At 38.5% G+C, this 144,179-nt stretch overlaps 8 protein-coding genes across 10 annotated transcripts in view; 4 read left to right on the top strand and 4 right to left on the bottom strand.

Annotated features, from left to right (window-relative positions):
- LOC129094681 (contactin-associated protein-like 4) overlaps positions 1-24,945 on the top strand; it is a 97,087-nt gene extending 72,142 nt beyond the window's left edge. Inside the window, exons 15-25 of the mRNA XM_054602941.1 lie at positions 1,257-1,419; positions 3,407-3,534; positions 5,064-5,234; positions 7,857-8,075; positions 12,659-12,898; positions 14,986-15,210; positions 16,713-16,846; positions 18,088-18,175; positions 22,950-23,165; positions 23,574-23,645; positions 24,245-24,945. Of these exons, the coding sequence (XP_054458916.1) occupies positions 1,257-1,419; positions 3,407-3,534; positions 5,064-5,234; positions 7,857-8,075; positions 12,659-12,898; positions 14,986-15,210; positions 16,713-16,846; positions 18,088-18,175; positions 22,950-23,165; positions 23,574-23,645; positions 24,245-24,441 (1,853 nt within the window). The 3' untranslated portion in view covers positions 24,442-24,945. The remainder of the gene's footprint in view (positions 1-1,256; positions 1,420-3,406; positions 3,535-5,063; positions 5,235-7,856; positions 8,076-12,658; positions 12,899-14,985; positions 15,211-16,712; positions 16,847-18,087; positions 18,176-22,949; positions 23,166-23,573; positions 23,646-24,244) is intronic.
- Positions 24,946-76,619: 51,674 nt separating this feature from the next.
- cp (ceruloplasmin) lies at positions 76,620-87,224 on the bottom strand. The gene is made up of 24 exons (XM_054602189.1): positions 86,958-87,224; positions 85,927-86,171; positions 85,634-85,846; positions 84,643-84,816; positions 84,467-84,558; positions 83,756-83,918; positions 83,513-83,651; positions 83,159-83,298; positions 82,625-82,765; positions 82,466-82,510; positions 82,150-82,364; positions 81,739-81,895; positions 81,399-81,611; positions 81,038-81,242; positions 79,904-80,043; positions 79,643-79,771; positions 79,265-79,371; positions 79,042-79,097; positions 78,807-78,878; positions 78,053-78,144; positions 77,780-77,919; positions 77,629-77,685; positions 77,015-77,120; positions 76,620-76,907 (listed from the first exon to the last, which is right to left on the bottom strand). The coding sequence occupies exons 1-24, from the start codon at positions 87,125-87,127 to the stop codon at positions 76,882-76,884; spliced, it is 3,237 nt and encodes a 1,078-aa protein (XP_054458164.1). The 5' UTR covers positions 87,128-87,224; the 3' UTR covers positions 76,620-76,881.
- Positions 87,225-88,259: 1,035 nt separating this feature from the next.
- tm4sf18 (transmembrane 4 L six family member 18) lies at positions 88,260-94,689 on the bottom strand. The gene is made up of 4 exons (XM_054603097.1): positions 94,410-94,689; positions 91,361-91,429; positions 90,499-90,641; positions 88,260-89,584 (listed from the first exon to the last, which is right to left on the bottom strand). The coding sequence occupies exons 1-4, from the start codon at positions 94,587-94,589 to the stop codon at positions 89,386-89,388; spliced, it is 591 nt and encodes a 196-aa protein (XP_054459072.1). The 5' UTR covers positions 94,590-94,689; the 3' UTR covers positions 88,260-89,385.
- Positions 94,690-97,047: 2,358 nt separating this feature from the next.
- Positions 97,048-107,387, bottom strand: LOC129094782 (glutathione hydrolase-like YwrD proenzyme). Its single transcript, XM_054603041.1, has 12 exons — positions 107,279-107,387; positions 106,124-106,277; positions 105,893-106,046; positions 104,897-105,103; positions 102,853-103,005; positions 102,677-102,764; positions 101,776-101,947; positions 99,920-100,076; positions 99,479-99,661; positions 99,034-99,118; positions 98,468-98,563; positions 97,048-97,501 (listed from the first exon to the last, which is right to left on the bottom strand). Exons 1-12 carry the CDS (start codon positions 107,376-107,378, stop codon positions 97,356-97,358), a joined length of 1,695 nt encoding a protein of 564 aa, XP_054459016.1. The 5' UTR covers positions 107,379-107,387; the 3' UTR covers positions 97,048-97,355.
- Positions 107,388-108,720: 1,333 nt separating this feature from the next.
- Positions 108,721-114,117, top strand: tm4sf4 (transmembrane 4 L six family member 4). 2 transcript variants are annotated; one of them, XM_054602881.1, is made up of 5 exons: positions 108,727-109,192; positions 110,158-110,247; positions 111,771-111,919; positions 112,748-112,925; positions 113,541-114,117. In XM_054602881.1, exons 1-5 carry the CDS (start codon positions 109,022-109,024, stop codon positions 113,556-113,558), a joined length of 606 nt encoding a protein of 201 aa, XP_054458856.1. In that variant the 5' UTR covers positions 108,727-109,021; the 3' UTR covers positions 113,559-114,117. The 2 variants fall into 2 exon arrangements, with proteins under 2 accessions (XP_054458858.1, XP_054458856.1); XM_054602883.1 differs by lacking the exon at positions 112,748-112,925 and having other exon boundaries at positions 108,721-109,192; positions 111,771-111,917; positions 113,540-114,117.
- Positions 114,118-118,325: 4,208 nt separating this feature from the next.
- On the top strand, positions 118,326-120,198 carry LOC129094976 (transmembrane protein 69-like). The gene is made up of 3 exons (XM_054603307.1): positions 118,326-118,481; positions 118,921-118,968; positions 119,068-120,198. Exons 2-3 carry the CDS (start codon positions 118,921-118,923, stop codon positions 119,800-119,802), a joined length of 783 nt encoding a protein of 260 aa, XP_054459282.1. The 5' UTR covers positions 118,326-118,481; the 3' UTR covers positions 119,803-120,198.
- Positions 120,199-120,832: 634 nt separating this feature from the next.
- slc25a24 (solute carrier family 25 member 24) lies at positions 120,833-132,394 on the bottom strand. The gene is made up of 10 exons (XM_054602284.1): positions 131,854-132,394; positions 130,124-130,250; positions 129,933-130,020; positions 127,028-127,139; positions 124,430-124,588; positions 123,936-124,088; positions 123,685-123,792; positions 123,157-123,324; positions 122,826-122,976; positions 120,833-121,876 (listed from the first exon to the last, which is right to left on the bottom strand). The coding sequence occupies exons 1-10, from the start codon at positions 132,031-132,033 to the stop codon at positions 121,695-121,697; spliced, it is 1,428 nt and encodes a 475-aa protein (XP_054458259.1). The 5' UTR covers positions 132,034-132,394; the 3' UTR covers positions 120,833-121,694.
- A 2,188-nt stretch (positions 132,395-134,582) lies between these two features.
- Positions 134,583-144,179, top strand: part of fam102bb (family with sequence similarity 102 member Bb) — a 16,291-nt gene continuing 6,694 nt past the window's right edge. For both annotated transcript variants that reach the window (XM_054602649.1, XM_054602648.1), the window contains exons 1-6: positions 134,583-134,836; positions 138,457-138,577; positions 139,641-139,670; positions 140,138-140,254; positions 140,702-140,748; positions 141,517-141,611. In XM_054602649.1, coding sequence (XP_054458624.1) covers positions 134,691-134,836; positions 138,457-138,577; positions 139,641-139,670; positions 140,138-140,254; positions 140,702-140,748; positions 141,517-141,611 — 556 coding nt within the window. In that variant the 5' untranslated portion in view covers positions 134,583-134,690. The remainder of the gene's footprint in view (positions 134,837-138,456; positions 138,578-139,640; positions 139,671-140,137; positions 140,255-140,701; positions 140,749-141,516; positions 141,612-144,179) is intronic.

Here is a 144,179-nt window from a genome sequence, read left to right as displayed (position 1 = left end):
GTAGGTTTTGTTGTCATTTTTGTCTTGTTGCATTTTGTGAGTTTAAGTGTGTTAGAGATGGAGGAGGAGGGCGTAATGGAGTGGTGTTGTTAAAAGGGGTATGAAGGTCTTTGCAAAGCAAGCGTTTCTTCATCTGAGGGATCTATATCTGGAACAAGAAAGGGATGGCATGAATTGCTGATTTAGTTAATTTAGAACCTAATTAAAACATCAATTAGATTTAAAATGTGCATTTTCTCCTCCTCACTCCACTGCAGCAGCTAAAGGTCTATCTGCTCCACAACTTGATTTCACAAGTAAATCATCAGCTGCTATTGTTTCTGGGTTCTTTTTGTTATTCCTTCTTTTGAAGACATTGTGTTTGTAGTGGTCAGCTTCCAATGAGGTGCATTTTTATTGGTCTTTGTTTGTTTTCTTGCCAGAAAAAATCTAGATATTACATCTTCTTACCTTTACTCATATAAAAGGGAAAATAGAATACTTCAGTTTCAAACTACACTGAAGAAAGATGCCCATCGTCGGATATCACTACAAGCATTAGAGTACTTGTTAGAGAGAGACGTCTTAGTAAAGCAGCTGCTATTTTCTGTCCAATTTTAGCGGAGAAAACTGCAGTAATGCACGGTCAGCTTGCAAGGTTGTAAGAGAGTGTAGTGGTTTGTGTTGAAATCCTAAAGTAATGGGTGTTGTTACTGGTGACAGCCAGATGGAAGACAACAAATAAAGGGGGAAGGGGAAGGACATTGACAGAAAGATGTTTCTATGTCCCATTCGATTTGAAGTCTAGTGATGACTTGTTGACAAAATGTGTTGTTATGAGAACACAGATGAGTGAGAATTCTTAGTTAGAAACACTTTTAATTCAAATGTCATCTACGGTAGGAGTCATTGTCTTACCTCTTTGTTGATTCAGGTGAAATTCACCTTTCATCAAATTAGCTAAACAAACACTAACTTGCAATAGCTGCAACTGTGTGTGTGTGTGTGTGTGTGTGTGTGTGTGTGTGTGTGTGTGTGTGTGTGTGTGTGTGTGTGTGTGTGTGTGTGTGTGTGTGTGTGTGTGTGTGTGTGTGTGTGTGTGTGTGTGTGTGTGTGTGCGTGTGCATGTGCGTCTTTCTCAGCCCAGTTGCTAGGAAAAAAATGTTGGCATTGTAGGTTTCTACCAACCACAGATGCATTGAAAGTCGATGTTTTTGCATTCGGACAGAGCAAGTCACATAACTGAGGATTTGTATATTTGTGTGTGTGTGTTTCAGAGGGTGCCCCGTTCACCTGGTGGGTGGGAGGTCCGGGTACAGGTGAGATCCAGACGTACTGGGGCGGGGCTCTCCCAGGCAGCCGGCAGTGTGCCTGTGGTCTGCAGGACAGCTGTCTGGATTCAAATCACTACTGCAACTGTGATGCTGACTACGACCAATGGTACTGTACCTTACTGTGTTCCTGTTTCCTTAGTCAGAAAAAGTAAGGACTTTTGTGATGCAGGACTGTTTTTCATGTGAAGGAACAAAAAAAATGTTTTATCTTATCTAATATTTAGTATGATTAAAAATGTTATTATAACTGAAATTGAATATCTATCAAAACGATGATTTGGTTGGAACAGCTATAAAAGGAAATATTTTTCTTTTTCTTTTAAGGAGAGATAAAAAATAACGTAAGATGGTCTTTGAAAAGAAACCTATTACTGCTGAGAGTCAACGATTCAGTGGAATCTGTCCTTCTGCTCCAATTAAGTCATTAATCAACAATTCAGTGTTTACCACCATTGCATCCTGCCATACTGGGCAGAAAAGAGCCATGAGACATCCAGGATAAATCCCAAGATATTTAAGCATCCCTCTCCATGTTATATCCAATCCTGTATTTAAATCCTTTTATCCATGCTGTAAGCAATTCTGTATTTAGGTCACCTTCCCCAACCCTGTAACCAATTTGCAGTTAGACCCATTTTTCGGTATTGTAACCAATCCTGCTACTGTCTGCATAGCTAAAGGTCATTCTCTCTATTATCTCACTGCCTAAATCGGTGGAACTTCTTCTTTATTCTTATAGACTTTATTCTGCCGCCAATCCCATCACATTCGCCGGCGCTGTGTGGGCCGACAGTACCAACATATATTTTTTGACAAATTTTCACAGCAGCAAAGCGAAATTTGAAACACCGCAGAGCTGAGAGGGTGAACAGTGGTGGTGAATGTGCAGATGACTCACTCAACCTACGGTCATTAGGAAAACGGTTCCACCAAACGTCGGCTGGGACAGGATGTGTCAGCTGAAATGCTTGCCTTCATTTGATTATCTACTTGTGAACCTCAGTGAACAAATGAAGACAGTCGAGAGCTCAAGTGTTACATTATCTCCCATTCATTCTAAAACTGTTTGATTTGAGTTCAGGTGGGCACACGTTTTACATTGCTTGTGTATGTATGATCAATCAACTTTTTAATGTTGACATCTTTGTAACCTCCTTCTCCACCTCTTCTTCTTCATCTTCTTTTCCACATCCTTCCCTTCTCTAATCAACCTCTGCCTCTTCTTCTTCCCAACCTTATCTTTTTCTTTATCTTCTAACCCCTCTCTTCCTTTTATTTCCTACTTCCTTTTTCTCTTTCTCCCCTTTGCTGGTCTTTTTCTCTTCTCCTTCTGCTATACCTTCCTCTATCACCTTTTTCTGTGCTTCTTCTCCTGTGCTTCTACCATCTTATCTCTTCCTTCTAAACCTTCATTCTTTTATGTAAAATTCTTATTTTTCTTTTTCTTCTTCTTTGTTTTCTAATTTCCTTCCTCCTCCTCTCCTCTTCTTTTTTCTTGTTTCCATTTTTCTTCTTTACCCTTTCCTTCCTTTCCCCCTCTTTCTTTCTCTGCTACACCTTTCTTATTCTGTGCTTCTTCATTCTCTTCCTCCTCCCCATTTTCTTCCTTCTTGCCATACTCATTCCTCTTGTCTTTCTCCTTCTTCATCTCCTTTTTTTCTATCTTGTCTTTGTCTTCCTCCTCCTTTCTTCTTTCTCTTTTTATTCATTTGCCACTCACTCTTTCTTCTTCATCTTTTTCTTCCTGTTTTGTGCTAACTGCTTCTCCTCTCCTTCTCCACATCCCCCCCTACACCTTATTTTGTTCTCATTATTTCCCCCTTCCTTTCCTACTTTCTTCTTTTGCTTCCTCTCTACCTCTTTTTATTCTCGTCTTCCACATCTTCTCCTTCTTTCACTTGTTCCTTTTCTCTTATCCGTCTTTCATCTTGTCTTTTTATTCTTCTGCACATCTTTCTTGTTATTATTCTTCTTGTTATCCTTCTCCTTCCTCCTCCTCTTGTTCAACTCTTCCATTTTACCTCCTCCTTCTTGTTTATGTGGTTTTCATCCTCTTCCTTTTCCTTGCCCCCCTCATCCTCCTCATCCTATAGGGCTGATGACTCAGGTCTGCTCACCCATAAGGAGAGCCTCCCAGTCAGGTCTTTGGTGCTGGGTGACATCCAGCGGGCAGGGTCAGAGGCTGCCTACAGGGTGGGAGCCCTACGTTGTCATGGAGACAGTAAGTCCATTTTACTTGCTGGTTATTGTTTTTTACAAGATGTTGGTGCCAATGTTGTTATGCCTCTTTGGATGTTTTGATATTATGTATATTGAGTGTTTGGTTTTATTATAGTGTTTTGATGGTATTTGAAATTAATCAATTATTAGGTTTTATTCCACTGGACAGCCAGTTCTTACTTCTTAACCCGTCAAATGTGGTAGCTTGGTCAGTGGCCCTACCTGTCAAACTATGGCGCTCTATGTTTCCATAGTTATGGTTCCACTAAAGGAGGAAGTCACGTTACATAGTATAAATAGCGATAAAGTCTGTGTATTGAGGAGGTCGGCATAAACAACACTGACCAAAGCGGCGTATTTAGAATTATCACTCTTACCCGTCAGAAACAAAGCTGGTTAAAATGACATGGTGGATGGTAGTTTTGTTGCCTGAACTTTGCCAAGTTGTTTCCTGTAACAATGGAAGTTTATTTTAGAAGACAGTGTATGCATATAACAAGCGGAAATTGACACATGCTAAACTGACAGGTCCAAAACTGATGCTAGAGGGGTGACTAGAGCGTCATAGTTCTAAAATTAGAGCTACGGACCAAGCTGTCGTATTTGATGAGTTGGAGGTGAGAACATGTTGAACTCTTCAGTGAACTGAACTACAGGAATCACTTTATCCAATCTTCGAGCTGCCATTTCTTTTCTTAATGGAAAATTGGTTAATAGGTGGTGTAGTGCTTAGCACTGTCGCCTCACAGCAAGAGGGGCCCGGGTTCAATTCCCGGGCCAGACAACCTTCTGTGTGGAGTTTGCATGTTCTCCCCGTGTCAGCGTGGGTTCTCTCCGGGTTCTCCGGCTTCCTCCCACAGTCCAAAGACATGTACCTTAGGTTGATTGATGACTCTGAAATTGCCCGTAGGTGTGGATGTGAGTGTGAATGTTTGTCTGTCTCTATATGTCAGCCCTGCGACAGACTGGCGAACTGTCCAGGGTGAACCCTGCCTTCGCCCATTGACAGCTGGGATCGGCTCCAGCACCCCCGCGACCCTTAACTGGATAAGCGGTTACGGAAGATGGATGGATGGATGGTTAATAGGCCAATTACACAGCTAATTAGCGGACCAGCACCTACATTATGACTCACTTTGTACTCTTTAATAACAACATCCAGTAAAAAGCTATTTAATATAACTAATCTAAGTGATTCATTTTACCTTGTTTTAATTGCCTCTAATTTCAGCCTTCAGTTCAATGAGTAAATTATTTAATAAATAAGTACCATAAGAGGTAAATCAACATAAATGAGATAGCGTAGCTGAAGTTATGGCTTTGTTCTCAGCTAATTAGCTGAACAGTTGGAGCATTTGTTTATTACATGATTTTTAATATACAGCCATCATAATGAGATTTATTTTAATAAGCTGTGTTCCAGACTGAAATGCCAACTATTTGAAAAAAATAAAAGATTTACACCCCTTTTAGAAAACAAAATTTAAGGAAGCATATGAAGCATTGAAGCACTTTGTTTGACACTTTCAGAGAACTTCTGGAACGCTGCCTTTTTTGACAAGGAGACATCTTACCTTCACTTTCCCACCTTCCATGGAGAGCTGAATGCAGACATTGCTTTCCTGTTTAAGACAACGTCCTCCTCTGGGGTCTTCTTGGAAAATCTTGGCATCAAAGACTTCATCCGGATTGAACTCAGATGTAAGTGTAATCAAAACGACTTTCTGCGTTATGCTCAGTTTTGTTCTAAATACCTGCTAGTGGGAGACTCTCAATATAAAAGACAGCAACAACCAACAATGGCATGATGTGTTAAAGTATCCCTGTTTTTACTCTCATCTGTTGAAGGGGCAAAGTTTCTCTGTGCTCACAGAAATCTTAGTGTAAGGTGTGTAAATACAAGCATGACTTTGTGAAATCACATTTTGAAAGAAGGAGACAACTTGTGTCACTTGTGGTAGTTCAACTTTTGAAAAAAAGCATGGTCATGGATATTTTTTTAATGCGAGAGAATGAGTAGATGTTATTTGAAGATTGAAGACAAAAAGTACTTGGATGGATTAACTGGATGGATCAACATAATGTTTACTTTGACACAGTTGTTCATTTGCTGTTTTCTACTGACAGTCAAAGTTTTTTTTTTTTTTTTAAACCATGACAATGCAACACAAAGCATAGTGTTTCCCTACCCTTAATGAAGTAAACATAGTACTTATTTAAACCTAAATCATGATCTTTACCTAAACCTTACCGAGCCTTAACCATAGAAAAAGAACAGAAATTGGTTTTATGTTTAATTTGCAGACCTATAATTAATGTTATGTAATGATTCTGCTGCAGAGAAACGGAAGCTTTTTTGTTTTGTTTTGTGTAAGTTGAAAAATAAGTCCGTAGCATGAAGTCCAAGTAACAACAGTTCGACAAGTGATGGGAATTGTGCACACAAAACGAACAACACCACACACACACAGGACACGGGACAAATGTTTCCCCTCCTCATGGGGTAACCCCGGCATTGTCTCCCTGCAGCTCTATTACTGTTATTATTATGACGTTGTTCCATAAGACTGCATCATTATTACTGCTGTTACAGTAACCTGACTGAAGCTGGGCCAGAGAGCAGCCCTTTATATTAAGTTTCTGGATTTTTCTATCAAATTTCTTTCACAATCCCACAGCGGTACAGCTTTCGACAGCATATCACTGTCAGTATCACTCATGAGGGATGATGATGTTGCGTTCATGATTACTTCACCCTTAAATGTGGAGTGTAGGCATGCTGGCAGTGTTATGATGGATGAACAGACTCCATGTGGCCTTCAGCTCACCTCTCTTTATTATAGGTTAAGTTCCTAACCTAATAGAGCTGTGGAGATTAATGACTAGAGCATGCTAACCTTCATTAGGTGGGGACTTTATGTCCCACTGTGGTGGCACACACTTAAAACAAACCTTAAGAAGAAAGTGCACTGCATTGGATTTGTGTCCACTAGATGACATATGGTACAGTCTCATGTCTTCTAACTGCTTTCTGCTAAAAAAGTCGAATGTTATCTTTCTGTGTAATGTATCAGCAAAGTCAGGGTTGGAAAGTACATTTACTCAAAAACTGTAGTTACGTACAATTTTTAGGCCCTTGTACTTTACTTGTGTATTAACATGTAATGCTACTTTCTACTACTACTCCACTACATTTCAGAGTCCAGTACTGTATTGAACTTTTACTCCAGTACGAATGCTTTGCAGATTCAAATTAATATTGCAAAATAAAATTAACAAATAAATTAAGAAATATTGTTATAGCGTACAAAATAAGCACTGGATGTGGAAATTGTCATTAGATGTGATTTCAAATAGTGCAAGGAATGAAGATCTGAATTAAAGAGCAACTGAACTAAGAGCTGCTTCTATGCTGACTGTGCAGAGCTAGACTTATACATACTGAGAAACTAACAGATCTGAGTCTGTAGCTGCAGCCTTTCTGTCTGGCATCAGATCTGTGTCCAGCTGTCTGTCCATCCTGCCAGCAGATGGTCTGATGGGAGGAAGTCACTTCACACTTCTGCCAACATTTTATGATGGAGGATCACAACTCACTAATGAGTTCATAGAAAGATGGCACAGTCTGGAGAGACTGAGGAAAATCCACATGTTGTCTTAAGTCTGTTGCATTTTTGCAACAACTGAAAAATGGTTACAAAACAAAACAATATTTCTTGTAAGAAAAAGCTTCTAAACTAAGAAAGAACAACCCCCCCTCTTCTGATTCCACCCACATACTTCACTGTGTAGGGATAATTGACCACATAGGGCCTTCATACTTCTGCCATAGTTCCTCATTGGTTGAATGGATTTCACACATTTCACTTTGAACATCAGAAATAATCAGGCAACTGCAGGATTTTATTTTCTCGCTTATCTTTGGTGAGCAAATTCATTTTTATCATTCATTCATAAATAAACAGAACATACATAACACACTACTGCTTTAGGAGTGTCAACACCATTACACACACCGCCATGATGGATTGTTTAAAGTGTGTTATTCCCTGTGTAAAGACGGAGCTGGGAAACGTAAGTGGTTTGAAATGTCTCACTCATCAGAGGACGCAATTATCTCAAAGTGTCAGGGAAGGTTTGTTAATTTGCCTTGTGTAATTTGGTGGGAACAAGTCAAACTCACTCTGCTGGTGTGACAGTCACTTAGGCATCCAAATGCTTCACAAACAGTCTATGTGTACAACAAAGTCACTCTGATACCCATTTATTTTTGCTCTTACTTTAACTGCTGTAACTTTGCTGGCCGTTACCCATCCTCTCCAGCTGCCTCAGAGGTCGTTTTTTCTTTCGACGTGGGAAACGGGCCGCTGGAGGTTCGAGTGGAGACCGGCATCCGGCTGAACAACAACCGGTGGCACAGCGTACGAGCCGAGCGCAATGTGAAGGAAGCATTACTACGTGTGGATGACTTCCCTGCCACCACGCAGGAGGCTCCTTCTGACGGACATATTCATCTGCAGCTCAACAGCCAGTTATTCATAGGTGAGAGGCGAGAATTTGTGTGTGTGTTTCCCAATGGCTTGTTGGACTTTATTTGACATAGTAAATTTTGCCCTTGTTTCCATTCAGTTCATACTAGACAGCATTATGGGATCAACATTTTACTATGTTCCACAGTCCAACATGCGCAGCTATTAGAGTTCAGGAAACCAGGCAGCTGCGTGTGTAAACCTCAATCCGCAGAGTAATTTATAATCCAACTGGCCTGTGGTACTGTTAACAACTGCTGCTAATATCGTTGCATTGAGAGGACAACATTGTTTCTATATTGGGAAAAGAAAATGCTGAGTCCATTCTTTCTAAACACCATCTAACAACAATAATTACTTCAGAAATAAGTCTGTCCTGTATTGGCCCAATTGACCCGCTGATTTGAAAATTGCATAAAAACAGATGCATTAAATTCTCATTGAAAAGAGCATGGAAAAATGTACCAAAAGTCCTTTTCCATTAAATGTAAAATCCTCCAGACAATGTTTAGTCCTCATTCAGACAAGCAGCAAAAAAAAATTCAAGCATTTTCCAAATGACACATTGGCCCCTTTCACACAGCCTTTTCAAGGTGTTATTGCTACACAGTTATTCCTACTTGCTGTTCTGTACGAAAGGTATAGAGTCAAAGACAGAGTTGTTCTTTCTCTGAGCCGGCAGCAGACTTAATCTCAAAGTACAGCCAACGTCTGACTGAATCAAACAACCTGCACAGTGGTATGGGATTGACGTTTGGATAATGTGTTAAATGTGCGCACCAACCAGGTGATTTTAAAAATCCCTACCAGCAGTTAGCATCTAACATACAGCAAACTAGAATGGCAGTGAATTAGGGAGACAGAGAGGTCTGGGAGCCCGTTGCCCTCCCAGGAGAGGACCTCAAAACACAACCTGACATTAGAGTGTTTAGGATACAGGTTGCTGCCCGAGGCATATGTTATACATTAATCCAGACGCCTACGCTGCATTATGATAAAACGGCATTATGCTGCTATTGTTTGGTTCAGTGTTAAAAAGCAAAGCCAGTGTAGTTGCAGATCTTCTTTATGGCAGTGTTTAGGAATCTCTTTGTGAAAGGGGCTATTGATTTTGGCACCTCTGACTACTTTTTGTCTTCTCTACCTTGTTTGTGACACTTACCTCCAAGTAGTTATGATATAAAGCTTTAAAACAAATGTACACAAATGTATAGGACTATTTTCACTTTCAGACCAATACAACTTTTGTGCTGTTGTGACAATTTCTGGAAGCATAACAGTTTATATGTGAGGTGTTCGTAGGACAAAAAATTGCGTTCCCATACAAAGAAACTGCATTGCTATTTGAGTTTTGAGGAAAGTGTTTTTTCTCCGCAATTACTTTTGTTTTTGATGAATCACAAATACGTATATAATGAAAGTTCGGAAGTTTGTGTAGGTAGAACGTCAGGGTGGATGGGTGGGTCAAACAAACACAGGACTTTGACCCAGGAGACCCATGTCCCGTGTGACATCTAAAGTCATTATTAACTTGTTTCAATTTATGTCAGAAACATAAATAACATAACAAAAGTAGGCCTATTTATCTTAAGCCAAACCATGATGTTTTACCAAACATAACAAAGTAGTTTTTTTGCATTTTTGTTTTGTTTCAATTTTTGTTTCATAATTGAGAATGCAGATTAGCTATATGGGAACGTAATTTTGAGACAGGGTTGTACATTTAGGGTCACCTTTTTAACAATTCCACTTTTCTCTGTTCCTCTCAACTTCATCAGCTTAAAGTTGTTTCACTTCATCTCTTCCACAGACATTTATAATTCTGTTCAACCTCTCATTGTTATCCGTTTAACTTTGTTTGAGTGGGTGAAAATCCAGCCTGTGTTCTGAGGCTTTCTCTTTGGGCAAATATTGTGCACATTTGTTCATTTGTAAACAAACATTCTGAAAAGAAAATCAACCAACAAATATGGATGAGATTGGAGAGATGCAGATAGAGGAGGTGGGCATTGATTGGCTGGCCACGTTAAGATAATAATCCTCCCTGAACAGCCAGAAATAAGTGATCATGTCGTTCTCCTTTTGTGGATATTGCTGTCCGAGTTGGTGTTTAGGGCGATTCAGAGGTATTCATATGTTTGAATGGAAATGTGATGGGATTATGAAATAGACTGTGGAATCTGAAGTTTGTGTTGGTGTTTGACAAATACTTGATTCACAGCAAAGCAATGTGCATTTGGGTGTCTCTCCTCTATTGTTTTGGAAAGTGAAGGGCCATGTGCTCCAGAAATTGTTATGGTTAATCCATAATGTTAGCAGCCTCCCATCTGTGAAATCATAAATTGCTACACTGCAGAGACTACTTTATTGCTATGAATAGTGTGTCCTATTTGTAATATATAAAATTGATTGTAAAAATAAACAAGACAGATTATTCCATATTTTAAATTAACAAGCCGTAATATTGCTTAGGTTGAATTTATATGACACAAAGTTATTCTGGTTCAACTTAATTTATTGCCATAGGAAGCTATTCATTTTGTGTACACACTGTAACAAACATCCTTGGGTAATATATATTTTGGATAATACTCATATAAATAAGTTATTGTATTGTTATGGTGTTTATGTTGGTTGATGTGAACAAATATCTGTGTTTATAACAAGATAGAAAGGGGACAAATGTATTTGTCTGCGTTTGCAGGAGGACGGAGCTCCTGGGAGGAGCCTCTCTGTCCTCATCTGATAATCTTGATGACATACATCTATCGGTATACATTTACTGGCAGAGTGTTAGTGTGTCGGAGTGTCTCAGTGAATGACTTGGCATCTATAATAGGGAGTCATTTTCAGTAACTTATTAATCACTGGTTTAATGCTCCACCTTGCAAGCACCTAAGTACAGCACATCCACAATGTTGTACTACCAACAGGTGAACTGGGTCAAGCTTAATATTGATGGGGGAGCTTCGCCACTGTCGACTCCATATGGAACATAAATCTCTGGATGATGCTTTTTTCTGCTGTTAATTCTACAAGAAGTGTCAGGCTCCTTGATTTCTGTAGCTCTATAATGTTTGCTTCACTGCCACAGTGTCCAGAGCATCTTTAATATTCATTGTTGGTCATTTTTGTTTATTTCTCCTGAGTTTTGTAAGCTTTTCTGGCTACAATGAGGAAGGCTACATAATGTCTCTGTATTGCGGTTCATACTTGCGAATGGTCATTTTATTGCACTTTTGTAGCCTAAAGTTGATCTTTAATTTAGTAGTTATAACATATAACTAATAACTAATAAAGATGTAACCACAGTAATGTTTCAAACAGTACATTTTAATTGACCTCCCTTTTAATTTTACACAAGCACATGTTGACACAAGTCATTTTAATTGACTAAAATATTATAGTACTCTTTCCGTCCCCAGATTATGTTCATGAAACACTGTAGCCCTTGTGCTTTTTGCAAAACCAGACCCCTTTGGCATTTAACACAATAAGGTGAGCCTCAAAAGCTGCTTGAGTGGCTGACATCCTCACTGTCATTTACAGGGTTCTTCTTTTGAGTCCTGCAAGACTTCTTTCTGTCAGTTCCTGTCCTTTGTTTCTCTCCCTCTCTCAAAGGTTCTGACCCCCACAAGGCCCAATCAGTCTTGGAGAACCTCACATTTCCGATTTTGCTGGCTAAATCATCATACTATAGAAGTTACCAGTGCTTGTGTTTCATTTAGTGAGATCTAATGTTTCCTTATTGAGCTGACGGAAATTCTTAATAAAATTTCTGGCTATTTGTGCTGTTACTGTGCTCTCGGTGTTAAATAACTGTAGCTGCAGATGGAAAATAGAGCCGCACTGAGGTTAGAGATTTAGTGTAATGAACGGCTGCTCTGGATGAACATTTAAAGCCTCGCCAGACTCAAAGAGTAATACCCTACCAATTCCAGTCGCCAAGAACTATAACAACTGTCACGCGTGGATGTAAAATAAAGACATCGCCAGCTTTGAACTCCGGGAGAAATGTCATTTTACCAAGTCTTAACTCTGTGAACAGTGTGAGGTTGTTATATTAAAATGCTAATTGCCAGGTGCAAAGAGGAAGAGTTTCTTCCTCTTGCCTGTTAGTGGAAAGATGAATATCAGACACCAGATGGCTCATCACCAGCGCAGTTAGCCAATCTACATCCAGCACAGTGATACAGGAAGTCAGTGTCGTAGGGCCCTGCAGAGCACCCATGGCCTTGTGCTGCAGTGGCAACATGTGCCTGTCAATCATAATTTACTGCAGGAAAAACAAAGAATATAGAATTACAGTTATACAGAGAGAGAATAAATGGGGAGAGTTTTCTTCCAACTTTTCGTAAATTGATCTAAAGGACTTGGTGGAGAAAACTATGTTAATAATTCTAGTAATTCTTGTTACCTTTTCTTTTGGGTTGGCTTGATTATAAGAGGCACATAGCTGAGATGCTTTTGGACAAATTACTATTGGCCATGTTTTCAGCTCTGATTGTGCTTCTTGGTGCCAGTCAAATCTGAGGCAACGGACACAGTGTGCTAGTAGTTCTGTATAATGTGTACAGTATCTGTTTTTGTTCGCAGGAGGCACCGCGTCCAGACAGAAGGGCTTTCTGGGCTGCATCCGCTCTCTGCAGCTGAACGGCATGACTCTGGACCTGGATGAGCGGGCGAAGATCACCCCAGGTGTCAGACCTGGATGCCTGGGCCACTGCAGCAGCTATGGCTTGTTCTGCCAGAACCAAGGTCGCTGTGTGGAAAGAGTTAATGGTTTCTCCTGCGACTGTGAACAGTCAGCCTACACTGGAGCCTTCTGTCATAAAGGTACAAACATTCAAATACATATTGGAGACTTAATGCCAATACTCTAATATGCCATCATTGATGACATTTTAATGTCAACAAACCCCAGTTTTCTCCTTCTTATAATTGATTTCTCTTTCAAGCTATTAGTAATGTAAACTTTCATCACAGGTACAGATAACATGATTTCAAACCCCTGAAGTTTTACTCTCAGTTTCGATATTATTTGATGGACAGATTGACACACTGAATGAAAACCCTGAGAGAGACGTGGTCTGATGTCATTTTAAAGATCAAACACAGTCTCTCCTACAACTTCAAATTCTTGCATTTAGTTTTTTGTCCCAACGATGGCCTTGACAATTTCTTTTCCTTGTGAATAAGTAATGAAAGAGGCACATTTAGCATGAACTTTATTACTGTGTCCAAGGATGGCAGATATGTTGTATGCCATAAAACTTCTCCAGACAAATTCCATGGGGTAAAAAAAGACAGTGGAAAATTAACTGATATTGCAGGTTTTAAAAGTTAAGAATTATACTAAAACTGAATTTGGATCACTGCACAATATTCCTATAATATTACGAGACACAGGAAGTATCTTGTGAGTACAACGGTCCTATTTTAGTGATTAGAGTAGCAACAGTAATATATTTAAGAAGTGACTTGTGATGTTTTTCCTTCCATCAATTATTATCCTAGTATCTTTTTTTTCATGTGTTATACTGCACCCACATTGAGTTTAGAATATTTCTCTCAAATGTTATTGGTATATTAAATCTTGACTGCTGGTTTGACAGTTGCCTATTCTTCTTCTTTTAATTACATTTTGCCAGCTTAGTCTATGTGTTATATTCAGAGGCTCCCCAAACAAAGAGGAAGATATTTGTTTGCCAGTTAGGTCGTCACAGTCTACATAACTTTAGCAATTTCTCTACATCTTTGTTTGTGTAACTAATGAAAAACAGAGTTTTGCTAGTGTGAATTGATAGCTAAGGTTAATTGACAGTATGCTAAGCCACACCCCCTTAGTTACTGTTGCTATGCCTGTCAAGCTTTTTATTCTCACACAGTTCACAACAGTTCCAGATATACAACTGGATTTTGGTAACAATGGGTCCTTGTTATCAGACAGAGGAAGACAAAAGCAGGCTTCTCATTTATACAACCTGTCGTTTGCAAATTTTAACGGCTGCTAGCTTATTAAGCAAACATTAACTCTATTAGTTTGTTGAAAAAAGCTTTCTCCGGCTGACTTTTTAATGTTTCCAGCTGACTATTATAACAATAGTCCTCTAAAAGTGTTTATATAAACAAGTTTCAGATTTCCATTATTTTAAGGTTTAGACAAACAACTAGAAAAAACCTACAACACATTTACTTGAAATGCAGCGAGTTTTGATTAATATGTGAGCTGACACAAGGGTTTATCTTAAAGCTTTACACAAGTATCACCTATCCCTGGTGCTTTAATGTGGAGCAGAGAGAGAAAAGACGACACTGCTTTCTGAAGGGGATCCTTCAGTCAGCAGACATTAGACTAACCCTGACTGTCTCTTTCGTTCACTGTCTGCACAGCTTGGCCTCTCGACGCTCGTTTTGAGTGGGTCATAATGAGCCTGTTCAGTCCTGAAGGTCAAGCATTAGGATTATCTTAAAGGACTCTTCTAGCCCACCATTCCATTCTGTCCACTATGTGATTCATCAAGGGCTTGTTGGACAGTGTTGAAAGCAAACATACCAAAGGCTGTCAGTACTTTAGAAATATATATATACATTTTGGAGAATACACTTATCACATTTTTGCCAAGAGTTAGAGGGAAGATGAATAGAACTCTCAATTTTGCCTTCTTCTTGCAACCATCATAAAGACTGGAATCAGAGGGAAAAGGCTAATCTGGCTAAAAATCTCCAAACCACCTCCTTAAAAGCTCACTTATTGAGATGTTATTTTGTACAATTTGCTTTTATTACTGTTTCTTGGCCAGTCAAAGCTACTGGAGTTTTTAATTCATCTCCAAAAACATGAACAAAAACCAGACCTATAGGGGCATGTCAGAGTTAAAGTCATACATAGGAAGTTCACTTATCAATTTTCTAACTTGCAGAGGTTTCAGCCAGCTTTAAGTCATCAACCTCTGTTGCCTACAACTTCAAGGAGCCATATGCGCTAAACAGGAACAGCAGCACCTTGCCTTCCTCCATCTACTCTGATATGACATTGAGAGGAGAAAAAATCTCCCTGAGCTTCAGGACCAGTCAGTGTCCTGCTCTGCTACTCTACGTCAACTCTTTTCATAGGGAGTACCTGGCCCTGCTCATCAACAAACATGGTGAGGACAATGACATTTTTCTTCTTTTCCTTTTGGTTTTACCAGCAAGCCATTTTCTTAACTCTCCTCTCACTCCGTTTCTCACTCTGCATTCAGTCTCTCATCCTCTGCTGCCTGAATCTCCACACAATCAGGCTAATTGCTATGCACAGTGTCAGGTTCAAAATGAAACATTTGGTGCAGTTTCCATTAAATTATATTTCTGCTTGCTTGATGGTTTATTGTGTTCAAATTGTCATCACTGGCTTCACTATAGAGCTTCACAGAGCTCCATCTAGCAATGAATAATGCCAGCATTCCTGCAAAGCCAAATAGGATTTGCCTTTATCCAGTGTCTACAACTTGTATATATGGCTGAATTACATGTTTTGTTTTTACTAGTGTGAAGTTGAGTTCAGGAACAAATACGAGCAAACTGAAGCATTGATTAACATATTTCGAGGGATCCTTTCAGCCATTTGGTGATTTTCTTTGTTTTACAAACTCTGCTGCTAGTGGAGGTAACTTTTGGCTTTTTTTGATTAGTGAGAGAAATAGCTGAGAGGCTTTGTATAGTTTATCAAGTCATCATCAGGTATCTGCAGTCTTGCTAAAGTATCTAATTGACTCCCAGAGAGAGGTTTCTTTTGGATGCACTACAAAGGCTTTTCTCATGTTTCACTCTATTGCTGCTGCAGTAACAGGAGCCTTAGCTGCTGCAAACAAAGAAACCTTACTATCTAAGTCACTCGCTCCGAATGCCCTCTGCAAGATTGCTTTTATTATCAAAATGATCTGGGAATTGCTCCCTATTAGTCTGTGAAAGAAGAAACATAGTGAGTCAAAACATTATTAAAAAGGTGTTTGGATCTTTAAAAAAACATTATTTTCTATCATTGTTGCGAATAAGTTAAGACTGCAGACATCTTGGAGCATTCAAATCTCAGATATATGGAATTGATTAGGTGTAACACAAAAAAACGGGGGGGGGGGGGGGGGGGTACATTTCATATTGGAGTGTTATTCATAGAGATAAAGTATTAATCCTCAAAGTATTAAATTGTTTGTAGCTTCTTAGATTAGCAGCTAGTATAAAACATTCAGACTTCTGAATGAAATTTATTTTTAAAAGGGTGAATACATGTCTTCTAAGATGTTAAGAGTCAGAAAATTGACATTTTTTAAGGATAAAGTGCTTAATTAATTACATGTTTGTACCAATCAGCAACACTGTTAAGATTAGATGAGATTGTCTTGCATTTTTATTGTTCATGACATGGGCTTCCCTTTATTGTTGGTGATCGAAATTTACAGTGTATAGTATATATAACTTAAATAATTCTGAGCACCAGCTTGTATTACATCTGTTTTATATCTATATTTTCAGTGACCTAGTCTATACTAAAAACATGCTTCATTACTAGCAAAGAAAACACTTTCAGGATTGTAACTTGATTTTCTGTGATTTTTGTACATGCTTGCTTTAAAAAGTAAGATTGTATTGTTGTTCTGTGTTTGCAAAGATGAGCTGGAATTGAGGTACAAGTTGCACAGCAGCAGAGATGTGGAAGTGATGGGAAACAGTGTCACAAACTTGGCTGATGGACGTCTGCACACTGTGATCATCAGAAGACTGGCAGACACTGTCTCTGTTCAGGTACATAGAAGCAACACGTAATCCACACTGTCACAGATCACCACAAACACTGTGAACCAAAGCTTAGGAAGACTTCTTTTGTAAATAATTTCAGATGCTCGATGTTCCTTTAAAAGTCTTTCATCTAAAAATGCATTACATTGTTAAATAAACCCACTGCTCACAGTGCACTCAAAACCTGATAATGAAAGGCGGACTGCACAGGGACACTACTGGGGCTAACGCTGGTTTTCATATCATAAATTGCAACTACTGGATGATGCTTACTTTGTGACCACATGGTTCATTCTCCCATAGCAAATTAATCATATTTACAGGTATATAAGTACCCATCTTACTTATGTTCATCCAAGTCATAATATGATCCAAACTTGGATAACACTTATACACATGAAATTTTGTGCCAAGGAGCATCTTGAGTCAAACACAGGACCAATCCAGGAAAAGGATTATAGGTATTGGCTATAAATCCAGATGTTGCTCTGTGAAAGACAGCTGTCAAAAACATCCCCACTGTGCTCAGCTAAACATTAACCAGCAACAAAATACAGAAACCGTAGCAAGCAGTTTCAATCAATGATATGATAGTGGACATCAGCAAGCAATTATCTTAAAATTATTATTATCAAAGGATACAAAATTATGATTAAAAGATCAATCCCCTCCGGCGTGCCAGTGGATATCACTGAGGGCAACAAATTGTCTTGATATTCCTCTGACCAAAAGCTTTTAGAAAACCTAATAGAATAAATTCTCCTTTATTTCCTCTCTGTTTTCCAGCTACTTTCTATCTCCTCCTTTTTGGTGGCTCCCATTTCATCTCAGTTTGATCAACATTAGAAGATGTCTTATTGATAAATGATTCACTAAAGCCCAAATCTCTGTGTAATGCATCACACACACTCCTTTGTTATAAAAGTGTCTCTCTCTGAAGCATTTACCATCATAGAACCTGCTCCACTTCTCTGCTTAGCTACTGTGAACCACTGTGTCTCACGGGTCTATTGGTTTTCAGCTTCGGGGTTGAATCCCATTTAAATGTGCAGGTCAAACCAGAGGTTCAGCCTCCGGCTAGCTTTTCATGTTTAATTGCTTGCTTCACTGCAGCCACTTGTCAATTCTTCACAGAGGAGTCTTTGTTTAAACACTTAACAATAGAAAGTTGTCATCGTCAGTTTGTTGCTGTAATCAGTCTTTGCTAAGCTTTTACCTTTACAGATGTGACATATATTATCTTTCAGATTGACGAGAATACCAGGGAGGACTTCAACTTGACATCTGATGTGGAATTCAACGGCTTCAAATCACTTATTCTGGGCAGAGTGCCGGGTAAGTGAGGCTCTCTAAGCTCAGACTCCAGCACTTAAACAGACTCGTTTGAATAACAGCACTGAGATGTTGGGACCCTATGCGACAAAACACTGTTCTGGAGCTTTATGCTGTTTTCTATTCATCATGTTGGGTGGGCCACAGGGAAGCTGTGGTGCTTTTATAAACAAGTTAAGTTAATATCCATATTCAAATGTTCACAGAGGGAGCACTTTACTATGGAGATGCAAGATAAGAACCTTAGAAATTACAAAAGGTAGAGCCCCCCACTTAAGTCGCTGTTATGTGGCATTAGATGCATTTTTAAGCTATACGGGTTCATAAAGTATCTGTGCAAATGGCATTGTTTTTTCTCTTATGCATAGGTTCACATAATACAGTGTTGGTGAACTTTAAGCTTTGTTATCGAAGCAGTGAGTAGTACATTCTTCATGTCTGTCTCGCTGAGCGGGGCTTCAGACAGCTGTAATGGTAATAACTTTGGAAAAGGTCCTTCACTTTGTATGGTAATGAGGAGAGATTGAAAAGAACAAATTGATTTGTAGATTGGAGTCAGCACCCGGCAAAATAGCATAACAACCAATAAGTCTCTGCTGCTGTGGGTGGGGTCAAACTAAACCAGGAAGTCAAACAGTACGGTTCAGCCTCTCTCTGCCTGACAGAACATTTTATGGTCACATCAATCCCGTTGTCCTCAGGACTGATCTGTCTGTCCCGAGCTTCTCTTAAAGGGACTTGGCACCAAAGTGATGATGCCTTTGTGTTTTCATCTGTTGTGTCTAATGTAGGGATGGGTAGCACCAAACGGCCAAGTTATTATAAATTATTCGCCAAGCATTTCAACGAGAACAAGTAATTTGATCACGTTGTGATATTTCGTCATTGTCAGAAGACTTTCTTTATGAGCGTCATTGTTTTTTATTACAAAACGCTTTATCGCTTCAACCTGGCCCAATGCAGGACAAGAGCCAGTCTAGTGCGATGGCCATTGGCATCCCTAAGGCCAAGGTTCCAGTGCCTGAGTGGACTCCGGGTCACTCCAGAAAGGGCTTTGATATCATTTTGGCAAGTTTGGTGTGGCACAATATTGCCACAATAAGAGATCCTTGCTCCTGCAAATCTAGAACAAGATGATGCACCACCAATCAAGATGGCCGGACTGTGAGGGACACGATTTGCCAAAACCACTTCAACTAAGTGCAATAGCATCCAAAATAAGTTTTCTTTTACCAATTTTTCATATATGCTCAGCAGTAATTTATTAACGCCAAGCAAACCAATTGGAAATTGTAATCATTTTCAATTTCAAGTTGAAGTTTCAAGTGGGCTCCATCTTGAGGTCACATTTTAATTTGTTTTTCTAGATAAACTTTTTCTAGATCTTTTAACGGCATCTGGAAAGATAGATTACATTTTATTAGGAGGTTATAGTGATAACATAGCTTATGATTTCAATTAGACACATGGGTGGAAACAAAGGAAGGAAACATATAGGCTTTAAAGCAAATACAATACTGCCTGTATTTTATGTGTTTGTTCTTGACTTTTACCTGCTGCCAAGTGCTTTTCACACCATCTGAGTAACACCTGAGGAAAAAACATAAAATGCGTTCAGTATCATAATGTACAATGCCAGCAAAATTTCATCCAAATTCTCAAAAGATATTGTATGCAAAAATACTTTATGACACAACTAGATCTCCTAACCAATAACTCAATGCTGTCGGCATATCTTCAAGACCATTTGTGGGTACTTTTAGTATGCTGTCATGATTACTTCTTGCTCTGTTGCCGTAAAGTCAGAATCCATCATTTTAAAGGTTGCCGCAAACATGCACGATTCAAACTCGAACTATCCGAGGTTGAATTAATTTAATCTCCAGAATTGGAGTCATCTGTTCAGGAACCAACAATCATATATGTATCATTAATTATATGTTCACACTACTAGCAACTAAAGCAACAAAATAGCCAAACGTGGCCAGCTACACTGTTGGCGAATCATCATTAAAGTGTTGCTATAGCAACATCTTTGACATAGATATTTTCGTTTATTAGCACTGACACTCACTTATGTTGAGGATCTCTGGAGCTGGAAATCTAGCACACATTGGGTCAGAAGCAGGTGGACAGTTTGCCAGTCAAAAGTCCAACTGGTTGTAAAGGGATGCATGATTTTACCTAAAATAAGGAAGTTTATTGCTTTTAACAATACAATATTTGAAGAAGAACTAGAAGAAAAAACAGAGAGAGAAATGAAGTCTATAGAATCTATTTGATATCCCAACCTATAGTTCTTAGAGGATAAACCACAGTAATTCTTTTTATATATTTTTTTTTCTACAACTATTGGGACATTTAATTTAAACTGAGTTTTGACAAAATAGACTCATGCTCTACTCAAACAACAAGAACAAATTAATGCTGTCCCGTTTTTACATCAGCTACTTGAATTTTTTTTGCTGTTGACCCAGACCATGTTGGTGTCTGACCCAGCCTTCCCTCTGCTGAGCACAGAGGACTCGGGCAGTCATATCAGTATCAGAGAGGCAGAAAGATAGTTGGTATACTGTCACTCCCTGCCAGCACTGTCATCTATCAGCCTGACTAATGGACCAGGAAAGAATGGAGAGACTGAGCTGCTCGCACAGAGAGAGAGAGAAATGAAGAGAGGGAGGGTGAGATAATGATACAGAGAGAGGTGGAGGTAAAGGGCAATAGCTTGGTGTAGGTGGACAGTAATCATCAGTTTGTGGATACAAGGCCAGGGCTGTCAGTGTTAGGTTTGACTGCTTGCACAAACATTCAAATCCTTTTTAATGAAGTCACAGACTCTATTAAGCACTTTTTACACCTAATAATTTCAAACTTATAACCACATTATCCGACATAGTTTACTTTTATAAACTGAATTTTTAAATTAAAGAAAAACTACAAATTCTAGGATCTCATATACTTACTTTTAGTTGTTTGGTTCCAAATATTTGGGTTTTGTTTTCGCCATATCCTTAGATATTCGTTTATCACAAATATGGCAAGTTTGACTACGTAATAGCTAGTAAGTTACAATGAAGCTAATATTGATATAGGTTGAGAAAAAGTGTGTCTTCTAATCAATGGGGGGAAAAAAAGGTACACTAAGAGTCAAAACACAGTGCAGCCGAATAGCCCACATCAAAATAGCCGGCCTTAGGTGCATACTGGCACTTGTTGATGCACCAGGGCGTGCCACTTCACACCACTGTCCTACTTCCAGCCTCGTCGCCCCTGAAAAACTTCATAAAAGTGGTGTTCTTTTATGAAAAGTATCTTGCTGAATAAAACGTGTAAGTATCATAAACTGGGTTTGCCACATAGCATATTTTCTGCAATGATCAAAAATCCGGTGGAAAAATACCATCAGCTTTTTGTCAAGGGAACCAGTGCGATGCTAACTTACAAGGTTTGCCTATGAAAATATGTCATCCCTGCAGCACTCTATAAAGACATCAGCAGGGTGAGCCGTAGCTCTGGAGATTGGCTTTTCCGGTGAGAAATCAAGTCGTGAGCATCTCTACAGGATTTTAATGTAGTGCAGACGTGGAAGGAGTACTCAGATATTTTACTGTAGAAAAAGTAATAATAACCATGGTAATAGAAATACTCTAGATGCGCTTCAATTTCTATTGGTCCTTAATGCGGCACATGGTGGGCATGGTGATGCAATGAGGTTGCGGCTGCAGCTTAATGTAATAGACAATCTAATGCTACAGCTGTTAATTAAATCTGTTATCATTATTTTTTTACTCCCGTCTCAATCATTTGCCCTCCACCTTGCAGGCTGCTCAATTGATATACGTGTGTCATGAGATACTGTATCTATAATTCAAAGTCAAATTATTCCTGCCGCTCAGAGGATCACATTTAATTTGAAACTTAATCAAAGCCTAATCAAAAATAAAGCTGATAAACAGCCCTCTCCAGCCGGGCCACTCTGCAGTTGCCCATTCATATGGTGAAAAGTTGCTTCTCACCGGTAATAACTTAGATGTGTGGCATTAATGTGCTGTGTAATCAAATTGCAGAGGAATAATTGTAGTTCACACTGACATTTATAGCTATTGAAGATTTTATTTAGCACCTTCTGTCACAAATAATGGTGTAAACACATCAACCACAAGTTAGACTCAGTGACAGTGTTTCGTTTTTTTAAAAGTTTTGTTATGACAGATGAGAGGCGTTCCGGTGAGTGACAAAATAGTGAAAGTTATACCTGTTAGTAGTCACATACACATAATCAGGTAAAAGTATCCACTTGACTCCCCTCTTTAAAAATGAATCCAGCACTTTCATACTATACAGCAAGGTATTTCAACTATATTGTTCAGGGGGCCACATTTTCAGTACAATGTGACAGCTGATAACATTGCACCCACAGAACTGGCAAGAGTTATATTCTAGAACCATACTGCAGTTAGCATGCATGAATATTATAGGAATAATTGCTTTAAAACATGACATTTTAAAACTTGGAAAAAACCTTTTAACATGATGTGTGGTTTTTCAGTTTCACCCACAGTGTTTTAATTACAAAATCATTTCTGGCAGGTTTCGCTGCATCTAAATGGATATTAAAATGATTAAGACTAAGATAGATACCACTTATCATCACAAACGTGGCCTCATCAAGATAAATGTGTATCGCTGCTTTATTTCAAATGTGTTATTAGTACTAGCTGATCACAAATGCGTCTTCTCACTTCTCACTTGTTTCTGTGTTTCTCTCTGTATTCAGAGTCCGATGAGTTGGATGCAGAGCTGGCCAGCTTGGCTTCTCTTGGGTTCACTGGCTGTCTGTCAGGTGTTTGCTTTAACTCCATCAGTCCTCTGAAAGCGGCTCTGCTGCACCCTGATGGCCCTGTTACTGTCAGCGGCCCATTGTCCCAGTCGAGCTGTGCTTCCTCCTCCCCGGCCAATCCATACGCAACAGAAACCACACACTCCTTATCAGGTACAAGGAGAACACTCGGTCCCTATATCCCTTATACTGAATATCATTAGGTAACCAGCTCACCCTTCTCCCTCTCTGGTACGTCTTTGATAGTATTCTTAGGGCTGTTCATTAGACTTTTTATGGGCTCATTAACCATCTTCCACGGTAAGCAGACAGACTGATGGCACTACGACAGATGAGATTAGTCAGACAACTGTAGTGAAGTCCTTTGAGACTGTTCCAGGACTTTAAAACGAGCACTTTCTCCACTGACTGATGGTTCTCACAGTGACTCTATCCCCATACACTCCTTTACCTCACCTTCTTTGTGCTCCCCCTTTCATCTTTGCTCTTCATTCTTTCTTGTTCTTTTCTGGAATCTTTTCTACTTTTATTGTTTTTCCTTCTCCGTCTTTCTCTCAACAGACCAACCTGGTTCAGTGGATCCAGGTCAACCTTTAGTCAACGCCATGAGGAGTGACTCAGCCCTAATTGGAGGTAATGCAATCCATCTCAGCAGAACTAAGAAAAATTCATTAAAATATCATTACAGTTGACTCAGAACTTTGTATTCAGGGAGTCTGACATTGTAAAGAGGGTTGGTTAAAAAAAACATTTTTTTGTTTTTTAAGCAGGATGCAAGTGAGGAGAGCATCATTTCTAAGAGGCTGAGGAGGAAAAAGAGGCAGTGAGGAGAAATAATGGGTTGGCACTTTAGTGAGAAGATTTTGGATCTGAATTAACACAAGAAAACTTTGCTGACAAAATAATTTTAGACTTGCGTTTCCATTTCAAAACCAATTTAATGCAGCATTCAACTAAGTCAAGTGGCATTTTGTGTCCCAAATTTGGTTTACAAATAAACCATAAGCTTGGCTGATATCAATTTGATGTTGTTTGTACCTTAACTTTTTTTCTTGACTTTTTACTGATTGGATACAGAATCCTCTTCCAAGGGAAGTAAATCACAGATGACGAAAAGTAGAGACCATTTTGACAGACATGTTAACACTATGCTGGCTTTCATAGTAAATAACCGTGTTTCTTAAGTTCATGCACGTGATTTGAAATCAAAAGTCCTTTTGTGGGTTTTTTAGGGGTGATTGCAGTTGTGATCTTCATCACCATTTCTGCCTTGGCGATAATGGCCAGATTCATCTGCAGCCGGAAAGAGACGTATCGAAACCAGGAAGTCAAAGCAGCACAACCTGAGGATGGCCACGAGCTCCCCTTCAGCAGCCAGGCAGACTCTCTGAACGCTCCCAGTGAAAACCAAAAGGAGTATTTCATTTAGCAGGAGCCCAGAGCGCCCAAAGACCCAACAGGACAGAGTTGGAGGATTCACCAAGAGCTCAGTGCTTTACTAGACACACAGAGCCCCTGAGCCACTGGTTCATGTGGATAAATGAGATGTGAAGTCCAAAACAGAACAATTCAGAGTTTCTTTAGTTTCTTTCTGCTTTCATTTTAAGGATGTAAATATTTCAAACTGGAAATGGTAATTTGAGTGCTTATAACAATAATTCTCTGATGTATTGAAAATAATGTATCAAAAGGAAACATGCTGAATTATTGTGTCGATCAAAACACAACTTTGTTCCAGTTGAAAAAAACTTTTGACTTGGTGTTCATTTATAAAGAACTTTTTCTACAAGGATGATGCACTTTCTGTGCAATAGGAGATGTCAGACCCATACAGTATGTGTCAAAAGAAAAATGAGCGGAGGATTGCCATACTGTATGTGTATCACATCTACACATAAGAGCGCAGCAAAAGCACAGTTTCAGAATCAACTAAAATCCATCAGTTATCAGTAAACAGGATTTTGACACATTCTGTATATATAATACAAAATGATAGTAAGTTCTTTGGTATATCTTCCACACTTTAAGAGTTTGAGTTAGTCAGAAAGCTTTTAAGTTATTTGCTGTGTTTATTTATATCATGAGAAAAATAAAAGCTTTACAATGAAACCCAGATTTTCTTTTTTGTACTTTTACTTCTTGCCTGCCCCACCTGCAGTGAGCAACCGACTCCAGAAATCTCAAAGTAATTATCAACAGTGAAGCTTTCAGCAGCACAGACTACAAAACACTGGCTGTCTGTCACCTCCTCCGCTCTGCCAACAATTACTTTTGTTTTTTCAGAAGCACCATATCTGTGTTTGCCTGACAGGTACACTAAAAGATTATTCTAAGAGATAATATTAGAAACAGAAAAAATGTAAGAAAAGCTGACAGGGATATATAAGTGATGCAATGAAAACCAGCCATCCAAATATTAATACTGGATATTTATACTTCCTTGTCTCTGCAATACTTTGAATCATAGGTTATGAAAAAACACACTTTATTTTTGCACATTCAGTATGATTTCATGCTCAATGATTATGTTCCTTTACTGCTGAGGTATTTATTCCTTGTCTCCCACACCTGTCTCCAAGATTCTTTTTATGGTTTTTCATACAAATAAATGTCCCTTTGATACTCAAGCACAGAATAATCCCACATAATAATGGTTCATGAAAGCATTTGGCATTCTCTTCTAGACACCTGCTGTTTGGTAACTCTTTACTTGAAAATGCCTGTGGTGCAAAGAAAGCAATGCAGTTTATATTTCATGGGAAGTTAGCAGGAGTCATGATTGTCACTTTGTATGAACAATTGGAGCACCACAAAGCTAAAACTAACGTGTTCACACCAGCATTGTGTCGTAGGGTTGAACAGAACCCTGGAGTGTAGCCCTCTTGGTGCAGTTTGTTGTGGATTACTGTGAACGCTAGACTCTGGTCTGGAACAGTGGTGCGACCCAAACAACCACTCTGTGGTCCACCTCGAAGGCATGGTCTGATACCGCTGTCAAGTGACAGTTATTCTAAAGTTAACACCATTTGAACCAATCACAGGAAACCTACCAAAATGTAGCTTTTCCTGTTTTGGTGACTAGATGGCCTTTTTGCATGTTTGCTCTGAATTTGATGAGTTAATTGTTTATCAGACCACAAATGAGACAATAGATAACAGATAGATAGGTCTGTTAACAGCTAGCTAACAGAGCCCGCAGCCCCTCCGGCTTACTCACGTCCATAGGAGACTAGTTTGCTAGTTCGGTAGGAGAGCAGTCGGCAGCTCCGTTGTCTGCTACCAGCGGTGAGTGACAGATGGACCGTTTAGACCCGGCACTGTCGCTGGCCACCAGCCCGCTGTTCAGCTCATTTTCTGTAACAAGTGTAGCATGAAAGCATGGTGTAACGGGTAAAGCCGCCAGATCGAGTCTCAAAATTTGCCCTCAAAACAAAACACAGTTTCATTTGACTGACCCCATTAACACCCGACTTTCAGATGTAATCTGTATCTTGATATACTTTTGTAAGGAAAACGTGAGGTGGGAAGACAGATCAGACTCAACAAGCAATTTGTAAGGTTGCTTAATTCTACTTCTTCCTGTTAGCTAAAGCACTGCAAAAGCTGCAAGTATAGCAGTAGGTAACACGTCTTCTCTTGCTACCTACTTAGTTCACTTTTTGAAAGTTAATTCATTTTTTATAAGTGATTTGAAAATAAATGATGACCTTCCATGATTCTTTCCCTTATCCTGGGACTGGCTGTGCTTGCTGACAAGTCTGCCATCCTGACCTAACTGATTTTCATATTATAAGGAAAAATGTATCGAGGATCAAGATAATTAGAACGCTTATTAGCATTAGGTGTAAATACAAAAGGTGTGTGGAACCGGAGTCATTACCCAGATTCAGATCACATTGTTATTTCCAGGATAAAATGAGGCATTTGAGCAACATCCAGAAGAAGATAGATTACGTTTTTATAATCAATATAATGGCTGGTCTCAATTGCGATAGCTGGATTATTATCAGGTATGCTAGATGATTTTGCCTGCTGTCTGCCAGTGTGACTGGTTGGAGGCATCTGGCCCAAGTAACCTCCTGATGTTCTGCTTTTTAGATGACTGTGAATCTACAAACATGCAGTTTGCTCTGCCAGCCTGTGAGTGTCTGTATCTTCAAACACAACAAAATAATCTAGATTGTTGCAGAAACTAATCGACTTTTTTATTGTGTGGTTGCAGTGTGTATATAGTATTAACTATAGGTGCAGTCTTAAAGAATATATTAAAGTCAAAAAGCAGCATTTGCTTAATATAAATTCTTTGTTATAAAGAAATCATTAAGCATATTTAAACAAAATTAAGAAACTGAGCTGCATAGAGCCCAACATGTTACTAGTAAGAATTATCATTAATCATTAATCATCAATACTTTTTTAGAAGGTGCTTTGGTTTCACTGTTGAATTATTCACTAGTCTGGGATAACTTGTGTCACAGCATCAGCTTGATTCATATCATTATTTCCTCCCAGTTTGCTCATTCTCCTGTTAGCTCGGCTTTCAGTACCAGCCATTACCTTCTCACCTTTACTAACCCCTGATTCCTCTATTCCCCATCACCTGACTGCCCCACCAACCTGATCACCTGTTCCCATTTCCCTCATCAGCCCTGCAGGATATTTTAAATTTGAGTCCAAGGGGTGAATGCTAAACTGTAGTAAATTTCCTCCTCTGCATTGTTGTGTACCTATTTAGTTTTTTGTTATCAAAATGGTGCAAATATAAATAATGCTGAAAATAAGTTACTCTAAATTTTGACCTGCTTTTATATTCTAATATAAAACTAATATTCTTCATGGATGATCTTAAAGTAAACTTTTGTACAAATCCTTGCATTGTCATTACAGTAACAAAAAATGTGGTAGAAAAACAGTTTTTAGACTCTTTTAGAGTCTGAGGTCTTTTGTTTCCCTGTTAAATGAAGCTGAAACATGGCAACAATTCCCTCTCTAGAGCAAATTAAATTAACATAAATTTACATCACAGATCGTTTTCCTCCTCAACTTTACAGGCAAGGGTTCTGTGCATTACATGACATTATTGAAGGGTATTAATATGCTTCTGTCTGCGGTGTGTAGATAAAGACAGCTGACTAAATGATTAAAACATCAAGGAGATTGAAATGGCAAAGTCATTTTTCATGAATACTTTCCCTCCCAATTCCAAAAGTTGGAGGTTAAAGACTGGTTCAGAAACACCCCTGACAGGAATGAAGCAAGATTAAATGTTGTGTTGTGACACTTAACAGAGAGTTCAACCTAAAAGATTTTTCAATGTCCATTCACATCTAAATTGTAACAATTAACAGAAAGTGACCTTAAATGTATCTCATCTGAGCTGTGGCAAATAATAATAAATAAATAAAAATCACCAATAAATGATTCGTTATAGAACTTATTAGCTTAGTTTATTCATATTTAATGTGTCACATGTTCAAATTGCACCAACTTCGACACTGCCCTCCCATTGGTCCCATGCAAATCAGACAAGCGCTTCTCAAGATATGCAAAGGACATACATGTACATGCATACAGACACAGAACCTGAAATCAACAGGGTTTAACTTGTGCACCAGAGTTGCACTTTTAATTTGTAGTTAGGTAGATTGTGTGTAGAAGATATATGGGAGCATCAAGGCTGACAAGAGGTGATCTGGGTGACTCATTATAACCCACTAATGCAGCACACATGGGAGAGAAACACCAGCAGGGTTGAGTTGTAACACATCAAGATGATCAAGATGTGAGTTTAATGAACTGCTTGAGTAGTTGTGTTCATCTGTGTAACAATCTGGAACTATTATTTATTAAACCAGTCCATGGTCTTCTCTTAACCTTAAAACAAAGCTGCCATTGCCAAAACATGATCATAGAAAAGCTTAATAATGCTCCCTACAAGCATATATTGTATTGCAAGGTCAAACATTTGGAAGAAAACAAATTGAAAATGTTGTCAGTGAACATTTTACTGATAGCTTCATTACTAACATCTTTGCAACTTGCATTAATAAACAATATTTCGTCATTATGTTGATAGAAAATGAAACGGACTCTGTTGCATTCAAAACATATGATATATAATATAATATAATTATTAATATAATAATATAATACAAATTGTTTGTATATCTAAAAGTATTGTCTTGTCACGACGATGATACAGAATCCTGTCTTGGGGCTTTAAACCCAGGCCAGGAATACAGAACACACTTATGACGGACATACAGTATATCATTATGTCAAACTTGCAGCACACCAGCCAAGGCTCTTATGCCAGCAGCTGCATTATATCATTTTTTACAAGCATATTTAATCCATGTTTGCCGCTCATTAGAGATCAGATACCTCGTGGCTGTACTTGTTTTAATTAGTGTACACAGAATGCTTCCTGCAGAAAGTGTGTTGGGATGGTGTTAATTAATTTGAGTTAGTTCATTATGGGGAAGTAGATGTGGGCTTTGGGGAAGGTAGATGCTTATACAGTGCACTGAATTGTTTGATAGATGTTTGTTTGGGACAGAGTATCACTATTTTGGCGGTGGGGTGTGCGCTAGTTCCTGCCTCTGATGTGCCTGAAATGTAGCTTCCCGTGTGCTCGTGGAAGATGATATGTGGGCTTGAATATAGCTGAATCTGAGAGTGCGGATAATGTTTTGACTGACTCTAGCAGGTAACCCATATTTTTTGAAGGTATAAATTAGCAGAAATAGGGCAAACTTTTGATCACACCCAGACACACCCATTAATGACACTCACAGTGTGTGGTCAGAGGTGCAACAGACTTGTTCAACCAGAGAGGGCAGCCACAAAACACTGTATTCAGCCTGGAGACAAGTAACTCTTAAAATAATGGCATTTATTCAAACATGCATTTACACTTATAAATAGACCAGCTATAAAGATAACAGAAGTAAACCTTCCACGCACTGGACCAGTTGACATCAGATGGTTTGGTTGGTACAATGGTAGTGGGCAGCACACACATCAAAATCCCCACACGTCTACCTGCCTTTCACCTCCTATCTGTTTGTTCATTTTGTCATATCTCTTTTGTTTTCAGTATGCACATGAGATCAGATGATGCAGAATGCAGTGATCTGATGATCCCCGGGTATTTATTTTACCCAGTGGGAGTAGCAGCTCCCTTTTCAGAAAGTTATTGCACCCTGGCATTGATTTAACAAACAAGTGATGCTAAATCCATAGAAGTCTCAATTTATTTTTTACAGTTATTATTCCACGTGATTATTACTGTCAAATAAACTTTGACAGTAATATTTAAAGGGACTTGCAAATTTTATAAAAAACATAAGGTTCCTTCTATTTAGCAATGTACTGACCTTTTTATTGTTTTCTACATGAAGAGCCTTGAGTGGCGCTGAAATAAAGAATGTTAATAATAGACGGAAGCTGAGCCTGCGTCTGTAAGACTCTTTGGGACTGTTCACCTGATAATCCATCTACAAATGAAACCCTGTCTACTTGACATGGAGAGAGGTTTGGATTAGTTCTTTGAAGTTTGAAAAGTGGACCTCTGTGTATTCAATGTATATCATCGCTCGCTTTTGTTCCTCAGGTGCAGTCATTTTACTTTTCAAAGTTCTTTTCCACTTAATCATTTTAACAAGACATTCCTGAGGGTTCAGCTTCACCAAAAGCAGCAATTTAATTGAGATGCCCGTCACAGGTTATTTTACAATCCCTCAGAGCTTCGTTCACTGCTGCTGTGATTTTTAAATATGAATTGTGTATCAGTATCACTACATGCTTACATGATTCAAAATGACCTAAATACCATTAGGATTTCTGCTTGTCTCTAATGTATGCAATGTGTGCAATAGCATTCCACGGCTCACTGAAGTGAATTAAGAGCACTGCTCAATCAAGGTGGGTGTCAAGTGTTATGTATAAATGGGCTATCACTTGAATGAGGAGAGTTGATTAATGTTTCTCTGTAGATGAAACAGCAGCAATTAGTGGTAAGAAGAGAGGAGGCGGGCGGAGAGTGCGGTTACTCTCGACTGCTGTTTCCTGCTGCATTTTGGAGGTGGGCTGGATAATTACCAGCGGCCTTCTGCCTGATTAGTGATCTGAAGAGACTGCAGCGCTGAGAGCAGACACAGCATCGCCACCCACCTGATTATAAATGGCATCGCAGACCTCTGTTGTCAGTTTGTATTCATCATAGTTATTCTGGGAAATGTATCTGGCATTGCAAAGTGGCCTTAACGTTGGCAAAACATTTTGTCGAGTTTAAAGTAACTTCTAACAACACAGACTGGATTCACTGTGCCGTGTACAATATGTAGAGAATGCATGTATGTTTCTAAAAGTGACAGAATTAAGCGGCATCTCGAGAAAGTCACGTAGGGTCATGTTTCCTCAGCCAGAACTGTGCACGAGTTTGGTTGGTCCTCTTCTACTTTTTTGGTATCTTAGTAATTTGGGGACATAGCAATGGTCAGGAACATCTGGAGGATACTCTGGAGATGAGGGGGGTCTACTCTCTGTGTGCTTCCACAAGGTGAATTAATATTCATCCTGATACTTATCAATTATCACCACCAAGCCACATTGGGCCTTCAACATTAGATAATAACTTGATTTCTCTGAGACATTTTTCAACATCACCTTTGTCTCTTATCGCCACAACAGATATCTGTGCGGAAGAAGGTGTATAGGGTTGAGGTTAGAAGCAGTAGCTGTTTTTTGACACCCTAATATCTATACAATGTAGACTATTAATTAGAAACATTGCTACATCTCGTCCCTGCCCTCCCGGGGTTCGACCCTGTAGTGATCAGATAAGAGCACAGACATAGATCACCTGGCTTTGCTGCTCCACTGATTACATCTTCAGCAGCATTATGCAGAAGAAGCTTCATAAATAAAAGTGATCTGGCGGACACAAAGACTCCAACACCTCATGTTTTATTGATATTATGCACGCAAACAGTCGGAGTTCATCCCTCAGATCGTTCACTGCCTCAGTTCATCACCCAGGATGTCAGCGGGACCTCAGTCTCACCTCCAAGTGTCATGACAGATGATGTTTTGCAGTAACATACTGTACATATATGAAGCTGCTTGGTTGTTTACTTTGTGCCAAGGGTTTTGCCTTTAAGATAAATGGACAATTTTTGATTTATATACAGTTAATGTGTACTTTGCTCTAATAGAGTTATATCTTTGGTCAAATTGGTGACTCTTTTTAAGCAAAAGAAAATACCAGATTTTGTGTCAGACATAAAAAAATATTCATGCCATTGAGGGTTACTCTGTATGTTCAATGCAAAAAAAATTATTGGTCTTCAAAAAAAAAAGAACACTGTACAAAGGAGTAACAGACAGTTACTGACTCTACAGACAGTACATAGATAGTTAGAAGAGACCAGCTGATCAGAAAAGTCATGATTGACAGCCCTGAACAATGACAGAAAGGAAATTATGAGTGAGCATGCGTTAGGAGTGTTGTATGAGAAATAAACTACAAGCCTAAGCATGCTAAAGTATAGTCCTCCTGACCTAACATCCGCTGTAGCTTTATAAGAAATGTCTTCTGTGAAACCAAATTTGTTCTTTAAGAAACAATATCTGCTTTTTTTCCCCAAACCATCTTCTCAGGCCAACCCAGGCAGGAACCTCCAGTTCTGACACGTGAAGCCAATTTTTAGTATCTTAAACTTTCATTCTCTGTGCTGGTAATGTGTGTTTAATTTGCATCTAACAAAGATGTCCCTGACCTTAACCGAGTAGTTTTAGTTAAACACACCTAACATTAGTTACCTTGGCCTATACGAACTCTTATCACTGTATATACTGGAGTTAATATGGCTAGGCCTCTTCTGCTAAAACCTCAAATTTAGTCCATGAACTTACATTGCGACACATATTTTAACCCCCCTGTTTGTTGTTGCCATACTGATGGTGAGTCATATCCTCTCTATGTTATAACTCTTCCTCCCTTTCAATTTTCTATTATCTTTGACAGCTATCCTCATGATTTAATTACTTCATTGCTAACTAAGAAGATTTGAAGCAGCAATCACCCACTAGCAACATTTGACATTCCATCATTCGAGCTAAGATGACAGGTAGATTTTCTGTTTTAATTACTTTAACCAAAAGATTCTTTGCAACAACTGTAGTGACATTGAACATAGCTTCAAACAGAATATAAATCAGACAAACATACCTGAGAATAAAGTTCCCTGTTGTACGCAGGTTATTTTGCTTGATATGGCACCAGAGTACATATCCAGAGAAGTATGGAGAAAGTTATTTGGCATCTTAGTTAGCCAGACATCAGCCCTTGTAATCATGAGTTAGATACTTTAAAGGAAGATTTTGCTCAAACTGCATGCCAATAGAAGTCAAAATAGGCACAAATAAAAACAACATTTTTCAAAGATTCCTCACCCATTTTAAAAAGAGGTACCTTTTGGCCTTTTTATATGAAATGTTTTAAAAACAAGTCTGCTTTGTTAACATTTAATTGCACAATTCTGAACTTCATAATATTTTATAAGCACAATACATTTATGTTCTTGTTGCTGTTTCTTCTGATCTTTCTAAAACGGTGGCATTGTTGGAGCAGATACCAGAGTAGAAGGGACAGATAAATCCGTAAATAAATATATAAGTGAAGACGAGTTTGTTTGGTTCATTTGTTCAGACATGAAGGCGCAGCTGTACAATCAGGCTGGCCCAGGTGGGGATGAAGAATAAAGTTTACCCATCAGGCAGATTTCAACCGTAGCTACAATAGATGCTGCTCCTGCACCTTCCCTCTGTCTGCAAGGGAGAAGGTCACATCAATATGTATGCAAAAATTCTGCAATTGAAGGTTTCCTCACCCAGCAGCAAATGCTGAGGAATGAATCAAGTTTAATGCATATTGTGATCTTAATGGTGTTGTAGTCGCTGTTATAACTTGCTTGGGCTAACCAACACAGTGTTTTTTTTGTAATGTTATATCTATGGACCATAAACCATCATTGCTTCAGATCAATCTTAATCATGCCCTACGCTGTGATTTTACCCCACATAGAACCAGATTTGTAGGCGACTGAAATACATATGGTATTTATGCCCAACCATGCCGGCAACATTCAGCCTCGCGTGCAATGCGTCGTTCCCTCATCTCCTCCGTGTGATTATTCAGTCTCTCCTCCTATAATACATCAGTAATGTGGTTTATGGCCCAAGGTCAGAACGGAGGGGCCAAGGAGGAAAGTCTGTGATAGATTAATATTCTCCAAGGCTTTGAACTCTCTGAGACAGTGACACATTTCAGCAAATCAAGAAAGGCTCCCTTTTTTTAGACTCCTTTTTTCTGACACTTGAGTGGAGTTGGGTTAAAATATAGCCTCAGTGTTTCAACCAGCAAACACAAGGCCAAATCCCAGATATTAAATTAAAAAAAGACAGGGCCAGTGTATGTATAAGAGGCAACATATCCACTTCAGATTAGTTCCTTTGTTCTAGATTCAAAATCCATATGATTAGCTCAAAATTTGCATTTTCAAAGGTGTAAGTGAATGATAAGATAATTTGTAAAACTAGTTATCACTTCTCTTTCACATTTCATTGTTGTGCTTATTGAGGACTTAGAGCATTGATGCAATTCCTCCATGAGTGATTCTGCCTTTCACATCATTTAATTTACAGCTTAACACCTAATCAATCAGCTTTGTTCCATCTCAAATTCCAGATAAATCTTCTTCACTCACAACTAAATAATCATCCGTTGAGCCTCCTTGTTTTCCCTGATAAGATGTTCAGAATGCCACAGGAGATCTCCTGGTATCCACCCTGAACTTGAAAGGAATGTTATTTTTGCTTTGGCCTTCAGCCACGGATCAGTTGAATGCACATACAAAATAAAGCAGCTTGTTACCCCCGCCTACAACATCTCCCTCTGTGGTTTGTGGCCTTGTTGCTGTTTAGATTTGTTGTTCGCAGCTGCAGTCTCTAGGGTTTTCACCTGACTTGGTACGGTTCTGTGCTCCTCTGTGCTTTGATAGCTCTATGGACAGCTTGATAGGGAGAACTGATAGTTTCAAGAAGGTTCTGGTTTATAGTCTTGATATTTATAGATCCTTATCGTCAGCATTAGATGAATTGGGAGCAAGACCGGGTAATTAAACCAGGCACAGACACTGTGTGGACTGATGGAATGATTCTAGCCCTGAATATTTCGCACCCCATAAATTTAGAAATCGGCTTCAATTTTGCCAGATCAGATTTGACAAACAGTTTGAGGAGGATCACGAAAGCTGATTATTTACTTGACTCTCAGTCTCTTTGGACTGAGACTACTGTGATATAAAACTGAACTTTGCTGCACAGACCAGCTGGCATCTTTCAGCCATGGGCGGCATATATTTTTGTTTACTTTCTGGTCATAGAAAGTAAACAAAAAATCCTTTCCCTCTCTTTGTCAAAAGTATTGAGGATGAGGTTGTCTTGATTGCTTTACGAAAATTTTGTCACCATTTTTTTTTTAAATGCCCCTCTTTATAGAGCCCCATGCACACTGCATCCATGCACACTGGTTCAATATGGATAAAAAGCTTGACTGGCCTGCCATGCCTACTTAGGATTGTTAACAATGCTATTCGAGTAAAGGATACCAAGATGGTCAATAGCTTAAGCTAAACTTCGCTAAACTCCAACCAGCAAGCTCATTTTGAGGTATAAATAAATACTTTATAGAAATACCCGGCCCGCTGCAAAAGCTGATCCACATTTATGCAGATATAAATCTATGTAATAAATATAACTTTTACATATAAATGAACTTAAATTACATTCAAGCCCTTGCTTAACTAGTTCACGCAATGCTAATAAAGCCTATTGCCACCAGGGAAAGCTCTCTGTATTTTGCATTATATCGGAGTTGTGGTTTCTGGTGTCAGTGGTGACTCTTCTTTGCCTGTACAGGTACATCTCCCCCACCTGCAAGAGTGCTCTTTTCAAGTCTTTTTTTTACTTTAATCCTTACTCTAAACACAGAGTTTCTTTTTTTATTTGGAGCATCCAAACTTTTCTTTGACTATATTTAGGTTTTTCCACCATAGCTTCTGCCATACTCCCAGCTGGTGCTTCCTGTTTTCTATATGGTAATTACTCTCACTGCCCAAGGGGGGAGACAAAAGTTCTGCAAGTCAATGAAGTGTTTATCCTGTGAGTCACAATAACTGCCTCAGAGGGCTTTAACATCCACTACATTATTAACCAACACATTAAACAAGATATGAAAATGGCAGGCCACATATTAAATCCTTATTGGGGAAGAACAAAGCGTTCCATTAAACCTTCAGAAGAGGCTTCAAAGAAAAGGAACACACCTGCTTATTTACATGTTTTGATAATGTCACCAAATGATTATATTAGCTTGTGGGAGAAAGTGTCCCAGTAATATGCCACACTGACAATGCCACCTTGGGTTTTTCAGCCAACAAATTATATTATTATATTCCAAGGAATACACAGTGGAGGCTCTCAAAGAAAAAAAAAAACATGTTTCATTCTCCTAATATCATTAGTGTTGTTATGATAGCATGTCAAGACATAAGCCTAAATGAAAAAACAGTTTTAACCTTCAAATTAATTTACACTTTGAGCACTTTTGCAAAGCTTATTATATCAAGTTCATTCTTGAGATTGTGTCAGAGTTAGAAAAAACGACATGTTGCAATTTCATGAAGAAGTTTTTTATTTTATTTTAGCTGTTTGGTATTTAAATGGTAAATGGTATTTAAAAATGCTATGTAATTAATGTAGATGTGGTCTAAATACACTGAAAAGTGCATCTCACAACCTGATCCCAGAGGCTCGCAGATTACTTTTCCAAATTACGAACAGTGTAGCAAGTATCATGTCATTGTCAGATTTAATTTGTCAACCTTGGTGTTAAAAATACTTCATCCTGTTCCTCTCTCGCAGACACAAACTACACTCCCACCGAGTGTTGCTTAAATGTCTTCTGTGTGAGATTGCTGAGAAAGCTAATGCAATAATTATCTCTCTATTACCAGCACACTTGTAATAGGTCAACTGCCAGGCCTAAAGCATGGCAAAAGCTTCCCAATGGGATACATTTGGCCAAAAGTTAAGTGAACAGAGTTCTAAGTAAGAAGTGTGGAAGTCAAGTAAACAGATGAAACTTTCAAAAATTAAACATTAATGATGGAGGAATAAAAAACGATGATAATCATGATTAAAATGATCATAATGTGCATGATAAGAAATTCACATCAGCCTCAGCTGCACATTCTGTTTAGTGCTGAGCAGCTATTATTACTCTAACACGCAAAATGGTAAACAAAACTCAAAGTGCCCAAAACACTACAAATACCCAGAAAACTTGCCCATAGTGTTGGCAGGTGTGGGTTCCCTGCGGCCAGGGCCAAAGCCTTACTATTTCCATATGGACCACCTTTGGGTTGGCCCATGAAAGGCCTGAAGCAGTTTTGCCCTTTGTGGAACCAATGGGGGTTTTCTGTGGGCAACCCAAAAACCACACAACCCCCCCTGTGTGTTAGCTCAGAAGAAGCCCGCAGCAGTTTTGCTCTTTCTGTCAACAGCACAGCACAGTTAAAACATATTTTGACCTTATAGGGGCCTGGGGTTTTCAAACTTTTTTAAAGAGTGTCCACATATGAATGTTGCATAAAGTGCTCATGGCTCATAAATAATATGTACTGGCATTGGCATAGGCTAAAGTAGAGACTTCAATTGTTTAGGATATATGAGTCCCCTCATTCAAACACAGAAACAAATCTATTTATCATATTATTTTACCAATAAGAGACAAAATAGGTGTGTGGGGGTTGTAGGGCCCATGAGAAAATTGTGGAGTTAACATTGACATTCTTCCGTGGTACTAAAATACATGTGCAAAAATACTTATGTGCATTCGGTTTAATACAATTTCCTTAGTGCTACCAAAAGCCATTTGCAAATACATTATCGGGCAGAGCATACACAATGTTAGTTTTATGGTCGCCCATAATAATCGCAAAACCCAACCCATTTTGTATGCCCACACTGTGGCATCAATTTTGGGCTAAGTCTGAGTCAGTTTATAGGGTAGATAAGTTCATGCATCACAATCAAATGTATACATTTATTTCCAACTAAATAATTTGTGACTCATTGTGCAGCCTTATCTATTAGCCCCACATGAAGGTACTGTAAAGTGTGTGACTATTTAAATAAATTAGATGTCAGCTGGTAAAATGTCTCTTGGTTTAGCCACATGGTCCTCGGATTTTCCTGATAATAACCAAACATAAAACTAGTAATGCTGTCTTTTAATTGAAGTATGTGTGTGCTTTGTAATGACTTAGTTTGAGCCTTGCAGGTGAGCAGTGAAAACATTGAAGGCTGGAGTTTGTCCACTTTACAACCTCAATTTTAGATGAGCTCCTGCTGAGATGTTAGTCTAAAGTATGATACATTGCCAACAGAAACCTTATCACCAAATTAATGAGTGAAGTAACCACTGATTTCTGATCAATGCCATGCTGTTCATTAAAGCTGATAAACCCTTCTTTTTACCATTGCAGCCACTTGAGAAATCGAAAAAGAGATCAGGGAGGCCCTCTAGGCAGTCTGTAGAAAGAAGGACAGGAAATATCTGTCCTTCACTTTGGCTGCTGCTTTCTGGCCTCTTCATCTCTGGTTGCTTTCCTTTTGTAATCCACTTAGGGGAAGGGTCATATTTTGTGTTCATGTAGGATGAACCTCTAATGGAGTACAGGTTTCTTTGTTATTATTGAGGGGGATCAGGGATTTAAAAAAATAGCAATGTAATTGTAACCTCCTATATGTTGGAAAATGTGCACCTACAAACTATGTGTTTGTGATAACATTTGGCTGCTGGGTCTATGGTAGGCTGTTAACTTAGCATTGATACATTTGGCATTTTGCTGATGTCCATGGTGCTGAAAAAGGCTAGATTGCTGAATGTGAGTCGCTTTGTGAGCCTCTAGCACCACAAAGCAATTGTCCGGAATGAATAAGTGTGTTCGTGCTTGTGTGTGAGTATGTGTGTGTGTGTGTGTGTGTGTGTGTGTGTGTGTGTGTGTGTGTGTGTGTGTGTGTGTGTGTGTGTGTGTGTGTGTGTGTGTGTGTGTGTGTGTGCGTGCGTGCGTGTGTGTGTGTGTGTGTGTGTGTGTGTGTGTGCGTGCGTGCCCAAACATTCGCTTGTGTTTGGGGCGAGGGCCCAGGAAAAAAACTTGCACCGGGGCTTATCACCATTATGTTACACTGCTGCCCGTCAAGTCTGCTCTGCCCCCTCTGTGCTGAGAGGCCAGCTCCCCCCAGGATCAGTCTTTTATTTACTCACAAAACCTCAATTCACTCACAGGTTTCTCTCCAAGTCCCAATTTTCAGTCCTCACATCTGGCCCAACATCCCTACAGTTCTTACTGTAAACCCTCTGTTTTTATTTTCCTCGCTCTTTAGCCACACTTTTTTTTCCTTTGATCCATCATGGGTCAAGCAGAGAGGAGATGGTACAAGAAGTAATTTTTGTTCTGTATTGTTCAGAAAAAGCTGTAGTCATACACTGTTTTACCTATTTCAGTAACCTACTATCTGGGTTGGCTGGGGCCCCCTATTTCTCTGCTGTGGCTGCCTATGTCATGAATAAGTAGGTCGGCTTTCCGACTAACCTTTAGTCTGTCAGGGTCAGTGTGTTTGGGTCAATAATATGTCGCGGCATGGCGTGCATACATCAGACACCACCCACTTTACCCATAGAGTACTTTACCCTCCAGTTGAGGGCAGAGCCTGTGTGAGTTACAACAAAGGTTACATTATTATAACCCTTGTTCTATAAGCACAGGTGGGCCCTCTACCAGGGGGGCCCTGCTGCTACATCGCGCTCGCTGAAGAGGTTGTAGGATAACTGGTTGTGCTGCCTTATATAATGTCGGATTTGGACACATTGGTCATGATTGGCAGTCTTTGCTTATGCTAGTTTTCGGTGGTCAAACTCATGCTTGTGATTGGAGATGAGTATTAGCCATAGAGTCAAGTTGAAGGCTCGACTTCTGCTTATAGAACCATGTTATTGTAACCATTTTTACCTTGCTGAGGAGTTGGAAAGTTCTGCAGCTTATCACCTGCAGCTCTTCATCTAAAATTTGAGCCCTTCCCTTTTTGCCCTGTGCACACCAGCCGTGACAGAATGATCTGGCTGATAATGGACTCAGCAGTCACCAGACCTGCTTGCCTTTTTTTGTAACACAACTTTGTTGTGATGCAGGATGTTTTTTTGGGTGAGAAGACAGGCTTCTGAGAGTCCCTTGCCGTTTTTTGGAAGTGGGACCGTGAATTTGACTCCTCTGCATCTCTGTCAGATACCCTCCGGCCCGCAGCCTGTTCCAAACCTGTTATCCCCTTAATATACATGTATATATATATATATAAAACATATTTTTCCCTACAAATGGCTATATATTATGTGACTTAACATTTTCAACTTTTGTAAACATAATTTGGAGCAGGTTGTCGTGCCTTGTGGTACAGCAGACACTTTCCTGGCGTCCATCTCCTGCATATTAGCAGAAATAGGAATTACGCGCTACACTAACCCCTTGTAGACTATTATTGCCGCTTCCGGTCTTAATGCAGCCGAATCATGCCTAATGTTGCTAATTTGCCTCATACCAGAATGTATATCTATTGTATGTGCTATATTGAAATTAACAATCTCCACTTAATTTAGCATCTGCATGACAGCAAAAACACAAATAATTAATTGTTTATATAATTGTAAATAAATTCAGGCAATAAGGGGTTCAATCTATGGAGCACAGCACACGACACAGCAGGCCTCTGAAAGCTGAGCCACATATATAAATTAAATATCTTGAGAGATGGCAAGCTGAGATCATGATAGCAAAAATACTAACACAAAAGCTGGGTTGAGACACTCAGGTAAAAAATTTGCACACAAAGAGTCATTCATACATGATATTCACACACACACTCACACATTCTCAAAATATACACACACTTGTCACTGGTGTTGATATGGCTAATCTACCAACTGCCAATAAGAATAATGACTGGGCTGAGAACATTTTTATGGAATCTATTGATACATAAACCCTGCTCATCCTGTTATTTCCTTCACAGACAGTATATCCGTCTTCCCTGCTGAAGATTTCAGGATGATTTTTCAGAGTGTTGAAATGGCTGTTTGGAGAAAAGAGACAAGTTTGCTTTTCTGTTGGTGTTGTCACAGTAGTTCCATACTCCCTGTCACTCTGTCTCACTCACCTAATTGGCTCACTCTGTTCACCTGCCTGTCACTCTCTCTCAGTTCACTCCCAGTTCCACTCCCAGTTCCACTTCCAGCTCTCAGCCAGCCCCCTCTCTCTCACCACACTCTCCCTCACTCACCTAATCAGCCTCATGCAGTGCACCTGTCTGCCACACCCACCTCATCAGCACAATCCCTCTCACCTGCTCACTCTGCTGCACCTACACCCTGCAGTATAAATGCCCCACTCAGTCACACACTCGCTGCCAGATCGTTCGTTGCGTTTATGTCAGACCTTCCAGCAATTTCCCGTGTTCTGATTTCCCGTTGCCGACCCTGCCTGTCTGTCTGGACTTCCCTGCCTTGCCTGTGCCCCGGTCAACGACTCAGCCTTCTGTCCCCAACCACCGGGTTCCCCTACCTTGCCTTTGCCTCAGTTAGCCACCTTAGCCTTCTGTCCCCGACCACAAGTTTAGCCTCCGCTTCCTCTGGTTTTTGTCTGCCTGATCCCCTGCCTGTTTCCCAATATGAGTCTGACCCTGCCTGTCTGTCTGCTTTATCTGTCTCCTGGTCGTACTGCTTTTGGGTCCACACCACATCCGTGACAGGTGTAATAGCTGGTACTTTTTCTTTTTTTTTTTTACCAGTTGTAGAATTGAGGAAAACATAACAATCTCAATGAAAGGCAGAAGAACCCTTTGTGGAACTATGACATGAAATGGATTCAAGACTAAATCACCAACTTGGAAAGAGGAGGTTATTTTGCTCTGAATGATTTAGCTGTCTGTGTAATACAGAAGCAGCATGCCGTGTATATCAATATGTATCTTTGCATTTGTCATGTGATAAAATAATTAACTCATTGGTTAATTGTTCATCTTCATTTAACTATTTATCATTTCATTGTTGCACTCCAGACTACCTGGCAAGCCTCTAAATTTATTTTATTATCCTCCATCTAAGATGTCTTCACAGATCCAAAACAGACATTGAAAACCTACAGAAAGACACACTCCAAATGGTACCTCAGGATAATTAAACCCCCCCAAAAATACCTGCACTTTGTTGCCTCACCTACAAGGTTTTTTCTCATGCAATGTTTGAAGCACAACATGATTAGAGCTCATTGCAAGTCTGTTCTGATCCACTTAGGTATTAAATATATTGATAACAGATCCGAGACCTGCAGCAATACACCTGGATCCTACACAACCGGATACAGTAAGACTTATTACAATTTTGATCTGGCCTTGGTTACTAGGAAACAAGTGCATTGAACATAATCTGATGTAGGATGTTGACATTTAGTAATAGCAGGCTGATTGCAGAGAGTACTTGATTTTCATTGTGGATTGAGCATTTAGGACTATTCTCTGCTCAGAAAAAGCCATTTATATCTGCATAGGGAGCAGGTCCTTTTCCTTTTATACAGAAGCACAGAACAGACAAGCTGAACAAGTGAGTCTTTCATGTTTTGCACAATGGATACATGTGCAAAACAAATGAAGGAAGAAGGAATTTGCTTTCTCACAAATTGAAATGCACCCCTTAAGTGGTGTAATACTTTTCCTCAAGAGCAGATGTGGGTAACTTAATATGTGATACTGAAGCTGCATTATTGTTTGGAGGTGTCTAATAAGACAATTTAGATTAAGCTAAGAGTACAAAAGTAAATATTGAGGGGGTTATTGTCTTGTAAATCACTGATAGCTAATTTGCAACCAGTGCATTTAGTTTTTTGCATTTTGAAGCTATAAGCAGCAGACCAAGAGAACGTACAAGTTTTTTTTTTTTTTTTCGGGGGTGGGGAATGACAGAACCCACATGGCGGTGGGAAAGTAGTATAGAGTATATTTTAGCTAAACATGTGTGATGGGCAAAAACAAGAGAAAGAAACAACCTGTTACATAATGTGTGTGTTCTTTACAGCACAACATTATAATTTGACCACAAGCCTCACACCTGGGGCTTTTACATTAGCAGTCATTTCACCTGGAGATGAATGGTACACAGTTTGGGGAAGATCATGTACAGTAGCTAATACCAGGCTGTTCTCCAAAGGGATAATAATTCAAGGCATGTGATGAGCTTTGACTGTAACAAGGCTAACTGGCAGGAATGTGTGGGCTTGCACTGAGTGAATCCTTGGAGGACAAGGTGTCAGTTAGGTAGTTAGGTTGCGGCTCTTGGCATCAAGCTTCTGAGATAACAGGTGTTCTTGGTCATTACGGAGGGGTCCTGTCTCCCAGAGGAAGGTTTTTGGAACAGGTGGTTGCCTGGGTGGAAAAGGTTGGTGACAGTCCTTGCTGCCCTTTTCTTTCTGCTGGTGGCATTAGACTCATCAAAGTGGCTGCTGACAGCTTATGACCTGCTCAGCAGTGCAGACAACACTCTGCAGCTTGGCGTTTGGTCCAGAGGTGGCCTGCTGATTGATAGGTCTGGAGGGCATCTGAGCATCGCAACTAAGTATGATTAATGCCTCAGTGTCTGCTGGATCACGAACTGCAGATGCGTGAAATTAATTTTAATTACTCAGTTTGTACAGTTCAGTTGTTTTTGTTTTGTTTTGCTGTGATAGACCACTGACTGAGCTACTGTGTGGACGAGCTAAATACATCAACCATTTCAAAATGGCTCAGGGTGTGCATATAAATGTAGTATGTAAATGGTATATAGATCCATTGTTTATTATCTTTTTTAATTATATGTAACAACTGAACCCATGCATATTTTAAATGTATGCTTTGAAATGTTTTCATCAACATCAAAGTCACCCTTGACTGACTTTTTGTTTGTTGCTTATTGTCACCTAACTTGGATGTTTGACCTTCACTGTGAAGGTTGTCTATAACGTTATACACAAACTTTCAAGTGATGTAGGAGACTTCTTATGTCCTGCAGTTAAACCTTTGAAATTAATTCAAACTTTGCAAACCCATAGATTCTGAAGAATATGTTATTTTGAGAATTTTTTAAGGTGCTCTTGATGAGATTGATAATAATGTCACAACAGCTACTTAATTAAAGAGATGAACCGAGAACAATGGCTCATTACTTGTTACAAGTTCATTCGATAACCTCGGTATTTTGTGGTCAAGTGGAGACAGACACAGACAGACATTTCATGTAAAGGGAATCTTTCTTGGTAGCATAATTAATTCATTTTGCAACATGTAGCTACAGGCCAATATTAGCTATAGATTTAGCTTACTTTGTGCAATAGTGTTTTAAGATTGATGTAATGTATCTTAGGATATGGAATCCTTCTTTACATCTCCTAATTTGGAACATGCAATTCCCTGTGAACTGCAGTAGTTTAAGGGAACGTTTAGCTTGTCATCTAGGCATTGGTGTAACGTAAATTCAGGATATACGCAGGTATACGGTGTTATCCTACTAATTTATTCCTACAGTCGGCCACACACTATGTTAAAACGTTACATTGAGGGAACTATAACTACATGTGCATTAACTGCCACAAATAAGTAAGTAACATAGCTCCTTAAAGGACTGAAGCTAATATTTTGACAATCTAGCCGTTGACAATGCATTGGTTAATGTTGTAAAGACTACAGCTGTTGGTAGTTGTTGTTTGTTTTGTTTAAATATGCAGAATTAGGCTAAGATAACTGTTCTAACGTTACTTTTCACTTTTTGCCACGGTAAATATTCATGTATTCTGCAGCCTGATGGAGAGCAATCACATACCAGCGTCAGTGAGGCCAGGCTTGGCAGACGCAGCCTCTTTTTGTCGTTGAGCACTAGGGGAGTGAAGCTGGGCATTACCGTCAAAGTCAGCGATTTATTATTAACATGGAAACAGAGGCTGATTATGTATTTTGCTAAATTTAGATCACAGGAAATTAATTGTGTATTAACTGTAGACTTGTGTATAACTAAAAACGGATTATTAGAAGTAAAAATTAAGCAATTAGGATAATACTAATGCACACTGATTTGTTTACTGTAAACAAATCATGGATTGATGTTGTGGTTTGTGTTCATATAATCTGAATTTGAAATTGAACTGCAGGTTTCTAATAAAATCGTTCTTTGTTTTGCCAAGGCATTTAATTGTGTTTTTTGCTGCATTAACCTAAATATTGACAACCATAATAATACCATCTTAACCTGCTTTGTCTCTCTTACTCTCTGTTTCTCCATCGTCTTTTTGTTTACCATTAGAGCATCGTTATTGAACTGCACTGAACCAAATGAAAAATGCAGCACATCATGCGCACTGCCATTTTCTTAATAAATAATAAATCATCATTGCAGAGTCTTTGTCATTTGTAGGATTTCATTGTTCTTTCTTTTTGTTTTGTTTTCTACCTGGATGCTGCATTGAAAATCATAAAATATAGTTTGGATTTGCATTTTGCAAACAAAGTCAAGAGGCTCAATAGCTACTTCGCATGAAGACCCATTACTTTTCAGTTATGTCCAATGCCAATGTAATTCCCGTCTTTTCAACTCAGGACATTTGCCATGTAGCCTAATAGAGTTGTCTCTTTGGGAAGCTGTTAAACAACCCACAATAATAATGGTTTAATGCTGCAAGACAGATATAACTTTTTTATTTCTGCTTGTGGATTAATAAATCTGTTTATGCATTTACACATAAATTTAAACTTACTGGTAAAACCGTAGATAAATCCAGTTAAATTTCCAAGATGCCTGTTGATGGCAGGGATACAATGGAGTTTCTGTCCCACCCAATATGTCTGACTATTAAGCTGACTATACGCACTATTTATAACCTACTATTTTTGTACCTGCTAGAGTTTGTATAGACATATTTCAGGATGTTATGGCGCACTGCTTTAAGAGATGATAGGAGCATTCTGGGAATGTGTGAGCATTGTTTGCTATAGTGCTTGATGTGTTTGAATCAGAGTCCAATAGAAAAGGAGTGTCAGTAACAATTTTCGGTAATGAAGACGGCTCACTTGGTTAACGTTTTGGAATAAATGTTTCAAAGCAAGGATGTGGACCAATTGTTTATTTCAGGATTTATGGGCAGTTAGGCCTTCCCTCATAAGATTATTGTTGTGCTACATAAGGTGAATTTAATGTCACTTATCTGGGCTGTGGAGTTTTTCAAATACAATCCTGTGCTTCTCTGAACTACCTATAAAGAGACCGTGCTTCCCATACATATGTTTGCATAATTCAATCTGGATTCTTCATTTTCAGACTTCCTGATCTTCATAAAGATTTGTCCGGATGTTCTTAATGTGAATATAAGATTATTTGAGACTGACCTCGTAGGAAATACAGTAATTTCTATAAAGATAAAAAAAAACAAATTTGAGTCAAATAATTTTAATATAAACCAAAAAGTAACATTTACATAATTAAACCATAGTCTGTAGTGTAAAATGTCAAAAGAAAATCCTAAGAATTCACAGTATAATTTGTAATAATAATGTTAATGAAACTATCAAAGTATATCATAAAAAGATCATATAAAAGTCATACTATAGTTTATCAATTTTTTTTATCAAAAGGTCATATGTCAAAAGAAAATGTCATAAAAATGTACACAATAGTCTGTCATAAAAATTGAAAGAGATAGAGGGATAACAGTGACCAACCTCCCGTTGCTGGGTTCGCAGAAGTCAGAGTATTGTATATTGAAAAACGTCAAACAAAAGTCATGGCATAGGGTGTTGCAAAAGTCATAAAAAAGGAATTGTATAGCATGTCAAAAAGAATCATTAAAAAGTTAGTGTATGTCGAAAAAAGTCGTAGTATTGTATGTCGTAAAAAAGTCATAGATAAGTATCTTAAAAAATAGTCATAGTATAGTGGGTTCAAATCTTGATATGTGACTCGTCATCAACTGTAAAAATCAACTGTAAAAATATGTCAAAAGATGTCTCTCAAGTATAACAGCCAACATTGTCAAATCCTTTCAAAGATAGTTATAAAGTCAAAGTATATCATGTCTAAAAAAGCAATGAAAAATGTCATAGTATAGTATGTCAAAAAAAGTCATAGTATAGTATGTCAAAAAAAGTCATAGTATACTATGTCGGAAAAAGTCATGAAAAAGTAATTGTATAGTATGTCGAAAAAAATCATAAAAAGTCATAGTATAGTATGTCATAAAAAAGTCATAGATAAGTATGTTAAAAAAAAAAGGCATAGTATGTCAAAAAACGTCATAGTATAGAATGTCAGAAAAAGTCATGAAAAAGTTATACTATATTATGCCGAAAAAAGTGATATAAAAAGTCATGCAATAGTTTTTTAAGAAAAAGTGATAGATAAGGATGTTAAAAATAAGGCATAGTATAGTATTTTGAAAAAAGTCATAGTGTAGTATGTCATAAAAAGTCACATATAAGTATGTTGAGAAATAAGGCATAGTATAGAATGTCATAAAAAAGTCATATATAAGTATGTTGAAAAATAAGGCATAGTATAGTATGTCGAAAAAAGTCATAAAACACTCATAGTATAATATGTCGAAAAAAGTCATAGTATAGTATGTCATAAAAAGTCACATATAAGTATGTTGAGAAATAAGGCATAGTATAGAATGTCATAAAAAAGTTATACATAAAATGTTGAAAATTAAGGCATAGTATAGTATGTCGAAAAAAGTCATAAAAAAGTCATAAAAAAGTATAGTATGTCATTAAAAAATGTTTTGTTGAAAATAAGGCATAGTATAGTATGTCAAAAAAAGACATAAATAGGTCTTAGTATAGTATGTCAAAAAAAGTCATAGTATCCAGTGTCATAAAAAAGTAATAGATAAGTATGTTAAAAATAAGGAATAGTATAGTATGTCGCAAAAAGTCACAATATAGTATGTCATAAAAAAGTCATAGATAAGTATGTTAGAAAATTAGGCATAGTATAGTATGTCAAAAAAATCATAAAAAAGTTGTAGTATAGTATGTCGACAAAAGTCATAGTATACTATGTTAAAAAATAGTCATAGTATAGTGTGTCGAAACAATTATTGTATAGTAAGTCAAAAAAGTCAGAAAAAAGTCATAGTACACTATGTAGAAAAAAAGGCATAATACAGTTAGTCGAACAAAGTCAGAAAAAGTCTTAGTATAGTATGTCTCAAAATGTCATAGTATAGTGTGTCGGGAAAAAAAAGTCACTTATCGAAAAAAGGTGGAAAAAAGTCATAGAATAGTAGATCAAAACAAGTCATTGTATAGTACAAAGTATGGCAAAAAAAGAAATTGGATATTATGTTGAAAAAGGCATTGTGTTGTATGTCGAAAAAATCATAGTAGTGTGTTGAAAAAAGTCATAGTAAAGTGTGTGGAAAAAAGCCATACTATAGTATGTTTAATAAAGTCAGAAAAACGTCATAGTGTAGTATGTCCATAAAAGTCTTGGCATAGTATGTCGAAAACAATTACAAAAAAAAGTCATAGTATAGGGTGTCAAAAAATGTCTAAAAAGTCAAAAAAAGACATTGCATATTGTGCAAAAAAAAGTAATTGTATAGTATTCCGTAAAAAGGTCATACAAAAGGCATAGTACAGCATTTGTCACAAAAAAACATAATATATTATGCAAAAAAAGGTTTAAAAAAAGAAGTCATAGGGTAGTAAATCAAAGAAGTAGTTAAAAAGTCTTAGTATAGAATGTCAAAAAAAGTCAAGGCTCATAGTATAGCATTTACAAAAAAATCATACTAGACCGTGTTGACAAAAGACACCAAAAAATAATATAAGTCATAGTATAGTACATTGAAAAAAGTCATAGAAGGCATATTTTAATATGTCGCAAAAAGGCACAAAAAGTCATAGTATACTATGTCAGAAAAAGTCATAGTATATCATGTGGAAAAAAGTCAAATAAAAGTCATAGTAAAGTATGTCGCCAAAAAATAAAAAATAAAAAGTCTCAGTATAAGAGTAAACGAAAAAGTTGTAGTAGTATCACAAAAAAGTCATGGATTAGCATTTTGAAAGAAAGTCTTGAAAAAGTAATATTATAGCATTATGTTAAAAGGTCATGAGATTAAAAACATAAAATAAAGAAAAAAGACAGAGTCATAGTATAGTGTGTTTTAAATAGACATAGAAAGGAATGTCTAATAAAGGCACAAAAGTGTCATGACGATATAAATATAATATACTATACATAAAGTATGTTAGAAAAATTTATAACAAAAAAGTAATTGCATGGTATTCTAAAAAGTCATAAAAATGTCCTATTAATAAGTCATAAAGTTATATTAAAGTATTTTTAAAATGTGATTAAAATGTCCTAAAATTATTAAAATAGTTTAGTAAGCCTTGAAAAAAGTTGTATTTCGAAACAAGTCATAAAAAAGTCATAGTATAGTATGTCAAAAAATAATCATAAAAAGAATGTCATAAGATATAACATCAAAACTCATTCGATTTCATAAAAATTATGTCACTGGCCTGGTGGCATAACAATTTAATTAAAAAAATCATAGTATCCTAAGTCCTAAAAATGACCTAGTACAGTTTGTGAAATCATGAGAAACAACACAAATCAGGAGTGCTGCAGTATGAATTGTTTTTGGAGAAACAATTCCTTCTTTCTCAAAGAAAAACAAACATTTCCATTTCATCTGCATTTCAAAATATAGAAAGATTGATACAAATTAATATTTACATCACAAACAAGTGAATTCTCAAGAAGAAATTTACAAATTGTTCAAGACTGCATTGAGTTCACAAGAATTACATTTTCAGACAGTTAATATAATAAACAAACATCCATAACAATGACCTAGGACTTTCAATAAGTAATCCAATACGTATTACTAATCAATTTCTAAATGTAGTTATAAAATTGGACTACATAAACTCTAATCGAATTACTTTCAATTAGCCAATATCAACATGATGCTGAACAATTCGTTCAGATTTACTAAATTGACTGCAATTTTAAGTTATCTACAACCAAAATGTACATTATATAAAACATGTGTAGACACTAAAACTTGTTTTTTCTCCTTCAAACATGTTTATTATTCATTCAACAAGTAATGTCCAGTTTTTCCCAAAGGGTTTTCTCTGATTGCTGTACATCTCTTAGTAAAAGACAACAGTTAGAAAAAAAAACCCAATAGTTTACTGCTCCACACTTACATGTAATTCATTATTTCCAAACCCTTTCAAGAAGACATCAAGGTATTCTACAGAGATCTGCAAGTAGTAAAGTAAACCCATTTAAAAAAGAATGCTATGCAAGTATGCAGTGGATATCTTCTGATATACATCTGATATACCAATAACTACATTTTCAGTTCTTCAACAATAAACTTGATGCTACACTGCTGAAAAGAGGTAGTTGTAAAGTGAAATTTGTCTCAAGAAAATGAATTAATTTTCCAATTTCGATGCTTGGCAGTCCACCAAGAACCCCCACCCCCTTAATCACCACTCCCTCATCCCCGGGGCACTTCTTCAAGCTCTTCCTCAGGCTCTGCCTTCTCTTTTCCAACCACAAAGATCCCCATGGTGGTCTGAGCAATCCCTCTCGCCGCTTCCTCCATTCTGACACTGAGGAAGACCATCACATAGAAAAAGAAGTTGACTGCGTTTTTTTAATATTAATCCTAACAAACAAGTAGTGAATATGTCTGCAGAGAAGCAATTTATCCAGATTTACTTTGAAATAATGCAGGATAATTACATCCTTAACAAGTGTTTGTCTGTTTCAGCTGTTCAAGTGATCTCAATTGGTCCACATTTGTTCCTGTGTAAAAGGGAAATAACATTGTCTTTGCTTTATCTATAAAAAAAATGCTGAAAATTTGCCAATTCATAACCCTAAAGAGATGTTTCTAAAGAGAAAGGGTCAGAGCAGACTGTATCTGCTGAGGAGACTGAGGTCTTTTGGAGTGCAGGGAGCACTCCTGAAGACCTTTTTCAACTCCGTGGTGGCATCAGCCATCTTTTATGCAGTGGTCTGCTGGAGCAGCAGCATCTCAGCAGCTGACAAGAAGAGACTGAACAAGCTTGTCAGGAAGGCCAGCAGTGTGCTGGGGTGTCCATTGGATACGGTGGAGGTGGTGGGAGACAGGAGGGTGATGGCCAAGCTGTCATCCCTGATGAACAACACCTCCCACCCCATGCAGGACGCCCTGGCAGCTCTGTGCAGCTCCTTCAGCCACCGGCTGCTTCACCCCCGGTGTGTGAAGGAGAGGTACCGCAGGTCCTTCCTTCCTGCTGCTGTCAGGCTGCACAACCAACTCTGCTCCCAGCAGACCACATGACCACATGACAATAATAACCTGTGCAATACACTACACTGTGCAATAATAGTTAAGAAAGTTAAAAATAGTTAAAATAGTTGTTGTTTTTTTCTCTGTCTGTAAATATAATATTTCAGTTATTGTTGTTTTTTCTACTGTTTTTTATTGCTTATTTATAATACTTGTTTTATTTTATTTTTATTTTTTATTTCTTTATTTTTTATTCTTAGCTTGTCTTCTTCTACTATGTCTCTTGTGTGCACTTTACCCTACGCTGTTGTAAGTCTGCAAATTTCCCCGCTGCGGGACTAATAAAGGATTATCTTATCTTATCTTATCTTATGTTAGTCAGACATAAAGCAACAGACAGCAAGTGCCTACTTTACCATGGCATAACTTTAACCTAGCATTAGCCAGTATGACAGCATTACCCATGAATGTTATAGTAAGCAGAGAATGCCAGAGAATTACCTAATAAAGTTGCTTTTGCTGTTGTCAACGTTACACAACTCTTTCGACTCGGGGGAGTCCTGTGCAAGTTATCGGTTCATAACATGTATCAGCTTGATATTACCCTTCTTATTACAATCCGGTTTATGGTTATTCTGACACACAAAGATTGAAATAGATTAAATTTAAAAGTCCTACCAAACTTGAGGAAGATGGCAGACATTCAGAGAATCGTTATCTTCTTCTTCTGGCGGTTGGCAAACAATGTCATGGTGCATGAGGGCCACCAGCTGGTGAGCAGAGGTGAGGGTTCAGGATTCCAATTATTCAGTAATTCTAAGAAACATTGAAAGAGAAAAGAAGGAAGAAACACACATTTGAAATAGATACTATATAGATAGAGCCTTCTTGAAATTACATACAGCAAAATTGTAAGTAAAATAAGGTTCATACCTACACTCTCATACATTCAAAATCTTACTCTCTTCAGGGAGAAGGGAGATTGGTTGATTGCTTGACCCTTGCATTCATTTATAATCAAATGGATTATGTTGCAGAAATATCAACTGAAATGAGCATTCAGAGTAGCCACTGCCCGTCTTGTAATACCACTTACCTCAAGAGGTGATAGAAAGTCACTCAAGTGTCCAGTCTGACCTCAGTCCAACATGAGAGGACTAAAAAGTAGAGCTGCCTCACCAGAGATGTCGCCACCTTCTTCCCGACGAAGAAGTCCCCTGGCTTTTGGGGTCTGATCCAGGCATACTGCCCCAACTCCCTGTGGGATCAGCAAACGTTCTGTTGCTGCTGTGACAAAGATTAGACCCAGCGCTAGGTCAGCGCGAACGGCCAGTAGTAGAGGTGAAATCCTGCCACCTATTTGTTTGGAGCATGTGGCAAAATCGTATATATTGCACAGTTAAACCTTTATTTAATTCATCTTAGTCAAACTAAGAATTTAAAAAGCTCAACAGAAAACCTGGCTAAGACTGCAGCAGCAGCAAGATTAAGTGTGTGTGATTACAATCTTGATCTTTAATGCTTATTCATCCCAACATTATGCTTCTTATCCTGCGTGGATGTTTTTCTTACCTATAGCTAAGAGTTGCAGTCCAAGTCAGGATAAGATACAGCATTCCATGACTCGAAGGGAATCAGAGTAAGGCTCAAGGGCAAACACTCGGAGGTAGGGTAGATGCTTGACAAGACACATTTCTGTATTTTATATCTTTAAACCTGTACGGTACAGAGCAAAAGGAATATGCTCCCAATAAACACCAGAAAGATCAAAAGTAGAAAAAATCTATCAAAAAGTCACTAAAACTTAAATTTCACATAAATGTTACTATGATTATTGCTGTTTTGGCCCCTTTAGGTTGTTCTCTTGATATTTTTGTTTTCCTTCTTGCTTCTTGTTAATTGATGAATTGCCAACTGATTGTGCTCCCAATTCTTGATGATTCATTTCAGGTGTGTGTGTCATGTGACTGCCTATATAAGCTGATGCACCTGCACAAAATAAATCGAGTGAGTGTTTTCTCAGAACTTGAATGCAGTTGTGTTATTTGTCCTCCCAAGTTGATAGAACGTTTCGTAGGTATATCTAGCAGTCAAGCTCTGTTTAACAGGTTATGGGCCCAGGAGCGTTTGACGTTTGTGCACAGAGATATCCATTTGTTTGTGGCGTGAGTCTCCAGCACAGCTTTTTGAAGGGCAGGGGCGGAGAGACATTTGTTTGTGAGCGATGTTATACAAATGACACATTATATTTGAGATTAGTTTGCTGTTAGGATGTCTCACGGATTGGATGTGCCAGGACCATGAGCGTAACGTACAAGTTCACTGGTTCGTTGGTCAACTATAGATCGTCTTGTGTTTGACGGAGACGAAAAGAACTATGAACTGTGGGAGACTAAGTTTTTGGGCCATATGCGGTTGCAGAAATTGAAGGTCACAAGCTTGAACGCGAAGGTGCTGTCATCCGTCTCCTCGTACACTCCGCGAGCGTTGTCCTGCTGCCGCTGTCGCCATCCTCCTCGCCGTGCGGTATTCTCGCCCTGGCTGTACCACTGTTGACCACGCTGACAGTCTCTTACCTTGTGACCTCTCTGGCCACAACGGAAACACACAATGTCCCCGCTCTCAGTTCTGCGCGCACTTGCACCTGATGGGGCAGCCCTGACTTGGATGCGCACGGGCCCCCATGACATTGTCGTCAGCCGCAGCTGTGTGCATACTTTCAGTGCTCTCATAACTGCGCAACTTAGTCTTGAACTCGGCAAAAGAGAGAGTCTCATCACTTTGAGTGATAAAAATGGAAAAAGGCTTAAATGATTCTGGCAGCCCCTTCAAAATCATTGCAACCAATAATCCATCGCTTAAAACCTCTCCAGCATTACGCAGTGCTGTGATTGAAGTCTCGGCGCGTATGACATAATCAGTCACACTCTCAAAACTCATCTTTTGCAAGGAAGTCAGTTCTGTATACAGGCATACAATGCGGGGCTTACCCTTGCCTGCATAATAGTCGCGTAAAATCCTGAGAGCTGCACGTCCGTCATCCGCTGCCTCTCGCATGACCAGAGACAAACTTTTGTCATCAAGGAATTGGATCAATTCCGCGTACGTTTCTGCGTTCTTCGCCGCATCCTCGGCCAGTGCGTTTTCTTCCGCGCCATCGGCTGGTTGATTCAAAATTGTGTCCTTCAATTTCTGCAACCGCATATGGCCCAAAAACTTAGTCTCCCACAGATTTTTTTTTTTTACATTCTTTTCTTTGATTGTTACTGTGTGATTTTTAATTGTTTAATAACTGACTTGTGCACAAATTAGTAGTTTGTAGGCCTACCTTCTGATTAGTTATGGCGTACTTAATGTAACTAATTATTAACAAACAGTAGTTTCTCACTGAGATTCTCAGACGTCATTGCTCCATGCTGTTGTTCACAAAGATTGTTGTTTCAAATTCTGTAATGCAACAAATGTATAAAAATCCCCTGCACAAAAAAAGCATTTTCCCCATAAAACCTTATCTTTAAAACGGCACCTACAACTGCAAACTTGAACAGTTATCACTCTTTGTATTATTGTGCAATTTATACTTTCATGAGCCTAAAAAAATCTACTTTTTATGTGCATGATGTCATCCCTTTGTAAAGTCATAGGCATGGCTGGATCAAGCGGCGTGGTCAGTCAGAGTAACTCTCAGCATTAAGATATCACAGTTGTTCCATTTGTCCCTTTTGTCCATTCTCCTTAATCGTTCCAGAACTTTCTTTATGGGCCATCTTTGGGTACATGATGCACTAATGTCGTTGTAGTCAGTTAAGGTGGTGCTGATTTCAACTACTTTTCATGCTGCCAGGTAGCTGAATCCACAATCATACATCATAATGTATTAATTGATTTATACTTTGTATCAAATATCTGAATCCGCAAGGTAACTTGTAGGCTAACTGAAGAACAACACTGGCTTTGAAAATGTAGTACAGTATAAGTATAAAGTAGCATACAATAGAAATTGGGTAAATATACTTCCAAATGTAAATTCCACTACTGTTTTCACCTTTGTGCAAGAGAGAACAGTGTCCACTGTCTTTACTGTGGGACATACAGCCCGTTTTGGAAAGTTAGAAAGCATTTATAGTTTTCAGGGAGAAAGAGAAAACATACTCCCTACACTCTAGCACACACACACACACACACACACACACACACACACACACACACACACACACACACACACACACACACACACACACACACACACACACACACACACACACACACACACACACACAGGAGTTTGGTTCCATCCCTCCTAGGGAGTAATTAGAGGTTGGTCTGCTCCACCTGGGGTCCTTGGACTTGTTAAGGGTGAGATACACATTATTCTCCACTACAGGAGGTGAAAATATATGATAAATAAGAAAACAACCCTGGAAAAACTTTAGGACACACATATCAATCACCTGCTCATTCCTGTTGTTACATTTTTTTTGTCCAATTTCAGTTGGACTTTACGGCCACACCATATCCATCTGATCTGTATATCACTCGACCTATCAACTGATTCTAATTCCCAGTCAAATACCAATGATTGGTCAGTGTCCCAAATTATGACGCTATGACCCTCTAGTGTCCGTTTCGGACCATTCAGGAACAGCTTGTCAGTTTCCACTCATTACATCCATAGTTTCTTTTCAAAATAAACTTCCATCTTTACAGGAAGTTCGGTTTATGCAATAAACCACTAATAGGTTTAGGAAAAGAGCGTGGTTGACGTTAACTCTACTGACTAACGACTCAAGTCACCGAGTGACAAACAAGTCACACAAATGATTCACCACACTGAAACCAGAATTTTACGTTAACATCTTGCAACACAGAATAAACTCTGAATTGAATTAAAAACTATTGACAGACACGCTCAAACATTTTAAGCTGAGAGAAATTTGTAGTAACATACAAATATTGAGTTATCATCATTCATATAAAGCTCATATGTTAACAGTAAAATAACTTCATTTGCATTCGTAGAAAAACAGCACACTTAACACAAGAGATTCAACAGCACAGGTTCACTTTCATCCAATAATATCTTCCCATCCATCAGAATAACTTCTCTGACCACGCTCACTGGTGTGGCAGAGACAGAAATTAAATGACTGCTCCTACTGACCCGTTTCTGTAGGGTCCTGTTTGTTTCTTTTGTCTTTATAGTGCATGGAGCAGCTGGGACTGAGGAGAGAGGAAATACAAGCTTTTCTCTTCCTCTCCTTCAGCTTTTCCTCACAGCTCCTGTCAGAGCTCCCAGATCTCGCCTGCAGCCGTTGCTTTTGAACACAATGCCAGTGTCTCTCCTCTGACAGGAGTCTTCTTAACCATGTGAGTGTGAAAGGGTAAAAATAGGGTTTGTTAGAGGAACATGAAGACAATGAGCATCACTGCAAGCTGAAGAACTGTCTTCCAAGGAAGAAAAGGAAACAGCTGAAAAATAAGTCTAAATCCGACACATGTGCACTAGCGATTGGTATTTCAGTATACACACATGTATTTAGACTTAAAAATACAACAACCGTATCAGTTTTAGCTATTGTGTTAATTAATAGTTCTATTACTTATAACAAACTTGAACAATGGACTCGCTAATGTGTTGCAGTTTTAACAGAAAAAAAACCAAATGGATTTCTGCACCTGACACCTCACATCTACATATTTTTTAAGCTTATGACAAAACAAAAAGATTCTGATAGAGTTTGTTACTTCCTTTGCAAATTTTGAAAGTAAAAGCATCTATAAATGTAACTAGACCATTTTCAACAATTATTTTAAACATAAATAGCACATGATAAATACATAAACCGTACAATTTCCATTAAACACATTTCCTTATTACATGTTATACATTGAATTGAATGACTCTCTGTCTTGTTGTTGTTCCATTTATTATGGGATCAACCGTAACTGAGGGGTGTCAAATGAGATAAAGTAGTAATAACATGAGATACATATCAATCTATACATTAATACACAAATACTGTACATCTACAAGAATCCCCATATCGTATAAAATCGTATCGTAATAAAATAATAATAATAACAACAATTCAAGTAGAAGTAATTATTAATTAATATAAACGTGTGATTTTTAAGTGGTCCAGGAAAATACACTTAGCTTGCTTATAATAAGAAAGCATGATCATTGGTAGACATCTCCCAACAAGGCCATGACTAATAAGGAAAAAAACAGAAATCTATATCATCTATATACATTTATATGGAAATCTGTCCATATAAAATTGAAATGACTTGCCTGTCATTCAAACCTGCAGCCTCTCACATTCTCTGCACTTCCTTTAACCCACATAATTTTATGTTGCATTTTCTAGCACCAGCCCTTTGACTTCCTTGTAATTGCATTCACTGTATATTTCATCATATTTTTAGCCAGAAGCCAGGAAAGCACATGCAGGCACGCAGGGCGATTGGGATGCCTTGAGGTGCTTTACGAAAAGGAAGTTTGATCTCATCAGAGGGAGTTTTAGAGGAAGAGTTTTGCTGGCTGGACGAAGATCACCATTCGACACATGCACCATAGTTTAGAGTAATACATAATGGAGATGTACCAGATGCTGTTTTTTCTAAAACCAATATTGAATTTGAATTCATAAGATTGTTGCTTTGGCAAACACGTTATAAAGTGGTAGGTCAAGGCTGCAATGTAAGGAAGCGAGATGGCAGACTGTGTTTACCCATCCATCCATCCATCCATTTTCCGTAACCTGCTTATCCAGTTAAGGGTCACAGGGGTCTCAGCTGTCAATGGGCGAAGGCAGGGTACACCCTGGACAGTTCGCCAGTCTGTCGCAGGGCTGACATATAGAGACAAACAACCATTCACACTCACATCCACACCTACGGGCAATTTAGAGTCTTCAATGCACCTAAGCTGCATGTCTTTGGACTGTGGGAGGAAGCCGGAGAACCCGGAGAGAACCCACGCTGACACGGGGAGAACATGCAAACTCCACACAGCAGGTTGTCCAGCCCGGGAATTGAACCCGGGCCCCTCTTGCTGTGAGGCAACACCGTGCAGCCCTGTGTTTACGCAATGCACAAAATATCCCTAAACACTACAGAATCACAGAAACAGCATGATAATCATGTGGACTCTCTGGCTTATCCCTGAGCTGCAGCCCCTGAGTGTGGTCAACAATACTGAAAATGCCTCTCAACATGAATATGACTAAAATATGGATTTTGCATGAATCAGGTATTGAATCAGATTGACAGGTTTTCATAAGATTGTTTTGTTACAGGGTTTATAATTAATACTTTGAGATCTCTGCTGACTATCCTCTTGACCAACGGAGAAATAAAGTAAAGGGACTGAATGCAGATACCATAATTATAATCTTGTTGCAGAGCATGTCTTTGCACAGAGGATTGCTGTTAAGGTTGTGCTCAGGCCGGGTTTTAGACTGCTTTGAATGGGGGGGCAGTAAGAGATCTTGGTTGGTCACGAAGGACTATTGGTAATGTGAATGTTCTTTAGGACTGTTCAGTGGCATTTTTGCATTATGGACCGTAGGGCACGGCTACAGTAGACAGCGCTGTTATACAGAAGAAGTTATAAGCTTTTTTTCTAGGTCAAATACAATTATGGTAAACTCAACTTTGTCTACTTCATGCTGTTTTTGCAATTTTTCATCATCACTTCATATTGCTTTTTGTGCCTGAAGCTGCTTGCCCATTTCCGCTTGGGTGGGCACGGCAGAACGGGCCCTTCTGCATTTGTAGCTCTGTACTGACTAACCACATGCACATGTGTGCACGCATTTAACCTGAACTTTCAGAATGTGAGTTGGGCCTGATAGCCAGGGCCCCTATAAGCATCCCATCGGTTGATTTTAATAGTAAAAGGTTGTACATGTCTTGCTAGCTAGCTAAAGAGGGACTGATATATACATTATAGTTAGAACAGTAGCGATGACTCATGTCTTAAAGTTAACTACAGTACCATTTAGTACTTTACTCCTCGAGCAAAAAATGGAAATTAAACATTTGGGACTGGAGGGGAAACTGTCTGGACAGCAAGTGGATTTAAAGACTTGAAACATCTTTCAGAAAGGCTGGTAAAACAAGAGGGTTGTGCATCGCATGTTGATAACGCCTTAAAGACAGGCCTTATTGGGAGCAACGAACATTGCCTCTCAGCTTGATGGTGCATACAGATGTGGCATTGAACAATACAGCAGTCAGACTGAAGAAAAAAGGATCTGTTTTTTGCAGAATTATAACCTGAATAAAACTTTGTAGAAAGTGTGAAATTGCCTTGCGGTTAGTTAAGCCCTGCCATTATTAGATGTATATTTGCAAATATGTGTGAGGGAGGAGTCCAGGCTAAGGAACCATTTCGATTCTGCACTCTATTTCCAGGGCACTTCAGCCATTATTCAAAACAAACTTTTGCATTCGATTGCATGTAAATTGTTTACAAGGATGAGGTTGCTAAACAGATGACAAATGCACCTTTTATTGCTGGTCATATTTGATGTTGAGAGACCTTTAACATTGTACTTTGGTGGTCCTAAATGTTGGTATGGTAAGATATGTCGTCAGATCTTCGTTGTATGATTTTAGATGGCAATTTTGACATTACTGCTGTTGGTGATACGGGTCATAGCAATCGCATCTGTCACTTGCGTGCTTGTTGTGAGAGTTTGGTTCAATGCGATATAACTATAATATGTTTGGACTGCATCATCAAATTGTCTTGTATGAATATTGTGTGGCTCCACCAACATTTTCATACCAAAATTACCACTGGGACTGTAATCTATAACATGCACTGTTTAGTGTTTCGATCCTAAGAATGTTCTAAAGCTATCTCTCTACAAGTACAGGCAGGCTGTGTACAGTAATCCAGTGGCTTTCCACAAGGATATGGAGTAACCAGCCAATGTGTTCCTGTTAAGAGGCACCAGAGGAGTTCAATTCAATTAAATTCAATTCAGTTCAATTCATTGATTCATTCAATTCAATTCAATTCAATTCAATTCAATTCAATTCAATTGAAGCAGGACTGACAATCCATCCGGAAATAGTCTCATCTGGTTGCTGGATTTTTCTTTGTAACATTTAGGACTGGCTTTTGTGTCTGCCTGGAGCCGGTGAAACCCAGAAAGACTTATAATACAATGTAATGTAATGTAATGTAATATAATATAGTATAATTATTATATTACATACGTAAATATACAAATTTATTGCATGGTATTTTGTGTCTGTATTTATTAACAAAGGGTTAACTACCTTTTGAAAATATTTAAAGTATTATTCCTTTTAGTTTTTAACTCTCACAACACTTTAAATGTAAAAAAAAAAAGCCAAGTTGGGTGGCCAGTAATAAACACAGACAACTGACTCTTGTTAATGGACAGTAACACAGTAAACCATGAATCATCATGAATTGCCTTCTGTTAAAAAGTAGGTACAGGACATAGCTTTTGCAATTTCCAGTGGAAAGATTGTGGAGGGGGCCTATTTGTAGATTTTTCCCTGATACTTTTTTATCTTCTTTTTTTTCAAAAACTGCTGAATGACAGGTGTTCTGACGAGTCAGACAGGTGTAGAACAGGTGTGACACTTCTCATTAGAGTGCCGAGGATTTGGGACATGAAAGAAATAAGACCCTCAGATTAAATGAATTCATCCAGAAAATGGCTGTTCAGCAGGAACCTGCCCCTGACGCCCCTCCATTTGGTGGCTCGTCTCTCTCAGGTCTACTTCTCCAACAGCAGCCATGAATCCTGTTTAAGGGCTTAAGCAGTGTCTTTGTAGCCTTTGTCTTCCCTCTGTCTCTTCTTTGATACACAAGACCAAACAGGATACAGCGAAAAAATGCTGTTCTGACAGAATAAGTGCTGATACTGTAGATGTGAAAGGTCAGCAGTATGGAGAAAAAGGAGGGTTGCTAGGAGGATTTCAAAGCTGTCTACCTGTCAAAGTGATTTCCTTTGACATGGGATCCTATTCTTCTGGGAGCAAAGACAGACTCATTGGCAGACATACACGGGATCAACAAACAGAGCACAAGGCAGGCAGGAAACCACCAAGACAGTATGCAGGATGACGGAACAGAGCAACAAAATAGAGACATGCATGTAAAAACATAGACAGACAGCAGCCAGAGAGAAACTGATACGCAAGCAGACCATCAAATTGGCTCATTCATCAAAAAGACGGTGAAACTCTGGACAGTTTTTTGGATGACGTTGACAATATTTCCCTCTATCTGTGCCTTTATGCAGAAGGTAACAGATTATGATGAATGGACCATCAGTTCGAGGAGGAAAAAAGTCAAGAAACTTTTTATTGTTTTGATGCAGTGTACACACCCTGCTGTCTTATTTTCCCTAAAAATTTGCACTAGGAAAACTGTGTCATTCCTTATCCTGGATCACTGACTTCAGAGAAGTCATTAAAGGAGGAGGAGGATCACATTTTTGCTGCCCTAGAATTTGCTCCCCTACTCGCCCTAAAGCCCTACAGCTCTCTGTTCCTCCTACTGATAAGAGTAGACTAACATCTGCTAAACCCACTGCCTGCATGGGAGATAATGAACTCACTTTATTCTTACCTCTACTCAGTGCAATGGAAACTAAAACCTAGCCACAAGTCCATTGTTATTCTGAAAATGAAAACCATTGAAGGTAAAGCTGTGTAATATGAGAACAATACGGTAGCTGTGTGATCTATGAGGTACCTGGCATGGAGGGGAGGCTAAAGAATGAAAGAGCAAAATAAAACGCAGAACCTTGGAAAGAAAATCTCTTCCGTCTGATGCATCGTTTGGCCATTTCTCATACTGTAATTACACAGATCTTTGGATTCCCAGCCTGTCTGGAAACTGACCACAGCTTGCAGGAACATGAATAATGGAAGTCCTAAAGGAGTCTCAATTAGGTTTTTATATTGGGGGGAAATGAATGATTCACATCTTAATATCTTCAGTGCTAAAGAGGCTTTTGGAGATCTCTGACAGATATTGTGTTATATTAGTAATAAGTTATTTCCACCTATTCAGCTGCAGCAGCTCAGCCCTCAACCCATCAGGATTCACTGTCTGAGGCAAAGTCAGAGAGGCATGTTATTGTAATCCCACCACATCCATTTATGTTTCATTAAACAGCTTCATAATATACAGTGCAGGCCAACAATGGATGGGGGGATATGAAGAGCATGAATAATAAAGGAGCAGACATATATAGATAGTTTGATGAATCTGTGTGTGTGGTCTGTAGTCACCCCAGGAAAATCAGATTCTTGCATTCAGCTTTGCATGATGATTACATCCTCTACAGTGATTAATGTGGCGCTCACACCTCGCTGCTCTTAACCCAGTGGGAAATGTCAATAGCCAGATGTGTTGAATGTGTTGACATGCAGGTAAGTCCACCAGGTGGGTACATTACATTGAGGAGACGAGCAGAGAATAGACAGGCCTTTAGTTCATGCCAGCTACGGCTTACTTTCTTACTTCACAGTGCTTCCTCCTTATGGCAACAGGGCTGCTTTTAGATGTACAATGCAGCATCAATGTTGGATGGGGCTTTGTGTTGTTGTTGTTGTTACACCTTCGTTATGTTTAATCTCTGCTGCAAAACAACTGCATACGGTAAGTCTGGCCAACAAGCCGTGTCCTGGTGTGCCAGGAAATTAAAAGATACATATTAAAGCCTAACAAGTTAAAATAAAGTTAGTCTCAACACATATTGAAACATTAAGTATGTTTAAGTGCTTAAAAGAAACCGAATAAGCAGGAAATTTAAGGACAAGGCACTATTGTATGCACAGGTTGTAGTTTTGTACTTTATGTGTGTCTGAAGGAAGTTGGCCCCTAGGTTTAACCCTCAAACCCGCAATTTAAAGCAGACATCGCAAAAAACTTGAAGGATATGGCGTTACACCAATTTGGAAGAATCTCGGTTAGTCTGGCGAGATAGTCTTTAAACATATTGTCTTGTCTTGTTAGACCTAGGTGCTGCATTTGACACCATTACAGAGACTACAGCATTTGATTTACATTAAGGAACCGCACTAAGCTTGTTTAAGTGCTATTTATCGGATTGATGCCAGTTTGTATGTGTAAACATTGAATCCTCCATGCACACCAAAGTTAGTCACGGGTTCCACAAGGTTCTGTGCTTTGACACATTTTATTTACCTTATATATGCTTCCTTTGGGCAATATTATCAGAAAACACTCCATAAACTTTCATTGTTATGCAGATGATACCAAATTTGATATACCGATCAAGCCAGACAAAACCAAACAGTTGGCTAAACTTCAAGCATGCCTTAAGGACATAAAAAATGGATGACCTGCAACTTCCTGATGTTCAACTCAGAAAGAAGTGCATTTATTATACTAGGCCAAGAACACCCTCGAAACAAATTATCTGATGATATAGTTTCTCTAAATGGCATTGCACTGGCATCCAGCACCCACGTAAAGAATCTCTGAGTTATCTTTGATCAGGATATGTCCTTTAACTCCTAGATAAAACAAATTGAAAGGACAAAAATCAGGGACATCCTGTCTCAAAGCAATGCAGAAAAATGTGTTAATGCATTTGTTACTTTATGACTAGATTACTGCAATTCCTTATTATCAGGCTGCTCCAATAAGTCTCTTAAATCTCTCCAATTGATCCAGAATCCTGCAGTACTTATCCAAAAAACTAAGAAGTCATATTACTCCTGTATTAGCTTCTCTTCACTGGATCCCCTCTGTCCGGGGGGCAGACACACTCACCACATTTAAGTGTAGCCTTTAAGACTTTCCTTTTTGATGCCGCTTAAAAGGTAGGGCTGACTCCGATTTAGTAGTAGGTTAAGAATAATACAATGAAACATGTTTGAATAATTATTCTACAGATTACGCTGAATACCAAAAACTTGTGTAGCGTTGTTTCTGGTAGCAGATTTAATAAATAATAATTGATTGATATCAAGATATGTAACTATAATGAATAATTCAATTATGATTTATAAACCCATAAATAAGTATAAAAGTATGATGGTACTCAGCTACACCATAAGCCACCAACATAATTTAACATAAAATTCAATTTTGGACGCCATCTATTATTTGGGAATAATAGGGAAAACTTAAAAATTTCATATTAATCAATAAAATCTTAATCTCAGGGTTGCTACGTAGTTCTTCTCAAGATGTACAGGGTCCAATTATTTCCCATTCACAGCAATAAAATGATCAAGTTCTTTACAAATTAATTATTAAGTAGACTAACTTCATAATAAAACTACTTAAATAAAATAATAAATGATAAAATAAACAAAATGAATGGAACGAATGAAGAATATAATGAATAGTACAATGAATAATAATGAACAACAAATAAATGAAAAGTATTGCATGTGACCAAGTAGATTCAGTGACTCATATCATTGATTGATGTCTATCAATTAAAATCATTTGACGTTTATACCTTTAATTTAGCTCAAAATATTTATGCACCATTCAGCAGCTAAGAGTTTATGAAACACCAGGGAAGATTATGAGGCACCTTAATATTAGTTCTAATTTAAATTTAATTTAGATCTTTAGGTTAACGATATTTGTATCTAAGATTATTTTATTGTGTGATTTAAATATATTTGGCCTAGGAACATCAAACTCATTTACATTTTGAAATGGTATTGTTTCACCTGATGGTTCTGATGGGCAGATGGGAGGTTAAGCTGTATGCTCTGGCGGCTTATCCTCTGTGGGCCCATCTGCATTTTGAAAAATTGTATTATTCTCAACTTTTCAGGACAAAACAGTGTAGGGAGGGGAGAACGACGGAGTTTATTAGATCAGATTGTGTCATAGACATTTCAGTTTCAAGAGTATTCTGTGGATTTCCACTTCACCTGTTTGTTTTGTGTTTTAATTTATTAAGTGAGTATTCAGAATTTTGATGTTTGCTTTGCATTAAAAGTCTAATCACAGTCATAATTGAGAATTTATTTAACCACAAACTGAGATCTTTATTTAGATACTGTAGTTTGGAGTGACTGCAGCCCAAAGTGCTGAGCTACTTCTCTCTGAAGATGATGGAAGCCATTTAAAACAGCTTGAAACAACAACCATGAGCACAGCATATGAATAAACCTCCAAAGAGGAAAAAAAAAGTTAACTGAGTGCTGTTCTTTGATCAAAAGAACTTTAACATATTGTCTATTAGACTCAGACAACTGGATTAAACATGAGTCTGACTTGTTCATTTACTCTGCCTCCAACTGTGATTTTCATTACCCTAAATGCAGCTCTACATATCTGGTGATTATGGCTGTGCTGCATCTTTTTATATGTTTCTGCACAGGGCATTTATCTCTAAATCCAAACGTGAATGTTGTAAACATGTTAAATCAGCTTTACCATTATGTTAAAAACTGCATTTTACCTCATATATGTGACAAGATCTGTTTGTTTTAGCCATTGTTTGTTTGTCTACTTAGACTCACTGTGTAGATGTGATTCAAATAACCTGCAACTGAAAAAAACTGTAAAATGATCAGACTCTGAGGTTGACTGGGTTTTTAAATATAAACTCTGGTCACTGTTTACCGATGTAGCAAGATCAATAAAATGTTTACTGCAGAGTGGCAGCAAAAATATGAACGTTTTCAACTTGCTGGGCTGCAGTTCTCTGGAAAAAACAGTGCCAAACTTTCTGGTTAATATCATCAAGATGATCAAGTGGAGACACTTTTCTGCTTTATGCTTCTCTCAGTTTTAAACCCTTTCTTGGAAATAAAGAAAGTGTTGAAGTATCTGAATGACATTATTTAGTTTGGGTAAGAAAATCTGCTACATTAAGGGAAACAATTCACACAAGAATAAAAAATAACGTCATAGAAAACCCATTTTTAAAGTCCCACACACCAACACAGTTACTCCTTATGAGCTATATGACCAATAAAGATGATAACTGAGTAAGTTCTCCCACCCTAACAGGTGCAAAAAAATGGAATATAGGATATCAAGATGTCAATGACAGTTCACATTTCCCTTTATTGAACCTTTTAACATTTGTTTTCAATTGTTTTTTAAGTTAAAATGTTTGTCATGCACTTTGAAACTGCCTTATTTATGAAGTGTGAATAATGTAGGTTCATTTTAACTTTGAACACACCACAGTCCTGAGAAGAGGTATAATCAGGCAACAAAGGTGAAACAGAGAGGGATCTTTTGTGCGAATCATGCTACCACTACCTCCAATTAAAGAAAATATCTGCTTTTTTTCATCTTGAGAAAGTGTTCAGCCTCGGGAATTGAGCATGCACGTTGAGAACAAGAAGTGAATCGTAAACTTCTGCTCCACCTTAGTGTCTGGTCTCTTAATGTTTGATCACCTAATTTAAATTCTCTCTGCATCGGGGGCAAAGGTGCCAATTTTCTCTGATATTCTGGTGTGGTGAGTGACAGCCAATGGGTGTCTCACTGAGTTAATGAGAGCGGTCCAGAAAGGCCATTTTGTTGATCGACACTGAAATCCCTGACATGTTTCCGCAATTGGCTCGAACATTCAGGGCTGAAAGAGTGAGACACTGGCATTACCGTTAGAAATTTATAAACATGTAGCCACAATTTCTTCACATGAGCTATGGTTTGTGTGCATGTGTGTTCAACCCATTCACATTCCCAACTCGTAAAATAACAACAGTTGGTCGGTGCCCATCGCCGTCTGAAACAGACACACTATGCTTCCAACTAACTCCAATGTAAACCCACCTGCGTCATTAGTAGACTGTCAGAGCAACTGACGTAGTATAAAGAGCAGGATAGTCTACAAACACAGGACTTACATCTAGGAGACCACATTGACATTTTGTCACGTCAGTTGTTAAGAAGATCTTTCATCAGGAGGAATCCCAGAGAGTTTTCCAAACTATGTTTTGTCCCAAAACACAAGCAAGAAGTGACATGGGTGTAGTCATGCTTGTTTTTGTTGCTGTTGTAGTTGGAATGCATGTTAACATAGTAGTCTGTTTCCACATGTCTTTCCCTTATCAGTCACTGGGTTATGTGTTATGTTTATTCATAAAAGGAAACCACAACAACAACAGCAAATCCCACTAATACATAAAGCTTCTATTGTTACAGGCGACACCTTCACTAGGTCACACTCTCATTGGCTGTAGCTTCTCGTCAGACTCCACAATATTTAATTTAGCATGCCAGATATCTGCTATGTGTCTGTGATGCATGTGTTGGCTCACGCCTTTGAACAGCTCACAAATAGCGCTCAAAAACCTCTGATCTGGGGCTTTTGTCTAGGAGCTCCAAAAACCGCAAGTGGAAAAGCAGGGTTAAAAACTCTTAGAACTAAGTAGTGAAACTGCTTTTATAGGAAACAGTATCAGTCAGATGAACTACACTGACATACAAAGAACAAATTGTACCCCTTACATATGTTGAGCGATAATCCCCTACCAAACACAGCTGTATTCAACAAAGTCTCAACAGTAAACAATAAGCTCAGCAATAAGTTAGCTTTAATGTAAGTCAAGAAATGAATCAGAAAAAAATTGTACATTGGGTTTGCTTTAGTGTTGTGATTTGGTTCAAAACTAAATCAAGTCATTTTGTTAGGTCACATGTTTGCTCTCCCAGACAAAATAGAGGAAAGGCAAATCCAGAGCTTTGTCGATTAAATTACCTTCTCTATTATTCACTACAATCCTCTAGTATAGATTTTCTTGAGTCAAGGACAACTTTAGTGAAATGGATGATAGCTTTTTAATCAAAGAAGAGCCTTGAGGGATGAACCAAGGACAACAGGAGAAGGCTGTGATTTCCAAAGGAGTGTTTTCTTTCAGAATGGATTTTAAACCACAAATCATCGAGGAAAGTTACAGAGTTTCAGGTTGTTTTAGGGAAATACAAGCCGGTTGTCATCTGTAATGTTATCATGGTTAAATGCTGTAGTACAAAATAGAAAGTGATGGTTTCAGCATGATATAAAATGGTTTGTGTCTTCATTTGAGTTTGGTTAGGCTCACTTAACCCTAAATAAAAGTAGGTCCATTCAATCACATTTCCTATCTACACTGATGATTTAGTTGGTGGTTTCTTATGATAAACTTTTGGACGAGACACTCAACCAGAAAGCTTCAGTGAAGCAATGCAGCAGTTGTAGTACTGTTAGTATTTCTCTGTACTTTATATCACCACCACCACAGCTGCAGAAGAATTTAAATGTTAAATTAATAAATATATAAAAAGACAACATGATATATGAAAATAACCATTCAGTGTCAATAGCTCAGCTTGGCTGCTCTTTTTTTGGCTAAAAACACCTTTTAAGACAGATTCACCAACCTGTTGTAAAGAAGAAATATCTTCTTAAAACCAACTTGTGAAGATTTCACAAAGATTCTGACACTCATCAATGTTTTCCTATTTGGGATTTGTTCTTAGAAGGACAAAAGAATCCAAGCACACTTTAAAGCACACTTGCGCACATTTGAGTGCTGACCTGTTTGTGCAAAATAAACATTATTGCATTTACTTTAATCCTAAGAATAAGATTTAAATTGCAATAATATTTTCATCAGTTATAATATTTGTGGCTCTATAAAAGAGTCACTTTATTTCCATCTTTGCTCTTAACTGACAGGAGTAGGCAGAAATGAGTTAATGACCCATTGATCTACCAAAGAAATGTAAAAGTATGTTTTAGCTTGAGGACTAATGCTGCAGGGACTCTCTGTGAAGTTGAGGATGATATTATGTCTTAAGCTACTTAAAATGAGGCGGTGGAGGTTCAGTGTGTTTCTTACAGACACATAAATGTTGATGGACTTTCAATCTATGGGTAAAATCAGTTATGAGGCAGTCTCTTTTTCTGACAGGCTGCTCTTCCACCCACACAGTCTCCAGTATGACCAAATCAGCTCTTTAGACTTTTCTTCAGTTCATTATTCTTTCAAGCCTTTTTAATCACTGGATTTATAGAGGAAAATCCTCTGCACTGAATAGTTTTCATTCTGTTTGATCAGGCTTAGTGCAACAGACAGAAATGATTTATGACTTTGTGACATTAAGCTGCTCACAACAATGAGTTCATAATTACTCTGAAGGTGGGCTGAAAGTTTATCAGTGACCTGAAACTAAGTGACCCTTCGTATGGAAACTGGCCAAGGCTGATGGGGAGTTGAGTGGATATAAGGTGGTGCTTATGCCATGCAGAGCCTACAATGATGATGACATATTAAACATGTAGTTAGTCAAAAATGATAGCTGCTAATGAAGCCAGTGTGTTTCAAATTGGCTGAGCAATATACAGCATGTGTAGCCTTTTAGTTGAAAGACAAAAGACAGACAGGACATCTGACAGCAGTAGATGTTCTCCAGGGAGTTTAAATAGGCTGTTGCTAAATGTTGCTGAAAAACTTGAGTCTTAGGAATCAAAGTCCCCAGATTCACCAGTATATTGTTTCAGAGTTTGACAGCAACAAACAAACCCAAGGTCACTCAATCACACAGGTGTTTTTCTCAGTTTTTTTGTCACCAGGAGAGTTGACTACAGACAATAGAAACTTCAGAGCGTATAGATGTCCTTGGCTAAACTCCACTGGAACTGTCTTATTTTAGACAAGACGACCAGCTGGCAATAAAAAAGGAAGAAAAGAAAAAAAAAGCTTTGAAATTCCAGCTGGACATCAAATTCCCAGGACTGTCACTTTTCCTTCCCTTTTTGTTCTGTGTTCTGGATAACTAGATTAAATCCTAACAGAAAGACTGCTTCAATCAATAGCTGAAGCACTTTAAAGATGTTGTCTCATGGTAACGATCTGGCATCAACTACTGTTAAAGTAAAACTCATCCCTCCACTGTATTTGCAAATGTTTGTTGCTACAATTTTTGCTCTTGTCTTTATCTAAATTAAATCTTTTATTTACACTGGTTTGAATACATATGCACTAAGATATATACCATAAGCGCCAGACACCATGACTGTCTGGCTAACAGAGGGAGAAATTACTCTCATATGCCCTGTAATTATCTTTCAATTATTGGAGCAGTTTGTGTGAACAAAGAGACACACCACATGCATCATAGCAATTTTAAAAAGAAACATAACACCTATTTTATTACATTTTGGCAACTAAAGCATGATTAATGTATTAATAAAGCTTAGTGAAGATCATTCAGGAAGAAATCTCTCAGTCTCTCACTCTCCGGTCTCTACTCTATCAGCTGAATATGGGCTCTCAGTAAAACTTTAAATAAAAGACTGTTTTTCCGTCAGTTGTCGTTTAAGTGTGAATGGACGCGACCCTTCCCATCATCCTTCTCCAAGTCCTGCTTAACTTCCCATCATTAAGATCTTAATCTCTCTAACTGTCTTTACCTTTTCACCACCACCACCAACATCATTGTCTGATTTCCGAGTGGAAATGGATTTTTAAGCAATTTAGAGTTTCTTATGGTTATGAAGAATTTTCTGTTTCAAAGGTCTATAATAAACCTTCAAGTTTTTTTAAACAAAACCATGATAACGAAGGATGCTAACCCACGGTCCCAGGTTTTTTACTCTCAACAAATACCTCTCTAAAACAACTGCGTGGAATACAAGGTAACTCTTCCTGCTGCTGCTGTTGCTATGGTGTTTGGTTTTACTCTTGGACTTCCCAGACTTGTACCTGATCTTACTCCGAGAGGATACTATTTATTTTGCTGAGAGGTGGCTGTTTGCTGCTTTTCACCAGAGCAAGGAAGTAATGTGGTATGTTTCAAAGGGTTAATATATTCGGCTTGAGAGTCACAGAGATCACACATTCTGTCCTCTGATACCTGACCTGCTCTGTTTCCTTAGAAACCAGTGCATTACTATGTTGTCTTCCAGCCTTGCCGGGGGAAATAGGATCTTTTATTCTTCCGTGGTGCAAAATGCCAAGAAGGATTTTGTTTTCTAGGGGGGTTTATATGAAGCAGGAAGGCTATTCAGAAGTGAATCATCATCATGATCATCACCATCATCATTATTGAACAACTTTTGGGTTGTTTTGTTTGCCGTTTAACACTGCACATACTGTGTATACTGTAACATGTTAGTGATTTATTTTCTACATCTTCTGATTTTAATCTTGTTTATGTTTTTGGTGAAGTACTTTTACTTCAAGGATCGTTCAAATTTAAGAGGTTTAAAATTGTATATATTTCTGTATTACATCACATATTCATCACTATATCAGCAGAAATTAAATGTTAACAGTTAGACTGTGTTGGTGTAGTTTGATTGATAAGGCCTTGCAGCCCAATCAGTTGATGGATCGGCTGACTTCCCTTTATGAATCCAATGGGCATATCTCCGACAGGGCTCTTTATTTAAGATGGTTTAGCCTAACTGCTTCCTCTGCAAACCGCTTTCAACCTGCCTCTACCCCAGCTCCTCCTTTTCAGACTCAATCAAAGTCACTTCCGTTGTCATTGATGACAGTTATGTTCTGTTCCTATGGGGGGTCTTTGCTGCTGCTCTCCCTCCCTCATATGCAGTTGGATGCAGATATATATTCTTGCAAATGGTAATAAAGTTTTCTTTGACTAAAGTGATCCTGACTGAAATCTGATTGGTGCACGGAAATACCTGGAATTACATTTTGCCCACTGAGCTCTGCCCACTTCAAATCAGTGAGAAAAAAGAAAGACACATATACAAAAAAAAATCTCTCAACTAACCAAACTCCAAACTAAATTCTGAAATCATCCAAATTGACTTGCACATCTCACACATGGGGGACTTCATCTGGATTTGAGAACAACCGACTGCTCCCTGTAGTGAGAAAGCTCATCCTTCAAAAAACATCTGCTTTGTTTAGTTCTTAGATCTGCAACTTATTTCTTACACTCAGCATGCTGGAGAGCTCACACTGGGCCGATTTGAGTAAGTGTGAGAGATGGAGAGAGCATGTGGGAAAGCATGTGGTAAGAAATCCCTTCACATTGTACCAGCCAGTTCAGCTCTTACATTTGGAATTCACGCTGGTCTCCATGCTCCTTTTAACGCCTCTGCAGTTATCAAATCATTAATTAAGCTTATGTTGAATCTGCCATGAGACCCTGGTGTTGGAAAGAGATACGATTGCGTGCACCACCAGCCATCTGCTTCCAACATGCTGATTTTGCAGGCTATCAGTCCTAATAGGCCCTCCGTCCAGTCAGAACAAGCATTTGTTTCAGGAGCACACTCACAGGGCTTTTTCAGGTCCTTATACTGGCAGGCTGCTTCAGAAAGCATGCCACTATAAAAAAAAACTTAGACACACCTCCATGACATGTAATTACACACACAAAAATAGATGCATCTAATGACATGCACTTGCACAGATGTACCATAGCATGCACATAATGAGCCCTCATGGGAACTGATTGCATACCTTTAATCCACATAAAGGTAAAATCTCTCATAGTTTAGGGTGCTGTTTGTAATGATTCAGCCTGAACTAAAGGTAGTAAGTCAGGTTGAATGCATTGGTTTTCAGCATATTAGAGTACCCACATCCTGCATTCCCATTTAGAGCTAGTCTGTCTCACTGATTGGCTGCTTGAACCTGCACTTCTCTTTTAGGCTCTAATATGCGTGGAACAAAAAACCCAAGGGTGAATGTGTGAAGATTGAAGCAGTAATTGTATTTTGCCAATCAAACGGATCCCTGATGAATTGATTAGATGTATATTTTCCGTATAGTTGGTTTCCCTGAGAAATCAGTGCACTGCTGCCTACTAGAAAACATATACAAATAAACCAAACACAGGTAAATTAAGAAAAAACCTTCACCAACTTGACAACACATATGCAGCATAACGAAATACGATAAATGCAGAAAAAACAAAACAAGAATACAGAAGTGTGTTAAGATAACTGTAATACTTAAATGGTCAATTTTGGTACAGCCTTAAATGGCCGGAAAGTCCATGTGTTAAGAGTACAATCCAGAACTGACTAAACTGTACGGTATGAAGGTACATTGTTGTAGTAAAATGAGAGTTACGTATGTAACTACGGTTCTATGAATTCTAGATGATCGCCAAATGGCGTTGCTTTAGCACTTGATATCTCCACCTTGCATATGCGCAGGTCCAGTCATTTTACCAACAAAGTCACCTGTGACCATGCAATGACACTACAGTACGAAACCCTCATGTCATCACGTAATCTGATCCTTTGGAATCTTTTCGCCCATATTCCATATGACAGACAACTCTAGCAGTCATCCCGAATTCATAGAACCATAGTTACTGTCGTAGCTGTCTGTTCTATTTCATTCTTCCTGACAGCCAGATGGCATTGCTTTAGCACTGGATGACTTATACCAGCAAGGTCACGAGGAAATCTTACTGATTAACTTAGCAAGTGTGGCCAGGTTACATTAATAACCTACCAACGTACAATGTACTCACCGTTGTTGTGTCCCTCCGAGAGAAGAGAGCCAATTTCTGCTGATTTCTGCAATGAACATAGTCAAGCTGCAAAACACAACAAACTACAATAGTGAAAAAGTTGAGATTCTAAAATGTGTCTGAGATATGTTACCGTGGCTACCGTTAAGATGATAAACCTGTTTTATTTGGGTAACAACATGTGTATAGCATGGCTTTCATACTTTTTATTTTGTCCTTTTCAAATCTGAATTGCAGCTTTAAATCTTTTCCATTAATCAGACAGCTGTGTCTCATTTAGCTGGCTTCAACAGCAACAAACAGGTACACAATATTATGGCTCGGGTAAAGTTACAATAGTTGAGTGAGAGCGAGTGTCAGGCAAAGTTTCATCAGTTGAATGTGACAGAACTGTTGGCACATCATTGAGATTCTGTACAGGTTTAGATCAGAGCTGGCATTATGGGCCACATTTCATGGTCTGAATCTTTTAAATTCCATTTCCTAGCCGGCTAATGGATGACTGAAGGTGGCTGCTTAGACACTGATCTGCACTCAGTTCAGAGAGTTTTTGTGCTTCTTAGTTTTTGGTATGTGTGTGTTTAGTGATGATAGCTAATTCTCACAATATCAGATCCATTTGAACAATGAAAAAGGGCATCATTATAATTGAGAGGCTCCTCAGAAGCCTGTCAAACTGCATATTTATTTTAATAAATTTGAAGCTTTTATCCAAGTCTGGGACAATCTAAAATGACTCATTGTATCTTCTACTTATGGATTCATTTCCAGGATACTAGACTCCATTGTAGAACACTTGTATCATGACACTAGACTCCAGGAATCATAGACACCGCTCACAGGATGTATGGGATACATGGCACTCATTAATGTCTGAGAGTTTGAAGCGGTTCAACTGCTCCTTGTGGATCCCCCCTCAAAGGTCCCTCTGTGGGACGCCGACTAGTTCAAAGGCTCATAGTTACATCACCAAAACTGCCTTGCTCACAGTGACATCAGTTGGATGAAAAGAGGAATTGTAAGCTCTGTGGCAGCATGAGAGTCCTCAACTTTATTGATGTATCAAGTGAGCGTGAGCTCTGCTTTTGAACCAAAGTTCCTTTTCTAAATTGCTTCTTAGTTTCATCTTAACATGATGGTCATGTCAAGCAGAATATGTGTTACTCCTGCATTCCTCCAGTGCACTTTAAGTGTTAATATGTATCATGTTTGTAGAAAGTCAGACAATAAAACTGCATTTAATAGACATAGTCCAGCAGTTTAATACAGACAAACATGTGTCAGCGACATCTGAGCTGCTTCCCACTGGTCTGTAGCTGTAGAGATGCAGCCTGCAGGTCACAGACTGTTAATGTTGCTTAAATTGCATTAAATTGATATTACTGCCATCCACTGGTGGCCCAGACTGAAACATCACTTGTGTCAAAGCATGTTCAACTTAATATCCTGATTGCAGGTTTCCGCTGGTTTTTTTTTGCTTGTTGACTAATGTCATTAGGCTAACACTTGTTAAAGTCCTAAGTTTGATCTTTTAACCCTCAAGTATAAGACCTCTAGAGAACATTTACTCCTGGCTTTTCAGTAAATGTTGATCAGCAATCATATGGTTGCAGCTTTACACGAAAGCACTGCCTGATTAACTTAGTAAGTGTGGCCAGGTTAAATCAATAACCTACCAACTAACAATGTACTCAGCGCTGTTGTTGTGTTTATCTGAGAGAGGAGAGCCAACAGCAAAGAGAGAGGCAAAATACACCCGTTTTAATTCAGCAATGAGTTTGGTGAGCCCGGCTTGGTGAGTTACAAATTATGCTTCACATGTTAAAAGTTGTTTAAAAGCGCCAAATCGTACTGAAATCTCTTGTAGTATTCTTTCATTTATTGGGCCTCCGCTACTGAAGCTGGCTGAATTAGCTCCTACTAAGCGAACAGCCAAAAATGTGTTATTTTGGGGTAGAGCCAGTCCTCTGCATAGGTGGTACATGCAAAGGCTGGGTGTGCCATCCATCTATAGGGGCATCCCAAATGTATCAAGGAGAAAAATACAAATTTAAACTTGAATTATTTTTACTTATACTATTTTAATACTATTATTACGAAAAATGTCCTTGGGCTGCCCATCTCCTGACTAGCTAATGACCAGCTAGAGTTAATGTCAGTTACTCCAAGCTTAAAATATATATTGAAAGTTGGAAAGACTATTCAGGTGTTTGGGGAATAACCTACAACATCATTTTGAGAAATACAATTACTTTTCTTTTGAGTGTCATCTGCATGGCTTTATCTAAAAGACATAAAGCTTAACAGTTTATTTGTGAGTGTGTGAACACAATGATTGGTTGTGGAATTGGTTGCTGTACGAGGGCCACCAGCTAAAATCATGCCTAAGGCATCAAATTGGTCAGGGAATGTTGCATCCCTACCTGACTGTAATAAGTCAGAGGCTCTTCCAAAGGATACATGTTTCCCCTACAGATGTGTTAGGTTCTTGCATTGCTGTTCAACAACAATGTTCACTTTTTGTTTCCGCACACAATGCAGTGTACTCTGGGGCTATAGTGCTCCCTGCTGCCTGACTGCTGTCATTACAGGCCAAGCAAAACAATCATATAAAACTGTTAATTTATATAACTCTCAGGTTTAAATTTTTCTTTATTTTTTCAGTATTCTCACAGTCTTAAGTGTCATTTGAAAAACATCAAGGCAGTTAGACAATTATAAAAATTTTAATACAAAATGACTGAATTGTGATGTCTATTCTGAGCTGTAATTATCTCAACTTTGCACAAGTAACGGTCCATATTATGAAGATTTTATGAAGAGTGTTTAATAAATTGGGTGCTGAAATGAAATTTGAGCTGGTCTCTGCTGTCTTCTATCCTTTGTTCACAACTGTTCAGCCAAAGAGTCCCTTCTTCTTTGCTGTTAACGAGAAACAGGCGTGTTACTCTCTGCACAGCATACTCATTATCCCACATTATTATTTCTCTTAGCCTGAGTTCATCTCCCTGCCTAATTTGTTTTCTTACCTTTCTCAGTAACAGTATACATCGCCTCCATGCCACCTTTAATGTGGTCAATGACGTGACAGTGGAGAAGCCAGGTACCAGGATACTGAGGTCGCATCTTCACTGTCTGAACAGGGAGAAGATGGGAACGTCATGTGACACATTTTACATTTTATTCTTGTTTGACAGCACTGTCAAGCCAGCAGAGTCCAGTTTTTCTGTAACTTACTTGTGCAAATTTAACATTTAGAGTTTATATATATGGCATTTATTTGCTGTTAAAATGGTAGGATTGGCTTATATCATATATGTAGCAGCACAATTCTAACAATACTCTAACATGCTCAAAAACTTAATTGAAAGTTAATCTGTATTACTTATTTGGCGTGTCTATATTGATTCTGTAACTTATTTTTTTCTATTTCTTGTCTTTTGCCCCATTGGCAGATTTTACTGACCTGTTTTAAGAAAATATTTTTAAAGGAGATTACGTGTAAAGATTAGGATTTTACAATCCAATGAATGATGAATAATAACTTTTTGCAACACAGATCCCTAGAAGTTTCACTAAAGTGTAAATATTATAGGACAAATAAAATCAGTTGAAGCAAAGTTAAGATGTTTTAAGGTCTTACCTGAAAGGTTGCTGGAAACAGCTCGTACACATCAGTACGATGAGATCCCCCACCCAGCTGGAGGGAAAGAGCAAAAAAGAGTTGGTATTTGTGTGTATAAATCTGTATCATGTGTGATTGTGTAGGCATGTCTTGCATGTTTCTTTTATACCTTGTATTCCACACTATGTCCATGCCAGTGTGCGGTGTGTATGTCCACCTCATTGCCCATTCCCAACAGGTACCAGTACACCTTATCACCCACTTCCATGTTTAAACCATTCAGATTTCCATACATATAACCATTAATGGCTGCATACACAGAGAAGCACACAAACAAACATATTGGAAAGACATAAAAGACATTTCGTTAGACTTCTAAAGTAACAAAAATATCACATCTGTTAAAATAATGCAATTTATTTGGTGTGTATGTTTATCTCACCATGCATCTTGTTGCTCTCTATAAAGGTTTCATCATCCTTCAAGTTTGGGCGAGGGTTTCTGATGTGGGTCCTAATATTTTCATCCAGATACCTGGAATAATAATAATAATAATAATAATAATAATAATAATAATAATAATAATAATAATAATAATAATAATAATAATAATAACAGTAATAGTTTGCGAAATATTGTAGAATAAATATACTAAATATATAATAGTGTACAATAAATATAATTCCAGACAGATTATCTGCCTGGAATTGCTATAAAACCAGAAACAGTGATCTACAATATACTCTGACAGTATGGTACATGTAGCCAAACCAGATAAATGAGGACTAGGAGGACAACACATTGTCAAAACGGGATTAGGATATGAGGGGAGAACCTGTAAAAGTGCCTATCCACATCACTGTTGAACCCTCTACTGATTAAATTATCTCAAGAGAAATGTTTACAGTAAAGTCTTTGGATTATCCTGATTATCTGTGAGATTTTTTCAAGAAAGTAAGTATTTCAAATTTATAGTGTTATTTTAGCACAATTAAAATCCCATTAAATTCCATTGTATTGTGGTGGTGGCATAGGTTTCAGACTATTTCCAAACCTTGGAATATTAAAACCAAAACAACATTTTCATTGTTAGATACCATGAAGTAAAGGGACTGCATCTGTTATTGTGTTTAAATGTCCTCACTACTTAAGGTCTAAAAAGTTAATATTTAGTTTGAAGGATAGACTGCACCTACCAACTTTCATTCTCATCAAAAACCAGGAAAAGCAGCGCAAACTCTTCTACTTCTTTTTTCATACCAAAAGTCCTGGAAGAGACACAGTTTATAAAGCTGTTAATAATAGTATTCTATGTATTATTTTATAATATTGTTGTGTGATATAGAACAACAATTCATACCAGGCTCATCATACCTTGAAATCACACAAGCACACTGTATATGCTGCATGCAAAGATGATGAGACACTCACCTGCCCCAGCTACGGCGACAGATCACCAATGGACCAATCAGACCGCTGTACAGGTCCTGTAAAGCAGGGAGACAACAAAAATGTATGTTAATGCCTGTGTGTGTGTGTGTGTGTGTGTGTGTGTGTGTGTGTGTGTGTGTGTGTGTGTGTGTGTGTGTGTGTGTGTGTGTGTGTGTGTGTGTGTGTGTGTGTGTGTGTGTGTGTGTGTGTGTGTGTAGCTTACCTTGGTAACATCAGCAGTGGAGTAGTATGCTGAAACAGAGCACTGCTCCTGCTCTGCGGTTGGTCCTGTATTCTTTGTAACATACCAATGGTAGGAGTAAGTGTCACCTGGGAAAGACATTTTTCTGGGTATTAAATACCATACTATGTGAAGAAAACTGAAGTTACACAATCTATTAGAGCTCAGTGAAGGGACAGATAGTACTGAGGACAACCAATAAACAGGCATATGCAGAGTCCTTTTGATATTTTCAGAAAATTGAAGCTATAGGTTTGTCACAAAATAATAATTCAATGAATCCACAATTATAAAAAAGCGTTCTGGGATTATTTCTTAATGGTCTGCTTCCCTGTCGGCTCATTTTCTGCCTGTCTCTACCTGGTTGGGTGAGATGAACATCCGGGACATCTGTCTTGACTCCATGGGCGTGGATAGAATAAGGCCTGGATGCCATGTTTTTAAAAACCACCGTCACCTTGTCTCCCATATCAGCGTGAATCATTGGTCCTGAAAGAAGGTAAAGGGTTCTGATTGAAAGACCAGTCAGGTCTAAACACATAATGTTTCATACATAGTGTTTGTGGCTTCTTTATTACAATCACAGTTTGTGAATTTCTGCTGGCCTGGCTGAGAGCCTACCCATAATGCCGAGGTGTTCCATATCAGCTGTCCTTTCCACTTGCTTGGTGAACTTGTTATTGGTGAACTGGCGGTAGACCACCTTCTTGTAACGGGAGCCTATAAACCCACCCTGCTGGTCCAGGAAGACAGGAGCAGGACTGCGGAGGGAGAGAGACAGGCTTATTTTGCAGAGGATTAAATGAGGGTCTGTTAGTGTGTTTGTCATGTTGTGTGTGTTTACCTCATGTGGATGTGTTTTAGCATTCACTTCCATTTGCATGTAAATATGTTTGTGCAAGAATCTGTGTTTTTCTGTTTGGTTATCAAAAGACACAAACACTGAAGACAAACAAAACATTGGATGTGATATATTTTCATCTTGACATAAATAACCGAGCCCAAGAAATAAAAGGAGAGAAGTTTTCAAAAACTGCAAAGCTAGATTTAAAGGACAACACTGGTGGTATTCTACTGTATGTTTTTCTTGTTGTCAACAAAGCCCATGGAAATTTTAAAAACAACAATGTGTAGTCCATCTCCCAGCCCATTTGGTTCCTTCTCAGGACCTTTAAAAACAGGTCTCAAATAAAAGTCTCCTTTTTCTAAAACTGCTGTGAATTTCAGAAAACTATACTCAAACAGGAGTAGACAGAAAACTTGTTGGGCACTATTTTTATACTGGTTAATCCATGTTTTGTGCTCTGTATTTACAGCTGCAGGCCAGTGTATGGGATTGACAAAAAAATAAACTAGTGTGTGTGTGTTTGTAATGAAGTAACAAAACACTCAATAAAATTGATACAATAAAATAAACTGCTAGAATGTTAATATAGGAAGTTTATTTATTCCGCTGTCATCAATCTTTAAAGGCCAATTTTGCCGGCCACTGTCCGCAAATGTTCTGATATTTTTTAAACATCTATTTTCATGCTGTATATTTGCAGGTGGCGATATTTTTTTTCCTAGAATTGCGAAGGCATTACCCGCCCTACTCTGCCTCTGATTGGCTTACCCTGATATTATTACCCTAACCCCAACCAACCTCTCTCCTCATACCTAAACCAAACCTACCCAGCCATTTACGGCAGAGTAGGTCGGATCAGGACTTTGACATCCTAGGGGGAAAAAAATGGTGGGCAGGTGGTACTGTACTTCTGCTGACCGCGGAACATCTCAGCCTCCCAGGTGCGGTTTGGAGAGTAGTCCCAGTCCATCTCCATGGCTGCGACGTAGTAGGTTTTTGAGTGGAGCATAATCTCACTCTGACGCTGAAACATGCTGCACTTCATCACCGTGTAGTTGGCTCTCATCCCGCCACGATAATGGTTCACTGTGGCCGACACCACTTCAAACTGACCTGAAACAATCACAATCATCATATGTGCATAAATACACAATGTACATGTTAGGCTCCATTATGACCATTATGAGATTTGAAATGATTGGATGTCACTGAAGGTTCTCACAAGTATAAGTGCCATCATGTGTGCGTAAGAGAGAGAGAGATGTGTACCCATGCTGTCTGGCTCCATAGTGACAGTGTGTGAGATGTGAGGGAAGACGCTGATGGTGTCTCGTCTGTTCTGGCGGTAGATGAAGCGGTTTCCCTGGAAGTAAAGGCTGATGATGTCCGTCTCTGAACCCAGTCCTGACACGTGCCACGTTACCTTATCCCCCTTACACATGGTCAGGCCTGGGAGGTTCCTATAGACAAAGCCATTGATTGCTAAACGAGAAAGACACAGAAAGAAAACCCACAGTGATTAGCTTAAAGATGATAAAATCATCACGGGAAAAGATAAGCCAAGCTGAGCTGCCAGGGATCAGTGTGTGAGTGTGCGTCTCCTACACACCATGCATCTTGTTGCTTTCTATAAAGTCCTCGTCCTCCTTGTTCACAGTAGGCTTCGCAGGAGCAGTGGTAAGGGACTTAATGTTGTCATCCAGATACCAGCTTAGGTTCTCGTCAAAGATGGTGGCCATGAGGTGGAACTCTTTGTTATAGTTTTTCTACATGAGGAGAAGAGAGAAGAAAGAGGAGGAAAGTTGTCAAATGGTGGTTTCATCAATACATTTTCAGACATTTCACTTTTCTGTCTCCCATCATGGCAGACTTCCATTGAAGCTGTCCACCATCCTTCTTGCCACAAGCAAGATATGTATCAGATTTAGTTCCACATGTACTGCAAACATCCCACAAATCAGAACTGACTATACCAGATTCAATGTGATGTGAACTGCCAAAACTGACGCTCTCTTCTTACTTGTACTCCTTTTTTCAGTGATCCAGGACGACAAATAAGAAGCGGTCCGACCAGTCCAGAGTTGGTGTCTTTAACAGGGTCCACTCCAGAGTAGTACAGATAGGTCAGACAGTCAGCCTCCCCTTGGACTGGACCAGCACCCAATGGCACCATCCATTCATAGGTGTGCAACGTCCCAGGTCTGACCAGAGCAGCTGGGGGAGGGGTCACCACTCCTAGTTACATTAATTAATAAAAAGAAAGATTATTAAAATGATGTTATTCTTAATGCATGCTAACTTAGACTGGTACTGTAATAATTCAGGCTTTAGCTCACTTGGTTCCCTCTTTAACTCCCGCAGTTTCTTTGCTGTATGGGACTCTGAGGAGGAGAATAAGTGTAGGTGAGGAAAGACGGAGACATAAAACTAGACAAAGCGTCTTAAATGTATAATCTAGTACATTAATAACAGTGTGAGTGTATGCTTGTATTAACCTTCCAGTTCATTGTGATAGAGCGTCCCATCCTGTTCTATACTGTACTGAACACCATGTGGCTGTATACTGTAAGGCCGGCTGGCCATGTTCTTAAACACCACCTTGATAGTGTCCTTCTCTTCAGCTCGCAGCACAGGACCTGGAGACATGGATGGACACCAATAGACACACAAGCACAAATTGAGCACAAAAGACCATTAGATGACGCCATGATGGGAGATATCTCATCATGGTCCTGCTGACATATTTCAAACATAAGTGTTGAAACTGGCCATCTGTTAAAGCAAAGTAGGAAGTCTGACCAAAATATGAACAAAGACCTTAAATGCCTTCAAAAATGACAAGGCGTGAAGGTGAGGGGAGCAAGACATATCATAATTTACCTAGTTAAATAAAATACTAGCGATATATAGCATTTTTCATTTAGTAACAAGATCATTTGGTTGTACTAATATGAGTTTATATGTGCCTCCAAAGCATCTCTGACTCTGAAAAAAAGTTCAAACAACCCCTCTTCAGCAGCCTGGATTACCCAGAATTCCAAGGTGTTGCTCCTCTGGGCTGCGTAGCATCTTTGTTGTGAAGGTAATGTCAGTGTATTCCACATAGCGGACCTTCTTATACCGGCTTCCAATACGGTTTTGACTTCTGGTAACAAACATATCTGCTTCACTAAACACACACACACACACACACACACACACACACACACACACACACACACACACACACACACACACACACACACACACACACACACACACACACACACACACACACACACAGTACAAATTATTAACAGCTGTCTCTTACAGAATCATTAAGGCTAACCTGGACCATTTCTGTAGGAGTGTTTGTGTGTATTTGTGTGTGTACAGTAACTAACCCATCAGTAGGCAGTGTAGGAGCATAGTCCCAGACTTCCTCTTCAGCAGCAATGAAGAACGGTCTGAGTTCACCATGTGGCCGGGGCTTGTGGACGTTGGGGAAACACTTCTTGATTTCAAATAAAGCCTGCATTCCAGCTAGACAAAACCACGAAACAAAAACTCAAAAACAAATACTAAACAAATTGATGAATTATCCAACTGGGTGACAAAAGGTCTAAGAATTAAGGAAGTGGGCTCACCTATCAAATGGTCATTGACAGTGCACGTCAGCAGCCAGTGTCCAGGGTTGTCCGCTACCATTTCAGCTGTAGTGCTGGAGGCTGGGAAAAGACTGACTGTGTCTGTGTGGTGGTTCTGAGTGGTCAGGATCTGGCCATGGAAATGAACTGAATGCATGTCCACCTGTTGTAGATAAATTAAATTTAAACTGGGTTATGACCAGGCGCTTGTTGCTATCACAGCCCTGCAAAAAGTGACACATGTTCACGTATTATTATTTTTTCCAACAAACTATCAAAAGAGGCCAGAAGTAATTGTAAAGGGAGAACAGTGACACTTACTGTTCAGACTTTCAGCTACAAAATGATAAATAGAACGTGCGTCTTAAAATGTTTGAATAAGCACCCAATTTGACAATAAATATGAGTTCTATTACAGGTACTTGGTCTTGATAGTATACAATAAAATATTCTTAATATCTGTGCCCAAATAGGCTGACAAAGCTTTCCAAATACCCTTAGCTACTTCGAAATGTACTGAAAAAGACAAAACAGACAATAACTAGAAAGGTTCACTCAGTTAAAAGCAGATCAACCAAAACGATGTACTGATTTGTGGTAATAATTATTATAATTAATATTATAATTATTATGATGATAATATTAATAATATAAAACTGTTAACAATTATTATTATTATTAGAATAATGATAATAAAAATACTATATTTACCTCATTGCCTAAGCCAATCATATGCCAGTGGATCTTGTTGCCTTGGCACATGCTCAGTCCAGGCAGGTTACCGTACACAAAACCATTTATACCTGCAATCCACAGACAAGAGTTAAAGGTATTTGTATGTGTATGTATTTGGGTAGGTGTATGTGTACATGAATGCTACCACTCACCGTGCATTTTGTTGCTTTCAATAAAATCTTCGTCCTCCTTCAAGCCACTGGCGGGATTCGTAATGTACGTCCTGATGTTGTCGTCCAGGTACCAGCTGAAGTTCTCATCTGACACCATGAAGAGCAGAGAGTACAGATAGTCTCCTGAGCTATCTCCATGTAGGTCCAGAGTCCCTACAGAAGGCAAGAGAGGACATTTTAGGACAACATGCATTGATAACCTGAAGGGGAAACCTACAGTACTTAAGGACAACCTACAAAACTATTATCTCAATGAACTTCTCACTATTTTGGATGCTACTTTTTGGTATTGCCACAGATGATCTCACAGATTTGACAAGAATCCAGCAATATTTTTGATAGTTTAATTTGTGGTGAAATAAAAAAAAATGGATAAATTGATAGTAAGAAGTTAATTGAGAAACACGTTTTTTAAGGGCCTCGAACTAGGTATCCCCTTCTGAACATTAATCAGCTTAACAGTAGAGATAAGATAAGATAAGATAAGATAATCCTTTATTAGTCCCGCAGCGGGGAAATTTGTAGGCTTACAGCAGCGTAGAGTAAAGTGCACACAAGAGACATAGTAGAAGAAAGACAAGATAAAAGTAAAAAATGAAAATAAAAAAAAACAAGTATTATAAATAAGCAATAAAAAACAGTAGAAAATCAACAATAACTGAAATATTATATTTACAGACAGAAAAAACTATTTTAACTATTATTTAACTATTATTGCACAGTGTAGTATTGTTAGCAGAAGTATTGTTAGCAAAATGTACTCAACGTGTCTAAAGTAAAACTACTCATTATGCAGCCAAATTGCATGTATCAGTGTTGGTTAGACATAGTGGAAGTAGCCAATTTAGTGACCAGTTTAGTAGCAGAAAATGAAAACCAAAGCACAAGTACCTGAAAATACTACAGCACTTAAATAAATGTATTTAAGTTCCATCACCTGATACTAAAAGGTTAAAAAGGGTTGCAGTACCTCTTTTACAGACAAGGAGGGGTCCTATCAGTCCTGAGTTGATGTCTTTTGGTGGGCTGACGTGGGAGTGGTAGAATCTGGTCATGCAGTTGCTTTCCTCTGATGTTGGGCTGTGGCTCTCTGGGAGCGTCCACTCATATGTCACTATTATACCAGTAGCCACTGAGTCGTCACGCTTAAGCTCTGGACCAGTACCGTCTGGGTAAAGGGCCCCTGAAGAGACAAATACAAGCACACAAAGTCACACATCTGACAGTCTGTTAAGCCTGCCCATCACTTCATTAAGTCCTCACCCTCATTGCCCTTGCTGTAGTTCAGTCCATGTGGGTGAATGCTGTAAGGTCTGGTTGCCATGTTCTTCAGGTGGACAATCACTGTGTCTCCCTCCTCGGCCATCAACATGGGTCCCAGGTAGCCCAGCCAGTCCGCCTTCATCACCTCAGTCCTGTAGGAGGAGTCAGTGTACTGCTTGTACACAGCCTTCTTGTAGGTGGAGCCAATACGCTGGGGGCCTCTCTTTAAAAAGACAGAGGCTTCTCTACAGAGAGAGAGAACGAGGATTATTATGTGTTACAGTTAAAATATGACAAAGACCTGTGATTGGCTAAAGCTACTGAAAAAATACAATATACATAATTTAAATGCTTAAATATATATATGGCTGCATGCTGACCAGGAGGTTAAAAACTGTAAAAAAAAAAATAAAAAGAAATGAATCACAAGTTAAAAGAGTAAAAGTAAAAATGTGAAAGGACTTTTGCACAGAAAGCATATAAAATAGAATATAAATAATCACTCTCCAAAGGAAACTATGCACTAGATTTGGTGATACTGATATGTTATTTATGTTATTCTACATAAACCACTTTAAAAAAGACATTTGATATCTGAAAAAAACACTGTCACAGCTAAAAGTAAGGCTATTTTTATATTATTAAAAGTCGCCTTTTTCGAGATAGAAGGTTTTCCCACAACAATGAATTGTAGTCTTAATAATATTAGTGTGGACTAGCAAGCAATTTAAACAAACATGACTTACAAAGATGGGGAAGACTTGAAATTTGATTGAGATCTTGAAATTTGATTGAGACTTGAAATTTGATTGAGATCATGGAATGGGGGTGAAGTGGCTATTGAAGTGGTTGACAATTGGAGATTATAATATGTTGCAAATGCATGAAAACAAATCAAAAAATTATAATTTTCAATTAAAGGTTTCTTGATACGAATGAGGAGTCTTGCTGCTGTATTTTGGATCAATTTTAAGCAGGCTGACTGGACTGACTCCAACATAATGAAGACAATGTACTGTGCATGTACTCACTCATCTTCCTGCAGTGTGCGGTTTTGAATGATGTTCATCCCACTTGGAGCGTAGTTCCAAGACACCTCTTCTATCCTGAGAAAGTACTCTCTCCTCATCCCAGACGCACATACTGCTGCACAGCACAGCAGCAACACTCCCCTTAACCCAAGTAGCTTCATTTTGAACATTTAGCACTGTCACTGAAGATGAGTCTTTAATTCTGTTCCCCAATCAAGAGGATGATAATGATGATACAACTGACAGCTGTAAGTCAGTCTGTCTGAGAGACTTTAAACCCTCTGTGTGTCTTTATACTACCTCAGCTGACTGGTAACAGCCAAGCAGGGCAGAGGGGTCACTGACCAACAGTCAGGGTTTGAGCCAACCTATCACAGAGGTAAGAGGGGGAGCTCCCCGGCACCCTGTCTGATCAAAAGGTTAGAGTTGCATAAGAACAGATTTTTTCTTTGCAACGTCCACATTTGATGGTCCAACCACGGAGAGATCAGATTTAAGATACGTTTTCATTAGACTTCATGCTGAATATCTAATTTTCGTCAGAATAAAGAAAGCCTAATCTGTACCACTGTCAGTTTTATTTTGCGTGCTTGTAGAAATGCAGGCAAAAATCATGTGTAGTCATGTGTAACCAGTGATGAAAACACTCAGCAAAAGGTTAATAATTACACCAAAAAAATCTGATTCCCATGCTTAGATTTGCGTTTGTCCTAATCCACTAAATCAGTCCAATCAAGCTAATTGGTTTAATTAACACTCATTTGAAGTACTTTTATCTACCTCTAAAGACGATGAAGGCCAATTAATTCTGTTACCAAAACTATTTTGTCATTGTTTTACGGTTTATAACGCAATTTTTTTCACAATGTGCCATTGACATAAAGAAAATATTCTCCCCACAGCCACCATGTGATAGACAATTGTAAAAGTACTTGTATTGCGCTTGACTCACAGGGTCCGAAGCTACATTTACTCAGTCTGTGTCCTGACGTAGATCAATAACAGGCAACTCTGGAAACTCCAGGACAGACACTTTAGTACAGGAATGATAAAAAATACACACATACCATGCTTACTTATCACACGTAAGCTAATATTGCATTTTTGTCAAAGACCCTTATGAGATAAGTTGATGGAAACATTTTGTTTATAGTAAAAGTTTGGAGGAGAAGCAGCGGGGAGTCAAGCGTGCATACACATATATACACACAGGAGAATGTGTAAATATGAAAAGGGAACCTGTTTTTGTGGGAAAAGATCAGCCTCAACTTAATGACTCACTGGATACTTAAAATTGAAATAGTATTTTTTTATTAAAGGCGGCACAAACAAACAAACATTATAAAAATATGTCACTAAAATATATATAAAATGTCTGTTCACACTGATCTAGCCTCCGAAAGACGTAAAGAAAACAATTTACAACAAAATGCTCTAAAAAGCAAACAAATGTACAAATAAACACAAAAATCTGCTCTTAATCCTTAAGTGATCAAACAGTGTATAATTGTTGGAACAACAAGAACCATCTTGGCTGACATCAAGATAATCATGTCAGCCAAGATGCTTATGAACAACTAAATAATGGAAATGTGCATCTCTCCTTGCAAGGACACCATCAACAATGATACAAGAGCTTATGTGTTTTCCAACATTATCAAACAATATGTGGCTGTCATTTTAAGTATACTAGTGTAACAACAGTGGTTTGAAGTGTAATAGCATCTGTTTATGAAATAAAACGGTATTGTAGTTGTTGGGTTCCTGAAAGTTCAGAAAGTATACAGCCAATAATGATAATAAAGAAAGTGAGAGACATTGAAATTAAGAATATAAATTTCGTGAAGTGAACAGTAGTCATTCAACACAGTTTTTTTATCTTCTTCTTTAAAAAAGCAAATAGGGCACATGAACGTTTCACACACTGTTACTTACTTCAGCAAAACCTATTCCATATATCTATTATTATAAATATTATTATTAATACTATTAATATTAATAATATTATCATTATCAATAACATGGATGCTGTACCTTTCTACGTTTCTATAGAGTATTCAGGACACACACCCCACATTATTGTGGACTAATAACCTGTTGCCTCTGAAATGTTAAGACTTTCTGCATCAGAAAAGATCATTATCATCATCATTATCAACAATGACCGCATATTGATTTTTTGCCACTTTAACAGGGCAAATTAAAAGCTTGAAAATATATTGATAACACTGACGTGGCTGTCAGATGTCAATGACACTGCATGTACTGTTGGTGTGTCTAAGTGAGGTTGAATTGTACTTGCACACATACACATGGTGCTGAGCAATGACGCTTTGTGTGCAGTAAATTTTGAGTGTGTGATTTGTTCATGTGTGCACATGCACTTCTGTCTCAGCAGGTGACTCTACAAACATGTGTGTGTGTTGATCTACGCATTAAGACTATACTCCTGCTTGTAGCAACAGGGCCGGCAGACAGCGTTTACTAAACCGTTTCCCAGCTGTAAGAGACAGATGATGAACTCAAGCACAGCCAGGCCCAGTAACACACACAGCAGAGTCACGTTCCACTCTACAATGTGAACCGGCTGAAGACAGCGTGACCACGTCTCTGGTTGTAAGAGATACCTGGGACACAGAGAGAGAGAGACAGAAATCAATCACAGACAGCAGTTACATTTATACCAACATCTTTTACATTGGTTACAAGTCATTCTGAGTGCTGCACTACATTCTTAAAATACTGAAATACTAAGTTGTCTCTAAGTACACATGATGACATAAGTAAGAAATAACACATGACAAAGGGTCCTGATATACAGAATTAACAAACCAAGTGGAGGCAAAGTCCATTGTTTTCTATATCAGGGCACCTTGTCACATTTACCACAGGCAAAAGGGAAAACTTACAATTTTTACAGATGTTTGTAGTCCGTTCATGGTAAGATATGTTTACCAGTGAAATGTAAAGTCGAGATGACATAAAAATAGATTTTTTTATCATTTTAGATCACATCCCCTGTCATATTGTGCACATACTTAAGCATATATGCAGAGCAGTAGTTTTGAGAAAACAAATACTTTGTTGTAGTAAAGTATTGCTATAACATGTTAAACATGTGAAAAATACCACGTTGATATTGCGACCTGGACTGAATTAGGCCATTGGGTTTGGCATTGCAAACAGTGAAGATACCTAGCTTTTAATTTCCCCACCTGTTTCATCCTTCTGTGATTGTACATAGTAGTGCACTTAACAGAAAATACATAAGGCTGCAGAAATCTTGTTTCTTTTGTTTCAATTTTATATCCTAGTTAACTTAATCACGATGGATTTCAGACTGTTGGTTGAAAAAAAAAAAAACCCACTATTTTCACAATAACTTTAAAGACTAAATGCTTAATAAATAAATAAAAAAATTACCATGAAAATAATCATTAGTTGCTGCCCTTGAAGACAGGTATGCACACATTCGTCTTTGTTTATAACCCCCCCCATGCCACCACACACACACACACACACACACACAAACACAGCCTACCTGCCGCCCTGGTCTGCAAAGGGGTACGACCATCCAAAAGAAGTGAAGCACTGGGGTCCCTGCACCAAGACAAATCCTGACATGACGAAACAGTAACCAGACCCCACCAGGCCGACCACAGCTGGCAACACTGATCCGCACATCTGGAGAGCAACACAGGCACACAGTGATTTTAAAGAACAACATGAACGTGTTGGGATGCCTTTGTGACTGTCTGTGTAACTGCCTATCTGTATAAATGTAAACGGTTTCATTTATCTGTTTCATAGATCAGATACAGCTGCTATAGACACACACACAAACACACAGACACACAACAGCAGCTGGGCATTTGGCTGGAATGGTGTGAGCCGAGCTTACTTTGTTGAGTGTTGAGTAACAATGGGACCCTTGTTGAATTATCATCGCTGGATTAGCATTAACATTCCAACTCATAAGGAAACAGTGTTGGCTGGCTTAATGACAACTGCTGAGTATTATTCTCCAAGTTGTGAGAAAGAAACAACAAAATGGCAGTCAAATGTGGACACTATGAAGAGTTACAAGGCCAAACGACCATAGATTTTGATCTAAGAAATAGGACAACTGTTCTTTAATAATGATGTGTGTCTTTTTATATTTTTAGAGAACAATTGTTTGAGAAATTAGGATTTTCTTAAATACATGGTATTGCTTATCACCCTGTGAGACATGTCAAATAGCAGTGTGCAAATACAGCATGAACACAATATGTGGCTTCTCTGCCATAGCATTAGCTTAGCATCAGTGTCATTACTCCTGGAGTTTTTGATGCAGACTTAGCTTTGCATAGAGAATCTTCTGTAGCTTTTGCGTGTTATTGATAGTTTGGTAAGTTCCTTACCATTAAGCTCTCATTCCAACAACAGTTACATTTCCCAAGAGTGATGAAGACCACAGCTGGAAACAGCATCTGGAAACACAAAAATACATTTCTGAACAGCAGCATTTTTTTCATCATTTTTAATCACTTTAAAATGTTAGACATAAAATAGTAGTATAGTAGTAGGCCAATGGTAAATTTGTATATATATATATATATTACAAGAAATATAATTGACCCTGCTTTCCTTTGCTTGCAGTTACTGGAAGCATATCATTACCACCACCCATAATGTATTACTATAGCACTGCAAGTCAAGTCAATTCAAGTACATTTGTTTATAAAAAGCACATACATACAGTTCATATAATACAGCGACACATTTTTTGTCCCACTTTTCAATCACCATCTTTGTTTAAAAGCAGTATTGTTCATATGGACAAGACCTGAAAGACAAATCGCCGAGGACGTAAACAAATGTGCAACATGAGGCTGTCATGCTCATTTCACACTCATCAAATGTTTACAGGCCATTTAAGACTTAGTCAGGTTCAACTTGTCAGATATGGCTTAACTTACAATGGTCTAAGAAGTACTTTGTCAGCATCGGCTCTTCTAAGGCCTCCTGTGCTTTAAATAGAATGCTGGCACATGCTAGCATAGTATGTAGCATGTAAAATAACGTGGCACTTTTGGAAACAGTCTTAGACCGTCAGCATGCTATATTAGCATTAACATACAGTAAAGTGTTCCTTAAGTGACATCTGTTTGTTTCAGGATACTCTTTTACTATCCCTCCCACCCTTTTTTTCTCCTCCTCCTCTTTCCTGTGTTGTCCTAACAGGGGGAGGGAAGTTCCCAAGGTTCTACACACACGCACACAAAAAGTTCATGTGCATCGTTACATACACATCCTGAATGTCCCCCGAAAGCACTGTCCTTGAGCTGAGGCACAGTGATACTGACAATACAGAGGGAAGTGCACAGCGAGAAAGGAAGAGAGAAAGGAGGAAAAGGGAGTGAAGAAGAGGGAGGGAGAGGAAAGGAGGGAGCTAAAGATAGATTTCTCTCAGAGGGGTTCAATTTGCTCTCTGACTCTTTAGCTTTCTGTCATTTCTACAAAGAAAGGAAAAGCTCAAAGGGGAAAAAATAAGGACAGCACAGCAAAAGTAATCTTAGAAAAACAAATAAAAACTAAATGAGGTTGAAGTTTTATCTTCTAAAAACAGATGCAACAAGAACATGTACAGACTAGCTAATCCTAAAATAGTGAGTAAGGCTTCTTACCTTTATTTCTGATTTAAATGAATCCTCATGTTTAACTCTGAACCCTGTTTTGTGGTCCATTACCCTTTTCTGCTGTTTGAAGTTAATACAAACTTCTTCTATAGATCACATTAACAACCAATCAGCAGCTCAAAGGGCATAATCCTTTGACTTTTATTGTGACACATTTGCCATTTGTCATTAACAGCATGTGAAAGGAACATTTTAAGGTTAAGACCTTTCGCTATCATAACTTGAATGGATTTAATAATTCATTGATCAGTGTTTTGCATCCTCTTCTGTTTTTGAAGTGTTTGGTCTCCAATTTATGTGCTGATTCATCACAGTTAAGCTTCTAAAGATTCTACTATAAATAAAGTTTTCTAATAATGAGGTACTGAATGAGGTATGAAAAATGTTAAAAATCTGTTTTAGTCTTTTCGACAGCTTTGCCCCAAATTTCCGCAAACATTTGCAGTTAAATCATAATTTTTCTGCAAGAGAAGGTCAGATATGAGCAGCTGAGAAAGGCCTTCTTTAAATGCCTGAAACACACTATACCTACTGTTAAATGGGAAACTGAAATGTGATTGGTCATGTGTTTAGTTAACTTTCTGTGTACCATTTTCTTTGCAAAATCTGTTGTTAAGTAGAAAACGGTATCTGTTACAGTTGCATGCTAAGATGTTCTGAGAGTTTTTTAAATAAAAAACTAAATAAATAGCTGAATATTTTACAGAGTGAAGCTTTGTGTACCCAACACAAGTGATCTACTAGTCAACAAGGTTAATCTTGTTTGGGTAAATACAATCTCTCCTCTGTTCTTCCTTAAAATCAAACTGAAAGAACAGCTCATTTCAGCTCAGTTGGAGCATGAACCCACCAGATCAGCAGCATAGCAGACAGATTAACTGTGAATTCAAACAAAACTTCATTGTTCTCAATGAGAAACTGAAAACACACTCAGACTGAATGGTGCTGAAGGGGAAACAATTGACATTCTTTTTTAGTTTCTCTTTACAATGAAAATAAGAGTGATGAATTACATCACATGGTACCATTGAACTCATTTAAACCTACATCCATATTGATAAACCTCTTTTGCCAGGCAAAATAATCCAATCTCACACACTATATACTTTAGGGCCTTTAAATTTAATTTAAGCAAAATAATATATAAATCTCTGTCAAAGGTCTGTACACCAAGCTAACACTGGTGCAGCTGCAATCCAAATATATTTGAGCAGCAGAAAATGAAAGGATATGCACCACATGGAAAACAGGTATTATGTTTCAAATGTAATGATAAATCAAAGATTGGTCTAAAATTCTTTGAATTTTAGATTTTTTTGATTATTGATCAGCATAAAATATAATTAGAAAAAAGTAATCAGTTCAAGATTCAATTGCATTTTTAAGCTGGTAAACACATTTTAAACTTAACATGAAGCAAAACTATAAAAGTAACTTTTGACTGCATTGAGTTAAAGGAAAGTTATCCAATGATGCTAAGTTTAGCTTTTAAAAAAAGGATAACCACACTGTACTTTGTTTGGCACAAATAAAATAATGAGACCTCCATGTGTGGTTGTCCTTCCTTCAAAATATGTTACTACTTCATGACCAGTATCTAATGTTTGAGGTTTGTTCACTAGACCATTAGTTGACCTCCAGATATCTGATGATCTGACCAAAGATGACAAAATTGGGATCAGAATATTTACCCTACTCTATAAATATAACTAGTGACTAACCAGAAGGTTTCATAATCTAATAAGAACATAAATGCATGTATTTTACTCACCAGCGCTCCCCCTCCTCCAAGTCCCCCAAAATACCAGATGTAGCTGGCCAGGCGGTCCTGCTGGATGTAGGTGAGCTCTCCCATGGGAAACAGCAGCAGCAGGTTGGCCAGGATGCAGCAGAGGGCCAGAGGCAGCAGGGCCAGACCCAGAGATCTGGCGAAACCCACCGAACAACACATCGCTCACCCAAAAAGCACACTCACAACCGCAGGGAGGAGAGGAGAGGAAAGGACTGGAATGGACAGAGGAGAGCCACAGAAAGAGAGGGGAGGGAAGGGAAGGGTCCAACCAGATGGGGAGCCAGGAAACCAAAACAAGGGATATGAGAAATCCCTCAAGTGTGTGTGTGTGTGTGTGTGTGTGTGTTTGTGTGTGTGTTTCCCACAGCCTCTTAGTCAGTCCGGCCTCACAAAGTACTCTAAAGAATAATTTCCTTCAGAAAAACTGAGTCAGTACAGCAGTGAGTTTTTTCCTAATTCCTTATTTTCACATGGCTTACAAATTTGTACAGTATATATACCCTATTAAGTGTAAATACTATATCTTTACAGGGGCTTACATTATCGATTATTGACCATTTTTTTCAATAAGATGTCAGAAAATTATTTTCAAAAAACTCTAACACAACTACTCAGAGCCACATGTGAATGTGCTTGTTTCATCCAACAGTCCCAAGATCAAATGTTAGTCATGATATGAAAGAAGACTGAAAAATCTTCACATTTGCAAATGTTTGTCATGTTTATCTTGATAGAGGAATTCAATGACTGATTAATTATCTAAATGGCAAAGTTGATTGTGATACTCTACTAGTGAAAGTCCTGAATTCAAAATGTTAATAAAAGTACAGAAGTATGAGCAACAAGATGAACATAAAAGTATAAAAAGTAAAAGTATTTGTTATCCAGCTAAATGGAATGTTATATTACTGGATCATTATTAATAGTAGCTAATTTCAGTGGTTACTACATCTGTCACAATGCATCACATTTTATAAATGGACATGTTTTGTATCTGTACAGTAACTAGAAACCTAAATATCCATTTCCTCCGCTTATCCGGGGCCGGGTCACTGTAGTGGAGTATATAAGGCAGCAGAAAATGGAAAAACTAATGTAAAGAAAAGTAAAGTCACTTTCCAACACATTGAAAAAAAACCACATTGCTGACATATAAATAGGATCCTTATAAACCTAAATTCAGGGAAAACAGCAGTTTAAAATGTGAAATTTTCCTGAAAAAAATATAAGCATCAAGACAAACCTTGATGACAACATATTTTCAAGTGTATTAAATCTAGATAAAAGGATATAGTCCAAAAGAGTCAAGATTTTTTTATCAATCCCCTACATTTAGTTGCAAAGCACTATAGAAAATAGTGTATAGTGGAAAAGTAGAGTTTTTTCCAGGACAGCCTCCAGACAGCAAAATAATAGATCATTTTTAAATAGCCAATCAAAAATGTCTCATGGGTGTTCCCATATTCTTGAAAGTGTCCATAGTGATACTGGTTTTATCATTCTAGGTCAGAATGATAAAACCAGCTCAACAGGTCTATGTGGGGCAATAGGGCACAACATGACTCTTAGTAGTGCTGTGTCAGAAAGCCACAAAGACTGTGTATGTGTACTATGAGTGTTTAGAGGGCCCTGCATGTTGTGTACTTTGAGTGTTTTAGGGGCCCAGCATGTTGTGAGCTACTTTATAATCCAGCTGGAATGTAAAACATCCAGATAAACTGCCGAAAGCTGTAGCTTGCCACTAATGACCTGCTTTAATGAGCTGTTTCAACCAGTGTTAATTAAGACAGATTATGTAAAGCGGAGGGTGTTTGGGGGACAGAACACATGGATCTTTATAGGAGTAAACGTTTGGTATCTTTATCCTGTCTGGTATGTTGAGGGGCAGCAGGATGTTACCCAACAGCTAAAAGTTCAGTAAAGGGTAAAGTTCAGAGACACACAAAGGCAAATATATGGTATATGCTTGCAAACATGCATATACCAAATCTTGATCATTTGTCCTGAGAGTTGTGACAGTGAAAAAAAAGGCCAGATTAACACTTGACTCATCGATGGTATCTGCATAAGAGTCTGTGATAAATCTTTTATGCACATTTTTGTTTGAAAGTGCCAGACCATGCCGTGTCCAAAATAGAAATGGTTTGTCCTATGGGCTATGTGAGTGTGCTCAGTAAATTGTATGGCAATGTGCCCATTAGACTCATCAGACCCTGGAGGTTTTTTGTTTCTAGAGAAAAGGTCAGAGAGTAAGCAAATAGCATAAGTATTCCCACTGGGAATATACATGGCAAAGCAATATTATCAGACTAATCGTTGGTCTTATATTTTGTACAAAGTGTACAATTTTACATAACAGTAGAATTTAGGAGTCAGCTTTTTGAGACCCTGAATATCCACATTTACAAGTCATTTTTGAGACATCCTGCTTTAGATCAAAGTGTTGGATGGACCAACTGATAATTAGAATCTGTTGTTGACAAAGTAAAACCTGCATTTGTACCACAAAACACCACATTCAAAATTTTGAACAGCAGTTCAAAAACGAGTGTAAAAATGAAATGATTTATTTGTTATTTGTAAAAAGAAATAAATCATGAAAAGATCCATCGTATTTTACAGATCACTTGAAATACAGATTGTTGAATCAGTAAATTTACTTCACTTTAAAGCGTAGGAAAACGATGCAAAATGCAAGTGAATGGAGATACACTGATTGACTTGATTCACATTTCATTATTACATTATCTTGACTCAATTTTGGAGGGTTATATATGTAATTATGATTACTGTGAATTATGTCACCGCCAAATGTTCAAAGTACATCTGTTCTACAGTTCATATGTAGGAATTTGTTTCAAAAATACTTTGTGATCAATTTATCTGAATATTTCATCAACAGGGAAGAAGAGAAGACACTTGTGTCTAGTATCCCTGAGCGCATCCATCTGCTCTGGGGTCTGATCCCGCCCACAGCACCCTGGATGGATGATCAGCTTGATTGACAGCTGGGTTCCACCAATCCCCCACTGTGATGATCTGTCCCCGCCCAAACTGAGACCTCTTGTGACCTGTGTGTTTGAGTGATAAGATAAATGGAAAAATGCAATGAGCCTATTAAACTGTCCCATATTTTATCACTATTATGCACTGCAAACAAAATATACCATGTCTCATTAGAATGCTATAATGCAGTCAGACTGTAAAATTAAAAAATATATATATTTTAAATGATGAGCAGTTTTATTAAACAAAATGTGAGACCATAAGTCTTTAGTCCACACACAGGTTAAAACAATTGTAAAAAGCTTTAATGGTTAGTTTGAAAATAATAGCTAGTAAAATATAAATAGATTTATATAGTTAGGGAGAACAGGAACGCTGTATTTTTCTATAACTGAAACCTTGAAAAACATTATCTAAAATCTAAACTTTATTGCAGAAAGGAATTTGACAAAATGGCCAAGAGGATTAGCGGGTAAGGGTGGGGCTTCACTGCATTACAGACTATGTACTTCTGTTCTGTAGACAAATGGAGTTTGCTCTATGATCCAACCATGAAGTGGGTGCTGGTCTTCCAGAATGAACAAAGGTAAAAATGTGTAAGCAGATGGTTGGGGGGACTGAAAGGCTGATGGCAGTATCACAAAAAACATGTTCATACTGTAGCGCCAGACAGCAGCAGCTAACTCACCCAGAATGCTGCCAGGTTAGCAAAGAGACCAATAACAAAAAAAAGGTTTGCAACAGGAAGCAGCCGTTAAATCAATATCACTATTAATGAAACACATTACCTTTTGCCACATGTAGCACCTTTTTGTAATTAAATTAAACTTGACTTGAGTGTTACAAATAACAGTTTCATGTCATCTTGCACAGCTGCTTGTAAAGGTCTTTTTTCCACAGTTTTTTTAGTTTTCTGTGTTTTATGATGAATAAATGAGAGACTTGTCTACTTTCTGGAAACGTAGAATACTTATCATGTAAAATAAATACCATGCAGTTTGGTACAGTAATTGTGCAAATAAAAAAGGTACCTGTGATTGGCCAGTTGACTTTGTGGCCCCGTCTTCTCAGCTCCTCGGCTACCTCCTGGCCGACCCCTTCCTCCAAATGAACCCACCACTGATCAGCTAGACACAGAATGTTTAATCACAATATGACTATCATTCAAAGGAGTGCTTTACACAAGCATGGGACACAAACACTGTTTTCCGTCACAAAATTCCCACAAATCTGATCTAAAATTAAGATGCCGTTTACAGTGTCATCTACAGTCAGTTACGGTTTACGATGTTTTCTGTCAATAGAAAAAAACACCAACATACTACCTACAATTTTTTTGGCTAATAAAACATTAACAAATGTATTTAATCCCAGGATTAGAGAGCCAGATAGCTGAACTCATAAATATAAAGAGCAGTTGTTCGTGATTATAAATTATGTTTATACTAACACACTGTATAGTACTGTATATACTCTATATGTTACTATACAGAGTCTGTGTGTGTGTGTGTGTGTGTGTGTGTGTGTGTGTGTGTGTGTGTGTGTGTGTGTGTGTGTGTGTGTGTGTGTGTGTGTGTTTTGAGGAGACATTGCATACTTTTGTGGTCATACTGTACATAGACTCTTGGTGCGTCCAGAGCTTGTTGAGGATTCATCCCAAACTCCAACATATTCAACAACACCTAAAAGCAAGGGCAACGTCAATTATTAACTCATTACCACTTTAATCTCATAAGACCATAATTATGGTTAATCAACCATAATTAAAGCAAGGTGTGTTCAAGTCACTTAAAACCAATGTAATGAAGTCACCCTAGCCTGGTGCAAACAAAAGTTAGTGTTTTCAATTTTGATTTCTACAATTCCTGATCTAATTTGACTATTAAATAACCATTGCAACTTATTTGCAAATGGACAAATCTAAAGATAATGTTCGCAAAACTGTATAAGGGACAAAACTTATATATTTAATATATTTTATCTCAAAGCTTATTTTTATGCAATTCATTTTTCACCTCAGTCCATTCTTGATCAGAGCGTACCTGGACATGTCCTTGTGGTTGCATCAAAGCCCCCATCAGCCCCAGGGCAGCAAGGAGTTGTGGTTTTTGTGATTTGGATGCAGAGTCAGTGAGAAGTGCAGCTATTATGGTGTGATATGGACGCTTCCCCCCAGCAACACAGTTAACATGGTTACGATGCAGACTAAAGCTGGCACCACGATTCTGTGAACAAGAAAAAGGAATTTCATGAAAATGGTATAATGATAAACACCAGAAATCAACTGTTTCAATCTCCTTTTTTAAGTTTTATGTTTTATTGTTTTAGCATGGCAGCAATCTGGAAATTCTATTTTCACTATGGATTTTTTCGTCCATGATTTTTCAATTCCTATTAATCAAAACCACTGATGTTGACACTCAGTGTTAAACACTCTTCTCAACCTCACACACAATGTAATACCCTCTTTCTGACATCCAGACCTGTAGTGAGAATCCACAATCCTTAGGGACCAGCCCACTTCCAAAGCCCATATAGGTGCTGTTGACAAATGAACAGGCGTTGCCCTGACTATCAATCACACAGAAATAGACTGTGTCACTTCCTGTTGTCAGGCCAGGCTCCACTTCTTCCATGGCTCTACAAATAAACACACAAACCCATTAAAAACACATATAAGCCATTATGGTTGTTGCTTTTTTCATCTGCTGGCACCAGCAACATGTTTTAGCATACACACATGAGGGTGATATTAATCATGCCAAGTGTTCTAAGTGTTTTTTAAATTGCTTAGCATGTTCATGCAGCAACAAAACGAGTTTTAAAATGCACTGAAAGATAAATAATAAGACAATGTGGAAACCATTTAATGTTGATTTATTTTTACAAGGAATATAAATATAGTATTTTTTATCAAATTTATGTATTAGGAAAATAAAGGTCCTAAGTAGAATCACATGGCTCCAAGTGTCAACGTTCCACATTGGAAGCACCGGCTATCACTTAATCTTTATAATTGTGTGCTTCTCACTACCTGTCCTCTCACAGCAGGTCAGTCCTTCATCCTGTAGCATCGTATATCACTAATAAACCAGATGACAGCCTTGGTTCAAATATATCATAGGGTGTCGGCTTAGAAGTCTGATTGCCGGACGAATGTAAACACAGGTTTTACAGTAACAGGGTTATTTACTGTTTTCAATGGATTTCTCCCAGTTACCTGATTTATTATGTGAGCATAATGACTGTGAACACTTTTCTTACTGTTTGTATTAATAAGAGACAATAGGCCAACATTAAATTTAGGGTAGGTTGAATAAAAAAGGTTGAGTTAAGGTGATGCTAAATAAAGTCTAAGTGTGAGGAGTGTATGTGCGGGAAGTAGTCCTCTGCATTGGGTGTATTGTGGCATATGATATTAGTATACATGGTGACTCATATGTACATCACATCTATGAGCATATATATGAGAGACATAAATGGACTCAAGACTCAAGACAAGCAATTCATTAGTTAAAGACAAAGTGGAAAGGATGGAGTAAAATCAAGTCCAAACAAGTACATGTATATGCAAAAGGCCTATTTAAAGCCCCTCCTGAGGGCAGAAGTTGGTACACCTCATGTAGGACATGAGAAGGGTCCAGTGTGGCTTTGTCAGCCAGTCTGAGGATATGCTTAGTGTAGCTGTTTAGGAAGGGGTTTTCCACAGAGTTACCAATCATCTTGGAACAGATCCCCAAAAGCCGCTGTATCCTGGCCTTCAGTTGCTCTCAGAGGCCATTGAACCAATCGGAGTCTCGAGGACACTTTGTATGTAGGAGAAGAATAATAGATTGAGGATTTCCTTACTGGCTCCAAATGACCTGAGCCTCATTAAAAAGTCAATCCACTGTTGTGCCTTGTTGCAGATGAAGTCCACATGGTAAGTCCAGGACAGTGCACTGTCTACGCGCACCCTCAGGTATTTCAATCAGGATGTTTGCCTAATGGGTTGAATATGTACATACATGTGTGTGCATTTTAAGAGATCGTTAAGAGATTATGAACAGTATAAAAATACTTTTATGGTCTATTTGTCTTAGAACTGATAAAGGGATTAAGGTCAAAGTCTACAGTACTGACCAGTAAATACATATTGTTGCCAAAACATACACACACAGAAGCAGTGTAGGAGGGGAGGAAGGACCGAGGCATAAAGGGATGACATGAAAGTCGGGGGGGAAGTAAAAGTCCTATCTAAAGTCAACAGAGTACGACTGGTACATACTGGTACTAACAGACACACACACACACTTACACACAAAGAGACACACACACTTACACACAAAGAGACACACACCTGTCCATGCAGATACTCTGTGCTCGCTGGTGGCTGTAGCTCTTGTCCAGTAAGGTTTCCAGGGGGATGGTCACATGATCTGGGTCACCCAGGTAACGCTGTGTGTCTGTTAGTGCCAAGCGCACAGCCTCCACCAGTACATGGATGTAGTCAGAGCTGTTATGGCCTGCAGCTACACACAGACACAGACAGACACACACAACAGATTAGTGCAAATCAAATTCTATAATGACTTTTGGTTTTGTTCCCTTGATGAGTAGAGGAGATGTTTTTTCTTGACTTGCAGTCACTAAAGATATTTGATATTATGGGAATTACCCCATCAACAGTTCAAGTGGCAAGCTACAAGAAGCATCCAACCATGTGCTTCCATAAGGAACTTTATCTTTTTTCTCCGATATGAGCTGTTGTTTGTGTTTTTTTTTTGTTTTTTTTAAATGGTGTATGCCTCTGCTGCATAGGCTCATGTCTTCGACCAATCACCGTACACTTAAGTCATTCATGGTCACTATTGTGCTGGAAGAGTACCTACTTTAAAAAATGATAGTTTCCTAGTTCTTGCGGTGCCGACACAATAAAAATGGGCGGTTTGAACTATGAACAAGTCATCCTGGTAAGAAAATGCCTACTGTTTCTAGGAATAACTGCTGCAGAGCAGAACACAAACGGAGTTCCATTGACCTCCTCTGCAATGTTGTGGAGGCAGAGATTTAAGAGGAGAATATCTAATCCTAGGCAATAAAAACCAAGACTAATATGAAAAATAATGTGCGAATGCTAATGGCTTATTTTTTCTATGAAGTGAATTTTGACTCATCCACATCGCCAGACTAATATCTATATGTGAGATTCACTAGTATGGGGCCCTAACGCATCTGTGCAGGAGTATGCCAGTGAATACCATTGAAAGGGAAGTTCTCCAGGATGTTGAGCAGCAGTAGGGCAGCCAACCCCTGATTGTTAGGAGGCGGTTCCCACAGACGCACACCCTGAACACACAATGCAGTCATTCCCTGTGCTGACCACGTTTTGAAAACAAATACAGACAAAATAGGCGTCTATGCTCGCTGACCTCACCTTGTATTCTGTGCTTAATGGGGTGATGACCTCACTGTCATGGCTACTGAGGTCACCCACGGTCATAACTCCTCCATTTTGGTTGATGATATCGACGATTGCTTGGGCCACTCTGCCCTGGTAGAAAGCTGGTTTGCCACGCTCACCCAGCTCCTGTCAAAACATCAGTCCACCAATAAATCCACTGTTCAATCAATCAGCCTATTCTGCTTGTCCTTCTACATGTTTTAAAACCACGGTACAAAACACAACCATTAACAAAACATGTAACGCAACACAAGTCTAGAGTTTGAAAGGTATGTGGTTGGAGTGTCCACTAGTAAGAGTATTGTGAGTATCTACAGGTCCAATCAATGTAAGCAAATGAACAGGATGGTGTGTGTGAATGAGTCATTTTTCACCATGAAAGAAAAAAAGAAAAAGTAACACACCATCATCGCTGAGGAATGACCGTTATGATGCCTTGGAAACCATCCATCAATGAGGCTGAGGTCACTGCTATTGTTTCTACTGCTTCAGGAACCTAAGTGTGTGTGTGTGTGTGTGTGTGTGTGTGTGTGTGTGTGTGTGTGTGTGTGTGTGTGTGTGTGTGTGTGTGTGTGTGTGTGTGTGTGTGTGTGTGTGTGTGTGTGTAGGAACTTATCATGGGCATACTTGGCAATGTTCCTGCATTATTGAATTAGTAAAGACTGAGTGTTTGATGTTGTAATACAGAAGAGCATCGACCAGTGCATACTTTAATGGTGACACCCAAGCAGTCAAACTCACAGAAATACACAAACTGTGAGATCAGTCATTGTTCTAGTGAAGTCACATTGACATGAAACTACACAATGAGTGTGGTTTTATTAAAGTTACATTGTCTGCGCACGCACGCACGCTCACACACACCCAGACACACTCACTGACTCTCTCACTCACACTCTGACACACTCACACACATTCATAAGGGACTGGAAAGTAGAAGACTTGTAAAAATGCACCAAAAAAATGGTTTAAGAGGCGAGTTGTAGCTACACATCACAACATCTAAATTATGTTTCAAAGAAATTTCAAAAGGACTTCAGTAAAAATGTTCAAAGCATGCCAAGTCATGCCTATGTGCTTATGTGTCTGTGTCTATGTTATTTTTAATTGTGTTAATTATGCTATTTAGTCCAAAGTATTGGTCAAATCAAAAATTTGACCTGTATGTTTATAGTGGATTATATATATTTATATATAGTGCAAGGTACAAACAGAGGCCTTGATTTTTTGTGGGAACAAATTTCAAGCGCATTGGGCTATAAAGGATATTCTGTTATTCTGCTGTTGGCCAGGTATGCAGGGTCTCTCCGTCCTCCCCTTGCTTATTGCCATATCCTTCCTATTTTGCCCACCCCTGTATTCCTCCCAAGGGCTGCACGGTGGTGTAGTGGTTAGCACTGTCGCCTCACAGCAAGAGGGGCCCGGGTTCAATTCCCGGGCTGGACAACCTTCTGTGTGGAGTTTGCATGTTCTCCCCGTGTCAGCGTGGGTTCTCTCCGGGTTCTCCGGCTTCCTCCCACAGTCCAAAGACATGCAGGTTAGGTGCATTGAAGACTCTAAATTGCCCGTAGGTGTGGATGTGAGTGTGAGTGGTTGTCTGTCTATATATGTCTGCCCTGTGATAGGCTGGCGACCTGTCCAGGGTGTACCCTGCCTTCGCCCATTGACAGCTGGGATCGGCTCCAGCACCCCCGCGACCCTTAACTGGATAAGCGGTTATGGAAGATGGATGGATGGATGTATTCCTCCCTCCATCAACCTTGTTTCCTATCCATATTGAGTCCAACATGCTAATAGTTTCAGAGTTAATTATCCATGTTGCCCCTGGGTTAATCAAAGGTCTTCCCATATAGAAGGCTAAGTCTGGGAAGATGAAGCAACAGCACAACGGTTTATCTGGGGTTCTACATTGTTCCGTTTCCTTCTTTCTAAATAATCCTAGTTCAGAAAGAAATGGCCCAGTGCTCCTCACGTGACCTATGAACATGTGTTGTTTGTTTAAGTTTCTATGATTTACCTTCAGAGTCTGGGCCAGGGAAGGGTTTCTGAATACTTGTCCACATTTGGGGGCATGACCATCGATCAGCAGGTCTCCACCTAGTTCCTTTCCATCATCCCTCAGAGCAGTCACACATTTTGCCCAGTGGTGAGCCGTTACCTCTGCAACAGGAAATCCCACCTCTGCAAGCTCCACCGCCCCACTCAGCACCTCCTGCAAGGACAGCTAGGGAAACAGGGAGAGGAAGCACGCGCTTATCACCTCGCAGGAAAACTCCCTAAGCAGGAAGTGTGAGTCAATGTTTTGAGAAACATATTTGGAGACTAGCTGGTTTGTGATTTCCTCTGAGGGTTTTCAGTCTGTGCAAATGACAAAATCCTTCACAGTTACTTTATGATGAAGTGCTATTTACTTTTCTGATGTCCCAAAATTTCCTTAATGCTCACAATACTCACTTTCATTTCCATTAAAAATGTATTTAATTTCATAAGACACATGCTGACAGCCTAAATCAAACAGTTGTGAACTTGTTGCATGTATCTTTTTCATTGATCTATGTGAGTAAGCACAACTGTTCTGATAGTGCTGTATTCAGATCTGCAGATGCCAGTTTTTGTGGCAAAACTGTTCTCGCTGATTTCCCCATCTACAAATGTTGGTTGCAAAATGTGACTCAGAAAAGAAACTAGTGATTTCTAGAGGCTGGCACCAAAGCTGTAACTTTACTGATAATTATTTTTAGACATCTGAAAACCGTTATCAAAATCCAGTTGTAGCTGCACGAATATTATCACATTAACTACAAATACAATTCACCCCATGTTTTCTCCTTAAGCCCCACCTCCCAAAAAGCCTAGTCTGTCAATATTGCTCCTTTTGAGGTGTTGACATTTAGGTTGTTTATGTCATGTGAATGATTATGTGAGACAGGCTTTTGGCTACCTGGGAGTTGCATAAAAAACAAGACAAACAGTTCTTCACAGATGGATTCATAAACACACACACAAATCTTACCTTGTGACTACCAAACAGCTCTACGGTATCGCACCAGCATGCCGGGGCCCCTGGTACTGTGACATTCAAGGCATCAGCAGGCAAGGGAGGGGCCTCTGCAGTGTAACCACGTCCTTCCAGGAACTCCAGGGTCTGAGCTCTGGGTGATCGACCACTGAAGACACAGAGAGAGGCTCAGTTAATCATTCTGTATTATGAAGACAACAACAGCAGAGAAAGAAGAGTTTCCACCTGCCGTTAATTCCTCTGATCTCTCCAGTGTCTCCGTTGTAGAACAAGCAGAAGGCGTCTCCACCAGGACCGGTGCTGCACGGCTCTGTTATCGCCAGCGCTGCTGCTATGGCAACCGCAGCATCTGCTGCATTACCACCACGCTTCAGGATGTCTAGACAATAAAAACACATGTCCATGGGTGATTGATATAACCCTAGTCCCTAAAAAGTCCTTATCCATATAAATTTAAGGTAAATTTACTACAACTTTGGGTATCTCACATGTGGAGCCATTTTTTAAAGCGTAATACAAATAAACTTCTTCAAACAGTTTGGGTTTTATTTGTTTAAGGTATCCTACTCTAAGGCCCAACACTTAAAATGTCCCACGTACCAAGTTCACTTTGTGAGCAGTAAAAATAAAAATCCCTTCATCTCCATTAGTATCTCAAACCTCAGAGGCACTCCGATTAAGTAAACAAAAACATAGATAGATGGTTGCCAATAATAGGAGATTTGTAGTATTGGCAAGAGGTGAAATGACTCAAGCAAAATGTTCTTCTGTTCCAGGCTCCCATGTATGCTTTAATTTATCTTATAGGGTGGTTAACTGAATAATTTTTAGTTTGGGCAGGTGGTAGGACAAATTCAGCTAAATGTCACCTTGGGCTCACGGTGTTTGTTTCAGTTACCATACTCCTTATATTTTACAGACAAAACAATGAGTGAATTAATCAAGAACATCATTTGTATTGTCCTATGGCTAAATACTAGAAACTAACGTTACTGTGTCACTAACATTATGGGGTCTGGAAGACTGAAAACAATATCTTCTTTATCAAGCAGTCATTGTCAGTGAGGTTAAACTATTCAGAGTTTAACCTCACTGACGCTCGTTGGAGTGAAACACAATGACTGCTTGATAAAGAAGATATCATGACTGTTAACTATGGGCTTCACAGTTTTGTACCTATTTCTCTGGCTAGAGTCTCTTAACCAAAGTCGACCCCACTAACGTGACCTGCCTGCAGGCCTTTTGTGTGCACATTCTTGATGAGGTTTTCCAAGTTATTTGTTCTTGGTTTCCTCCCCAATTGTACGAGTGTTTATGTGGGAAAAACAGAAAAATGCAAAACGTATCAAGGAGATTTTCACTTTCACTTATTCCACTCACCGAGTCCTATACTGGAAGCTAGTGGCTGGCTGGATGCTACACAACCGTGTAGACACACAACAGGTGACCGACGAGAGGAGAAAGTCAAGTCGGTATCCATCCCTCTTAAACGACCAGCGAAGGGAAACACTGACAGGACGCTCAACTTCTAATCGGTTACTCGGGTATCGATTGAGTTTGGCTCAACTAGGACGGTAGATACGGTAGCAGAGAAACGGATGACCGATTACATCGATGAGCAGCTGACAATTGGAAAATAATCTCAATCCAACAGCCTGCTTTTTGTTCTGAACTGATATTCCCATTTTATCTTCTGGCCATAAATAATTCAAGAGGGATCATGATGGAATAACAAGCTAGTTGTCTGTACTTTTAAGTTCACTTTAAGTTGAGTTTTTTTTTAATTTAAGAAAAATAAAAAGGTAAAATTGCGTTTCTGATGATTTTTTACAGGACATAGGCACACACATACTGACAAAATGTCGGTGTAAAAATATAACAGCAACTAGAATAAGGAGAGAATAAAAGCTGTTTATATGTGGTTATCCTGCCAGACAGTAAGGCTTCAAACAGTCAGGGTGAGGAGTGGGAAGCCCTTTTTAATTTCCATGACGTCAGAGCCAACATTTTTATTTATTTTTACTTCAAAAAAGTCAATTGAAAACATCATCATCACTAGTAACATTAAATCATTGACACTTCATTGTGTTAAAAAGTGAGACCAGATGTCAGGGTCCTTTTGAATGTTATCAGCTAATAAAGGACTGTGGATCTAAAGCAACTTTGTGAAAGTGTCAACAGATTAAAGACTCATTTGGGTACATATGTTTGTCTTTTCACTGCACAAATAGTAAAGAGAATCATATAACTCGGAAAATCAATAATTGTATGATGGAGGTAGTTTTAATCCATGTTAATTCAAGTTTAGAGGATGCACAGGTGAAACCTATGACCTGGTTAGTCCAGCTAGTTACAGCTGGTTTGTGGTCAGCTGATATTCAATTTGTCCTTAATATGGGCATTTTGTGGGGTTTTATTGTGATGATTTTTCTAAATCATAATGTTTGACTCTGATTTCTCACATCTGTCATATTGTAACACATGATTACTTATGAGAAATGATTACATTATTCATACAACTTTACAGATTAGACATCCCTTATGAAGAAGTCCATCTTGTTACTCACTAAACCAGTTGTGCAGATCAGCCATGAGGGCTCTGCTGTATCGACAAACTGTCTGTCTCTTCCTCTTCTGTCTCCATGAGCACAAAACACATGGTGGAACATTAACCAATGTGTCTTCAGCGGTGTGTCAGTGTGCACACACGGGTGACCCCACACTAATGTGTGTGTTTGCATGCAGTCACAAGCGAGTGCATGTATGTTTGTACATGTGTGTGTGTTATCCTGCCATATTTCAGCTGACTGCTATAAAAGTGAAGCACTCAGGGGGATGTGGGCAATAAAGGCTCAAATATTGCATCAACCACAATAGGCAGACAGGTTCACTCAGAAGATTCAGTAAGGTGGACGGAGCTTTTTGAAGAAAGAACCAAGCTTTAGAGGTGTAAGGAGAACTTGTATGCTGGTGTTGGAAAGCTGCAGTTTTCATTTTTTCATTTAATAGCCAAGACATCCTTGCTCGTCAGATTCAGAATCAACTGAAAGAATTCCATTAGTGGAATTTTGAGACAATTTAAGAGTTGTTACTTGTAGAGGAGGTTGAAGCATCAGTGTCAAAATGTGTTCAGGCGGCTTTGCCAAGTGTCTGGGGATCAGTCTGATGCCTCTGGCAATAGTGTGTGTGCTGTGTAACATCCTGCTCTTCTTCCCTGGTGGAAAATCTGTGGAGAAGGACCATATCACAGAGCAGGTCTGGTACTTTGGAGGCATTCTGGGATCTGGAGTGTTGGTGAGTACGTTAAAATTACAAAACTGACAGTAATAGCTGGTAAAATCCAGGATGGATTAGAATTTGCACGCTGTGTGAAATCAGCATGCTTTTGTCACGGCTGAAGACAACTTTTCTGAAGTCTTGAAGTGTTGAAGTTTGTAAAGTTTTTAAAATGTTATAATTTCAAATTTAGCACATGATACAGAGTTAATTTTGAAATCCCACTGTTATCTGTGTGTCTGTGTAGACTAATGAACACAGTGGATTATAATTAACAGAAAAAAAAAATGATACCACATCTTAAAATTTATTTCATCAAAGATTATCTGCCAATAATTTCCTTTTATTTCTGTCCTTAATCAATTCATTTTTAGTGTATAAAATGTCAGAAATTAACGCCAACATTTAGTTTGTAATAATTCAGATCCAAAGGTGATGGCTTTTGATTGCTTGTTTTGCCTGATCAGCAGTCAAGAACCTAAAGATAGTCAGATTGCTAAAATTAAGAAAAACAAAAGCAAATCGTAACCTTTGAGAACGGAATTGTAGAATGTTTTGCATTTTTGTACCTGAGAAAAATGTATTAATTAACAGATCCATTCAGCTCTAAAATGTAGGCATACACATGCAGTTGAACTTCAACTGAATGTCATTAGATCTTGTACCATACTGCTAGTTCACATGAGAAATATTAGAAAAACCACAGAATATTATAATTGGAATGCTGTTTAAAGAATATATCAACCAGTTTATAACCACTATGTGTGATTTTAGCACCTGTAGAGTTAATGAATGGCAAGTTTAGGAACTAGTTATATAATACTTAATATTTTAATGATTATGGCGGTCAGTTCAATTTCCTCCTGGACCTGCAAACAGCAGAGGAACAAATAATTCATTATCTTCTTGACTGTTTTATATCTGTGTGTGCGTGTGTGTGTTTGCGTATGTGTGTGTGTAATTGGGCTGTGTTTGGGTGACAGATGATCTTCCCTGCTCTGGTCTTCCTGGGTCTGAAGAACAATGACTGCTGTGGTTGCTGTGGCAACGAAAGCTGTGGGCGGAGATTTGCGGTGAGGAAATATTACACAGTTTAACTTCTCACCATAATTAAATTATAATTTATAGCTCTGGCTTGTCAAAGTTATGCGAGGAACCAAATTAGACTCACAGGATGAGAAGAATAAAATGGATCACAAATAATTTTGCAGAAACTGGTGTTTTGTTTTGTTTGGGGAAGAAAAATCTGTGGGCCAATGTGGGTCAATAAAACACTGAGGGTTAGGAAGTAAGCAGACATTATAAATTTAAACAAGTTAGCCTAACAGCTTCACAACAGCAATTATCATGGACAGTATCACAACACTGAACTGAAGCATCATTCAGCCATCATTCATTTGATCATTTTACAGGTCTGCTTGAAATGACAAAATGACAAAATGTCCTTGGTGGAAAAAGTCTAATAAACCGGCCTGTTGTTGTTTTCTATATATATCCTGTACAAAAGCCATCCATTTATACAACCATTCTTATATGCAGAAAGTCAGCCAGAGTATGACGCCTGCAGCAGGGAGAAGAACTTGCTGAAACAGATTTAATTTGAGTGACCAGCTGGCTATTTGTCTTCCTACTTGTTTCAAGTGGTATTGGATATTTCGAACCTATAGAACATAATGTGAATGACAATAACTTGTTATTTTAAGTCCTTGTCATTAATTGAAGTTCAATTCGAATAAAAAAACTAAAAGGAACATACATAATGAAAATCGGATCCAAAAGAATCAAATCTGGTTGGGAAATTGGATTATGAAATATTATTTGCAGCACAAAAACTTTAGCACAACATTTTGTATCGGTTCATGGTTAATTCAGCTTGTTTGCTCCAAATTTACATCTTTATATAACCTAAGTTTTATTCTGAGCTGTGCTCACCACAAGAGGACCTCTATTAGAAACATCTGCAGAAAGAAGACCATTTTCACTACAAACAACTTTTATATTCTAGGTGCCTTATTATTTTATTTTTGGTAGAAATAGGTACATAGAAACATTTGAACTCATGAATAGCCCAGCAAAAAAAAGTGAATGAATTAATTAATTAATTAAAGAGAGAGAATAGGGCATTAAGGCTTGCAGGGTGTTGCTCTATTTCATTTTAACCACTTCTACCAGTGGATCTACAGTATGTCACCTGTTAACTGTAAAGTCCCCTCATTTTGTAAAATAAACACAATGGTACTATCATCGCAAAAAAAATGCCAAAACACAGATTCACACACAAATTGATAAGGTTTAGAAGGTATTCCTCTGATGGGAGTTTCTCATGACTTTATCACACATAGCTGCTATTGTTGAGGTTCAGACACACATACTGATTGAAACTTCAGGAATGTGCAGGGGTGTGGAGTCCAGAAAGATTTAACACACAAACACACACGCACGCACACACACACACACACACACACCTCAGTAGCTCCGTTCGTGACCCTCAGCCTGCTCTATGCACAATGAGATAACAACTTCAATGTAGTGACAGAAGTTAAACACAAGATTGCTAAAATATTGATTGCCGTTAACTTCTTCTTCCCCTCTCTAGATGCTGAGTTCCATACTGTTTGCAGCTGTGGGTGTTGTCGGGGCTGGTTACTCAGTTATAGTTTCTGCTGTGGCCATAAACCACGGACCTGAGTGTGTGATTGACATTAAAGGCGCAGACAAGCAATGGGGCACTCCCTTCTCTAATGGGTGAGACATACAACTCAAATTAAGTATTAAAATAGTTAAATCTTATTCTAAATCACCTGCATAGTCACCAAAGATGTGCATGTGTCTTCTCTTATTGAAAAATGTAACCTATTTTTTTTTCAGGTGATTGGAATAAAATCAGATTTTCTCAAATTGAGATTTTCTTTTTCATAATTACGACTAGTTTTTTTTAAAGAATAGTTTGACAATTGTGAAATTATCTTATTTGCTTTTTTTCCTATAGTTACTGGTATTGATCCTCTCATCTCACTCATGGCAAAAAAGTAAACAAGCATGTATCGTAAAATGTCAAACTATTCCTTTAGCAGATCGGTTGTTGGTTCAAAAGAAATACAGAAGGAAAATAGCACTTTACCATCCAAAGATTTTAAGGGTCACTTCCAGTTTTGGTCTGGTGTCAGACTGCTGTTCATTCAGTCTTTTATAGTTGTTTGCCATTTCACCAATAAAGTGTTGCATGTGATGTCTTACAACACAGTAGAACGACAACAGCTCATAAAGCTCATAAAAAGCTGCAAATAGACAACAAGTCAAGATTATTTTTCAAACTACTATTTTCAAAATAAAGAACAAACTTTCACACTAAATGTTTTGGTGTTTTTGATAAACCAAACTTGATTCACAGGAGCTCCCTTTAAGAATCAAGCCTATTTTTATTGGTGCCACCTCTGCTGCAGTTTCCTCTTGTAATGTAAAATATCATTAACACCAGACTGTGGCTGAAAACCGTTGAGCTCACTCACTAAATAATCTTAAAGCGTCTACAGATAAAACACTTGCTGTCTCTTCTCCACCCTCTCTCTCCAGTAACTACCTGTCCAACAACAGTATATGGGAGACTTGCATAGAGCCGGCTGGCGTGGTGTCCTGGCATCTCTCTCTGTTCTCTGTGCTGCTGGTCATGGGTTTAATCCAGATGGCACTATGTGCTGTGCAGGTGGTGAACGGCCTGCTGGGATGTCTGTGTGGTGACTGCTGTGGAGGGGTCAGTATCTAATCTGAGATAAGATGGGTTCAGTTGAGTTAATTTGTGAGAAGAATTGGATACATTTGAAGGGAAATCTTCAAGCAATTATTTTTATTATTATGATCATTATGATTATTAGTATTATTGTTGTTGCTGTTGTTGTTGTTGTTGTTACTTATTATCTATTTATTTTTCTGTCTGTAAAACTGTATCAATAGTGTATTCAGTCATTTTAAAGCACTAAAATCTCAGATATAACAGAAACACGGAAGACATAATAGATAGTTTTCTGTTTGTAACACACATTTTTAGCTTGCTTCTGCAATTTAATTATAGCTTTACTTGGTTAATTAAAGTAAAAGAAGAAGAGGAAACTAAAACAATAGACTTGATTATGTGTGAGGATCTGACAGGAAGTATAAAAAAAGCATCCTTACCTGGTACAACACGTACCTTGATACTTAGAAATGTATTTGTATACTGTATATTGCCTTTTAATTCCAGATTTGATACTTGCTTGGTAAATGGAAGTTTGCTGACTGGGATCAAATTATTTTTTTAATAGGTTACATCTTGATTATTGGTGTTAAGTAAGAGAGAGTAATGAAAATGTTGATCATGTTTGTCTTTCAGAGCGATGGAGCCGTCTGAGAACTTCCTACAGCTGTGAGGGTCAGCAGGCGGCTTCTTCTTGTTTTTATTCTGTTTCTAGAGGATGACAGTAGTTTCTTGCTTCATGCCATAGCTCTAAGTTGTTGCATAAGAGTTCAGCGATTACATTGTGTGTACTCACAACACTGGTAACATGACAGAGCTCTAGTTTAAAGGGTTTCCTATTTACTCTCTAGCAAACATGAATGACAGTATCTTCTCATTATTAAATCTGAATGTGCATTGTTGGCTCTAACACATTTTCAACTCTAATGTATTTAATGATTTTCCTCCTGCTGCATATATTTGAATATTTTTTTGCCCAGCTAAATCAGTAAATAAATATCCTATTGTTGTATGTAAAATCAGATGGGAGCACAAGACAGGATGAAACCAAGCTATTGTTTTAAAGGTTGTTTTTTTCTTATCCAGTCAAACTTACATAAAGGCAGCAACCTGTTGGAAAACAACCTTTTAGAAAAATAGATGCTGCATGACTGCCCCCTGCTGGGCATTATGGTATTGTAAGCACGAGTCCAATAGTGGTTAAAAGGTCATAGAAATAGAAGTATCTACAGCATCAATAAAATCTTACATTTTACTACACACTCCAGGTCTATATCTTTCTGTAAGTCTTTGATTAACTGATCTAATTTAAGTATTATTCATGATATATATTTATAAATAAATATGAATTGATTGGAATGTAAAGAACCACAGACTGGGCCTCACCGTGAGCCAATTTGACAGCCTTTACATCATTTGACATAACACAGTGAAATTTGAAACTTTCTTACCTACAGTTATCCAGACCTGGCCTTAGATGATGACAGCCGACATGTCACTGTATGATGATGTTCAAAAATTCACTGTATTGGGGCAGCCTATCAATAGTGCTGCAGCACTTCCAGCAACACACCACCTGCCAGCAAACACACGTAATTATTATGGTCCTTAATCGCTCATTCAAAGCGAAACGTGACCTTATTATGAATTAAACCTATATGACACTAGTTTGTAATATTCTGAATTCAGAAGTGAAACTATGGGGAAATTTACAGTAGCCTCATTTCTTTGTGGTGTGATGAGATGAGGGAGAATGCTTGCACACTACATTCAGTTAGTTAATCAGAGGCTGATTACATACAACGGTTTATTTGAGCTGTGCGAAAATAAAATGGGATAACAGTCCAAAGATACATGTTTGCTTCTTATGTGCGTCAGTATCACAGTGGCAGCAGGCTAAACAAGAAAACCCAGATGTCTTTCTCCCCAGCCACGTCTTCCCTGCCTGTTTCTAGATATTTGAGTCCAAAAACTGCAGACCTCCTACATGAGAAAGATGGTATTTTTAAAGACCGGACAGGCCTACGACTCCTTTTCAAACTCTGATTTAATGTTGGTTATTGGTATAATAAAATAAAAAAGTTACCAAGCTCTACCACGGGAATATAGATCAAAAGGAGAGAGAGAGAATTTGCACTGTTGAGTGACCTTCAGAAGAAAAAGGGACTCTGGTCAAATGAACATCAGTGTGCTGGTATCTAAACTATTTTACTTAAAAATGACAAAGGATACATAATCCCTCCAGCATAATCTGGTTTTCCACCTTTGGCCTCCTTGCAGCTGGAAGAACTGCCTTGACTAAACATATTGGAAGGAGCAGTGGTTCTCCTATGAGCTCCCTCCATATGTGTGAGCTCCTCACACTGGCCCTGAGGGTGAGCACAGACACGCTGTGGAGAGCTGTCATTTTTACTGCTTGAAGCTTGTGGTCACTGCAGTGAGCTAAATTACGGCTGGAATGTAGGTTAACTGGTTAATGGAGGGCCTTGTTTTAGGCTCAAAGGCATGGTGGAAAAACAGTGAAGCTCCACTCTGTTCTGTGTTTGGTTACAGCCACTTAATATACATTCACACTGACTTTTCCTGAAAAAGAGTGCTGTTTAATTGTTCTTCTTTATGCCTTAAAAAGACTTATATGTAGAGACAATTTCAGAAGATACTGTAATTCATGTTCCGCTTCATTTATTTGTCTTCTAGTGGCATTGCAGATCAATATTTTACACAAAAGTTCATAAAATATGAATTTATGATTTTTTTCAGATCGATAGCAAACAATATAATGTCATTACAATTAGCTCCACTAAAAACTGCTAAAATGCTGCTTACATGCTAATGCACCTTTAACATTACCTTAATATTGTAACAGAATTATATAACAACTGATCAAATTATTTATATGTCAAATGTTAATATTCAAATTAAGCAGTAACTATGATGTCAATGTAGTGAAGTAAATATTTCCTTCCGAAAAATAGTGGAGTGGAATTATAATGTATAAAATGGTCTGACTCAACAGAGTTTGTAAAGCAGAAATGGCTTAAAGAAATTCTTGGAGCAGGTAAGTTCTTTTCTTATCTTGAACAGCTTTAAAAATGATGTGTAAAATAATTAAATACCAAATTAAAGTTGTTTTTTAACCCTCTTGCATCATCTACATAAATGATGTGTGCTTGCAATACTACACCGTCCACTATCCAAACAGAGCTGTGTTATTTGTATGTTTGTGTAAAAATACCACGCCCCCAGAATGACAAAACTGCGGCTGTGCTCCTGTTAAAACATGACAAAGAGGGAAAAAATGTGTCTTACTCCACCCTCGCTGAGGGGGAGGAGAGATAAAAACCTACAGTTTTAACTGGAGGGAAACAAACAGGAGAGAATGGTTTTCTTGCACTGAAAGTTGAAGTTAAAATCAAATGAAAACTTTACTTTCAGGCGGACTGACCTTCTTCAGATGTGTGCCTGGGATGTTTTAAGCTTCACTTGGATAGCCAATGTCGTCCATGTGCCTCTCAGTGTCTTTCTCAGTGAAGGATCTCACCTGTCCATTTTGCCACGACATCTTTAAACACCCTGTAATATTGTCATGTAGCCACAGCTTGTGCAAAGCCTGTCTGCAGGAATGGTGGAGAAAGAAACCACAGGAATGTCCAGTTTGTCGGAGCAAGGATTCAAGCTGCAGACCATCTCTTAACCTGGCATTAAAGAACCTGTGTGAGTCCATCGTACCGGAGACAGTTCAGACACTTTCAGCAGAGTGGGAGAATCTTTGCAGCCTGCACGCAGAGAAATTCAAGCTTTTCTGTTTGGACCATCAGCAGCCGGTGTGCCTCGTCTGTCGTGATTCAAAGATGCACACAAACCACAGATTCAGACACATTGATGAGGCTGCGCAGGATCACCAAGAGGAGCTCCAGAAATTCCTGAAGATCATGAAAATGGAAATTGAAGCTAAAGCAAGAGGAGTCCAGGATTACTGCACTGATGGAAGTGGAGGAGCAGAAGAGTTGGATAACTGAGGAGAAGACTGTCGGTCTGGGCAAAGCTATAGAAGCCCTTTCAATCACGATCAGAGTCATAGAGGAGGAGCTGAGAGCTGAAAACGTCTCAATCTTGAACTGGTCCAGCACCCAATGCCAGATGATCCATAGCTGGTCTCAGGAGCTCCGATAGATGTGACCTGGGCACCCTGACCCTCACTGTCTGGGACAAGACAATTTTTCTAGACTCCCTCTGAACTTTAATACTGCCCTTATTTTGGTATTATGTTTATTTTGCAATAAATTCTAAGCAACTGTGAACACTGAGCTCCCTCTGGACTTCTTTTTGGAAACAAGGCTGCGAGTCTGACAAACTGCACCCTAACTCTCTATGTGGTAAAAACAATAGGACATGAAATAGGAGTTAAAGGAAAAGCCCAAGTTTTGGAGTTTTTGCCACTACACCCCTAAGGTAAAACACTTGAAATTTAGCTCAGGTGAGTCCCATTTCTCTTGATCATCATTTAAATGTTTCCAAGACCTTGATTGTACCTTGTGTGAATTAAATTAATTGGAAATGATTTGGAGAGACACACACCTGTCTATATAGGATATCAAATAGCAAGCATGTAGGTGGCAGCAGAATGCTTTGTGGGGAACAAAGAACAGAGATATCTTTGATGAAAACCTGGTCCAGAATGCTCAGGACCTCAGGCCTGGACGAAGGTCCACCTTCCAACAGGACAATGACCCTAACCACAAAGCCAAGGCAATGAGGGTATGTATGGGACAATTATGTGAGAGCAACTAGCAAAATGTGAAAAAGGTGAAGGTATTTGAATACTTTATGAATGTACTGTAACAGTAACTTAAATTTCTGTTTTGTTTTACATACTACAGTTAAATGATATGAGCTATACTTTTAGGCTCACAATATGAATAATAGAGTCAGTATTTTTCCAGCAGTTGTATTTATGTTGGGGAATAAACACTATATTTTATGGGTACATACTTTCCTTAGCACTTTAACGACAAAGAACGTTATAATGTGCTATTTATTTGCGGTGACTTGGGGGTTGTTATGGATGTTTCTCGTATTATACCTTGTATTTCAAAAATTCTGTCTTGAGCCCATTTTTCATGTAATCAAACCACAAGCTCAGAATTGAATAAATGATTGTTTTATAATCTATAATTTATGTTAGCCTATCATTTCTATCCAATATAATACTTATTCTCATATGATTTGCTTGAATTTAACCTGAGTGAATTAGCCTTCCGACGTATTGTTGATTTGTGCTTCCTATGTAGGTAAAAAAAACAAAAAACTATTTGGACTGGTCGACTGGGCAATTTAATTGATTAACTAGTGTGCCCAGTTCGCCACAATTTCTTCTTCAGTCCATGGAAACAAGTCACTGTTTTCTAGTGGAACGATTGATTCAGGACGCCTCTTGGCGAACACGGAAGAAATAAGCCGCGGACCAACGTGTTTCGCCCTTTCCGTCCTATGGTTTCTCCACTAGCTTGCTTGTTGACCCCGGGACATTACTGCTAAATAACGTTTGAAGTATGATGTTTTCCACCTGAGATAGAGGTAATACAGGAGTCCGTGTTTCAGGGCTGTACATTTAAATTGTAAGCCAGGTGCTAAGCCCTAACGTTATGTAATGATAACAGTGTTGTTGTGTCAGTCATCTTTGCAGTTAAAGTCATTAAAGTGCACCACCTCTTCAGTGGCTTAGAGTCCTGTTTATTCTTGGTGCATCTTCATATGTTAGAGCTGACAGGAAAAAAAACACTGCATTTTATAACTATAACATTTTGACATACAGGTTTTAGCAGTTTCTGACAATTTGTAGACAATGATTGATCAAAAGTATTCAGTCAGTCGATATTTAAAAAATAACCATTAGTTGCAGCCCTAATCTATTTTAAATTGTATTGTTTTTTATTCATAATTTCATTGGCTCTTATTTTCTTTTAACTTTTGAGTGAAATCCTCAATGTGTTTTTTTTAATACATGTTTCTTCAGATGATGATCTCTGGTGTATTCAGAAAAAGCACCCTCTCAGCCCAGAAGGTAACCAACTATTTGTGATCTTTTGCTTATATTTCTAATAATTTATCATTTTAAAACTGAAATGTATATCAAATTCTAATATGAATGTCTTGTCTGTAGGTATGGCATTGGGCATGTCCTCCACAAAGATGCTGGGCATCAGCCCTGAGACCAAGGCAGCTGCTTTCAGAAAGGGACGACGAACGAGTAAGACCTCCTGCTGTCCTAAGTTTCATGAGGACTGAGGTCTTCCAGAGGAACCAGATTAGTGCGGCTCCATTTTTAGTGAGGGATCAACATTTCCACTCCTCTGCTGTGAGGCTGAAAAAGCGACCTCAGCTTGAAGCTCCCAGAGAGTTGGATCTGTTGCGCTATGACATGAAGGACTTGTGGAAAAGTCCCAAACCAGCGCTGTACCTTGGGTTTGCAGGACTGATTCCCTTCATCACCCCGACTCTGATCATGGCTGTGACTGAGAGCTACTTTCCAGAGTTGGCCTATGCTCAGTTAGCTTACGGCGCCTCAATCCTTTCCTTCCTGGGTGGAGCTCGCTGGGGATTTGCTCTTCCTGAGAGCAGCCCGGCCAAACCTGACTGGATAAATCTGGCCAACAGTGTGGTTCCCTCCCTGTTAGCCTGGGTGTCCATGCTGATGAGCGACAGCATTGTTCCTGCAGCCACCATGGTTATTATGGGACTAGGAATCTCGCTGCATTATGATCTGTCTCTGCTGCCCACTTACCCCAGCTGGTTCAAAGCCCTTCGCGCCATCCTGACAACCGTGGCATTTTTTTCCCTCATTGGTACACTTCTAATTAATGGAATATATCCAGAAAAGAGGCTATTTTCTGATTAAATAATATTTATAAAAAAATAAAGCCACAATTGTTTTGTTTTTTTGGTCTGTCTGGTCATGATCTGTGTGGGGTTTTGAAGTTGTTTATCTTAGAGATCATAGCCAAAACTGGCTTCTGTAAAAGCAGAACAGAATAAGAAACAGGAAGCAGTATAATCCCCTTCTTAGAAGGCTACACAGCATGTTGCTTCATCATGGCCTCATTTTGTAGCCTCGGTATAGAAGTTTTGTATGTCAGTGGTCCATCTTTCAAATTATTCTGGTGAAATACTTTTTGGTCAGTGATTTAATGCAACCACCAGGAGTTGCCAGAATCAGAATAATGAATGCCACACTTCAGAAGAACTAAAAAAATTGACCAAAAATGGGTGAGTTCTTGCTCGATGAATATCAAATAAATACACTTGTCATTCAATTACTTTTGACTTCAGCTGATTGTTTTCCATTCATAACCCAGAGGTCTTCCATTTGTGATGTGAGAAAGTACAAAACAAATTTTAGAAGCTGTCACAAACAAATGCCCAATATTTTTGCTTTACTTTGGTTATTATTCAGAAATCAATATCATTATCAAAAAGTATGTTTTGAGTTATTAAGCAGGAACTGAGCGGGTGAAGATCAATTTTCTTTCAGTCCTTCCTTTAGTTCAGTGCTACAAATTAGCAGAGCCACTTTGTCCTTTAACATGGTCAGTGTCAGACAGCTAAAGTCAGGAGTATTGACATCGCTTAGAAAAAGGGTATTACATAAGATCTAAAGTGGAGTAATCTGTGCTTAAATCCTCAGGGGTCAAATGCAGAACACACAAGGCTCGAGTGAATGCTTATACTCAGTTTAGAATGATTCTCGGTTTACAGTACAAGTTTTCTAATTTAACAGGTTTTGAGATCACAACTGATTCATTACTTGCCTCGATATGTTGTGCCAAACATTTATGACCAACATCCAAAGTATTCAATCAAATTCAAACATTACATTTCAATCACAGTAAGCTGAAAACAAAGAGGCACTTGAAACGTCTCACTTCTGTGTTCAAATGTTTTTATTACTGTAAACACCAGCATCTAATGAACCAAATGTTGGATAGAAAGGCAAATAGAGGGTGAAGTACACAGCACATAAGGCACATTACTCCCATTCACCAGACTTGAACAAATCCATTCCATAAAAGGACATACCTGTCTCAAACATACCAGAATGTCAATCACCAATGTGTAAATACAGTATTGCACTTCAAAAGTTTCCTCAGATTTGTTGGTTAAACAGTTCCACACCCGCACAATATTACACATTATGAGGAACCGTATATAAAGCTAAACGAGTGTTTGTATATGAATGGGAGATGTCTATTTTAGATATTAAGATAACAAAACAAGTGTTACACTGTGTGGAACTTAGAGGAACATGTGACCTAACAGGACCCATACTTAAAATGACTGATACAAAAACATTACCATTTTGACCCGAATCAACAATTAAACAATACAAAACAAAATGTCTTGAAATCTAAATTAGCCTCTCCAAGTGTTTTTTGGTTATCTGATTCCTAATTTCCACCTCTTTGGATGATTAAACTGAAAGTCGGTCGATCCAAACTGGGCCCCAAGACTGACAGTGCACTTAAATCTGTGGGTGCTTCACCTTTTACACATTAAAAGCCCTTTGTGAATGCTGAATAATTTTCAAAACAATGTCTTTTTTTTTTTATAATGGCTCAACAGTCCTGCAAAGACTCCATCTGCACTACACTGAGTCTTTGGTGGATTACAGGTAAACAAGGTCTTTACATGACAGTTTCCCTAACATGTTAGACGTGACGTGTTTTTGACATAAAAAAAGAAATCCTGCTCATCATTCTCACGGACGCAGACAGTCAAAGATGACTCCGCTGCCTACTTCTGAATCCCCAAGCTATCCTTCATGTTCTCATACACCACGTAGCTGATGCTGACAGCCGGTATGACCTTCATGAAATTGGGCAAGATGCCACGGTAAAGTCCAAAGAAGCCCTCCTTTTTCAGGATCTTCTTTACCATCAGATTCATGGGCAGCTGCTCTGAGCCCTCAAGAGAAGCTGTGGAAAAAAAGAGAGTGTCAGATAATGATGTTAGTGCTTTAATTTTATGTACAAGTATTTATTAGACCTTGAATAACCACCCAGGTAATGCCAAAGGTTTTTTTCCCCATTTATCTTTATTTCCATTTAATAATCCCAGTCAATCATTTCTCTCAAAGTTTATGAGCAATCTTTGAACCCATTATGAAACACTCCCCACTCTGCCACAAAAAACATGAGAAGAAAATCTCTATGAACCTTTGGCTTCAACCTGGAATAACTATAATAATATGTTTGGATAAAAAGCGTCTGCTAAATGACTGTAATGTAATGTAATGTAATGTTTGGCTACTTGGGGGCAGCAGAAACAAGCTGTAAGATTACAATTGATTATCATTATCATTGAGCTAATATGACCTAATTAAGTGACATGGCTAACTTGTTAACAGTTGGCTATGAACATGCCCAGCAGACACTGAGCAACATTAGCATTTATATGGAGCTGTGTCCACCTGATGAATGTAAGTCCAATTGTAACTCTTCTTCTAGCCCTGCTTTTAGTCTCCACTAACTCCTGAAGGAAATATCAGGCTCTTTAGCTGCCAAATGCTCCACAATGTTCATTAAATTCTTGCTAATTTTGTTTTGAGGGTTGTTTGGTGCTGGGCAGGTAGTGCACAGTGTGTTTTTGCATCTGTTTTTGCCGAAAAAAGTGGCTTGCAGCAGTGGAAAACAACACTATGAAAGCAGTGACCCAAAACAGTAACGTTGCAGGAAAACCAACACAATAACGTAATGTTTCATGCAATGTTAACTCAATCTTTAGCTACAGCAGTGCAGTGCCTTTCAGTGGTTATTTCTCAAATGATTTATTACACTAAGTGTAAATCATTTTCGATAAGATCATGGGAGAAATGCGCTTAATTTAAATGGACCAAATTGTGAACGGATTTTCGCTTCTCTGTACCTTGTGCCTGCATCCTGGTGCGGATCAGAGCCAGGGGGTAGCTGGCCAGCTGGCCACACGTGCTGGAGAGAGTACCACAGCCGAGCAGCACCAGAATGCCAGGGTTGGCTGAGTCTTTAGCATAGCGTGCCAACCAGAAGTTCTTCAAGCTCTGGTGAGGGTAAGGAAGTGTTTGGGTGTGTGAGAAAAGAGTATTAGTTGTATCATATTTCACAGAATCAAAAAATGACATCTGCAGTAAAAGATACGAGGTGGAAACCCTTCATGGCTTTCAATGACAGATAAATGATACAGATGGAAGTGGAGCTTTGTTTCTACATTTTCCATGTACCTCGTACACTGCCAGATCTATGCCAGCGTAGGGGATGATGCCCAGGAGATTGGGAACGTAGCCCTTGTAAAATGCCTTCAATCCCTCCTTCTTCAGGATTTGCTTGGCACAGTCAAACATTCCTGAGTACTGTCCGGTCTTCCTCAGGGTCAGACGGGTTTTCATCACCTGCAGGGGCAAAGATATTACTCAAAGCTGTTCTTAACCTTAAAGGCACTTCTACTGACACTTTGTAGCAGTCAGCAGCTTAATATTAAGAAAGAAGCTTTCTGTCTGATTGAACTTAACAATGTGTGAACATTTTTTTTGTCATTACTGATTGATATGTTGAGATTTAACCCCTAACAATAATGTAGGAAATCTGCATTATCTTCCATAAAGTCGGTCACATTATTTTACTTTGCTCTCTTTTTTCAGGTTACACTGAAAGAGACAGAATTTGGATAAAAAAATAAAAATACATATTGTCTAACTTGATGCCACTCTTAATACTCAGATATTAAACAAACCAGTAAAACAGATGCTCACCTCCATGGGGTAGATGGCAGTTTGTGCTGTGGCTCCAGCCAGCGATCCAGCCATGAACCTCTCGTGGGTCTTGACCTTGCCTGGTTCACTGGACAGCAGCTTCTTATACTAATGCAATACAGTGATAAGGGAGCATTCCATGACAACTCATTGATTTTTGAGGACTGTTGGTGTCAGTAGTTATGATCTTGGGGTGTCAACATACATTTAACATGCCAATATTATAAAAAGTGTATACTGTAATCATTTACCTGCTCATAGGCCATAAATTTAATGGCCGTCTCAGGGGCAATCTTCAGTACGTTAATACCGTTTCCTCTCCACAGAGACATCAAGCCTCCTTCTTTTACCATCTGCTTAAAACCCCCAACCAGGCTGATTTTGTTGCTCTTGGAGGAATGCACCTGTGCATAAAAAAAATCTGCATTGTAAATCATTGCTTTAAAAAGGAAGTGCATTTGTATATTTTTTAAAGGCAGCATTTAAGAGACATACAATACAATTACAACCCAAATTATTTTCACTTTTTCCACATTATATATTATAACTGCTTCTCCACATTCTATTGTAATTCTGTAGTATGTAAGTATGATCATATGTGAGATTATCCTATTTTGATGCCACATGATACATCATATTACTATACACCAGTGAATACTATGCACCCTGATTTAATTAAACCATGTTTTTGTTTGGTCTGAAAGTTATGTTGCCTTTAAGGAGTAGAGAAGTGTTTTACACACACCTGCATGAACACCTTCATCCTGTCCAGCGGGGCAGTTCCTGTGCGGGACACGGCGCCGGCCATGGCCCCCGCTGACAGCTGCTTCCACCACATACCGGTCGTCTTCTCCTGCTCTGTGAACTCATCTGGGATGGAGAGGCTGTCCCCAATGTCCAGCACCTAAACACAACACAATATATATATATATATATAAATCACAGTCTGAGACATATTATAAATAAATTGGGTGAATTTTGTCTAGTTTCTAAACATCAACAAGGAGCTGAAATTCCACAAATCTTCTCAGGGCCCTGCAGAAACAGATATATGCTGACATACTGCAGAGCCAAAACCTGAGTGGGCTGCCAATACAGACCTGTGTGAATTTCACTAGAACTTTGTATTGTTTCAAATATAAACAACGCCCTCAAGTTAATTGACTGGCAGGACTGGACAAACAGCATGTCCTTATCCAAAGTATTGCATAACTACAACATTAAATCAAACGTTCTTTCTCCCTTACTACTGCAATCTAATTTATACAAGCAGTTGAGTTAGATGAAAGAAACTTTGTAAAAAATCATCTTGTGATATGAAGTCTTACATTGATGATTCATTTAGAGTAACATATTGTTTTGTGCCCAGACTGCTACAGACTACTGGTACTACAGAATCTTACTGACAAAATATTAAGGAACACCTTAAAATATAGTTGGATTAATGCAGCTGCTCCTGAATACCTCGGTCCCACAGTCTTAAAAAACGTGACATTATATGTTGTTGTATTGGAATGCATCAGAATAGCTCCCTTTAAAAATGCAAAAAAGATATACAAGCTAAAGGACCAAGGAAGGATAGAAGATAATATAAGTAAAGAACCCCCTTAAATTTTGTTAATACTGAATTGTGTCAAAGATATGTAGTGAATGGCACATTTTACAGTTGAGAAACAAAAGTATAAGTGCTCTCTAGTGGACAACAAAATAATGGCAAGACTATTTCTTAATTAACATAAACGTATCATTTCAGCAATTTCCAGCATACTGAATATTTCAGAGAAGTAAAAGTTGGCTGACAAAATGTTTTCATTGCTGACCAGACAACAACCTGGACTGTGAGGCTAAAAACCCAAACCCACCATGTCCACCTCCACATCATAGATCCCCCCATCATCTTCAAAGTGGATGAAAAAACATTTCCCCTGTTGCTGCTGCTGCTGCTGCTGCTGCTGAGGGGGCAGCAGAGCCATGGGCATCTCCAGCCTTCGATTAGGCCGCCGATCCAGTGCAATACAGTACGAGTGTTGTACGAGCTCCCTCCTAAACTCTTTTTCTCAGACGGATCAGGATCCTTAACATAAATGGCCAGTCAGATGTCGAGGGTCTGCAGATCCAATCCAGGCCGAGTGGAGAAACACTGAATCCAGAGTGGCCAGTAACCATCGACGTGAATACTGGAGATGGTGGGAAGCTTTCACTGCCATAGAAGTTAGCAACCACTTCTCTCCTGTCTCGCCCTGTCCTATAGCCTCACGTCCTCCCTCAGCGACCTGTTCACATCCCACTGACAAACTAATCCCCATGAAATTAGCTTATGTCCGTCTCAGTTTAGCAGCCACAGGTTTATTTGACCTCTGAGGTTGTACCAGTGAACGGAGGCAGGGAAACGTCAGAGATTAGCCATTGGCTGGAGTTGGCTGTGTCTCTAGCATGCAACCATAGTCAAATATATGTTTCTATAAAGCCAACCGTTGTGAAATTTTATTTAAAACACTTGGATTTGAGTATTATTTATTGCAAACAGTTGAGGGTTGATATATTTTGTTTTAATGTCGATGTTCATGAACAATTTTGACAAGAATTCTACCAGAAGGACCTCATTTAGTGTGATAAATAAATGATCTTGAGAAATATTGTTTTTATGCCTCTTCTAGACAAGCAAAGGTAATCATGAAAAGGTTAAGTCAAGCTTCTTTCTCCACTTCATGTTGACATTGACGTACTGATCTGTTGCCAAAGTCCTCATCCAGATCCAACATCAGCTGACAAACTTAAATCAACTTTCCCTTTTAGCACAATGGTTCTTAAAGTGATGTTTGGGACGGTTAAAAAAGGACACGGAGAAGGTTAATTGTTTGGCCTCTACATCTCTTCCATTTTTATTAAAATGGAATCTCTAACTAGTGCTTCATTTTTCTATGTGAAAGCTTTCTCGACCTGCTCAGACTGCTTACTGTCTCTTTCTCGGGAAACAAAACAGATACCTTCAGAGTATTCAGCAGCTCCATTCATTCAAACCAAAAGAGACATTAACAATACGCTTAAAACAGTTTAAAGCTTTAGAGTTTGGTCCACAACACGACAATAGATCTTATCTTACTTATATACTCAGTTGAGCTTATTTTCTTTTGTCTCCATCTTTTGTTGTAAGTAGCATTTATGTTGTTCTGTGTTTTATGAGGGCATCACTAACTTAACTAAAATAAATCTGTAATTATGGTCTCTGTTCACACTCACACACACACACACACACACACACACACACACACACACACACACACACACACACACACACACACACACACACACACACACACACAGAGTCCTGCCCTCCCCTTACCGTGGAGTGCTTCCAGTAGAAGATAATCTCCTCCAGGTTGTGGGCTGGGTTGAACAGGAAATGCTCCCTCCATTCATTCCAGTCTAAAGTCATGGTGCCGTCCACATCAATACTGTACAAGGAAAGACAGAGGATAAATAATAATGAGGGTTGACCAATAAACAATAAAATGTTAGAAGTTAATGTTTAACTGACCTAAATTTACAGATTTTGCATTTTTTCTAAATTTGTTTAGCCTATTTCATTAGGTAAAGGGTAGAAGAGAGCTGACAGGAACGGATTAAAAGAGATGTGGGATGATATTAAACAAAGGCCTTCAACAGGGTTCTTTTGATTACATTACATTACATTACATTACAGTCATTTAGCAGACGCTTTTATCCAAAGCGACTTACAATCAGTAGTATATTACATATCAAGATGATCATATCATGATTACATGGTCACCGACTTAAACTGCAAGGCACCAAGACAAATTTTGCTTCTTTCAGTGAACACTGGATACTGAACAAAATAAGAGTGGACATCTAACCAGAAGTTGAAGCAACAGATCAATCTGCTTTCCAGAATCTTTAACGGGTCATAATTGATCGGGACAACAAAGAACACAAGAAATTAAATATCAGGTACTAATACATATTTTGATAATTCATATTTGAGAATATTGGATTAAAGTCACAATTTATCATGACGTCACATGATTAAGCTCTCTACCAAAGAAAATGCCCCAATGTATTAGGAACAATGCTGATACTCTATTCCAAATCCCATTCACTTTATAGACCGATTAAGCTCCTCCTTAGTTCTGTTCAGTCAGAAAGAGAGAGAGAGATAGAGAGAGAGAGAGCGAGACAGAGAGAGATTTGACTAATGGAAACAGATAGCAGTGAGGTAGCATGCAAACAAGAAGTAGATCACAAGTTATATCATTCAAACCGCCGCCAAAAGTGAAACACATTTACGCAATTTCAGAATAAGTTACCAAAAAAAAGATGGAGTTACTGATTTTGTCCTGAGCTTATTTTTGTATACTTTGAAAAAAAATTCATGAAAAAAAGGAAACCATGTCTCTCCTATGTCTCTCAGTGGTCTCTGATACATTCAGTCTCTGTCCTTGTCTGCTCTAAACGTTCATCTTCCATTAATTTCCTTCCTTCTTGTCAGTTTGGCTGGCTGACACACTTAGTTCTCTTTCTAGGTCTCATTATTATGCATTCTCCTGTACATATGCTGCTTCCAACTTTGTTTATGCAAATACAGAACACGCTGTAAAGCTCACTGCATAAACCTGGTCTGACTAAAAGAGCAAAGAACAACATGAAGTGTTGAACAGGATCCAGTTCAGTGTAATGTGTTAATGTCAAACATGTTAATTCATTAGTGGTAAAAAAGTATTTTCTCTAACATTTTCACGCTTTGCTTATTGAAAAAGTCACCACATAACATTAATGTCTGTTATGTTGTTTTCTTGCATCCAAGTATGAAGACTGATGAAACATATAAGACACATAGCTGTGACTTACTACTGTTGCCTGTTAGACACAAAATGTTGCAGTGTACCATTTTTTGTTGAAGTGGAATGATGAAAGATTTATTATTAAATTCCTATTATTATTTTAGCATCCGCTAGCTCAATCAGCATTTGTGATCCCAGAGCAGAAGCAGGGAACCAAAGATGTGTACTATATCGACAGTAACTACAGTCTGGAGCTGCTCCACATTAATACAGCTGCTCCTATAAAATACCATCCTATATCTTATAATGTAAACTTTTATATACACAGCAGTTTATGTGTTTGCAAAAGGAGATTCACAACAATTCAGCTAACCATTATAAAATTAGATGAATGTATAACATGATAAAGGTCAGTCTTACCACTAACTTTCCTCTTACAGTTCTTATTATTTTATCTTTCCCACTAATGTATTTAGGGGCACAACACTGAGCAACTTTGTGTCTATTTATATAACCTTCAGTTCCTTTAATCAATTTATACTCCATTTCAATGACCGTTTATCATTTTCCACAGACACGTTATTCAAGTACAAAAGGCGGGGAAGTGAATATTAGAAGTAAAAATACTATTTTTTCTTCAGAAACTTTTTTTAAGGCCTGAAACCCATTTGTCACAGAAAATTACAATAAACACTTTTTGCTCTCATTTGGCAGATACTATTAATTCAAATGATTCTCAACCAAAGTCACCAAGCTAACAGACACAATTATGTTTTTTTAATCAAAACTTTGAGAAAACTCTCTCCTATTAAATATGTACTGCACACTTAAAACATGGTTGCTGCATTTTTAGCTGTAAACTAAATGATATGACTGCACTGTGATGAAACACAACAATGCTGGTGTTTATTGACATTCTTATCTGCACTGTGTGGGTTGAATATGGCTCAACACATCATCTACTGTTTTAAATCAGCCCTGAACTTTCAATGCTGACACAGAGTGGACCGGAAGGGACTAATCTATGTCATTAAATTTAAATTAATTGTTTAATTGTACTCCACCTACTTCATTTTTTTTTTTTTTTTTTTTTTTTTTAAATGATGCCTTGGGCTCAGCCTTGGGAGCAATGATCTCATTCCTACATGTTGGGATTCGTTCTCCAACACAGTCATGCATCCTGCCAGCTCTTTATCACGTGGCTCCATCAGCACCAAGTCATGTTAGAGACTGATGTGGTTATCAGTCCCTCACACTGGTCCCCACCTATAACATATTTCTTTCACTTTTAGTTAGTTTTAGGTTCATGAGGGTCTCGCTTGGATCCACTAGTAGGAGGAACAGGATATTTTCATGAGCCTTTTCCCAGGATAAGACTTTTAACTCTCAGCTAATTCTTGCAGAGTGAACTTCCTAAATTGATAGCAGCTACATTATAAGCAGAAATACCTGTGAAGGATCTTCTGCGCCTCCTCTTTGCTGATGTCCAGTCCCAGATCGGCAAGTGACTGCTTTATCTCCATAAAGTCTACTCGACCTGTTGAAAATTAAAAAACACAGTATAATTACCAGTACTTAGTTAGACTCTTTTCAACATTTAAAAACTTTAAATATTGCTCGGTAAGATAAATACAGCATACCATCATTGTTTTTGTCCAAGCTCTTGAAGGTGAGTCGTAACTTTTTCTCATGTTCCTTTAGATACTTTGTGAACTCGTTGAAGTCGAGCCCTTCATCGTTGTCTTGGTCTCCAGAGGAAATTATTTTCTAAAGAAAACACAGAATATTAGGAATCCAGTTTCCTTATGTCACAGAGTATGATTGTCTGTTGGCTTTCTGACGCTCTCACTGAGTGGTGGGGAGGTTTTGGTTTTCATACAGAAGCTGCTTGATTCTGCCAGTCTGAGGCAGAATAACACAGCTAAATCCTCCTTTGAGTTTATATTTCCTGCTTTGACTTTATTCAGCTACATCTGAATTTGACCAGGTTGAATTCATTTGCAAACTTCTATGTAAATAAACACTCTTCTTGTTTGTACAGGGATCGTCTCAGATTGAAGACAGAATATCATTCAGTTGTCTTGCTACACTGTAGGATCTGTTCCCAAGAGGATAAACGGAAACTTGGACCCGAGTGTTACTATCTAAGCCACGTGGGTGCATCCACATGGAAATTAATTACTACAAAGAAAAAAAAGAGATGAATTATAGACATAACTGACCGAAAAAGCCGGTTAGAAAAGAAGCCACCGCTCATGTGTATTACCTCTATCCTTAACACATAATTACAAAGATATGGAAAGCGCCTGTTTCACAACACTTGGAATAACTGACCCCTCCTAGCCGATACAGCTATCACACTCACTGATGAGCGTGAGGAATGTAAGAGTATTTGATTAGCAAAGGTGGGACCGTCCTCTTCAAGTCGCAGCCCGCAATAAAAGCTCACCTGCACCTACAGTTTGAACTGAGACAGTTTCATTCTGGGGCACCTTTTTTTCTTCATCTGCTCTTTACCAGTTTTAGGCTGTTGTTACTTTTGTAGAAAAGCAGGTTTGATTTCTTACTATCAGAGGAAAACATGTGAGAAAGTCCTGAGGAAATGGGACTCAAATTGAGGTTCTGAAACTCTCTCATTAAGGGTTTAACATGTGTATTTGAATTTGAACCAGATTACAAGAATTTAATAGATTTATTGAACATAATCCCTGATACTGTGTACACTAGAATATTAATCAAATAATCTAAAGCATTTTTTTTTTTTTAAAAATTAACCACAATTAAAATATGTTTTAGCTGCAGACCTAAAGTAGAACACAATAAAAGTACAATATACCTTAAAAACTGTACTCGGGGACAGTAAATGTACATAGATACTTCCTCTGAGGCCTGCACTTTATTGTTAGGGTTACTTGAGGTAAACTGCCCAGTTTCCCACAGGAATGCAGTATTACATCAAGTAGACAATTTGCGCCAACTGTGTCTCAATATGCGGCCTTCATTTGAATGTTTGCTGTATCCTGTACCCAGGGGCGCCGCTAGGGATTTTGGGCCCCATGAAAAGAATCTTTACAGGGCCCCCAACACAGCGGCAAAATTTTTTGATGCTATTTTACATACAATTACATTTTACGTAAATAGAGGGGGGAAGGGGGGCCCTATTTTTGATGCTTCCAAAACAAATAAAGGAATTGTTACCAGGACATGGAAAATAAAACATGTGTGATTATATGTTAGTTAATAACTTAGTGTCATTATTTTTTCTGTATTATAATTTCATCATCATTAGGGGCCTCTCTGGGCCCCCCTCCATCATGGGCCCCTAGAATCCGTCTCCTTTACCCCCCCTTTTCGGCGCCCCTGCCTGTACCTGAGCTGCTCCTTTCGCAGTCTTGATGCCCATAGCAGCCAGGCCTGCCTTCAGCTCGGACACATCCACTTTTCCATCCTTGTTGGTGTCCAGCTTGGCGAACAGATCATCGTACGTTTTCGGCGCATCTTCGGCGCACTGGCAGTCCGTAAAAAACAGCTTCCTTACGACTTGATACATTGTTGAACTGAGAACGAAAACAAGCTGCAGGCAGATACTAAATCGGGCAATTAAACTGCTGCGGAAAACTCTCTCTCTCTCACACACACACACACACACACACACACACACACACACACACACACACACAGACTCGATGCCTGTGGCTGGCACTTCTGGTTTGAAGCAGCAGGATCTTCCCGTGTGACTTCAGAGGGATTTCCGCAGTGCAGCTTGGAGACGAAGACGCAACAGAGCCCTCATAAATGAATGTGGTAAAAACAATAATCCGGTATATTAGAAAGGCTGTTTGTGGATGAGGTAGGTTGACAGCGTTGAGCAGAAGGGTGGGACACTTTGGGTTAGTTTGCCTGAGGACCTCCTCTTTTTTACTGCGCACACACACACACACACACACACACACACACACACACACACACACACACACACACACACACACACACACACACACACAGCACAGAGAGAGACACACCCTTCACAGGAACAACACGGGTAAAGCTACTATTTCAAAGTGTATTTCCATGTGAAAGCCTACACTCACATTTATATTACAATGGTTTTCTTCATTAATTTGCAGGCTTTTACTTTATGCTTTTTCCAACTAAACCAAAAGTTAGTTCCTTAAAATTATCATTTTCATTTCACACACACACACACACACACACACACACATATATACATATGTTATTACCGGTATGGCCTACAGTCCCAGTCCCAGTGGGCTCCAGCAGTCTGATTCAGTTTAGTGAGTCATACTCACAGGAATCTGGCAGCTGGTCAAGGCAAAACATATGTACCAAACATTTTAATTGAGGCTTCATTGAGAGATGAATATGGAGAGGGGGGTGGGGGAGAGGACAGTTATTCCGCGGCTACTTAATAAAGACTTTAAGACTTAAATTATGGGTTTGCATCGATGATGTTTGCAAACTGATGTTGCGCACCAAGAACATTTTGAATTGTTATTGAGATCCCAATGTTACAAAATAACAAATAGCCTTTCTTGTGAATATTCAATGTTCAGCTCTATTGTGCAATACATTACACATTACACTGTGCAATAATAGTTAAAAAAGTTAAAATAGTTTTTTTTTTCTGTCTGTAAATATAATATTTCAGTTATTGTTGTTTTTCTACTGTTTTTTTTATTGCTTATTTATAATACTTGTTTTTTTTTGTGTTTTTTTTATCTTGTCTTCTTCTACTATGTCTCTTGTGTGCACTTTACTCTCTGCTGCTGTAAGCCTGCAAATTTCCCCGCTGCGGGACTAATAAAGGATTATCTTATCTTATCTTATCTTATCTTATCTTATTGCCATTGTAGCACAATACAGTATTGCACAATAAATTAGAACAAAATAAACAAGCTGCACTATTGAGTGCAATACCAGTGTGATATGATTGATATAAGGTATAGTGCAAATTGAAAACTTTAGATGTAATGGGGCTTGTGGGAGAAATTGTCTTGAAAAGTCACGTTTAATAAGAGTGTCATGGCACTGCCTTGAATGTACCACGAGGTGGCGACAAATGTTACATTACAGCAGCTGGTTTCACGTTGTTGTTGTAATCTGTTTAATCAGTGCTTCTGTTGCTTTCATTGACCGCAAGGGGGCGACGGAGGTAGAAGGCGGGCTTTAATACAATCCCATCAAGTCATTTGTCAATAATGTACATCCGTTTAATCCTGATCTATTTCAAATTAAAAGAGGGACATAGACGCGTTTCACTCAAAGTATCTAAGTACATTTTCTAAAGTACTGCAGTTAAGTACAATTTTGAGGTACTTGTACTTTTTACTCAACTACATTTCTTTTTTAACTTTTGGGAGAGTTGTTCATGTTTACTAAAGTCTTCCTAAAACATATATGGAAATAAAATATGTGATTTTTTTTTTTAATTGACCTTGTTTTTCTTTAAGTACCATTTGGAGGTACTTATACTTTATCTGAGTATTTCAATTTTCTCACACTTTCTACCTCTAGTCTACGATATTTCAGAGGTAAATGTTGTACTTTTCATCCCACTACATTTATTTGATAGCTTTAGCCTCGAGTTATTTTGAAGATGGTTAATATTAATTCCAAATATCAATACACACATGCATTCTGTTATATATATTTATATCTTAAACTACCCAGCAGTTTATAAGGTAATACAAATGAGCTCTACCTTTTCCAGTTGCAACATGAACTATTACCCACACATATGATATGAATTATTCGGAGTTGTGCCATTCTGTGTCATAAGTAACGTTTGATGCTAGAGGATTGCTACTTTTATAACATATAATAATGACAAATACTTGCCAGATTTTGAAAGTTACATTTCTCCCGAAAAAAAGAGCAAAATAATTTACATTTATTGAAGAAAAAAAGACAAAAAGGACCAGGCGGCCTGTCATAGTTTTAGTACTTAAAGGGTTAAGTAACATATCTGTATACTTATTCCACCACTGGTATTTAGTTTCCAATCATACTCTTTTATTTTGAAAACCCCCAGAGGAAGTAGCTCCTCCACGTCGCCTCAGTCAGGTTTGTAAATGACTGTTGTCACCAGCATCTCCACCACCATCCTCCCTCTCCACAACACAATGGGGCTGTAATGTCAGCGACCAGCGAGACACGAGCATCTTCTCAAGAGTACTGAATCTGTGTATGGATTTAATGATGATGAAAAAGAAGAAATTCAAGTTTAAGGTGGATTTTGAGCTGGACGAGCTCTCGTCGGTCCCCTTTGTCAACGGGGTGCTGTTCTGTAAAGTCAGGCTGCTGGACGGAGGCTTCTCCGAGGAGTCTTCACGGTGAGGGGGGGTCTGCTGTGTGCACACATACAACCACCGGGAGTTTACCGTCAACAGCTTCCTGCAGCTTGTAGGCTTTATTAGCTGGGGATCGTCAGCATACTGCGATACGTGACGAGCAGACCAGCTAACGCGCTAAGCATGAGCGAGGTTAGAGACGAGCTAACGTGACTGTGACTGTGTTTGGGCTTGATCTCACTAACCCTGACCCTCCAGCCAAAGCTGGTGACTGAGGCAGAGTTGCAGCCAAAACAAACAAACATGAGCATAAGTGACAATATCTGCTCTGAAGTATCATCCAACATTGGCTAGTTAGCCTCAGTTTGCATGCTCTTCACGGGGGCTGCTGACTTCCTCGCTGAGTGTGGCATTGATTACTGTGCTATGAGGAGCCAGCTGACTTGCCACATAACTGATATATATATATATATAGTTCAATACATCTCCTCTGTCTATTCTTTAATCAATAGAGTAATTGATGTCCTGGGCTGCCTTATATCTGGCCCCAGTTTGGTCACAAAGTTATCACTGAAGGAAGTGTTTGACTGTCTTACTTCATCAACCGGTTATTGATTATACCTGATCAAGGAATAATGCCTGGACAATGCATTGTCCTCAACCTAAGGGCATATTCAGCAAGACTATGCTATTGTTTCATTCTCGGAAATATCTTCCTGTGTAACACCTTATTTGTGTCCCACCAACTTGGGCAACTGAATCTGTATATTAGTTGCCCAATTTTCAAAGGAAACTGACACTTTGCATATTAAATTGTTGGGCAAGACAGGGAATTACCTTACACCCAGTATTCACCCTGGAGTCCACACAAGTGTCATGCTAATGTCATGACTGCTGTCAAGTTGAGACAAGCAGAGACAGTCATCCCCTCTGTAACCTGTTTTGGGCTTTTTAGGTCAGTAAAGTGGCTTTTTTTTAAACCGTCGGTACCTTTTTTTCATCCTTATTTTCATAATTTAGTAATGCTAAATTATTCATTAGTCATTTGATCTAAAATATGTCAGAAAATGTCATGACAATTTCCTGTACCCCAAGGTGACGTCTTCATATTGCTTTTTTTCCAACAGTCAATCTAAAACCCATAGATTTCTAATTAAGTATAATAGAGATAGAGACAAAGAGACAAAGCAAGCGAAGACAGTCATATCTTCTGTCTGTAACTTTTTGAAGGTTTTCACCGATACGTTGACTGGCTTCTATGATTGGGAAAAAGAGAAAAGCATTTTTATGGAGTGAAGCTTTAGGGATTATATGACTTCACCCAGATTATATAACAAGCCCTCTGTTTGCTTTAGAGTAAGTAGCTCTTGTAAAATGGCTTGATAGAAAGGCCCAATGTGCTGGACTTTGTTAATCAGGATACTCCTAAGGTCATGACATTTAGGTCCTTTTTAATTTAGCTACAATTTTCCTTGTACATTTTGTCACATGTGAGCAGCCACTGCAGCTAAATTAAAATGAAGAAACGCTGTAAAATGGTTCTTTAATCTCACAACCCAGACGATGGATTTCATATGGTTGAGATTCAAATTAAAACGTACTGTTCTGGCTCTGAAATGCAAGTCTTGGGTGTCGTCAGATTGCATTTCTTCTGTAATTGTTGCGTTTGTTAGAACCATAAACTTCAATGTTTCTTCTGACGTCTCTTTTGAGTCATCCCAACTGTGAGGATTGTTGTTTTATGAGCCTTTCTTTTCCATTGTTTCTGCCCAAATCAAGTTTTCCTTGTTATATAGGTTTACCTTTTTTAAAAGAGATTTAATGTTTTCATCGCAGCTAGCCATTGGAAAACCCTGCACCAAAGTCTTGTTTTCAGTGTGTTTATGAGAGAGGTTATGCCTGCAGCCTGACCACATCTGTCTTTTTACAAGGAGAGCAGCTGTAGTTTAACAAGATATCTGACCCATCTATAGAGATAAGAGAGACGACCTTTGCATGTGCTTAAAACCAGTCTTCCTCACACTCACTAATAGGATTTTGCAGCGCTGAGAAGTACTGTGAGTTACAGTTCATGCAATCAAGCCGGTATCCTGAAAGCTTGCAGTGTCCAACTGGCTGGAACGTCCCTCTCCAGCTTTGGGAGTTCACTCTCTGAAATGTATCAACCCCAGGATGAAGTCAGCATTTGTAAAGCATTAGTCACGCATCTAGTGCTTTTTATTTATATTGAGGCAGGGATGCAGTGCACAGTCCTGGCCTGTATTCAGTTCTAACTGTCTTAACGGGGATATTCACACCCTGTTAATCATTTAAGTCTTATGTCGTCAACGCTTCTTGCTTGTCACAATTTCAAGTGCAAACTGTTGTCAAATTGTTTGACTCGTCGCATCGTTGTAATTGGTACTGTATTTTAGAAGAAAACCGTCAGCTCTGCTTGTATTTAAATCCAGCAAAGCTGATCTATATGAATGGCATGTGGTCTTGACAGAAGGGAGTTGGTTAGGTGAGTGGGAGAGGAGAGGATGCCAGTGAAAGAGAGGCCATCTGGGGTATCGTGATGCTGCCCACGCATACACGCTCTTTTCTGTTTTACTTAGTCTCATCTTCTCAGTAGGCTACAGCTCACTCAAATTTGATTTTACCCTCTAGTTATAGACAGGGGATGTGTGTGCATGTGATCTACACCTGCCGCCCCAACCTTTTTTGGCTTCAGCAGTCAAATGAACCACAGGTGAAAACAGGACTGTAATTCATTTGCTTGTTTATTTAGTGGCCAGAAAAGTCAAAGGCTAAGCACAAAAACGTACATTGGCAACTCAGCCTTAAACTGGGGAGAGATGTGATGAATGTTAATCCAGTAGTCATTCAACCTAAGTGGCTTTCATTGTTATTTGATAATGATATTAAAATTCATGAAATTAAATTGTGCTTTCACACCTTATGAATATTATCAGAGCTGAAAGGGAGTGGACCAATGGTACTTATCCCAAAAATCTGAACAAATCATTGTATTTTGAACCCCATTTGTACTATTGCCAATACAATATCTTTGCTTTTTTATTTTATTTGCTTTAAATAATATATTTCAGTCCCAACCATTCTGGCATTTTACAAAAGAAGCCAATGTTCTTATATGTTGAATATGGTGCTGAAGCATCCACATAAAAACCTCTCCTAAAAACAAAACATTTTAAAACTGGAAAAGTTGTTGATTTGAAATTTGAAAACCATTTGATTGAAGAAGAAGTGCTAAAGCTACAAAAAAGTAAAGTTAATTGATGCCAGCCTTAAAAAAAAAAAAAAACAACAATAAATAGATTTATTGTATTAAACATTCTTTCCCGTGTATAATATATGGTGCATTATAATTCTGGTACAGAGCGAAACCATTAATCAGAGGTTATAATGTCAGTTTTCCAAACCACAAAAGGAAATGAGCCAGTTTTTTTTCAGTTGTGAAATGTTGAAATGATTGAGCTTCATAAGGAATGAAATCCCAAACCCTGCCAGTTTTTGCATCAATCTCGACTCAAGATGTCTATCATCCAATTGTAAATGAGCCTTTTAGACCTCAACGTGCGACCTATGCAGAACGAATTCATGATATCTGACCTAACAGAGTGCCTGAAGACGGTCTAAGTTTGTGTGATTTGCCCTCACAGGGAGCCAGTGCAGGCCAACTGTGTTCGATGGAGGAAACGGTTCTCTTTCCCCTGCAAGATGAGTGCCAACGCAGGGACAGGGGTACTGGACCCTTGTGTGTGCCGTGTGTCTGTCAGAAAGGTACAGTATGAAGCCACTGTGTTCCAGATTTCAGACTTCAGGTATAGATACACCTACATATTGTGTTGTTGATCCATAATGTAATGCTTTGCATTTGGATGACAAGGTTCAGGTTAAAGATGTATCGGCCGAGGATTTTATGCAAACATTAAGGCTTTTGTTCATGTCAGCGCAAAAACAAGGAAGCAAAAAAGAGGAATGTATCAGCCTTGCTAACAGAATTGCTGAACCTGGGTTAAATTTCAGTATTGGTTACGTTCACCTTTATGCAGCAAATTGAAACTGGAGTGTGAAATATGAACTCTAAAATGCAGACAGCAAGCACTGCATTCCATAGAAAACAAACTCATCACAGTGAAATCTTTGTCCTTTTTCTGTCCTCTAACATTCATCCTTAAACATGAATGTTCTTTGGTTGTTTAATCATGTCATGTTACGTCATTTTTGGGATATAAGGGGGAAAGAAACAGCAGTAAAAACAAGGGAATAGATGAGCCTGAATAAGTCTTCCCGGTGAAAATGCATCTTGTGTTTCCACACTGTAGCTGCAGGCTATTTCTGGTGTGCCCTGCCCTCTTTGTTTTAGAACACAGAGAAAACCTAGGTTATTTTGCCTCCACTGGTGTCTCTCTTTACCAGTATTTTGGTTTTGAACTTTAAAATGTCAAGCAGTTACCTATCGCTAATATTTGGACCAGACATCCAAATGTACAATGTTCCTGTGATTTATCTTCTGATGGAAGGTAGCATATTTGTTATATTGTTATAGTTTACCAGACCAGTATTAAATGAGTATGTTTTTAGTCTTAAAAGGTCAGTTGCTCCTGTAAGGACACATACCATTTATAGTGCCAGAACTGGAAAATGTGTATCAATCTCTTAACTTGTACGCAGCTAAAACATTAAATAAACTGTCTTTTCCCATCCCAGTATTTTGGAACTCATATACATTTCAACACGACTGATAGAGAGGTGGTGATCACTAATGTTTTAAATTGAATCATGCTTAAATGAAGCATGAATTTAGATGTTTAATTTTGATTTTTATGCTTCTCTGTTCCAGGAGCTGAAAGGTGGGAAGGCATATGCAAAGGTAATTCCTCACATACTTGCGTCATCCATCCCCCATCTCCTAACCCAACCTCTAGGTCACCTAGATTTACAGTAATCAGCCATATTTATGTAGATAGCATGTGAGCCCGTAGCACACAGATGGCCTTCACTGCCTGCGGGTTGGCTCATCATGTCATTTGGTCTCTCTTTCACTGATTGCGAGTAATTATTTACTGAGCATGTTACATTTATTCTTGTGGACTTTCTAGACAAGATGAAAGCCCCTTTCCCCTAAAATTTCAATATCAATAATATTGAAATTATAGAAGATTACCTTCTTTTCATTGAAGAAAAGATACGTTGTAAAATGTGCTAATTTTGTTGAGTTTCTCTCATGTCCTCACTGCTGTCATTTCATATCTAGAGATTGTCATAGTGCTGACTGGTCAAAACGTATGCCTCCTGAGAGAAAAACAAAGTTCACCCAGTGTCATTTTTCTCCTTCAGCTTGGTTTTGCAGATTTGAATTTAGCAGAGTTTGCCGGCTCAGGGAATACAACTCGCAGATGTCTGCTGGAAGGCTACGATACCAAAAATACCCGCCAGGATAACTCCATTCTCAAGGTAACATTGAAGCTACGGTAACACATCCACACCTGCCTAATTATACTTCTTAAGGAGGAATCTAAGTGTTTTGAATACAAGCCTGGTGTTTTTCTCAACTAGGGAGTGGGCAAGGAAAATGTTTTTTTGCATAAACATTTAGGATTGCTTGTAACAACAATGGCTAGGTTGCCAGTTAGTCAATTAGACTGTAGCCAGAAATGATTGTATTTTTAATATATTACTTTTTATCGTGGATAACAAAAAGGCCCATGTTTACTTTTAAGATGAGTTAGTTAATCTATAGCTCTCAGGTGATTTCTTGATTTTTGTTAATTTGGAACAACTATGCTTAAAACAAAAAAACAACATTCCTTTTCTTTCTCTAAACCAAGAATCCAGGCCAATGGAAACATTGGATGCAAAACAAACCTGAACCAATTAACAAGTTTCTTTTTCTATTCTCAGGTCATCATCAGTACACAGCTCATGTCAGGGGATCCCTGTTTTAAAACGTAAGTTGAAGAGATAGTTTTCCACTTTACTAAGGTGCTAAATCTGCTTTGTTCTAACAATGAGCTTGCCAAGATTTAGATTTAGATTTAGATTTAAAGAATAACATTTCCTTTCTGTATCTCTACTACCACTATCAGATAATGGCTAAAGTCTTTAAAAAAAAAAGCTTATTAATATGTGCCAAAGTAATGACGTCAAATCTTCTGCTGATTGCATTTGTTTTGGAGCTTATCCAAGAATGCTGCTGTTAGTGTGATACTGACTGTGCTTTTACAGACTTGGGAAAGTTTCATGGGAATCAAATGATTCAGATATACGCAACACTGAATAACTGTTGCACAATCAGACTTTCACATGTCAAAAGCCCTGATTGATTTCATCCTGCATGTGATAAACTGTAAGTTGACCTACTAGTTATTCTAGTATGATTATGATTTTCAGTGAAAGTATGTGTCAGTACAGAGAGGGAAATGCTGCTTCACCCAAGGGCAACATTTGACCTAAAAATTATTCAGTAGCCTGTATGTTAATGCAAAAAGCTACATCTTCTTTTATTGCAGCATGTATTCAAACATTGAGTGTCTACACTATATTTACTCTTTAGCCTTAGCTTTTATACCTAACCTAATGGTCTTTTCCTTCATTTAATCTTTTTTTTTTTGCTCTCTATGTATGTCTTTCTCACCTTGCTTTGTATTTCTAAACAATTGACACATTGAAATTCAAGACAGCATAAAAAAGCCTGATTGTCTTCCCTGTGTCACCAGGCCTCCCTCTACAGCCACAGTGATCGGGATCCAGGGGGATGGAGAGAGCCTGCTGGAGGAGAGGAGGGGAGGGGACTCACAGAAAGGCTGTTCTGGTAAGACAAATCACGCCACATTACACTCCTCTGGCCTGCTTAGTCATCCCATTGGCTTTTCCAAACATTTACCGGATAGAGCACACTTCCCACTGAGTGCTACAGGGATGACGTATATTTATTTGGAGGCCAACCTAGAAATTGGCATCGCACTGGTTCCCTCAACAAAAAGCCTATGGGAATTTCTATTGGATTTTAGATTATTGCAGAAGATAAGTTATGTGGCAAACACAAGTTAATTATACTTCAAGTTTTGTCCAGCAAAATAACACCACATTTATGTTTTTGAAGCATGAATGCAATCGGCAGATGTAAAAAGCTAACATTAGGCTATAAACAAACTACACCACAGTTGCATGAGCACAAGTATACACAACGAGGTTGTAAAGGCCGACTACTGTATTCAACAGATGGTGTCACAACAAGCGCTTGTCGTTGTTAGTAGTAGTTTCACTCTCTATTACATGTGGCTACCAGATCTAACTAACAACAATGAAAACAATTTGGTGATACTTATAGTTTTAGAGTGTTTATAATCCAATTTACAGGCCAAATTCAGATTACAGGAGGGCATAATTACTTGGGATTAAAACCTTCTGATAGAGTCAACCGTTATAATTAGTAAATCATTGCTTTATAACATCCTTGGCAGTTTACAGTAATTAAAGAAGTGAATAACATTTCTTACAAATTTAACTATAGCATAACATTTGATTTAAATGCCTGCTTGACATACGCCGTTCCCCATTTGTTTCCCTACAGTAACAACTTTGAAATCACACCTAGCAGTTGCTGCTAAAGCAAACCGACCATTGCGTGCTCACATTATTAAAAGTTTCCACACAGGTGAATGAATGGCTTTTATTGTGAAGGAGCTACACGAGGGAAAGCCATATTTTTTCACAGAGTTTATCAACTTGCATCAGCTGCAAAATGCAGACCAATGTAGTTTTTTATGTGTGCACTCTACAGTATGATGCACTCATACTTTATATAACTGTTATTTATCTCCCATCCAGCACAATGAAAATATTTATCTTCCAGCTGCCCCTTTCTGCTACATTTCTCTCCCGTGTTTCACCCCCATCTCTCTTGTTCTGTGTGTGTTTCTCCATGTGTGAACACATTGCGGTGTTGTTCCTCCTGGAAGCTTCAGGATGTAGCGCAGCTCTTTCATGTATTATTTAAACTAGTTCTCTTCTAGATTAGCCACAATCTGCTCTATCCTGTAGGCTCTTACATGGTTAAAAATAGAAGTGTGTGCGAGTCTATCTAGGGGGATTGTGTGTTTGCATGTGCACGATTTGTCTGCTGAAGACAATGCTCTTTCATCATCATCATCATCATCTTGTTCTTGGCTGTGCATGTTTGCGGTGAATGTGCAGGTGGGTTTCATGTGTGTGAGCAGTATCCATTCAAAGGGATTTTTGTTATAATACATTCCTGTATGCTCATCCTACAAGACATGTTGGAGTGTGACAAATAATGCACTGAGATACTGTGTTAAGCCTTGGATGCAAAGGTCACTGGAACCTACAAGCTTCCAAAAGTGGGTCAAAAATGACCAGCATCACAATTAGAATAAAAAGTTTTTGTTAATAATAATAATAAAGATCTTCTTCATCGTTGCACAAAATAATTATATGAAATCTACACAAAGATTCTAAAGATTAGCACTGTAATTCTCATTTTTTAATTCTTCAATTTTAAAATAAAAAAGCATGAAACATTTGCATTTCATACCACCTGTTTCTTTCCGTGATCACTGCACACTAGTTTATTACATTTTACACAACTGTTTACTTTTTGAGCAGTTTCGGCAGATGTGGCACTCTTTTATAATATGACATGCTGAAATATTAACATCACCAAATATTGGGGAAACTGCATCTCAGGGTTAATGTCTCTTGAAAGGGTGTCTTTTTTTCTGTTGTGTTGCTGAGACAGAGGCTTTTTCTTCCTTTCCTGCAGACATTTGAACTCTGAACTGTTCTGCTTTCTTGCAGCTCAGCTTTTTTCATGTTTGCCTGCTTGACACTTGACACAGTGTCAAGCAACTTGTTCATGTTGCTGCAAATGTTTTTGAAAAAGGCTTAAAACTCAAAACACTATTGTACACAGACATATAGTACAGTACAGTCTGTAGCTCATTCATTTATGGATGCTGAGGAATGGGACAATGTGTGGGAGGAAGAGGGAAGTTGTTGCCTGTTGGTATAAATAAGCAACAAATCAACAGCTAGTAACACCAACCAGGTTGTGCAGAAAAGATAACTGACGGAAACTGAGTTTATGTCTGTGGTTTCGATCAAACCTTGTCTGGCCGACAACAGCGATCTCTTGCATATATAAAGTGTCTGGGGCCGGAAATTTCTGGTCATGTATGTCTCATCTGTAAAAAAGAGAATAGTATGTTGAAAAGTATACTTTTGATATTTTACAAAAGGAACCTGTGGTGTTGCATTACCAGTTTTATTTTCTGTGTTCCTGTTTAAATTTCGGTTGACTGCGTATAACCACAGCTTTTCCTGCTTTTATTCACAAACCTATCTATGCCACACATCTGGT

This window comes from Anoplopoma fimbria, chromosome 8, assembly GCF_027596085.1.
Source record: "Anoplopoma fimbria isolate UVic2021 breed Golden Eagle Sablefish chromosome 8, Afim_UVic_2022, whole genome shotgun sequence".
Taxonomy (NCBI): Eukaryota; Metazoa; Chordata; class Actinopteri; order Perciformes; family Anoplopomatidae; genus Anoplopoma; species Anoplopoma fimbria.
This window is presented reverse-complemented; position numbering and strand designations above follow the sequence as displayed.

Bases quoted from the DNA above. Each gene is read 5' to 3' on its own strand.
- tm4sf18 (XM_054603097.1), bottom strand. From the start codon at position 94,589: ATGTGTTGTTCGGTGGGTTTCGCCAGATCTCTGGGTCTGGCCCTGCTG. The intron at 91,430-94,409 runs GTGAGTAAAATA...TTGTGTTTCCAG, and splicing joins TTGGAGGAGGGGGAGCGCTG to ATGCTGTTTCCAGCTGTGGT. The intron at 89,585-90,498 runs GTAGGCTGTGTT...TCTGTGTCCCAG, and splicing joins TTTGCAGACCAGGGCGGCAG to GTATCTCTTACAACCAGAGA.
- cp (XM_054602189.1), bottom strand. From the start codon at position 87,127: ATGTTCAAAATGAAGCTACTTGGGTTAAGGGGAGTGTTGCTGCTGTGC. The intron at 83,919-84,466 runs GTAAATATAGTA...TATCTACAACAG, and splicing joins TGATTGGCTTAGGCAATGAG to GTGGACATGCATTCAGTTCA. The intron at 77,686-77,779 runs GTATAAAAGAAA...CTTTCCCTCCAG, and splicing joins GACATAGTGTGGAATACAAG to CTGGGTGGGGGATCTCATCG.
- LOC129094782 (XM_054603041.1), bottom strand. From the start codon at position 107,378: ATGGATACCGACTTGACTTTCTCCTCTCGTCGGTCACCTGTTGTGTGT. The intron at 103,006-104,896 runs GTAAATCATAGA...ATGTTTTGACAG, and splicing joins CCCTGGCCCAGACTCTGAAG to GAGCTGGGTGAGCGTGGCAA. The intron at 99,119-99,478 runs GTACGCTCTGAT...CCTTGCTTTTAG, and splicing joins AACCACAAGGACATGTCCAG to GTGTTGTTGAATATGTTGGA.
- tm4sf4 (XM_054602881.1), top strand. From the start codon at position 109,022: ATGTGTTCAGGCGGCTTTGCCAAGTGTCTGGGGATCAGTCTGATGCCT. The intron at 110,248-111,770 runs GTGAGGAAATAT...TCCCCTCTCTAG, and splicing joins GCTGTGGGCGGAGATTTGCG to ATGCTGAGTTCCATACTGTT. The intron at 111,920-112,747 runs GTGAGACATACA...CTCTCTCTCCAG, and splicing joins GGCACTCCCTTCTCTAATGG to TAACTACCTGTCCAACAACA.
- LOC129094976 (XM_054603307.1), top strand. From the start codon at position 118,921: ATGATGATCTCTGGTGTATTCAGAAAAAGCACCCTCTCAGCCCAGAAG. The intron at 118,969-119,067 runs GTAACCAACTAT...TCTTGTCTGTAG, and splicing joins GCACCCTCTCAGCCCAGAAG to GTATGGCATTGGGCATGTCC.
- slc25a24 (XM_054602284.1), bottom strand. From the start codon at position 132,033: ATGTATCAAGTCGTAAGGAAGCTGTTTTTTACGGACTGCCAGTGCGCC. The intron at 130,021-130,123 runs GTATGCTGTATT...AATTTTCAACAG, and splicing joins CTTGGACAAAAACAATGATG to GTCGAGTAGACTTTATGGAG. The intron at 124,589-127,027 runs GTAAGGGGAGGG...TGTTGTGTTTAG, and splicing joins TCTACTGGAAGCACTCCACG to GTGCTGGACATTGGGGACAG.